General features: G+C 38.2%; 1 protein-coding gene across 4 annotated transcripts; it reads right to left on the reverse strand.

The window, feature by feature from the left end:
* Positions 1–23736: 23736 nt before the first annotated feature.
* On the reverse strand, positions 23737–93270 carry Rasef (RAS and EF-hand domain containing). 4 transcript variants are annotated; one of them, XM_047525475.1, is made up of 17 exons: positions 92620–93262; positions 68610–68756; positions 62823–62913; positions 59687–59782; positions 56749–56826; positions 54130–54245; positions 52100–52168; positions 50462–50546; positions 49385–49473; positions 45905–46139; positions 45487–45624; positions 45223–45370; positions 43790–43871; positions 42607–42721; positions 38133–38252; positions 35652–35728; positions 23737–26823 (listed from the first exon to the last, which is right to left on the reverse strand). In XM_047525475.1, the coding sequence occupies exons 1-17, from the start codon at positions 93048–93050 to the stop codon at positions 26718–26720; spliced, it is 2223 nt and encodes a 740-aa protein (XP_047381431.1). In that variant the 5' UTR covers positions 93051–93262; the 3' UTR covers positions 23737–26717. The 4 variants fall into 4 exon arrangements, 3 of the variants coding, with proteins under 3 accessions (XP_047381431.1, XP_047381433.1, XP_047381432.1); XM_047525477.1 differs by lacking the exon at positions 35652–35728 and having other exon boundaries at positions 92620–93269; XM_047525476.1 differs by lacking the exon at positions 52100–52168 and having other exon boundaries at positions 92620–93266.
* Between the last annotated feature and the right edge of the window lie 50909 nt (positions 93271–144179).

Consider the following 144179-nt stretch of genomic DNA (forward strand, 5'->3'; position numbering starts at 1 on the left):
CTCATCCTCCTTCTATGTCCTCCTGGTGTGGTCCACCTCATGATTGCTTCCTTACCCCCTGCAGAAGCCAGAGTTGCCTCAGAGAGACCTCGAGAGGACTCCAGAAGTTCATAGATTTTTTGCAGGCTTTATTCTCATTCCTCAAACCTCACGCTATGCTCTTAAGTCTCTACTGTGGTCTAGTGGCTTCCCTTCGATTTCCCACCTCTTACTACATTCATGCCTCTGCCGTGTTTTCTGCTTGCCTTATAGTGATGGCCCCAGTCTTTTACTGGCAAGTTATCCCCCAGGCCAGTTCTCCAATGCTGAACCCAGATCCCAGGGCCCAAGACCCTTATCTGGGAGGAGATTGAACCTATAAAGTTGGCAAGTATTCAGTTGGTTAGTCACACGTAGGAAGTGTGCATAAATTCACACACGAGTTAGTAAATGTGTGTAACCATGTGTGCTTGAGTTCGTCTAGCTACTTTTGCATGTAAAGCTCTAAAGATTTGCCCAGGAATTGCCTTCTCTCCCACACATCTTAGATGTGTTCTCCTGATATGGGTATCTCATTATCGTCGCAGTCTTAAGGTAAGATGGCTGTGTAGCAATAGTCCTTTCTAGTTCAAGTCTCCAGGAAAAAGTCTGTCTCTGTCTCTGAATTTCCAGGAGACACATTTGAATGTATTGCACTGACTTTAAATCTTTCTTGTGATACTCCCTGAACCAATTTTTGTGGTCAGAAATTTTTAAATAGTGATGCCTCCCAAATTCACCTGGATTAAGGGTTGAAGAGAATTTTCCAGGAAACTAGATTCATTGCTGAAAGAAGGAAAATTAAAACAGGCATGGGTGATCAAGTACCTGTATATTCAGATAATCAGATCAATTGCTTTACATTTTTTGTGTCAATTATTTAAAAGTAAGAAGCAGTTCAATTAGAGAATTTATAATACAATATCAGATAGTAGGAAACCTTAGCAACCCCATAGCTCCTGACTATTCAAAATGTGCTTCATAGACCAGCAACCACAGGAAGCTTCTTAGAATTGCAGTATCTCAGGTCCTCTGGACCTATCGATTCAGCATTTTCCTTTTAACAATATGTAAAGGTGAAAATTAATGATCCAGGTTTAGCTTTCAATTTATAGATCTGGAAACTGGATAAGGCAAATGATGAGTCTTCCCCCAAATCATAAATTTGCATTGGAATATACTCCAAGTCTCTTGTCATTCAGAGGAGGATTCACTCCAAGATGACACTACTTTGCATGATAAACTTTTTTTTTAACCACACTGCTGTTTTAAATTTTGTTTCTCTTCTCAAAATGTGCAAATTAGGATCTAAGGCATAATGTTTCAGATGTATGACTCTGTATTCAAAAAGGTCCAGATTCAAATCTAAGCTCCAGTATTTTCCATCTCATGAATTTTGAAAAGTTATTTGACCTCTGTAAAATGCAGTCTCCATATCTACCTACCTCATGGAATGATTTCAGAATTTAAGAGACAAAGCATCTTTGTATATTAAATATATCAAAAACTTAATTAGCAAATTGGAAAATATCATGCTAAGTGAGATAAGCCAATCTCAAAAAAACAAAGGACGAATGATATCGCTAATAAGTTGATGATGACACATAATGGAGGGTGGGAGGGGTTAGTGTTAGGGTTAGAGTTAGGGTTAGGGAGGGGGGCAAGAATGGAGGAAGGAAGGACTGTATAGAGGGAAAAGAGGGGTGGGAAGGGTGGGGGGAAGAGAAAAAATAACTAAATGAATCAAACAGCATTACTCTATGTAAATTTATGATTACACAAATGGTATGCCTTTATGCCATGTACAAACAGAGAAACAACATGTATCCCATTTGTTTACAATAAAATAAAAAAAAAACTTAATTAGCATTTTTAGCACATCCAGCTCAAAATATTACTTCTATCATTATAAAAACCATAGAATAATATTTCCATCCAATCCCATCCAATTTTTCCCTCTATCTCTTTTTAGACATCAATGGTAAATATAAAGATGGATAAAAAATAAGTCTACCATCAAAGACATTTGACTCTGTCAGAGGTGATAGAGGAGTAACATTTTGGACTGTGACAAATACAAAACCATCGGCATGAACAAAATGCCTGTTAGTCAGTTTTCTGTCACTGTGACCAAAATACCCAACAAAAACAATTTAGAGGAGGAGAAGTTTATTTTTGGCTCACAGTTTCAGAAGTTCAGCCCGTGGTTGGCTAACTCCATTGCTCTGAGCCCAAAGAGAGACAGAACATCATAATGGAAGTGAAGGGACAATGGGTTAAAAAGGCTGCAGTCATTTCTCCCCTGCTTTTTTGCTGTCGCCATTATTCTGCCTCCCCCACACCATTTTACAACCTAGATTAGTAGCCTGCAAACTTCCTAGTCAGTCATTGGTCCAGTGTGTTAGTAGCCCTTGAAATTCCACTTAAGAATAGCTCCCTTGCCTTTCTCTCTCTCTCTCTCTCTCTCTCTCTCTCTCTCTCTCTCTCTCTCTCTCTCTCACCTTGCAGGCAGACACTCTGCCTGTCTACTTAATAAAATCTCTTGCATGAGTTCCTATGTCGGGAGTGATTTTCTGGGTGCTCCATACATGGCAGCCAGGAAGAAGAGAAGAAATGGAAGGGGCTGTACAGCAGAGAATGGACCCTTCCAGGGCACACACCTAGGGATCCGCCCCTTCCTGCCTGTATGGGAATATTTCTGCAACAACACAAGAGCTTTAGGGGGGATACCTCCTATCCAAACCATAACAGTGCCTTCAAAGTACACAGAAGCAGCAATTAATTTCACTTAAAAAAAAAAGAGAAGAGGGCTTCACAGAAAATATCACACAAGCCTGCACTTTGATGGGAACCTGGGAATTCATCAAGGTATTCCATTAAATTTTGCTTTTGCAGAATGCATTTGGTATTAACAGTTGATGGCATTAAAAAATAATTAAGTTTGAGCCTCCAAAAGAATCATAGAATCATAATGCAGAGCTGAAAGTGACTTAAGTTGGGGCCTGTAATGTTTTCCCAGTATTTCTCTACTTCCTTGCAGAGAAGTGGGGTCTTATAATTAGCTGTGAGCTGTGAATTGGGCACAGAAGTGGTTAAGTACGAGCTCCAGAACAGAGCATGGTGAAGACAGTCAAGGATGCGCGTTCCAGGTAGTGCAGTTACAGAATGGTACTACTTCAGAGATTGTGTGTCCTGTCTTCAGTATACATTTTGGTGATGTTAAATCACTGAGATTTTTAAGTCTTGTTATCACAGCATAACCCGGACTATCCTAGCTTAACATACTAATGTTAATAATCATGGAAAACGACTCCCCATTGCTTCATGGGGGAAATTTAACCCCAGAAGGAGAGGTAGGGGAAGGGATTGACCTCTGATAAAGTAGAGGTGGGGGTTGTTGCTAAACCCATCTAAATTCTTACTAAGCATTCACTCCTAGTCCTATTTTTCCTGCTTACACAGCAGTATTTTTCAGAATTTAATTTTGCAGTCCTAATAAGGACATCCTGTCTGATGTGGCCACTGAAAAGGCAATATGTCATTGGGTCACAGTGCATTGCAGTATGACCAAAACAGTTATGAATTGCCTTAAGCAAAACAAATCCATCTGTGTGTCTTTGCCTGCTACTTCAAAGCCACCCAATCATCTAAAATCAAACTTCTTAGGAATAAATAGGCTACAAGGTTGAGTCCCAGAGAGAGTCACTTTTAACCTCTAGCAAATTTTCACAGTTGAGCGGAAAACTCCGCCCAAACAACATTTCTAATGGGAGGCTGACAGACTTCTAACTAAAGCAGTTCCAATGTGCCACTATAATAACCTACTTCTTTTGATTGCATTTATTTTTAATGATTATTTTCCCCGCATGCCAATCCAACCTGTGCTGCCAACCCAGAAGGAGGGGGAAGGGAGGAAGCCGAGAATTGACAATGTTGTCCTGGGCTACACTGCCACCTAGTGTCAAATATGAAGAACTTACCTAATGCTATCAGAGTACTTCAGTAGTTCAGTTAAATTGAATTAAAACAGGACCACTGCATGGGAGAGGGTAAAAGAACTGAACTAATTACCTCAGGTTCACTTAAATAAAATATATGCTGCAAAAACAAAAGCATGTGCATTGAAGCGTTTAATCAAAATTACTGTTGGTCTTAAATGAGAGGTCTTTCAAGAAATGGTTCCCAGGGGCAATAAGATAATAGTTTTTTCTCTGTTGTTCTATTCTTTACAAAGGTTAGGTTTGAACTGAAGCTTGAAATGAATTGACAAAAATGGAAATTGAATGTTACAAAAATCCGAATAAGTCTGCACAGTGGGAGTTATAATTCAAATGCAAAAATAAAATATATTCCCAAGTTATTTGGGATCAGCTCAGAAGTACTGTGGAGACAGAAAAAAGGACAAGGCCCTTGAAAACTTGTTGTGTATTTATGATAGATTTGACTATATTTCTGATAACTATCACTATTTTTAAGTCAAACTCAGAATTCTATTTTATTATTGTTGTTGACCAGGTCTTTGATACAAGCAGTGTCTACTTGTACACTAAAGTCGCAACCATTTTAAATAAACATGAGGAATCTGTATTTCATGAAAAAGTTATTTCGAAACTGTTAATACAATGAATATACAAGTTCAGAGCAAAGGTAATTTAGACAAGCTTTGGGAAAGATAATGATTTTGTCAATGTTGCTAATAATACTTGCAATAAGAGTTGGGCAATTCTGATAAAAATTGTTCAGGAGCTCAGAGATTTGCAGCTGCAATCTCTTGTGACGTGTTAAGCCAATAATGATGGGCTCCTTTTAGAATTTAAGAAGCACACATACACTCAGTAACACATCTCAGGTGACACAAACCATGTGGCTCCCTTTGATTGTCTCAATTCTATGAGATCAAAACATGATGTGGAACAGAATGAACAACAGAGCAAAGCCATAAAATTGGGGGTGGGGGAGGAGTGTTTTATAGCACAAAAATACAAATTCAAAACAGGCAACTTAACCCTGCTATTGGAAAATGCGATCTTTTTTGGAAAGACAAAACTGGCCACTGTTAAGATAACTTGACATTTTTGAGTGCTTACTGTGTTACCAGTTCCACTTTGGTTCTTTACTCAGGTAAAACCAAAGAACCACATGTGGTAGTTACTATCACAACCCCATTTTACACAGAAGGACTGAGAAGCTCAGAGAGGTCAAGCAAATTCAGAAATAAAGCCTGGATCCAAAAGCCAGTAGTTTGTCTCCAGAATCTCTTCTCTTACATACCAAGTTTAATAGAGTCTCATACTTTCATAGAAAGAATACTGTCTAAGGGACAACTTAAGAAACTAAGGCTTTTTGCCTGTGTGGTGTTCAGGAGGGTTTCTCTACTGCCACTGCATAGACTTTATTTCTTTATTTCTTTATTTCTGTTCAGGTCAGATCACATAGTTGATAACAGGGGCCGTAAACCCTTATCAGTGTTCTAGCACCTGGTGGCTTCTGCTCCTGGATCCTTCTGTGGCTGGAGCTGAGCCTGGGAATTCATGAGTACCACTATGAGGAACGTCCTTTTCCCACCCAGTGTTCATATGCTCTACCCCCCTCCCAGGCTTTAGTCAAACGGGACTTTTCTGAGGTTAATTAGTATCCAACATCTGAAGTAGGTGTTCAATAAATATTTGAATAGGATCAATGGAGGCATTTGCGAGGCTTAATCAAGCCAGAGGCATTTTCGATATTGATGGGGTTCCTGGCAGCACTTCTAACCTCACCCAAGATCCCTGGTGGTTGAAGATAGAAAGGGGTCGATGTCCTGGAGGCATTCATTGTCTCTCCAAAATTGCCTCTGAGAGAATTAAAACCCTGAAAAACCTCTATAATAAGAATTTTACTCATCTAAAAAAAAAGTTAAGCCAAGGGAAATAAGTCTCATCTGCAAAGGTCATTAAACTAAATGTTTCTCTGTTGTACCTTGTAGAACCTTCCGGTAGTTGAAGGTGACCAGGAGGTCAGTGTAACTCCCAGAAACTGCCACTGTTCATGCAATGTATTCAATTGGCAGAAAGTTTAATTATTAAATCTCAGGCTATTAGAATGTAAAAAGCTCTGAATTATCCATGGGGTAAGGGAAAAAAACAGAATAAAGGGACATGAAATTTCACCATCCATTCCTAATACTGAACCCAGTGGACTATAGTTTCCATTTCTCTTGTTCAAAAGTATTAAGTGAATGAATGACCAAAGAACCAATAAACAAACCAACAAAGAAACCAGTAAATGAAGAAACCAAGATCTCTTGGGCCAATGACAAAAGATTACCATCAACACCCTCAGTAGGATCTGTGCAGTGGACAACCATATACACCATTTTCTCTTGGTACCTAGGCAATGTCTGGAGCCCCAACATGCCTGCTTCTGGTGCCCCGGCTTGCCTGACCAAGAGTTGCAACACTTCAACAAAGAGCTCGTTTATAGTATCGTATCCAGAAAAGGAAGCCAGAGGAGTGTATCTGAGATGGTTGTCAGAACAAAGGGGGCTGGTTGTCGGCCCAGGGAATGAAGAGAGAGAGTACGCACACCAAGGTGAGGAGCCCAGCAAATTAGAGCAGATGGGCAGGGGCAAAGTCTGTGACAGTTCTAGTAACCACAAGTATTTGACTTGACTGAGTTTTCTTTGGTCTTTGTGTTTAGTTTTAAATTAAGTAATTCATGTACCTGGAGCAAGTCTCTAAGAGTTCCAAATGATATCCTGAGTGCTAAGCTCATTATCACTCTTACATCCCAGTTCTCAAGTTCCTCTGCCTTGATTTTCTTCTTTAACCTTCCACAGGTCACCTATGCATTCATAAGCATACATGTGTCTACATCTTTTAGATCCCAAACCATGCCATAGTATACATATCACTCTTTACCTTTCTTTTTCACTTAACGACGCATCTCTAGAACTAGTTGTAGAGCAATGTATGTACACCTGACCCATTCCTGGTAACTGCATAATTTTACATTGCTGTAATTATAAGGCATTTTGGATGTATGAGAACATATCTGTAAATGTGAAAAAAAAGGGGGAATTTCATGAAAATAAGAAGGAAACCAATAGAGTAGAAGTAGGAGACCAAAAGGGAGGGAGAGGGAGGAAAGGAGAAGCATTGGGAAACAGAGTTGACCAAATTATTCTATGTGCACATATGAACATATCACAATTCATTTCCATTTTGTAACTGTAATACACCAATTTTTAGAAAGAAAAATAAATAAGTAAAAGGAAAACTATAGTGTAGACAAAGGAGATCAGGGGAAGAGAGGAGGGGAGGGAAAGAGGAAGTACTGTGGATTCAAATAAAGAAAACTATGTCATATACATTAAAATGTCAAAGGGAACCCCACTAATATCTATAATGCACTAATAAAAAATGAAACTGCTGGGTCATAAAGTATATACACTTTAAATGATGACAGATACTTCCACCTTTCAACAGGACATACCCGTAATACTTAAAAACTATGGATGTATCTGTTTAGCCAAACACTTTCCAATGCAATTTATGAAACTCTTTGAAGTTGCCAAGCTAATTAGTAGAAAAAGTGATATATCATTGTGATTTTAATATGCATTTTTCTTATAATGAATAAAGTTGAACAAACTTTATAAGATAAAAATTGACTGGGATAACAATTAATTACTATTTCTTAGCATCATGTGTATTCAATAGGTTAGACCCATTTCATAAGCATGCAATCAAAGGGACTGATATTCTGGAAGTGAAGAGATCTGGATTTGGAGTTTGAGAAAGTATCCTATTGATGAAGGACCTATTTACTATCTGCAGACATTGACTTCTCAAATCAAGGAGAATTTTGTTCTTCCATAATGTTATCATCTGAATACACCTGATTAAATAACTTTTCAATAACATACCTGATAAGGAAGAACTGGGACTTGAGTCCTGTCAACTCTACATTCTATGCATGTTTCTGAGTCCTGGCTTTGCTAACTGCTGACTTGGAATGAGAAGACCAGTAGATTTGAGATTTTTAAAATTCCCTAGTTATGTCTAGCATTGTGCTATTCATAAGAAAATGATTTAACTTCTTTAGGGTCTTAGTTTTCTTAACGAATAGTTTAAAAAGCTGAAGTTGTGTAGTCCTTTGAGGTCTCAGACTTTAGTACTTCGTAATATGCCAAAAATTCAGATGCCTCTTAGGTAAAAGAAAAGCAAGAGTCCTCAGCTGTAGAGATGCCTCATCGTCATCTCCTAAAACTTGAAACTATATTCAGTCATGTCATTTGGAAAATAACCACTCTCAACTCCTTCCTAATCAACACCAGCACTGGAAGAAACTTTCTTCCTTTTTCATTCATTTCCTTAGAAGAGTTTCTCTATCACTTTTTTCCTTTGTGTTTTTGTTTCTATCACTACACAGGTCCAGAATCATCTTATGCCAGAGAAGCAACTAAATAGAAGCTAACTTTCATCTGTGCATTTCCCTGCTGACTTAAAACATTTTGAAATCTTATGCTTTTCCTTTCTTTTGGAAAAATATTTTTTCCCTTTTGGTGTGGTGGTGCATACCTATAATCCCAGTGGCCCGGGAGGATTGCAAGTCAAAGCCAGCCTCAGCAGCAGAGAGGTGCTAAGCAACTCAATGAGACTCTTGTCTCTAAATAAAATGTAAAATAGGGTTGGAGATGTGGCTCAGTGGTTAAGTGCCCCTGAGTTCAATTCCTGGTACGTGCCCCCCAAAAAATGAAAATATGTTTTTCCCATTTGTGTTTTTGAATTCCCTGGAAAGGGCTTTACATTCTGACTCTACTTGTCTGGACAGCCTGCAACCCTTCTTCTCCTTGGTAAGAACAGGATGGCAAGGGGAAACAAAGGCAGGGCCTCCCAATTATTAGCCCAGGCTCCAGGGACACAAGGTTGCCATGTACTTTATAAAAAAGATGCTGTAAAGAAGAAAAAAAAAACACTAGTTGTTCATGTTTGTCTCACCTTTAATTGTGACACACCCCATTTCATTTGACGTTCTATGAAGAGTCAGGGGACATAGCCTGGCAAAGAGTTAGACAGAATATCCACTCTAGTCACAGACTAGGTGTCAAGCAACGTGCATAGTATTTTTCTTTACCTTTTTATCTATGTAATCCTTAATATAGAGAAGATAACTGAGGAAACTAAGAGTCGAGGTAAGTTACAGAAGTTGCCCAAAGTGGCAGAAATAGAAAGTGACAGAAATGAAATTTAAGGCCAAGTCTGCCAGATTTATAGGTCCAAGCTCTATGCAATGCTGGGCACAATGTCCTCTATCCCAACTTGAGAATTCCTATGATACCAGGACAGTTTTCATCTAAACTATGAATTCTCAATAGAGGGGATATTGCCCCCAGCTAGGAGTAGTTGCTTCTTAAGGTGAAGGGGAACAGGAGATCTTACTTTTTAAATATATAAATGTGTACAGTACACAAAAAGATATGGAATGTATCTGTGACATTAAAATTCTGTAGATGGAAGGCTATTAGGAAAGCAGGTATTAAAGCATTCCTTACTGGGATGATGGGGACAACATCAAGAGACACTGATACACTGTTCTGATGGAGGCCTTCACACCTTCTGCTATATTGTGTTACCTACTATTCTCCCTACTTGTCTCTTTTCATTAGCCATATAAACTTCTTCAAAATTAAGAGCTGCTAAATTTTAAATTATCAATCTTTGGGCAGATTTTTAAAAATTGAACTAGCTCTGGTCCAATTTATGAAATTTAGATCGGAAAGATTTAGATTGGAAAGCACTCAGGTCAGGCTTTATCAAGATGCAGCATAACTCCAAGTATTCACTGGGCTGAACCAGGCTGACTCTCACTGTTTGGGTACAGTTTTCTTACCCTGGGGGGCTGGGGAGATAGCTCAGTCGGTAGAGTGTTTGCCTTGCAAGCACAAGGCCCTGGGTTCAATCCCCAGCACCACAAAAAAAAAAAAAAAAATGCTTTCTTACCCTATTCTTTCTGCTGCTAACTATTCCACCCTATTCCATTTTCCATATTTTATTCTCCATCTTCCTTTGAGTCTCATATTATCAAAAAGTCTATAAAGGAAATGGACACATTTCCCACTAGGTGTATGTTCATATATAATTTTCTTCTTCTACTTGTTTTCTTCAGATCTCTTCATTCTGGCAAAAGACCCCAATATAAGTCAAAAAAGAACCCTAAATATTATTGTCCTTTTAATAACTTAAAATTTTGGCCTTCGATTGTCTGAGGTCAAACTCAATTACTACCTGACTCTAAAGATCATTAACATTTTCTTTCCTCACAGTTTTTGCCGAGATTAATTCCTGCTTTGAAAGTGTAGCACACAGATGTCATCACGGATGCCACCCATCCTTGATTACTATTCTGAAAGTTACAGTATCTGTGGCTGTAGGGAACATTCCTCAAGCTTATTTGACAGCAGCTGCTGATACAATGGTTTAAATAAATCCAACATTCTGGATGGGGAAACTGAGGAAATGGTAAAGACTTGCCATGGACTGCAGGCCTTTGCAGTTACTGAGGCTGAGTTATGAGCTGAGGGAAGGCCTCGCTCAACAGGCATCACGGCAAGCTGTGATGAGTTCACCCATACCGTTGGCCTCCTACTGTCTGCTGGAGCCTTGCTCTTCCCCCAGTCCTTTGTCTCAGACTTCTTGCTGGACAAGACCACCTAGGGATACTTGGTTTGTTTTTATTAGTAGGACATATAGCTCACTGATAGGTTGATTCTACATGCTTTAACAAGTGTCTTAACCTGATTGGATAATGTGCCTATATATGTCTTGTATAAATGAAAGTAAAATCAGATCTGTGCCTTCCGAGCCTGGTCTCCAATGTCTGCATTCTTTGGGTGACACTGTTGTCCTCACTCTCAGTGCAACCCCCATTTGATAAAACAACATGTGGCTATGTGGGGGTATCACCAAACGCCTAAGTTGCTAGACCATGAGACATTATTTTATAGTTTGAATGTGAGGTGTCCACCAAAACCTGCTGTGTTAAAGCAGGAACATGCAGAGGTGAAATGATTGAATCGTGGGGGTTATGACATAATCCGTCCAACCTAGTTTGACTGGACTGAGTAGTAACTGTTGGCAGGAGGAGCATGACGAGAAAATGTATGTTACTGGGACAAGCCCTGGGAAGGTTCATCTTCCCTGCAGTCCTTTCCCCTCTCTCTGTTTCCTGGTCACCATGAGTGGAGCAGCACTTCTCCCCCACCATCATGTTCTGCCTCATCTTGGACCAAGAGCAATGGAGATGAAAAAGGAAAATTCCTTTGAGAAGACACCATGGAGGAACCCTGCTTGCACAGGAGGCCTATGGTCCCAGGAGACCTGACTACTTTGCAAACTGGTGGTAAACCATGGTGTCATACACATGATACTGGTTCTGTAGGAATGCAGAATGCAGGACTTAACAGGGTAATGAAGGTATTCACCAATATTTCAAAGGAAGACCTGGGAGACCAGGCAAAGTGTAGTAGTGTTGAAATCCCTCTGGGCTGCCCCTGAGAAAGCAATGCATGAAACTGTGAAGAGAAAGCCAAATGGAATGGAGAACCAAAGAATTAAGAAGATGCCAGTAACACAAACTGCTGAGAAAAACTGCTGGTTATGGACAGAGCCAGGCTAAAAGAGGTGAGGTATGCTACAACTGCCAAAGTCCAAAAGGCAGTACTGCTCAAGCCCTCTGAAGAGCAGATCTCTAAGCCATATCTCCTAGATGCTGTATGCAGAGTTATAGGACCCATTTTCCCAGCTAGGTTTTGGTCTTGTTTTGATCCCATCCCTTCTTTCTATGTACCTGTTCCTCCCTTTTGTAAAGGAAATATTTATTCTATGCCACTATATATTTAATATATGTAACTTGATTTTGATTTTTAGAGGAACTTTCAGCCAAGAGTTTGCCTTGAGACTCAGATGAGCCTTTGGACTTGGACTTTTGGGAAATACTGGAATTTTTAAGACTACAGAAACTCTTGGAAATGAACTAAATGCCTTTTGCATTGTGAAATGGATATAGTTTTGGGGGACTTGGAGTGGAATGTGATTTGGATGTGAGGTGTCCCCCAAAAGTTCCTGTGTTAATGCAGAATTATTCCAAGGTGCAACAGCAATTAGATTATGAAATAATCCACCCTAGTTTAGATAGACTGAGTGATAACTATAGGCAGGTAGGGCATGTCATGCAAAAGGTTTATCTTTATTGTAGCTCCTTTCCCTCTCTCTGCTTCCCAACTATCCCGAGCAGAACAACATTGTAAAATGCTAACTGTGGCCAGATTTATGAAATACTTGATGACTTTAATAGTTTCCCTAGGGAAATACAAATTATCATAAACTGGGAAGCTTGAAAACACCAGAGATTTATTCTTTCACAATTCTAGAAGCCAAAAGTCCAAACTCTAAGTGTTGGCCATGCTACCCAGAGTGCTCTAGAGGACAACTTGTCCCTTTTTCTTAGCTTCTGGTATTACTGGCAATCCTTGGCATTCCTTGATACATTACTCCAATCTCTGCTTCCATCATCACATATACAACTGACCCACATGAAGTCATTTTCCTTTAAGACCAGTGGTTAATTTTCTATCTTTATGAATATTAACTTGCTTATTTTAAAAATGACTTAATGGACAGTGATTTGCATTAAATACCCCCAGAAGCTTAGGTTAGGAGTTTATTTGTCTATGAGTGAAAGAATTTTACTTCTAAGCTTAACAAGGGAATCATTAGTAATTGGTCCACCTGCTTCCAGTTGTCCTTCTTCCCTTCTCAGATTTGAAGCAGAGCCTCCATGCCCCTCATGTCCTGTATCTAACAGAAAGAAAAAAGAAAAGGAAGGAGGAAGGAAGGGTAGGAAAAAAGAAAAAGAGAAAGAAAACAAGGCTGTGTCAGTTTCCAGTCCGTATAGCAGAAACAAGTGTGATGTTCTCAATTGTTGACCTGAAGAAAGGAGAATGGGACTCTGGGTAGAGCTCAGAAACCATAGAAATAACTCCAGGCTATTCCTGAAGAGCAATTACCCCACCAATTAACAAAGTGCTTGGACAATCTCTAAAATCCCTCTTAGCACCTGCATGTGATGACTCTAACCTGGGTGTCTGGTCACTAGACTAGGTCTGTGAAGAGAAGACTCTTTATCATGCCCACCATCCACTTGGGAAATCAAAAAACAGTTCTCAGGTGAACTTGAGTGCACCAGATACCCAAGGCTGATGAAGGAAAACAACTTAGAGAAACCATAGTCATTCTAAAACAAGAAGTGCTTGTGTTCTGGTCCATCGCAAAGAATCGCCACCTTAGAATGGCAGCCACCCCTTCCAGGCACTCCAGCTCAATGAGTTAACACAACAGAAAGGATGTGTCCTGTGATTTTTTTTTAAATAAACATAATAATCATTAAGTCAGGTGTTTTAGTCAGCCTTTTCACTGCTGTGACTTAAAAGACCTGACCAGCACAATTATAGAGAAGGAAAAGGTTATTTGGGGGCTTATGGTTTCAGAGGTCTCAATCGCAAGTGTCTGGCTCCATTCCTCGGGACAGGAGGTGGGAGGGAGAACATCATGGCAGAAGAGTGTGGCAGAGGTAAACAGCTCATGTGATGATCAGAAAGCAAAGAGGGCAAATATACCTCAATATACCTCAAAGCATTGCCCCCAATGCCCCACCTCCTCCAGCCACACCCACCCGCCTTCAGTTATCTCTCAATTCCATTAGGTGATTAGTTCACTGATTGGATTAAAGCTCTCAGAACCCAATCATTTCTTCTCTAAACCTTCTTGCATTGTCTCACATGAGTTTTGGGGGACACCTCACATACAAACCATAACATCAAAAGATATTTTCTTCCCCAATAGCATTAAGGATTTAAAATGTGGGTAATCTATAAGATACATCTTGACTGAGGCAGAGCAGATGTATCTTTGAATCTGAGTTTTGCCACTTAGGCCTTGAATTAATTTAATTAAGCCACTTGAATTTGCTAAGCCTGTTTCTTCACCCATTTAAACAGGTACTGTTGCAAGGATAACATGAGAAAACATGTAAAAGCTTGTAAGGCACATGGAACATTGAAGAAACAGAATTTACCTGTTGACAGTAAGAAATGTATATCCTATCTGTTGCTTAACAGAAAGGAGCTAACTAAAGGTCTCATTTAAGTTCTGAGGGGACTCTATCATCCTTCATGACAGACCATCTTTCCCATGGTCATTTATTTGTATGTGCTTCATAATTATAGTAATTCATCTGTGCACTTAGTGCTCCCAGTAAAGTTTTGTTGAGTCAAAAATCTCAGTAGTTAGAAACTCCGCAAAGGGATATATGTGTTTACAGCCATTTGAACAACTTCTAAATCAATAAAAGGCTAAGTACATATTAGCCCAGTGCCTGGTGAAGATCTTTGAAAAACTCACATTCTTCATTTTACACAGTTGGGATGTATCCAGGGTTCCATTTTCTTCAGTTGAAGAGAAGATGAATTCCTTTGGGATCTTGTTAACTTAATGATATGTCCTTCAAGAACAGGGAGCAAACCTTGTTGTTGTTGTTGTTGTTTTATTTTCTGTACATTCTTTCAAAGAGTTTTTCTCCATAATCATCACTATGTAAATATTTAGTTGACCAACTCCATGTCAAATTGTGGTCATTTAGACAAACAATAAGTTGCTCATTTCCTGTTCTCAAAGGGGACTTAGGAATTTTTAAAAACCAACACTTCATATGTTTGGGCTGTGTGATTATTGACAATGAGAAGATTAAAAAGAGAACTACTAAAAAGTAATATTTGCTTTACCAAAATTTCAATCACCTAATGAATTGAGGAAAAATGGCAATGACATAAAATTATTGTGGCTGTTGCAAAGAACAGATCATAGATTCCCAAGTACTAATCCACTGAAACTGAACATGTCACATGACTGACCAAAGGACTTTGCACATGTGATCAAGTTAAGAATCTTGAGATGGAGAGATTATCTTGGGTTGTTGAGGTGATACCCATGTAGTGACAAGTGATATCATAAGGGAAAGCAAGAAGCAGGAGAGTGAGGGTCAGAGGAGTATGTGATGGGCTGACAGAACTGGCTCCATGAGACTGTTATAGACCAGACTCTAAGGGAAATGACTAAACAGACTCCATTTTGCTCTGAGATTCCATGTTATGTAGGAAATAAGTTTCTCCCATGGGAACACCCTGCCTCTGTGCCCATCATCAGTTACTTAGTGTGACATGTTTAACAATACAGAATGATAATTCCTATGTAAAGAAACATTGCTCTCTTTTGATTCCTATTGCTCCTAAACAATGTACCATGTGAACAGTGATTGTGTGGATGTTAGTAACCATTCTTCAGTTTGTACCTAGGTAAGGGTCATTTTGACCCACTTCCCTCTCTGTCGATGATCTCATGATGTTAATGTGTGATTTTGAATCACAGCAACAGACACTTATGATTGATGTGATTTTTGGTATAAGAACACCTACAACCCTGTGGTTGGGGCTGTTCTCCCAATAACCATTTATTGAGGCATTGTGTGAGACAGCCGGCCGGCTTAATAAAGACTCTCAAATTTGGACTTCTCAGTGGTGATCGGCCTGTTCTTAAGTTGCGCCCCATAACAGAGGAGACATGAAGACACAAGCTGGAATGATGCCATTGTTGGAAGGGGCAGTGAACCAACGTGTACAGACAACCTGTGGAGGCTGGAAAAGACAAGGAATGGATTGTCCCATGGAATCTCTAGAATGAATGCTTGATTTTAGCCTTGAGAGACCTGTTCTTGTACTTCCAGACTTGAAAACTGTAAGATAATAAAGTTGTGTTGCAACATTCATAGTAATTTCTTAGTGATAGAAAAATAATATAGATCAAGTAGAAAAACAAGATGTAGTATATAGAAAACATGGTTTTGTTGGCCTTTTGATATCAAAATTAAGAGATGCCATATGTAAACAAACTAGGGAAATTAATAGATCAATTATATTTCACATTATTTGTCTTCTTTTTTTAACTTTAGAAGAAAGTGATCTTATCTGGTCACTCACAGAATCAATGGGAGGGCTCAAGAAATTTTCTGCAGATTATGGGTAATAAGCAGAATCCAGGTGAAACTAGGCCCTGGGGAAGAGAGCTCACACCAGGCCCCAGAGATACTGCAGCTAAGCACCTGTTTCCCACTGCAGGACCCCTGCTACACCCCTGTCCTGGGACTTGTGCAATCACTGTCCTCCATGGTGGCACCTCCCCTTTAGTGCCACAGGCTGGGGGGATGCCAGAATGAGCTAAGTCAGGGTGACACACTTACAACCTAGGTTTTAGGGGAAAGGAGAGGCAAGAAGCGTTCCTTTGGTTTCTCCAATGGTATCTGGAGTTTTGCTTACCACAAATGTCCGTATGATATCAGTCCTCCCTAAAGAAAAAGAGTTTTCAGATGCTGGTAGAGAAAAGACAACTGTCTATGACAGGGTTCAATAATCTGATTTTTCTGATTTCTAGATTATTAACCAAGAAATGCAAATAGTGCTGTGCAGACCCATTTGTCTATAATTATTCAAAATGTAGGCAAGTAACTTAAAAGTTTTTGAATGAAATTCAAATATCTAATTCAGAGAATGTTTCCAAGTTGTGTTTCATAAAACACTAACATTCCTCTCCCCGCCACACCCCTCCTCTCTCTTCCTTCTTTCCTCACTTTCTTTCCTGAGAAAAAGATTGATTTTTTTGTTGGGGGCTGTGCCATGTGCGCTGTGCCAGGATGGCATCTGGTGGCCAGCCAGAAGTTGTTTTGATCACATTGGCGGTCCGCGTGCACAGGTGTTCCCAAGTGCTCCTGCTTGTGCCTGCTCGTGATTGGGCAGCTGGCTCCTCACCTGATCTCAACTGGTGTGGCCCTGCCCTCTGCCTCCTGGAGGGAATATAAGCGGGTAGTAGGTAGAAGGATAAAAGCAGCAGCTAGCAGAAAGAAGCAGAGAGAAGCCATTAGCAGAAAGGAAGAAGAAGAAGAAGAAGCTAGCAGAGAGAAGCAGCGGGCAGCGGCGGAAGGCAGATCACAGAGCGGAGAATTGAGAACACACCTCTAGATCACAGATAGGCAGATCGCAGTATGGGGGATGCATCACTAAGAAGCGCCTCAGAAAGACGCACCCTTAGTTCACAGGATGCAGGACGCACCTTTAAGAAGCAGCAGAACTAAGAAGATATAGATCTCTGAAAGTGTAATCTCTCTCTCTTAAGCAAAGTCTTTTCTCTTATGCAAAACCTCTCTCTCTCTCTCTCCTCTCAAAGCAAGTAAGCCTCATTTCCTCTATCCTCTATAAACAAGCAAGCAAGGAAGGAAGCAGCTCAGAAATAGAAGTAGCTCAGTTTTCAGTCCACCCTTGATAAATACCTGCTCAATTGTTGCTGTGGGCGGTAAAAAATATCTGCAGGCGGTGACAATTTTTAGTTCCCTAAGAATTTTTGAGAGAACCTTTGGGTATATCAGTGGAAAATATGATGGGTTCATATTCAGAAATAGGGCTCCCCAGGGATGGGCCACGTGGGGAACCCCCTTGTGAGCTGAGCATTGGACGTTAGCACCAACACAGGCAGGGGAGAACCCCTTGGGCCACTGCCTGTGTTCTCTCCTTCCCTTCTCCTCTCCTCTCCTCCCCTCCCCTCCTCTCTCCTTTTCTCTCTTCTCCTCTTTTCTCTTTTATTTCCTCTCTTTCTTTTCTGTGTCCTTATCTCCCAGGAGACATAAATGGAAAAGCAGGAACTGTGTCAGTAGGTGGCAAGCTCAAGAGAAGTGCACATAAGAATCTGGGTCAGGCCGACCAGGGCATTCTGACCCCAGATGAAAGAGGACATCAGCACTGTGAGGATGGTTCTTGAGCTCCAAGATGAACCAGTAACCCTGCACAACTGGTGGAATCTTTCCTGCTGGGCTCTCCTTTCATTATCTCCCTGGGACTGGACTTCCTATCATTCCTGTGTTGCATCTCTTATTTCCTGTATTCGAAGTCATTTATTTTCTCCTCTACTGGAGCATGTCTTCCAGTAACTTCTTTTAAAAGGGCATACAGTGTATGAGAGACAAGTTTCTTTAAATATATCTTGAATATCTTCAAAATGTCATTATTATTCACATTTCATTCATTTTTTGGCTCAATTTAGAATTATAGGTTGGAAATAATTCCAGGCATTGATTCACTGTCTTCCTGATCCCAGTGTTTCTGCTGGGATATGTGCAACCATTCTAAGATCTTCTTTCTAATTTCTTCCCTTTTCAAAGACATTTGGAGACTATTTTTCTCTAGGTTACGGATTTAATGATGATAAATTTCCATCTATTCCCAGGGTTCTAGGTAGGTTCTTTCAATCTAGAAACTAACAGTCTATGGTTCTGGAAATTTTGTCTTGAATTGTTTGGTTATATCACCATGTCTTTTGTGATACATCCTTCTGGAACAGCTCTTTTTGGTTGTTGGACTTCCTCTCCGATTTTCTCTGTGTTCACCTTTCTACAAGACTGCTCAAATCTATCTTCTGGTTTACATCATTGTTTTAACTTCTGCTGTAAAGTTTTTAATTTCCCAAAGGTCACTTTTGCTCCATGAATACTATAAATTGATATACCCTCCTCTTGTTTCATGGCTGCAGTAGTGTTTTCTATTTCTCTGAATACATTAATGATAACTGCTTTTTCTCTGCATAGATTCTATTTCCCTATGTTGATATTTTTCCTCTATTATGTGGTCTGCATTTTCCATATTAAAGAATTTCCATGATTAAACAGTGATCCTTGGATTGCTCAGTCTAAGGTAGCTAAAATCCTGATTGAAGATTCTGAATGTGGACAGGAATTTGCCAACTTAGAACTTCGCTGTAGGGTGATCAAGGCAGTCATTTATCAGTTACCTAATATCAGTATCTTTGGGTCTTTCCTCTTGGCTAGTCAGTACCTCAGAGAAAAGTTTTTGGAAGATAGAGGTATCAGCGTTCTGAAATCTGGGTTGGAAATCTGAGCATTAGCATCGAGTACACAGAATATCTGTTTCCACATTAACCCCCCTGCTTTTTGAATAGTAACAACACACTTAGCTATGCCTGGCATCCACCCCTCAACCTTGAAGTCCTGTTTTACTCCTGCAGAAAACAAATCTCCAGACATTGGTCAGGAAAATGGTGACACAGGATGGGACATTACTTAAGGATGGAACTGTTCTTCAAATTGCTCTTGCTCCATGTCCCCCTGCCCTACCATCCCCCAAGGTGCCAACATTTGCCTGTTCCTGAACCTTTTGTGAAATCCATGATGTAAACCTAGATTGTTCTCAGCTTTCCCCCAGTACTGGCTTGGCAGTCAGCTTCCTTAGGTCTGTAAATTCCGTTCCCAACATCTATCTGCTTTCCAGCTTCACTGTTTGGTTGCTATTTTCTTCTGTCCTTGTAAGTTGATATCTTTAGGAGAAAAAAATTCATTTGACTCTAGTTTTAATGAGGTTTCTGAGTATTAAAAAAAGATAGGTTATCTCACCCTAGAAAACATTTAATATTTCCGATACTTAACCAGATTATCATCAATCCTCGGTACAGTGTGCCTAGACATTTTGCTGCTAGATTTATTTTAATTTTGCTTTCATATGTTTTATATTTTGAAAGCTTTATATTTTTTCTTGCTTCTGCAGCCAGCACCATGGCAATAAGAAGGGTAGGTGAGGGGCTGGGGATATAGCTCAGTTGGTAGAGTGCTTGCCTTGTAAGCACAAGGCCCTAGGTTCGATCCCCAGCACCCCAAAAAAAAAAAAAAAAAAGAAGGGTAGGTGAGTTAGGCTGGTTTCAGAGTCAAACAGCACATTCCTGCAAGGGGAACATCTGACTTACCTTTAATACATTTGATAGTCAAGAACTGCTGGCCAGAGATTGGGGTTGTAGCTCAGTGGTAGAGCACTTGCCTTACATGTGTGAGGCACTGGGTTGGATCCTCAGCACCAGACAAAAATAAATAAGTAAACAAAATAAAGATATTATGTCCATCTACAACTAAAAAAAAGAAAAAAAGAAAGAACTGCTGGCCATGTGCATCTTTTTTTGACATTTACCTTGCTAACATATAAAACAACATTTGTGGTTGTTATGCACTGTGCTTCTCTTGCTTGGAACCTCAAAAGGAGTGGACCAGGAACTAGAGGTCAGTGGTGGGGTTAAGCAGGACAGAGCACAAGGAACCACCTTGACTTGCCAGTGAGCTTCCAGGTGGGAGTAGGTCCACACTGGGGGATGGAGAAGACAATACCACCAATGCAAGCTTATGATTTCTACATGGGAATTCTCAGCTGGGTATGCTCTGCAGCTTAAGCAGAGTATGTTTCTCACTCAGGGTAGGACTTCTTAATTTGGGCCCCTGGGCCCACTAGATCTATGACTAGAAATCTATATTTTTATCTTGGGAAAAAAATTCATGCTTATTTTCACTAAATTCTATTTGAAATGTAGCATTCGATTTAATAAGAGTGATGGCAACAAAATTGAGTATGTCACCAACAGAAATCACAGATATTTACTATGCACATTAAAATGCTGCAGATGTCTCAAAATACCATGTACATTCACTGTGTCAAAAGTATGGTGGCTATGAGACCTGGCACCAGATCTTGTCATTTAATGTGCTAATAAAGCAGCACAAACACAACTACTTTCACAAAAATTTTAAGTAAAGTTGGACACAGTGGTGCATGCCTGTAATCCCAGGTACTCAGGAGGCCAAAAAAGGAGGATCATGAATTTGAGGTAAGCCTAGGCAATTGAGTAAGACCCTGTCCCAAATATAAAAAATTAAAGATTCTGCAGATATAACTCAGAGGTAGAACACCCTGAGTTCAATTCCCAGTCTGAAAAAAATACATATATGTATACATATGTACATGTATATGTGGCTATATGACATTGTATATATTTTACATATATGTTTTTAATATATATATTTATATATAATGTGTATATATATTTCATATGTATATATAATACTAGGGCAATTGTCTTTTGGTATCGTTTTCCTTTTTAATCCTAAGAATTTTATTTTGTTCACTTAAAAACATGATTCTGAGGGGTTTCTGGGCTTTCAAGAGGTCTGTGGCAGAGAAAACCTAAGACCTTGATCTAGAGAAATTGGAAGAGTCATGAGTCTACTGAAATATGCACGCAGGAGAAAGTTTACCCCACTCGCTAAAACTTAAAGGGAGAGAAGTCATTCAACACACCAGGTACTCAAGTGAACTGATCATTACAAGTCAGTCAGATGAAGTGCTGTGATGGACACAGTGGGCAGATCTGCAGATTTGCATGGAGAAGCGGATCTAGCTCAGAGGTAGGGTTGAACGCTGCTGCCAGAGGAAGTGGTCTCTGAACTGAGATTTGCAGAAGCTGGGTGGACAGACGAGAGGACAGTGGTGTTTCTTCTAGGCAGGAAGCACAGCTTCTGTAAAGGGCAAGAGGTAAGTCAGTATGGTGTGTCTGCAGAAGTTTCCTCTACTTGAATGTGCACTTAGGTGGAGAAAGGCCAGAAAAAACAGAATGTGAATCTTCTTTATGAGTTCACAATTTCTTGTTGATCTCCCACCAGAATGTTATCTGTCTTATCCACCGTGGATCTCACTGTCTGGAATACTACTCAGGAAATAGATGAAATCAATAAATAATCAGGTTCAGTGAATGTTAACTGAATAAGTGAGCCTTAGACATCATGTTAAGAAGCTTGGGGGTATTATCTAAATGGTAAAATGTCTGTTTCTGGAACAACTGCATAAAATTTGTGACAGATTAAAAAAAATTATTTTACTCCTAAAAAATCACACTGGAAATACTTAAAAGACTCCCCGAAAGGATCTTTATCCTGCTCTTGAGATCTACTCTGCTGCAGACTGGGAAGATACACAGAAAAACTTGAACTGAAAGACATTCAGAAAGCCAGAACCCTAAGACAACAAAGAATTTCATGAAAGCTTAAGTCAAATGCTGTACAATGTGGCTCATGAACTGCCAGAGAGGCCACAAGTTGAAAGGCTTTACAACTAAATTTCCATGCTACAGAAAATTAGTAAGTATAAATTCACAAGTAGGGCTGGGGAGATAGCTCAGCTGGTAGAGTGCTTGCCTCACAAGCACAAGGCCCTGAGTTCAATCCCCAGTACCGCAAAAAAAAAAAAAAAAAAAAAAAAAAAAAAAATTCACAAGTAAACCTGACACACAGATATAAAAAAAAAAAAAAAAAAAAATCAAAGTGCAGAAAAACAAAGAAAAATGGGTATTCCTAGAATAGGAATACCCCAATTTTGTGTCCTTTGAAACACTAAGATTGTATGTGGGAGGTAGTCAATTAACTAGGGTGACAAAGAATCCTCTGCAATGCTCTGTTCCCCTGTTAACTGGAAAATCTCTACAGTTCTATTACTTGTTAATGGTAATAACTAGGGTCCTGAACATGCTAATACAATCAATGGTGCTTCAAAAAATATTTTTAATTTAATTGAAGATAATCAAAGTGATAAAAGATGATAAAGGCCTTTATAGATATTAAAATCATTTAGTCCTCATAAGAATGCCACAAGAAAAGTATTGCTATCATGCTTATTTACAAAAAGTTAAGTCCCGGATTATAGTTATCCTACTAGTAGGTATGAGTCCAACCAGGCTGGCTGTAATGCTCATACCTGTGGCCATTAAATGTGTACTGTCCATGATTATCATGTATGTGTGTCATGTGTTTGCAATTCTGCAGAAACACCATTCAAAGATTGCCTTAATTACCCTGTCCATTCTTTGATCATCAGTTATGGTTTGGACCATAAATATCCCTCAAAGGTCAATGTGTTAGTTCCCAGTTTCTGTTGCGCTTGGGAGATGGTAGGAATTTTAAGAGATGGGGCTAGTTGTAAGTCTTCTGGTGACATGGGGGAATGCCCTTGAAAGGGACATTGGGACTCTGGCCGAGTCATGAGGTAATTTTCTTGCTCTACAGTGCTTCCTGCCATGACATTCACCATAATGTTATGCTTCATCACAGGACCTACCAACCATGAACTGAAGTCTCTGAAACCATGAATCGAAATAAACTTTTCCTTTTTTAAGCTATCTCAAGTATTTTATTACAGTAATGGAAAGCTGATTAACACATAATCTATTCAATAATTGGTACTACTTAAAGTTCTAAGCACTGTGCCCACAGAATAATGTTAACAGCAAAATGGATAAGAACAGGAAGCATAAGTCTACTTAAATAAGTGTAAGGGCAGTAAGGACATTAAGAAGTGAGAACAGCCAGCCTCATTTTAGTTTGGAAATTCAGAAAAAACTTCCTGGAGGATTTTGCTAGGCAAGGGGAGAGAGCGAATATCAGACAAAGGGACCGAGCCCTCACAGGATGAGGATGCTAGAGCACATTCAAAATGCTTCTCCAAAGCCTCACTACTCCTAGCTGCCTTGCCCCACACTTACCTGCTGCCCTGTTGGTCAAGATGTCAGGGCTATGTCACAGAACCAAGTACTACTGGGCATTCATTCTTTTCTCCCACCAGTCAGCTTGGCATAGCCAGAACAGACAAGGGTTGTACAGGTACCAGTTCATGAAGACACATCCTACAATGAAAAACTTCTTCAGGAGTATCTGCAGTAAAGCTAAAGGAAGCAGCCAATAGGTCAAAAAGAAGTACACTTTATTGAATTTACAAAGCACAAAATATTTGTAGTTCCTTAGACATTTGCATTGCTATAAAATTACACTTTATGGTATAATTATTAATGGTTTGAAGAGAAATAAACAGTATAAACGAAATATGGCCCAAACCATGAAAATGTAAACCTTATAAATCAAAATCATAAAACAATTATTCAATTCTCAGAGGCCTACTTAATATATACATATGAAATTTCTTACATACACATACAATAAAAGCCTACAAAACCATCACTCTGAAGCCAATCACTGTATAAATATGAAAATAAATCTTTATCTTTAACCTCAATTTTATCTTCAGCAGGAGGTTATGTGGCCTGGATTTATGCAAATCACATCTAGTATTAAATAATCAAATGTCACATACATCATATAAAGCAGCAAGTGGAAAAAATAAATTATGGAAATGCATGGGGCTTAAAGTTAGCAGTGAAAAATGCCTCCTTATCCAACATTATTTTCCATAATGAAATTAAAATATTATTCAATGTGTCAGGGTACATAAAAAGGAGTGTAGTATGACTGTGATTTTAAAATCTCTCAAAGGAAAAACAGAGACAAGATAAGTTACATCCATAGGAATAATCAAACATATCCAATTAAGTCTAAGTTAAAAGCATTAAATATTCTTATCCTCACAGAAAATACATCTTAAATCAGAGAACACCTTCACAAAACAAAATGTGGGTAAACAATCATGATCCCCCAGCAAGGAATCTTTTTAAAGTAGCTTTCTTTAAACAACTTTGCTAACCAGAGATAAAAATCTCTTATTTAGATTAAACTGCCAAAATATTTATAAGTGCTCTGATAGCTGAAGATGAATGGTTTGCCCATCAAAGGCTCCTAAGCAGTCTCCGAATCAATATGGGTATGCTGGCAGCATGATCCAGAGGCAAAGATCAAGATAAGACTTCTAAGCTAAAGGTACATTCTTATTTACAGATTGTAAGACAAATAAAAAGAGACATTTTGAAGGAAATAAATACATGTAATACAGTAACACGTATACTAAACAGTATTGAATAACAAAACCCAAATGAGTGTCCTATTTGTCAGCACACCTCCAACCAACCTCACTGAACTCCAGACCCACCACTGTGGCACAGTACAGTAAAACTTTGTTTCACCATACCACATGAAACAAAAATAACCACTCATCCCACCTCCATTTATTTTGACAATTTGTTTTACAATGTCCCACAAGCAAGGCACTATCATCAGAACTGGAATCCTTCTCTGGGACCAAAAACCATAAAACATTAAACATGAATTCATGACAGAATTACTGAGGATCCAACTTCCTAGCAAAAATAATAAGTCTTAAAATGTCTTGGCAAGTTTTTAAAAGCCAAAAAAAAAAAAAAACCTTGAGGAGTTTGACCATAAAAATCATAAATAGGAAAATGACTGCTACATAGAATTATTTTAATTTAACAAAAAGAAATGTTTTTAACATACAACAAATGACAGCTCTTATTTAGGTTTTTCAGCAGGATACTTGGAGTCTGGACCTGGAGGAGCCAAGATAAGTTCAAATCTCTTGCTGGAAGCAACTTAATTGGTTCACATCATTGAAAGCCAGGCTCACCCTTGGGCCTGATATTGCCTCCATGGCTCTTAGAGAAGTTCCAATGGGGAAGTCTGGGGGACCCTGTAGGTTCTAGAAGGAGAGCAAGACTGAACACTTCATTGGTGATGAAGAGTCAGAAGTTATGTTAAACAAAGGACCCTAGCTCACCATTCTCAATGGCAATTCCTCTTTTACAATTCCCTTCCCTCCAAAAACCATGGATACTGCTTCTTTTATTCTTCATTATTTAAGAAAGTTACTGTCTGAAACTAGGGAGTTAGGGGATTTGTATTATATTGCAGATTATATCTTAAACCATGGGAAGGTCTGAAACCAGCATGAATATTTTCATTTGGTAAAACATTAAACTGTCCTAAGTGCTAATACATTTTAATGAGTTAAAATTCACATGCCACAAAATCAGTTCTTTACAGTATAACATTTAGTGGTTTTAGTATATTCATTAAGTTATGCAATAATTACTACAATTTTAATTCTATTTCACTCTCAAAAGAAACTGCATACCCAGTTTCCCTTTCCTCAGTCTCTGGTAACCACTGGTCAGTGTACATTTTAAATAAAGAGGAACAACTTTTCAGGGCTTGGTAATTTCAGTAGTATGTGGTTTTACATGTTTTCATTAGAATTTTTCATACTGAATTTAAACTATCTGTAACTATTTCGAGATTATAAAGTACAGTTCTTTCTATATACAAATTTTTTGCAAACATGTTTTCTTTATATATAAAAATAGATATCTCCAGTTCCACTGAAGCCTAAAATACAACCATTTTTTCTCAATTAAATTCTGTTCTCACATCAGAAGTACAAAAATCAATATTCCAGTATTTAAAAAGTAGAAACAATCACAGCCCTTAATAACTGCAGGTCATCATGTTTTCCTTCCTTGTGCTTAAAGTGCTACAGCATCTGAGAGGTACCAAGGACTACAAGGTTTTTGAAGCCAGCTGCTGCTTTGACAGAGAGGACATAGATCTAAGGTGCTATAATAGTGTTCTAGTATCAAATATTTTAAGTAAACATTGTCATAGGTTAACTACAGAGTCCACTACCTCATCAATATAGTAATGTGAGTTTCTTCTGGAGCTTGAATTTAAGCATGTGATCCTTTTTTTCATCACATTAAAAACATTTACATGATATCTTTTAAGACTCTATGAGGATCAGAAGGCACAAATTGTTCTTCTGGATATAGCAAAGAAGAGCTGAGGTCCCAGAGGGACCTGAGAGTACAGTTCAGATCTCTCATGCTCTAACTCTCCATAGGACAGTGTCAATAGGATGAACCACTTTACTAGAAACCAAACCAGTCACAAAATTCAGTATTCTGGAAATGAAGTATAGATCAGTTGAGGATGTTTGGGATTTAACCATTGCAGCAGTTCTTCATCTGTGTTGACTTTTTGGAATTGGTCCCAGCCAGATTGGTGATGGATTTGCTGTCGTCGTTGTCAGTTCTTTTTTTCACCTCCCTAGGTGTGGGCAAGGGGGAGAGGGTTACTGAGGTACAAAACTTAGCCACGTAAATGGCTTTGTAGGAAAAAAAAAAAACGCAATTCTGAATGTTTGCATGAACCATCTAGACACTTCTAAATTCTTCTTCTTCAAAAGAAACCTATGAATTTATTGTACCCCATTTTACATATGAAGAAATGAAGGTAAAAAGAGGTTAAGAAATTTATCTGAGGATTGATCAAATTATGTTATGTGCATGTACAAACGTGTCATAATTATAATATTTAATTATAATATTATTTAATTATAATACACCAATTTTTTAAAAAAAGAATATTCTCTTGAGAAGTGGGACTCAAAGCAGGCAGGCTCTAGTGCCTCAGTATTCTGAGCACCAGGCTGCACATGGACACACCCTGCCTCTCCTCTTTCCTGAGATTTCAGGACGCTGTATCATCTGCCACATGCAGTTCACTCCTTAATACTCTGGACTCTGGTTTCCATCTACAAGTAATGATCACTGCCCAAAACAAAGCAAGGTAGTTTTATGAACATTATTTAATGATATATAATAATGGAGATAACAATGGAGAGTTAAAATACAGGAAAACATATCTTCCTTTTGTTTCTTCCTAATTTTCTAAATAGAAACAACACTGATAAAATATGTACTACTTTCCAGTTTCTTCTGAAAGCTCCCTAGGGAAGTGCCCTTCCTTCTGAGAAATCCCACGAAATATGAAGACCCTGCATCCCACCACAGATGAGATAAAAAACAATTTCTCTGAGTGTGACAGCTTATCTTCAGGATGGCATCAGATAATTCTGCCTCTTTGTCAATGCCTGGTGCTCCCCATGGAGAGCTGGAGCTGTGCCTATCCCCACCCCCCTGTCAGGGCTGACTCTTGGTGACTCTAATCAATAGGATATGAAGGAAATGTGCTTTGGACTTCCAAACCCAGGTGTTAGTAATGCTCAGTCACTTTAGCACTTCCCCCTTGGAGCTGTGGGCTACCAATTAAAAAGTACAAGGTTCCTCAATAGAGAGAGGCTACCAGAGTGTCATGAGGAATGAGATGCTACATGGAGAGAAGCTACAAGGAGGAATCCCCTGGTAGCAGATATCTAGCCAAAGCTACAGCCCAAGAGCATCTCTCTGCCAATACATAAGACACCCAAGAACAAAAGTAGGAGAACCTTCCAGCCAAGATCAGCAATCCTTGGTAATTATGAGAAATAAAACATAGATTTTGCTTAGGGTGACTAAGTTTTTACTATGGAGTCCTTAACAGAAACTACTAGGAATCTTTTCAATAAAGTAAAGGTTTGTTCAATAGAAATATGTGGTTCACATGTCATTTCAAATTTTTTAGTAGTTACATTAAAAATGTAAAAAACAGGTGAAACTGCTTTCATTAATAGATTACTAACAATTTTATTTAACACTATAAAATATTATTTTAGCATGAAATAAATAATATTTCTGCATATTTTATATTTTTCATACTTTCTTCAAATTCAGTACATATGTAATAAATACAGGAAATCTTAATTTGAATTATCTACACTTCAGGCAACTAGTAGCTACCAAATTGGCCAATGCAGCTGCAGAAGGTTCTTAACATTCTGTTAGGGTTTGAATATGGGCATCCCCACAAAACTCCTGTGTTTGTGCAAGAATATTTGGCAGTGAAATGATTGGACTGTAAGAGCTGGAACTTAATCAGTCCATCCGAGTTTGAATGACTGAGTAGAAACTATAGGTGGGGTGTGCTGGAGGATGTGGGTCCTTGGAGGCATGCCCTATAGGGGTTTATCTTTCCTATGGCCCCTTCCCCTTTCTCTCTCTCTTTCCTGGAATAGAGCAGGCTTCCTCTACCACTGCCCCTACCACATGATGTTCTGCCTAATCTGGAGAAAAGGAGTTGGTTCACTATGAACTAAACATTTCTCTGAAACCATGAGCCAAAATAAACTTTTCCTCCTCTAAATTGCTATTGTCAGGTATTCTGGTCACAGCAACAAGTTGACTAATGCAAGAAATTGATACCAAGAGTGGGATCATTGGTGTGACCAGCCTGTCCGTGTGATTCAGAAGCCTTTTGAAATGGTTTGCAAGAGAGGAGTTTGGCCAAGTTTGGAAATGAGGACTGGAGAGGCGTTAAAATGTTGAAAGCAGAGTGTAATAGGCAATTCTACTGTGAGCCCAGAAAAACCTTAACGTCAATACAAATGGAGACAGTAAAGATTGTGCTCATCAAGTTAAAGAGGGGAAGGGGGACTCTATTGGAAACTGAACTAGAAGCCATTCATGTTACATTCCGGAGAAAAACTTGTCTACATTTTGTCTGTGTCCTGAGATTTTGTGTAAGGCTGAATTTAAAAGTGGTGGACCAATTAATCTGGTAGAATAAATTTCAAGGCAGCACAGGATTTAAACAGTGACATGGGTTTTACTTCTTGCAGCTTTTAGCAAGGTTTGCTGTGAGAATCAGGAGCAGAAAGCAGAGCGGAAGAATTTTTCAAACTTGCAATTTGGTCAGAAAAGTGCATATAACACTAGAACTAAGGAGTTTATAGAGGTTATAGTTCCTGAAGAGATGCTAAGTACTTTGCACAGGAGACAATAGAAAGATGGCTTGAGGGCATCTCAGGAATTGATAAGACCACACTCACTGCAGGTTCAAAAATGAAGACGGAAAAATTCTTCTGCGAAAAGACCATGGGGGAACACTACTTGCACAGAGGGTTCCAGAAAGGTTTTTTACTGTGCTCGGTACCCCTAGGCACTTAGGTCACTGCAGTCATGATCCCAGGGAGCCCAAGTATTGTGCAAGTTCATGGTAGGCCTTGGCATCATCCACATGGTGCTGGTTCTCTAGGAATGCAGATGCTAGACTTACTGGGTCATGGAGGTTTCCATCAAAAATTCAAAGGAAGGCCTAGGGGACCAAGCAAAGTATGGCAGGGTCAAAAATCTCTGTGGGTTGCCCCTGTGAGAGCAATGCCAGAAGCTGTGAAGGTGAAGCAAAAGCTGGACTGGAGGCACTAGGAAGTAAGATATGTCAGTAACATGAACTGTTGGCCCCAACAAAAGCTGGTTGTGGAGACAGTCAGGTTAAGAAAGAAAAAAATGTGCACTTCAACTAGCAAGATTAATGTGTGGGGCTGCCCTAGTCCTTTGAAAAGCATATCTCACTACCACATGTCCTACATGCTGTTTGTGGAGTTATGGGGCCTGTCTGCCAGACTGGGTATCAGTCTTGTTTTGGCACCATCCCTTCATTCTATGTCCCCATTCCTCTCTTTTGGAATGAGAATGTTTACTCTTTGCCACTGTATATTGAATATAGGCATCTTGCTTCTGATTTTTACAGGGGCTGACAGTCAAGTTTGCCCTGAGTCTCAAATGAGACTTTGTACTTGGAATTTTGGTCAACGCTAGAACTATTATGACTATGGGACTATGGGACATAGAGATGGACCAAGTACACTTTGCACTGTAAGGTGGACATGAGGTTTTGGGGCCTAGGGATGGAATGTTATAGTTATATATGAGGTGTCTCCCAAAAGCTTCTATGTCAATGCAGGAATGTTCAAATATGAAATGATTGGATTGTGAGAGATGTCATATAATGAGTTCATCCTAGTTTGAAAGAACTCACTAGGTGGTAATTGTAGGCAGGTGGGGTATGGCTAGAAGAGGTGGGGCACTGGGGACATGCCCTAGAAGTGTTAATCTTTCCTGAAGCCCCTTTCCCTTTCTCTCTCTGCTTCCTGGCCACCACAAGGTGTACAGTGCTTCTCTTCCATGCCCTTCCACAATGAAATTCTGCTTCCCCTTGAGCCCAGAACAATGGAATCAGTCTACCATGGACTAAATCTCTAAGGCCATGAAATAAAATAAAATTTTTCCACCTTTAAGTTGTTCTTGTTGGTTATTTTAGTCACAATGACAAAAAGATGACTAACACACTAACCTTTGAAAGTCACTGACTTATGAGTCAAAAACTACATATCTCAGCAGAAAAAATAAACAAATGAAAAAAAAATGGAAACTACTTCTTGCTGTAGAACAGTTAAAAAGTGCTAAGACACCATGCAGACATACCCACACCCACATACACCCTGACAGGTGACAGGTGAGTATTACTATCCTCGCTTCACAGATGAGGAAACAAAGTCTCAGAAAAAGAAACTGAAAGCAAAAATCCACTGCCAATGCCCCCAAAGATAGTCCAGACTTCTGTCCTCTAGAACTGTCAGATGAATATGTATTGTTTATGTCATTACATTTGTGGAAATATAGTAGAGGCAACAGAAATTAATGCAACTTCCAAATGCAAACTCTTAGTCCCATGTATAAAGGTTGAGGTATTAAAAAAAAAACAAAACTTGGCCACAACTGGACACAAAGTTTGCTGTGTCTACAAACAGTACTATTCACTTTGGGAAAAGGATATTCAACTAGAAAGGCAGGTAAGATCAGATCATGAAGGCCTATCAGTCACAAGCTGAGGAGCTCACTTATCTTGTAAGTAGGATACCAATGTGGGATTATAAACTACAGAGTAAATATTAATTGGATTATTATTTAGACAGAATACACTAATTACCAAGTAGAATGAACTCATATTGGAGAAAATCTGAGGCTGACACTCCTGGACTAACCAAGGTAAAAAAGTGCAGAGAGAAAGAGAGAGAGAGAGAGAGAGATACATGAATTCAAAAGAAATACAACAGTGTTGTTTATCCACAGGGCTCAGAACCTACTGTGGGTAGGTAGTGAAGCAAGAGAAGAAGGGAAAAGAATCAAGGTTGAGCCTGGGTGACTAGGCTTTAATTATAACATTGGTAGACTCCTCAGAAAGAGAACCCAGGATAAGGAACAAGTTTAAAGGAATATTAGTACACTGTGATTGCTAGACCTGGAGTCACTGTGTCTATGGAACTTTCAGCTGAGGGTTCAGAACATGCTTATGGCACTTTTAAAAGAAATGGGTTAAAAAAACAGAAACTGAAGTCACCAGCTTGAAACCGTTTTAGAAGCCACGGAGCTGAAAGACATCAGTCAGAGAGAGAGGAGGAGAGAAAGAAAGAGAGAAGGGAAGTAGTGAGTGCAGAATAAATCCTGAGGTGATCAACATTTAAGTGGCAAGCAGTGATTCAGGGTATTAGTGAAGAGTCCTAACTCTACAGCTTCCCAGCTGTGTTACTTTGATCAAGCTGATTAAATGTTCTAACTCCCACATTTCCTCATCTGTAAAATGGGCATGATAAGCATAGTATCCTCCTGGGACAACTTGCTTATCTCCCTCTGGGACACCCAATGGGCTCTTATCAGCTACAAACCATATGGCTGCCTTGCCTGCCTTTATATATATTTATATATATATATATATATATATTATATCTTATTTACATTTTTCCCTCTAATGTCAAACTACAAGGCTTGCCTTTTATTCCACTGATACCTTATTGAATCTAGCACATGCTAAATTTTCATAATAATGCTGACATTAATAAACCTGAAAGCAAATATTAAGGAAGGAAAATATACACCCACATCTTTCACCTGGACTTTTTTTTTTTTTTTAATCCATCAAAACTGCAGGCATGCCAACTTTAAGGAAATCAGAAAGACATGATCTAAAACAGGTTTATGCCTGGGAAAATTAAGTGATCCCACCAAAAGCTGCCACATGCTTAACAACTGCATTTTAAAATATATGTAATTAATTATTATGTGTCAATAAGATAAATTTAAAAATTGCCTTTTAAATGACTCAATTTTATAGTCAGGTATACAGCCAAAGGGTTCAGTTCTTGAGTTGACCTGTATATTAGCCTCAGCTTTTTGTATTTTTCTCCAATTTTAGGCTGTTGATCAATTAAATGCCTATTCAACTTGACTCTACTGCAAAATGTTTAAAGCCTGTTTTCTATTGTTGGCAAATTTAATTCTAATAGGACATGGTTGTGAAAGATGACCTAGCAGCACTGTAAGAATATTATATTGCTAGGAGAAACTTTTCCTGGGATTCAGAGGTTTTCCAAGAATAAGCAGGTAGAGTTCAGGCCATTAACCACATACATATGGCCTCTCTTCAAAAGCAAATTATGTTTCAGACAATGCAAACACATACCAAATAGGATACTATTTCACATTTTATGATATTACATGGTAAGGAAGAGACCGTGCTAGGATCACCCCATAAGCTCTAAATCAAGAACTTATGTGTTCTGCATAACATGCAATTTTCTAAAGATTGAAAACTTTTAAAAATGATAACACTACCTGTGGAGACTATAACATGTCTACTTTAGACTTGAGTACTCTGACAAGTAACTCTGAGAACGGCATAAATCAATTAAAGTTTTCACGTACTTTATTTATAATTTTTATATTTAATACATCACTAATATAACTAGAGGCCCAAACCAGGTCATAATGCAATAACCTCCACCATAAGTGACTCACAGCTTGTTTGATTTCGTTAATTGTCTAAAGATTAAAAAATAACTACAACCTTACATTACACAGCTAAAATGACTTTGTTATCAAAATGCCTTTGTACAGCAATTGTTTTAAGTAAATAAACACAAACTGGTGTCTAAGTTACACAACGAATAGGGGCAATGCCTGACTAACCTAACAGGCCACATATGAGCAGATGGGGAGGAAGCAGGTAGTTTACAGCCTCTCCCACTTTATGATACAATAAAGAGAATCAACTCCACACTTTGGGTGTGACCAGGGCACTTTGCATGCATTTAACTTTAATATGGCCCCATAAGACAATTGAGCACTAAATACTGATTATTTTATTCAGTAGAGTGTAGGCTACTGTATACAGAATCACGGTCTGTTAGTATTGGAAAGGATCTTGAGGTCATTTTATTCAACCCCCTTCCTCATTTTGCAGATTCCATATGCCTAAAATAAGGCCAGGACTTGCTGAAGATTCGATAGCTATGTAGGGGTAGATTTAAGAATGGAATTTGAGTCTTTTCCTTCCACATTCCTCCAATATGCTAGGCATCAGCCAGTAACCATGGACAGCTTGAGTATCTCTTATTCAAAATGCATGGGTTTAGAGTGTTTCAGATTTTAATTATGTGGATTTTAGAATATATGCATAGACTTTCCAGTTGAGTAACCTAAACAGCCAAAATCTGAAGTGCTCCAGAATTCAAAATGTTTTGACTATTAATGTCTGTGTCCAAAGTTTCAGCTGTTAGAGTACTTAGGATTTCAGATTTTCAGATTAGGGATGCTCAACTTGTGTAAGGATTGACCTGTAGCATCATTTCCTGTAGCACCTTTGGGCCCTGCTCCACCCACATCTGTCCCAGCAGCTATATTAATCACCTCCATCCAGGAATCCTTGGGTACATATTCATGAAACACCAAAACAAGCATTTGAAAAAGTGAAAATACTAATTCAGCAATTACTCTGTCTTAAAGGCAAACACTGTATTTCATTGAATTCTCCCCCCCTGAACTAAAAATAGCTTGCTTGGTCAAAACAGCTGGTATTCCCTATGTACCCAGAGGAATATGGAATTCATTATTTGAGCTGCTCAAGGATATAATATAATGAATGGGTTTTTTCCTGAAAAATGTGATATCAGTCCAGGATTCTCCTACTAAACAGACCCAACAAACCCCACAAAACTATGTCCTTCGACTGAATCTATACATGTTAGATATTTGTCTTTTTTTCTACCTGTTTTAGTTTACATACAAAGTTAACACTGTTTGCGTTTTAAATAAAGTTAATTTCTAGTGATATGGGGGGTGGTGGCCATTTCTCCTGGACTGATGTCAGACAGAAAGACCCTGAGTGCGAGTTCAGGGCATCTGCCAAGCCTTGCCACAAACTAATGCTTTACAGGCTGCCCAAGGTCCTAGACCTGCTTCCTCATTCTCTCAGGTGAGGGCAGCCACTTAGCTCAAGGTCCTAGCTCAAGTACTCTACTAGTAGAACGCTGGTCAATTAGACACTCTGAATATCAAGTCATGAATTGAAAAGTAGCATAGAAAATAATGCAAAGTATTTTAACTGTCAATATTTACTAGCAGAAGAGGTCAATTATCACAAAAATCTCACAAATCATCAGAAAAAGAATAATATGCCTAAAATTTTATTTTTGCTTTGTCTACAATTAGAGATCATTGTCCTGCATTTCTTTTATGGTATCTTCATTCTCTTCCCTTTCAGGTGGGGGAGGGGGGGTATAAAATCCCTTTAGGTTAGTAAAGAATCATCTTTCCTTTTGTGGCAGAAAAATTAAGTAGAAGAAATAAATGTAGCCAAAAATGTTCTTTCCTCAGAATACTTCAAGAATTAAAGCAGGCACATTTATATACATCCTTAATGATGTAATTTTCATTCTAATAGACATCTGAAAATATCCATTATCAACACCACTGCCTTAATTGAGTAATTACCTGGGTAATAATTTTGGCAAAGTGACTCTAACTGGCATGATATACAATTTGCTCTGTTGGTTGTTTTCCTCCCTTTTACTCAGTAAAATGCCACAATACATAGTTATATTGGTAATAGTCTCTTGTATTTAAGATTTGGTTTCTGGAGATGATTCACACAAGTCCACTCTTAGCAGTGAGGATATTTTGCCAATGTTTCACAGTGAACCAGCAGCATTACCAGTTCTTGTAATATCAGTGTGTATTTGTTTCTCCTATCATGTCTGAAAAACAGGACAGTTTTTTTGCAAAGGATACTCTGTGTGTTATGGTCAAGAAATCTGACATCACATTAACTAAGTGAAAATTCAATCCTACTTCCAGTTTTCCAAGCATAAGGTGAAACTTTACCGAGCAAGATGGAGAACAGCTTCTACTATATTGGAACCATCTTTGGCACTTGTTTCACAAAATAACGCCCCATAGGTCTGTAGAAAAGAAGATTACACAATTAAGTCAAGCCTTTAATTGGGTTTCCTGATATTTTAGTTATTAAAATTGATAAAATATATTTTCTATCAAGCATGCAGACTAATAGCTAAGAAATTGAATTCAGAGTTTCAGTAATTAAAACAAAGAACAAGTCTGAGCAGTTATTCCAGGAACAGTTCACTATTCAGAGGAATTTTATTGTGCATTGAAAAATACTAAGCCTTATGTTTTAAAAAGATTTTTCACTTTCAACTCTTATTATACACTTGCTACCAAACGTTCTCTATCAAATCATTTGAGAGAAATAAAAATGATAGCTTAAGGTAGTCACTCAAGAATTACGTGTTCATCAAAAGCATGTTTGCTTTTGGCCAGTAGGTAAGGCATGTCCACCTTCACAGTATCACTGTTTCCTCTCAGGACCCTGCAGTCTCCTTGTTGCTAAAACCAGTGGACGTTTTCTAGTCCTCTGTTAATTAACCTTCCAGCATTAGGTATATGATCACTGATCATATCATTCTTCTGCTTGAACTTTGCAGTGCCTCCTATTCTTCTTCAGGCACTGTTCGATTGCTTTCTCGTGACTAACAAGCCCTCCCAATCTCCCAGCTTTACTTTCTGCCCTATCCCCATACTCACAAAGTTCCAGTTACCCTGGCCTTCCCTCAATAGCTCCAGTGCCCCAAATTTGCACTAGCCCCAGAATCTTTGCACTTAAGCTACCTCTCCCTTCACTACCCCTTCACCAGGGTCCTACCTATTTTTGGATTTTTAGGTAACCCTCCCTTATTAAAGTTAAGATTAAGCTATTTCTAACCCTGAAAAGTCTATGCCAGGTCTTCCTATCATAAAACCTCACAATGCTCAATATTTTTTTCTGCATAGCATTCGCCACCAAATAACAGTTAGAATTATTTCCGTGTCTTTTTCTAATAAGCTTAGAGATATTTTTCCTTTAATAAAGGAGAACTGGATGTGCTGTAGGTCTGGGTGTGGCTTAAATATTCCTGTGTAGGCTGAGGGGAGGATCTGATGGTTGCTCTGGGGAAGGAAGAGAGAGAGAAGAGACTGAGAAAGGGGAAACATTCCACAATGGGACTTTCCTTAGAAGCCCCCAAGTCCATAAAAAAATCTACACATGTCACAAAGTGAATGCCTGTCTGCTAGAAACAGTACTGCTGCTGACTTCAACACCCAAGATGTTATAGGATGAAACAGAGACTGTCTTTGAGAATACAGGAGAGTGAAAGGCAGGAGATGTTTAAGAAAGAAAACTTTAGAAATCCAGAGGAGAATAAAATGACCAGGCAGACAAGAATTACTAGATCTCAAAGGGGTCGTGTAGAAGAGCATATGGTCCGTGGACTACGTAGGTTCAATGTCTTCCTTCGCCAGACAGTAACACCCAAGATAAGCATGTTGCTCTGTCCTCTGCTCTCTGCTCTGATTTTTGTTTCACAGTGGATACAATTAAGCATGTGCCTTAACTAATTGCTTCTGCATTTCATTATCTACTTCTGATGTTCATTAGAATTGGTTTTCAATTCTAAGGTCTAAAACAAGATTTTCCAACCTAAACTAGAAAAATAAAACTTCTTTTCACAGCTCATGTTCATAGGCTACCAAGTAGTCTTTTCCTGGTTTTGAGAACAGACAGCAATACCAACATCAAACCAGACGGTCACAGTGTGAATTAGTTGACTCCAGGTGCAGCTGATTCCTTGCATGGGTAAGACAAGTGGTGAGGAGGCCATGCAGCATTCCGACACAGTCACAGTAATGGGGGGAGAATTTGCCCATAGTAGTACTCAGCAGTGGAATGAACTTACAGGAGTAAGTTTAAATGCACAGCCAAAAATAAATGTGACTGTTCCAACTAAGCACAAATCGTAAGGAAAAAAATAATTTTAAAAAAAGGAGCCCCCCAATTCTCTTCCCCCTAGGTTAAACACTGCAGTGTCAAACACCACTCTGTCCTCTGCTGCTTGGCATTGTCACCCTCTGGAACCAAACCCATCATTTCAAAATAGAACACTCATTCTTTCTCCTTTACCTGGATTCCAAGACTAGAGGAGGATTCCAAGAACTGGGGGGAGAGGGCAAAGGAAGATGGCAAGATTATTTTGGCCCTTCTTTGTCAATGACACTCAATGGGGAACAAGAATGTTCTGAATGTTCTGCTTCCACCAGGGATTTGCTCCTTGCCATCATTACTTATATTCATGCAAGTAGGGTGGGGTGCTGGGAGTTCTACTGCGTAAAGACAGTCACCCCAACAAACAAGGTGGAGGTTTGCCAAAGAACCTCGTAAGCATAGGTAGACAAAAGTGAAACACCATTGACTCCAACATTACTGAACCCCTAGATTCCCTTCCAATTCAGACCCAACCTCACTCTTACCATGGCAAGTTTTTCTCCAAAATATCCAGGCACACATTTTTGACCCTCTGAAGCAGCAGAATCACGAAGATCAGCTTTGTTTCCTACCAACATGATAGGAACAGCCTCGTGGGTTGCATCCTACCATGAAGAAAAGAAAAAAAAAATGGGCACGCATCAGACGACAATATGATGACAACAGTAATGATGGTAACAGCGGCAGCAGCTGCCACTGTCCAGTTGTGTGTCAAATGATATTTTCCGAATTTCTTCAGAAAAAATGTTACATAAAGGTGAGCATGCTTTCGATGCATTCATAGTCATGTTAAGTCACATTTCAGTAGAATAAAGAGCATGCTTATTATCATTGTACAACTCTTAGATTGTTGATACGATAATTATTTGTATTATTTGAAATAGTATCTTTATACCTCAAAATATCAAAACCTCAACATAAGCTCATCTAGCCTTCCCGCCCCCCCCCCATTTCCCAATAAGAAAAGTGAAATTCAGGGAGGCGAAATAAGAACACCTAAGGATCTAGGTTCAAAGTGACCTCATAACTCCCTATTATACAAAGTTCCACCCTTAGGTTAATGAAAAGGGTAAAAGGCACCAGGATTAATCAGCTTTACAGCAAAGCAAACGTGCATCCGCTAATTTCTAATTTCTAGCAGAGAGAACACGACAAACCAATATAAACTTAAGAGGCATGACCACAGAATTATTTTTGTCTGGAGGTGTCCACATAATTTTCTACAGCTTTCACTTCAAACAATGATGAGTCCTAGTCAACTTCATTATCACAGGTGCAAAACACAAGTAATTCTTCAGCTGTCATGGGACAAATGGGGTTCAAAAGTTCACCACTCACTGCTCCCCGGTTTCCAACCAAAGCAATTAAAGTCCTAACGGTCAACAGTTTTCTTATAAAAAAACTGACTGCTGGTCAAAGTAATAGATTCTAAGGCTAGAGCTTCCAAATTAGCATATGCAAATTGCCACACTTTCCCAGCATTCACAGCAACACTAACCCTAAGGTATGAGTGCAGAGCTAACTCTAAGGCCCTGTTCCTCCCACCAGCTGGCCACTCACTGGTCATGTAAGAACAGTCAAGTAGCCACAGGTTTCTGCCTCAATTTCCTTATCTATAAGTTGAAATGGATAATGAGAACATAGTCTATCTCAGCAGGTGATGATGGCAATAAAAGATAGTAACCCGACTAGCCAAGAAAAAGTGGATTCTGGCTCCTAAACAAAAGAAGTGGTAGCCCTCACACAAATATGTGGAAATTACTCTTTGCCTAAAGCTATCCAGAGACTCGTTTAGTTTGGTGCTATACCTGATACAGGATTAAGACAAGAGCCTTAAAATGAAATCATATTTGACTTCCTTTCTCTTTAAATAAATTTTCTCTGATTGAAGGTATCAGAAAACAGTGAAAGCAAAAGAGAGAAGGAAGAGAAATGACCTTCCAAAAACTAGCTGCCCCACCCATTCATGTGCTCATGAATCATATTCTTTAGTGATCTCAGGATTCAACAGGAAGTATTAATCAATATTCACTTAAGTTAGCCATGAAGCTGAGCATCTAAACGACTCCCCAGAGTCACGCAGGTGAAAAGTGGCACCTCCTTCAGGTCTTGACTCAAACATCACCTACTCAGTGAAGCTGTCCTGACCACACAATGGAAACCGCAGCCCAATTCTCCTTTTGTTTCTATAACATTTATCACTTACTATCATACTATTTCCTTTTATTTCCTTGTTGCTTGTTATCTGACTCCCCCACTGAAATACAAGCTTCATAATGACAAGCCTCTTTGTTTTATTAACAGATTTATCCCTAAAGCAGAGCACATATGCAAAGAGGAGGAAGGAACTAAAACAAAAAAGTTCTTTTTTCTGGTGATCTCTTCAGGAGGAGATCTCACATCTCAAGTATCTATCTCATTTCAGTTTTGACCTAAACATTCAATCAGTAAATTATTCAAAACAGGTAAATAAAAGGCTATAATTTCATTTTATCCATACTTCTATTAATAAGATTTTTAACCCACTAGCTTTCAATCAAAGTATAACAACTATCAAATCAGAGGGTTCGTTCACACTGTGAACTGTCTACTACTTCTCAGTCCTCTGGCCTGCTTCAATAATGGCACCATGCATTTCCACCCATGTTACCGTGGTCACATAAATGGCCCACAGAATTGCCTCAAATTAGATAAAGCCATGGAGAAGCTTCATTGTGCCCATTCTTTTTCTAAGGCAGAATTCAAATTCCATATGGTATATATTTTTCACTCCTATAACAAATTTAAGAATTCATCTCGCATGAAGTTTTGTTCCTTTTGAGACCCTATGTAAAGGTGATACTGATGGCTGAAAGGGTACTTAGACCATATGCAGGTGCTAAGCAAGAAACGGTTGTGCCAGTTTATGTAATGGCTTTTTCACTGAGACCAAACTTGCCTTTTGTGCCCCCTTTTCTTACGCATAATGCAAAGATTTAAAATGATGCCTAAACCCCAAATTGCAACAATAAAAAGTTTTCCTCAGGTCTTACTGCTCTAGCCCAGGGAACTCTATTTGTTCTCCTTGAGCAGATGCCTCTCCTGTATTTACTAAGAGTACTTTTGAATTCCTTTGTACTCACTAAAGACTTCTAATCATCTGCTGCTCACTCTGTGTTCTGCAATGGTTGAATCCCTAAGTCCAATCTGAGCTCCCATTCTACCTCTAACTGCTAAAGAAATGTAAGCAAGGTCCATATACTTTCTGTGCCTCAGGTCCCTCATTATAAGAGAGAATAGTATGTTTCTAACTTCCTTTCTCAGTTTTTAGAGAGGTTAGCATAACCTAAGGAAATTCTTATGAAATCAAAATATCACATAAATGTGAATACATTTTCATTGCATTCATAATGATATTAGGTCATGAAATTTTGGCAGAACAAAGTGCATATTTATTCATCATTGTTGAAATCTTGTTGCCAACCACAGTCAGTCATTTCCCTTATTAGTTCTCTAGTTAGAGATTTTAACTCCAGAGGCTAACTTGAGACCAGACAGCAATCAGTCCTGCTTATCCACTAATGTTAAGGTCTGTTTAAAATTAAAGATAATATACTTACTTGAAAAGTTGCATTAACTACTGGTTTAATTTTCAAGAGAGTGTGCTGAACCACAGCTTGAAATATACTTTTGTTGATTAATAACTGTTAATTGCACATTAAATGTGTCAAAATAATTTCCTACCTTTAAAAGTTATTTGCCATGAAACTAAATGATAGGAAAGCTCCTCAAGTGAAAGACTTACAAACTTACTTTACTGCAGAGAGCCCTAGGATGGCAGCTGGTGTTGGGCCAAGAGGTGGTACATAATTAGTGTTAACACGGCGTGATCTACTTTTGCCTGATTAGTTAATGTCTCCTCTGCGCTAGTGGTCAACAGATATTCCTCATTCATTCTTAATTGGTCCCTTGGCGCATGCTCCAACCGTGCTACTTAATCCTAAGCTGATTGGCTGCCTTAGTGTATATAAGACATTCTTTTCATCTGGGAGGAGATCGCAGAATGAAGGACGCAGTATGCGGGATGCAGGACGCAGGCCCCACGCCCCACGCCGCACCCCGCACCTCCAAGAAGTGACCCACCTTCAAGATGCAGCAGACCTCTAAGAAATAGCTCCTCTAAAACTTCCTCTAAAATTAAGCAAAGTCTCTTTTCCTCTAAGCAAAGTCTCTCTTCCTCTAAGCAAAGCCTTTCTTCCTCTCAAAGCCTCTCTTCCTCTAAAACTAAAAGTAAGCAAAGCCTCTCTTCCTCTATAAACTAGCAAACAAGCAAATAAGCAAGGAAGCAGCCCAGATAAAGATAATAGAAGTAGTTCAGTTCCAGTCCACCTCCGATAAATTACCGCGAGATTGTTGCTGCGGGCGGCAACACTTTACCACAGATATTATCCCACAAGTTAAGATACCAACCGGTATGTCAGAGGTATCTGTGATGTCTAAAGACCCCATCACACCCACAGTAAGGTTGAGAACATAGTTCCTGCAGACTTCAGACCTCAGCACATGCTCACATCCAGGTGGTGTCTCCCCTGTGTTTTAACCCACTGGAAGCTCCTACACACGTTTAACCACAGGACACACCCGACCACGCCCCCAACTTGTTTGGAAAGCTGCTTCTCTTCAGGTGACTCGAACTTTCACTTAGTTACATGGGGTTCCAATATTATCTATAAGAGAACCCGGAAGTTTTATTCCCAGAAGTTACCTTCAGTAGTGTCCTCGGCCTTGGGGGACCTTGTGCAATTCCTGAGGAAGAGTGCCAAGTGCCACTGGAAACTCTGCCTCCAGCACACCATTCTTCCTGACAGCTTGGATCACAGGCTTGTAGTCAAGTTCACCCCAACAGAAAGCAATAGCATTTTCCAAGATGATCTATAACTCCCCCATGTAATTTTCTGTTTCTTCCTTTTGATTTCTTACCTCAATCATGTCTACCCATTCTCGAACATTAAGAAAGCTTTTCTCACAAGTGACGTCATACAGCAGCAAAACGCCGTCTGCTTTCCTGAAGTAAGACTTGGCGATGCTTCTGAACCTGGGAAACAGAAAAGCCCCGTGATTCCATCAGCTGGGTGCTGCTTCATTCTTTAGTTCCCTTATGCTCATTTTTGTTTGCTCATCTTCTAAAATTAGCCCCATTTGAGAACACTCTAACAGCAATGTGTTGCTGTGAAGTAGACATCTCTACAGCCTCCAATGAACCATTGAAAGGTACCAGCATGCACATATGGGTGGGTGACTGATTTAGAAAAGCCAATTATTTTCTCCACCAAACAATCCCAAGAATATCTAACCCCAAAGCAGAACACAACAATGGAGAAAGTACGATTTTTAAAAATTTCAACTTCAGCCACAAGCTACCAGAACTCTCAGGTAAGACAGAAGAGGTTGGACAGAGAAGTATTTTATGTAGGGCCATATCAACCACAGACATCTTTAAAATGTTAAAAGTCCATTCTGTTAGAGATTCTGAGTTACATGAGGGCCTGTATTTGTGTCTGCCCGCTCACTGAATCTCAGCATGCTGAATCAAGTGCCTGGAACAGAAGCAGGCACTCCATTCTTATTTGTTATATAATTATCTGTCTCTAAAGAGTTAGATAAGATTAAAACCTATGCTTTATACTTTTTTTGGTCATTGGCAATGAACACAAGATAAAGTATCATCACCACATGCAAGTCTGTAATTTAGTCTGTGTCTCTACCCCTCAGTGGGAGGGTAGGCAGACAGGTTCTCTTCTCCACCATTTATTTTTGCACAGTTAATTAGCTCCTCACACTGATACTGCATTCAGGATTGGTGCCTCACCTAGATTCTCCTGTTAGGAAAGTGCACTCTTCTTGTTCCACATGAACATCAGTTCAAAAGAAGCTTAAAGGCCCTCTTCTCATACAACTGATACTCACATCAAGGAGGAGACATGGAAGAAGATGAGCATTAAAGAGATTATAATATAACTTATAATTAATACTAATGTAACTTAACTATAATTATAAGCCCTATTAAAATTGTATAATTATGAGTATAAAAAACATCAAGCATCCTACAAGGCTTGTCTTTGCAAAACTAAGTGGAGTCTGAAGCGTTATGAAAAGCACTTGCCTCTCCTGCCCAGCTGTATCCCAGAGCTGCAGAACTGTTTGCTCTCCATCTACAATGAGAGTTTTCATTTGGAAATCAACTCCTGAAAAGAAATAGAAGAGAGTAAATCGTTCTATTAGCTTGCTACTTTCGAGCCCTCTTTTAAGATGAGAGAAGAGCCAATAAGCCAAAGCTCAGTGAGGTAGAAAGGAATGAACGTGGCCTCCAAGAGAGTGAACTTCAAATACTAATTATAAGTCAGATCACACATGTGCACACAGATACCCCGTCTGCAGACTGGCTGATGTGAGGAAGGCCTTATGCTACAGAAAAGGGAAAATCTATGTTCTGTTTTTACAGGTGATTAGATGAACTATCATATTTGAGTGTGTATGTGCATGTGAGTGTACATGTAACCATATTGTATATGTATACATATATCTACATGTGTGGGCCTATGCATGTACACATGTACATTATATATATGTATATCATATAAATATGGGCATACATATTATTGTGTATTTCCATATAGGTATAAGTGTATATGTTTGCATGTATACATATATGCATGCACACATATGTGTACAATGTATGTACACATATATACATGTGTATACACATGTGTGTGTTTATATAAAAATGTCATGGTTCTTAGCAACCAATCAAATACTGTAGTCTCTTTATGAATTAAATTGAAGTGAACTTTCAGGTTTGTTATCTCGAAGGGTGTATCAGAGAACTATGAATTTACAAAGTCACCCATTGTGAAAATGGCAATCAATATGTTCTAACACATCTGATTATCAAAGAACTCTTTAGATGATAATTTGCATATTCTCAACTTCTTTTACTGATTATTATGTAAATTTGGGAAATCTAGATAAAACTTTTTGTTGCTAAGGTGGAGAAGGAAGCAAACATCTGGCTATGATTTCAACTGAAATGACAAACTGGTCACCAATATTGTCACTTCATCAATATCATTGGCATCTTATCAGAAAGACTTTCCCTGGTCACCTTGTATAATCCTGCACTTCTTTCCAAATCTCTTGATTTTAAGTTTGTTTTTTGTCCATTCCTTTCCACTGGGGTGTAAATTCTCTACAGGCTGGAATTAAGTCAGTAGGATTTAGGATATGTACCCTAAATAAATGAATCCAGTGTCTCCAGCTCTAAACTTGGTTTGTTTGATCTGACAGGCTAAATAGGCACTGCTATCTTTTGTCAGTTTTCCTCAATAATGTCAGGTTTTACCAAAAACAGAAGAACCATTCTGTAGACAAGGATACACACACACACACACACACACACACACACACACACACCTATATACTTGAATGTACATAGGGAGCAAGTGATATGACTGTGTATCTGTGTATATAATCCCTCAAAAAAAGAAAACCAAGCTAAGGAGGTCATTTTCCCATTACCAAATGAAACAGGAGCCATACCCAATGTGGCACTTGTATTTCCTCGAAATTCATTCTTGCAAAGTCTCATGAGGAAACTGGACTTCCCCACTGCAGCGTCCCCAGCAAGCACAATCTTGTAAGCTTTCTGTGAACCACCAGACTTGGAGTTATCACCCGCCACATCTGTCTAGGGGAAAGAAGCCACAGTGGGTGATAAAGGTAGTGCCAGTTTTCTTCCTAATAAGTACCATGGCACAGGAAATTATCAGTATTCATGAAGGAAGTGTCTTAGAAGCTACCTACCTGGGGTGAAAGAGCTGAGATGGGCTTTCTTGAGGAACCAACTGTGCTGCTTCCACTAACAGATCCTTGGGGCTTCCAGTCTAAAACAGAAGCCACACCTTCTGAACCATATGTTTCTTCATCCCTTATATCAGGAACCTAGTTTTTAAAAGGCAGTTAAAAACAAAGTCTCTCATTACACCCATATATCATGAATCAAAGAGAAGAAAACTACATAACTCAATCTACAGTCAATGCTGTTACAGAATAGAGAAGCCCTGAATGGCAAATCTGTAAGAATATCTTCCTAATTTGATGGAAAAAACAAAACACTACTGACTAAGCTTCATGTTTATGACATTTACAACAGATTCTCCCGACAGTTACAAGTCAAAGATGGTGGAACATGGCCTCAAAGAGCAATAGTATCTTGGCTTACATCCATGTCTGAAGCGTCACCCGCACAGCTCTCCTGCACCCTCTGTGAATTCTGAAATCCCCTCTGGTTCTTGTATTCCACTTCAGAATCGTACTCGTTGGAATCTCTCAGGGTAGACAAGCCGCTGTCAAAGCAGCTCTCAGGCAGGCTGTCGACTTCATAATTCATCCTCTGCATAGGATCACAGAGGGCCAACGAGTCACAGTCCTCATCCACGTAGGAAGAGCGGGATGACCTGGTAATGCAAGAGACTGTTTTACCTGGGGGCTTGCAACCCTCAAGAATGCACAGGTGACAGACTGACAGGGATGGGGGTCAAGAATACCAGCATCCTCAACTGCCAAGACCCACGATGAAGCATCAGGGGAAATGAAATGTTCAAAGCAACATCAGTATATTCTATGCAGCAGTCACGTAAGATAAATACCCTCAAATAAAACATTTAAAATCACCATCTTTGTTTGCTGATATAAAAGAGATGCACATGCAATCTCAAGCCACGTTAATAAAAATGGACATAGAACATGTGAGCCTTTTCGTTTCAAAGTCATCAGACCATATTCTGAATAGTGTTTCTATTTCTGGACAGCATCTCTACTTAAAAGGGACGCTAAGAACCAGGCTGGGAACATTGACCTTGGATTCATGGAACAGTTCACTGTACTCAAGACTTGACAGGTTTTCACTTCAAATACTTCAAGAGCAGACAAATGAAGAAGCAGTCTTCTTAGTATTCTGAAGTTGCACAGGACAAAGTAAGGATCAACAGATAAACTTTTCTGAGAGTCAGATTTCTGATCAACATGGTGAAAAGGACAGGCAATGTGTGCTACCAGAATGGTCTGACATGAAAGGAGTTCTCTGCCACTCCATGTGGACACATTTGCTGGGAATGCCCTTTTCGAAGATGCTTCAGCAGACAAAGCCTAGAATTCCTTACTTCAATGGATTCTTTTGGTTGTGAAATCCTAATATTTGATGAGTGAGGGAAAAATTAACATCGAACAAGAGAACTCAAAGAAATTGCACACTTCCCTAGTTCTCTTTTCCTTTTTCCTAAGAATCAAAGCTTATATTGAAATAAAAGCAAGGGCTGTGATTTATTTAACATTCCCACTACATACCCAGGCACTACTCTAGACTGCCTACATGATTCATTGCAAAGGAGAGGGGTAGGGTTGATGGGTCTTCAAATGGGAGAAATAAGAAGAGACAGAGATACTTAGAAGAAAAAGGGTGATCTTAAAGTAAATAAGCAGAAGCCATGTAAATACAAGGAGACAAAAGCATTTTTGTACCATTAGCAAATTTTTTAAATTAACTAAAACAGCGATTTAGCTACCATTCTCTCTCAATGCTTGTGCAAGTATAACACCTTCATCCTAATGCAGGAATTTTATATCAGATGTTAATTTATGTAGTTAGGCAGGTGTGTGTATGTGTATACACACTTTTGCTCTGTTTTATAATTTATAAAATTTTCCCGAATCTTCATTTAGGTCCATCTGTGAGGCATATAAATTTTTTTTTCATTATAATATAGTATTAACTACTTCAGTTGCATGTCTTCACTAATATTCTTTTTTTTCCCCCTAACATATTTGTATTTTTGATGATGGGCAAAAGAAAAAAAAAAGGAAACAAAAATCCTGAATTGAGAGATTATCTCATGAATATCAAGTCGCAAAATTAAAAATAAAGATGCCAACCAGACTTTCTCAAACTCAAATACATATCCCTTTTAAAGTAAACCACCCTTACCTGCCCTGAGATTTTCATTACAATCAACTAAGTAAAATTATAAAATGAGTTAGATTTTTGTTTATAGTTCTTACAAAAAAATACAAGGCCAAATCAAATTTGCAATTTAAAATTAAATAAAGCTACAGAAACAATAAAATGTGATGTATAATATGCTTTTATTAAGTTTTTTATATTAGCATCAGAAAGAAAATACAATGTCAGTAACTCCACATATCCAGGAAGGAACAGCAGCGCAGGCCCCCGTGGCCTCCAGTTCTGTGTGGACATGAGCAGCACAAGGGAGCTACACTGCTGCCTGGTCTGGAAGGGTGCGCCTTCCCCACGGCCTCTTCCCCTTCCTCTCTCTGCTTCCTGTCTTCCAAGAAGAAAGCAGCCCTCCTCTGCCACACCCTTCAGCTAGGATGGTCTGCCTCAACTTGGGCCCAGAGCAGTGGACTCAGCTGACCGTGGACTAAATCTCTGAACACATGAGCCAAAATAAACATTTCCTCCTCTAAGTTGTTCCTGTCAGGTATTTTGGTCACAGCAATGAAAGTCTAACACACTGTCACTCCCAGGCCCTGGTGACACTGTCTCTCAGAACACACTGTGGAGCAGCTCTCAGTTCAGTACTTGTGAATCTTATTCAAGGTATCTACTCTTTCAAAAATAAATCACGGTGAAATTTCTGAGATGAAGTTTTCATTATGTACCTTTTCCTACTACTTGCTTAGAACTGATCTGAAATATTAGTTCAAAAAAATGCATCACGAATATATATTTTCAAAAATCTGTATTTCTCAGTGACAGAGTGGTCAGCAGTTTATAAATCAATATACATTAAAAGTATTATTTTAAGAAATCAGTGAACAATGGAAAGATCTTATACCAAGATCTTTAGATAGTATCTTCTTGGGAGTGATCATCAATAAAGCTTTGGTAACACACCTCCCTGAAGGGCAACTTGACCATCTGTTATCACCAGAATATTAAGTACATTATTCTCTACACCCAAAGTACCCAAATGAAAGGGGATGTATGTCAGTCAGAAAGTTGCAAAGACAGGATGAGCTGGAAACCTCTAGTTCATGTCTTCACCTCCACTTCCATAAAATTGACTTCTTAATGAACATCACTGGATATATGGCTACACATACCATATGCAATGTTTGTTATTACTAAGTCCCAAGAAATAAGAGGTCCAATATTTCACTTTATTTGGTTAAAATAAAGAGCTAAATTCTAACTTTTGGAATGTCTCTGTGATTCCTTTAATACAGTAGTAGCTCATAAACCTGTTCTGGCCAGGTTTCTATTTGTTTTGAAAGTTTCCTCTTCTGCAAAATAACTCGCATGTTACACTGACCGATTAAACATTGACAAAGCATGACAATAGTCTCAACATCATACACCACATATACCACAACATCAGTAACTCCAAAACAACTCTCATGGACTCCACTTCTAAGAAACAAGACATGATTGCAAATGAGGTAATGGTAGGTACGGATGAAAACAAATCGCAGCATCTTAAGGAAGTAATTTTTCACTCTCTGAAACATTTTTACTTAAAGTTTTTATATGGTTCACATTTTAGAACCTTTAAAGTAACATCATAGAAAATATAAACTAGTACTCCAAATATGTTCCATTATTTTAATTCACCACAAGGATATTTATCCTCCTTTTAACTTTGATCTAGAAAGCAAACAAAACAATAAACAGATGTCAACATACCTGTCATATCCCAGAGGTTGAGGAGAATGACCATTAAATTTGGGACTGCTTCTAGATATCGTGTTCCCTGGTGATATATTATTTATGCGCTGCAACACATAAGTATTTAATATTCATGTAAACATGTTATACACACACATACAATTTAACTTCTGATGTAACTAAAAGTTTGTATCCTCCATGAGCAGATGTGAGCATAAAAATCAACTGAAATACTGCAGCAAGGACAAATGACCACAGTCTTCTCTCTTTGTCATCAGATCTTAAGTCCACACTCTACTACAAATTCCATAGTAGAATACCCAGGTTTCCCAGATTTTCCAGGACACTGTAACATCAACTTCCTTGGACTTATCTCTTCTGGAACCATAATTTGGCTTAGTGACTGACTCTTTCATATCCAAACACGGCACTGTAATCTTATGCTTAAGCTGACACTCAAAAGTGGGGTAAGAGGCTTCGAGACAAATGGAATCTTGGAAAGGTCCTCAAAATTCCAAATGGGTTTTAGAGCTTTCTGTGAAGGGGAATTTGAAATCATATTCCCTAGTGATATGTTATTTATGCCCTTATGATACATACATTTTAATATTCCATGCAAATATTTTATACACACACCCAAATAACTGTCATTCTGATGATCTCCCTATCATAAAGAATAGTCAACGTGTCTAAACTCACCCCCTAGCATACCTGATCCTCTTCACTGGCAAAACAATATGTTTAACATCATGGCATTTCCCATTTTTTCTTATATTATCACTATCCATCTATATACATCTTAACTATCTGTTACATTATAAACTCTTTGGGGGAAAAGACCATATATTTCTTTCTCTAGTTTCCTAGAAACATAAGAATTGGTTAACATCAAGGCATTTATTTCTGTAGATGGGTAGCATATTTTTAATTTGGAAAACTGTTGTCTCTTTTGATTTTTTGAAAAGAACTTGTGGAGAGATTCTCTTTATAAGATCCACATGAAATTCTCCTCCAAGATATTGCATGACTTTCATCACCTCCAAATCATTCAACCACTAGGAAGAGCAAAATGAATTATGAAATGATATGGCATACCAAGCATCTGTTGAATTTGCTGTAGCTGTTTTCAAGGGCACTCCTAAGGCCATCGTTACTGTCATGCAGCTTCCGGTTAGCTGTTCTACACAGCAAAGAAATGGACAAAGTATTAGTGGAAATTAGTGTTACTACTTTCCTTTCAGACAGTGATGTTCAGAATGTAGAGCTACTTGCCACCCTTTGCAGCTTTCTGCCACTCACCTTCAAAAACCTCAGACTCTGAGATCACAATTCATTATCTAAAGTACAACAACTGATTAGTATCTTTGTTAAATATCTCAATGTATTTTAGGAATGAATTAGCTAAGCTGTGGAATCCATTCTTCCCTCAGGTACCTTTCCTATTTAAATAGGTTTCATGCAGGACTCTGATTCCCCAAATGCCTGAACCCAAGACAGCCAGGTCATACAACCCAGTGGCCAGACATGGCCATTATCCTCCTGGCTACTCCTGCAACCTACCCATGGAGTGGTGGGACTTGAATACCAAGTAAACACTTGGATACTGATCTCAGACAGATCTGGATTCAAATCCCAACTGGAGTACTTCCATATGACCTGATCAAAGGCACTTCACATCAGAGCCCTCCCTAGCTACAAAATGAGAAACAGAACCATTGCCTCACAGAGTGGCTGATTTTCCCTGCTTATAGCCACTTCCTTCTTCAGCTCAGCTCAATTATTACTTGCTCCAAGAACATATTTTTGAGCTTCTTGGGCAGGTCAAAGCTTTCTTGGGGAATAAGCACCTTTCCTTTACTGTAGTTCTCTCATCTGGCATTTTGTATTTATTTGTATCAATTAGTTTCCATATTTCTTCTCTGGACTAGTCCTCCGAGGAGAGAGTTCTTTTCCTCCTACTTGCTACCCTATCCTCAACTCCTGGCTCACCTGACTCATAAAAAGCACTGACTGAAAAATCGACTAAATGAATGAATGGACGGTGGACAAATTCATAGAACTATTGTAGTAAAAGAATTCCACAGCTGTCACAGGTTGAGACTTAATAAACATTCAAAAACGGTGAAGAAAACACCTTGTCAATCCTGACGTTCCTTCATTTGGTAAACTGAAAATAGAATACCGTGGAGGTGGAAAAGGAAGAAAGGGAAAGAGAAAGTCACTGTTTTGTGGGGTTGACCTCAGGAGATGGAATTACTGCAGCCTAGTTATGAAGTTAAGCATTTCTTAGGAAGAGGAATAAAAAAAAAAAACAACTAAAGAAAAATATACCTCTGAATGAGCAAAATAAATCGAGAAAGAACCATGGTATAGGCTTGGTTTTGTGTCACTCACCAAGGTGAGAGGCTGACAAGCTCTGTGTGCAGAGCTGCAGGGAAAGCTGAGGTCAGGGTCTTTAGAGAGGCATAATAAAGATATGCCAATCATACCACCTAACTTGCAAGGACTGTTACTAACTCTGCTGTTCCCTGCATTTGAATAATTTATTTAGGATTAAATGCATCAGAAGTTGAGTGGACATGATGAATGCACCACAGTGAGAAGAAACATACACTGACCTTCAAACCCATTTGGACTTCAGAATACAGCAACCCATACACTACGTGGCACATGTGTTACTAACAAAAACTAAGTAAAATGTCAGTGCAATGAGCGTTTTATATGAAAACTTACTGGAGTATTTCAATTTGCCTCTCAAGACTATTTCGATCTTCTGTGTATTCTCGGATTATTTCCAGATCCCTGTAAAATTATATTTTGTGTTGAAATCAGAATTAGGGTCAAGTCCTGCCTTATCTATACCTCACTTCCCACATCCTTTTGCACCTTTCAAAAGTCATGTGTCCGTGACCACTGTCTTCTCTCTCCCAGTCCTCCTGCTCTGTGCCCTGTGGCATCAGCAGCCTCTTCTACTTTCCACACTCTAAGGGTTTACCCATAACCTGCGCTTCCTTGTGCAAAGCTCTGCCCCACATCCGACATAATAAATGTGGAGCTTCCCTTCCTCATCCACTGCTCAGCACCCACCAGCTCTTTCTGCTCCACACCCCTCTGGCCTGCCTCTGTTCCTCACTGGGACCGAACCCTGACTGCCCCAAAGTCCCCTCTTCTGGTCAGTCATGGTAAAAAGTTCCCTTTCTGAAAAGTAATGGTACTTTAATCTTCGATCCTTCTCAGAACCTTCTCCTCCCCCTCCAAGCCTTATCTAGCCCCAGTTCCCCTTATTTCCTCCTTTCCCACCTCACCCTGAGTACCTGCTCTGATCTCCACTCACCCTAAGTCACAGGGGAATCTGGGGAACCCAGCTTTCTAGGCTCAGGAGAAGCACAGGCTGCAATCCCTGTGCTTTAATTACAGAAGCCCTGACTTCCTCTTCAAACCACACTCAGAGCTGTGTCATTCTCCTCTGGCCCTGCCCGTCTCTACCCCATTGCTTAGCAGAAAAACCCATCAGTAGCTTCCCAAACCTCTTAGGTCATCAAGCTTGATGCACAATAAGGAATCCAGTCGCTCCCTGGGTGATAAAGCTAAAAATTTCCCTGTTGTCTATAAGAATTTAAGTCCCTTAGACAAAAATTCTGGGTCCTTATGCTACAGCCTTTCATGTTTTGTTTTTAAACTTTTGTTTTTCCATCCAATGTATCCCTTTTTGTCTGACTGCCTTTCCCCCAACCAGTCTTATCTCTCCCTTATGTTCTGGTTTGGTCAATGCCTCACCTGGGACAAGACTCTCTTTTCACATCTGTAAAATGGAGATAATGAAGGTCGCTAGTGGACGGAGTGGTACTACAATTACCAAATGGTAGAGGGCACTGCTACCAGCGTTAGTTGCTATCACTGCTACCTCTTTGCCCTTGATGACATAAACCTGCTCCTCCACCTGAACTTGCCTTCTGTTTCCTCTTTAATGAAGACTAAGTAAAAAGAAAATTTCTTCTGTGATGAATCTCAAACATGGCATTGCAGGTAGTACTGTTTCTAACACTATTTAGCTCTTACATTGTTTAACTCTGTAAACTTTTCTGTTTTTGTTTTGTTTTCCCAACTAAATTTGAAGTTCATGGAAAGCACAGACCTTATCTTTTTCTTTTATTTTATATATTTCAAACTCATAACTCCTCTACACCTAAGGATCTATATATAGCATACTTAGCAAATGCTTCACTGTCTTCTATTACAAGAACTTAATTCTAATTAAAGTTTGCAAACAAAAAATGTTTTCTCCGAGTGTTTATATCTCTGATGTATAAACATGTCTCTATTGTGTATTAGGTTTTATGTTATTAATATTGACCTGCAAAACAAAAGCATAAAAAACAAAAATGTAGAGAACTACTCTTCTTGTTCTTACGTTGTAGGCCAGAATTCTTATTGGGAAAGCATTTCAATATGCATTTACCCTTGATACTTTAGGTATTCTTGTAGCTCCTGGTTGATACAAACATTTATTAAGCCGTGCACTGTCATAAGCAGCCAATAATTCAACCAATTAATGCGTGTTTTTTAATTAAATATACCAACACAAAAAACTTAGGAAATCCGTCAGTTAAGGTACAATCTTTAGATAGTACAGAACATATCAGCAAAGTTAATGAAAAACCCTTTATTATTGCATAGATTACATAGCCAAGCTTCAATCTCCTTGATGACCACCTAAATAAATATTCCATCCAAACTGAAAAATAACATGCAAAGTTTCATACCTTTCATTATTTAGACTCTGGTCAGCATAATCACTTTTCAAAGCATCTAGTTCACTCTGAAGAAAGGCTATGTTTGTCTGAGCTTCTAAAAGTTCTTTCTTAACTTTCTGATTTTCCTAGACAAAGGAATGGGGTGAGGCATTAGATTCAGAGTTTCTTGCTCCTAGGAGAAATGAAGCAAAGTACAATATAATCTTCACACATCACTCTTATCCTTTCCCAGTTCTTCAAATCTTACTCTTCAAAGAACTAATTATGTATTCAAGGTAATTTGACATTATTACAAATTTTTAAAGTGTCAAAGATCTTTTTTTTTTAATATTTGACACTTGTTAGAAAACTACAATAGTCAAGAGTTTATCATGATGTACGTTAACATGCTATTGGCAAATTAACTGAGACCAAACATTTGAACACCTGCTTTACTTAGTAAGAGCTATAAAAGTGATAAACATTTTGTGAAACTTATTATACCTATTACCAGGCATACTAGCTATTTTTTATAATAAATCTTATCACCTAACATTTTTAAATTGCTAACTCTAACAAGTGTGGTTAGGAAATTTCTATACTTTTCACTTAAAAAAAATCGTTGGAGGTTTCTAGTTCAAGATGGGGGACTGAGTACCTAAGCTTATCTTTTTCCCCTTCTGAAACCCCAATAACACGGAATACCAAAGGAAATGAACAAGTGACACCAAAGGGAATGGAAGAGAGGCCATCAGCAGTCAAATGACTTAAACACACTTATAGAAAAAGCAATTGGATGAAAATGTGCCGTGAAAGGAAGAGAGTAAGGGAAAAGGAGCTTGGTAAGGCCTAGATATAATTTAAGTGTGTACCCCAAGGGTGTATATGGAAGCTTTGTCCCCAGTTTGGTGGTGTAGAAGGGTAAGGAACCTTTAAGAGGTAGAGCCTAGTGGGAGGCCCTTAGGTCAACTGGGGGTGCCACCCTCAGAAGGGATTCTTGGACCCAGCTGCTGCTCTCCAGCTTCCTGTTTGGTGATATGATCTCTCCCTGTCACACATGCTCCTGCCATCTGCCATGAGATCCTCACCAGAGTAGAGGGGATGCAGGTGCAATGACCTCGGATCTCCTGAACTGTGAGCAAAATAAATTTATTTATATAGTTATCCTGCCTTTGGTATTTTGTTATAGTAACCAAAAATGGACTAACACAGCAATATAAAAGAAACATGTTGAAGGTTCTTCTGTAAAACACAAAGGGAGGCAAATGAGTAGGTCAAACCCTCGAAAATGGAAATGAGAAGGGGGGCTGAAAATAGAGATTAAAATTCTATTTTAAGGCAACACACCCAAGTCTTCTCCCTCCTTTACCACAGTAAAGAAGAGCAACAGACAGATTCCCAGGGCAACAAGACAGATGATTTATTTAAAATTTAGGAATGCTAAAGATGCTCTCTAAATATCCCTACCCTACTTATTCTGGGAACTGGGGTCTCACATTCTGATAGCCAGCTTCACACACTGAGCTCCTAGGTAACACCATCTTAGAGGAGAGACCTTGAAGTTAATAGATCAGTTTACCTAGCTGCACAGGATTCCCATACCACCTGCCTAAAATGATCAAGTTAATCCTTCACTTCAAAATGTGAATTGAGACTAAGGATTCCCAGATTTTGGAAGACAAACAACTAGAAAGACCGAAATAAATAAATCCCAGAGAAGTCCCAGAAAATCCTATTTATCTAGACAAAATCTCAAGAAATGGTGAGGGGAAATTATACAAAATCGAATATTCCAAAACCAAAAAAATAAATCTCTCACAAATCCTTTCTGGAGAAATTTCTCTTGAGAATGTACTATAACAAAATGAGAATGACAACCCACAAGGAAGAAATCTGTAATATGGAAAATACTGCAATTCAAGGAAGAACCCAATGAAAATAAAATAAATTCTAGGATGGCACTTGGCTAGGTAGCAAGTTCAAAAAACAATCAGTTCAATAAAAGACAAAATTTCATGGACTCCAAAATTAATATTATTAAGGGGAAAATAAAACAAATTCTATACACTGAGAAAGTAAATAAGAAGCCTTAAGGTATCAGCAATATTGTGAAATGGTAGGATTTCTTTTTACAACAAGAAACCAAGAACTGATCAGAAAAATCCAAGATTTTTTTTGCTTACCAAAAAAACCAAGATTAGTAATAGCACAACTTGTGTAAATGTTATCAATGTCTGTAAAAAATTTTTAAAAATTTAAAAAAATAAATTAAAAAAAAATTAAGTAAACATCTGGTAGTGAAAAGACTCAGAAAAAAGCTGGAGGAAGTTCAGGGCACCTTATCATACAACCAGGGATATGAAGTAGAGTTGGTGTCAAAAGAATGGGTTACTACACTGGGTAAAGTTCAACCTCCATGTCTTTATTACTTTAAATAAAATTACATAAAACCATTCATAATAGATAGCATATTGCTAAAGAGAAAAGCCTGCATATATAACACCTTTGCCCAAAGGTATTTTAAAGACTTTCTCCATCATATCAATTTCTCTTTAGGCTCCCACTCTTGGAGCACTGAAATAATCACATGATTATATGTATGTTGTCTAGCAGGAAATGTATTTCTGAAAGGGAAAAGGTGATTCTTACCATTGATAAGTCATAAATTTGTTTTTTTAATGCTGCCACATCTTCTTTTTGACTTATGTGTTTTGATTGTTCTTCAAGCTGAAAGGACAAATTAATAGTTGTTACTTCACAAATTTACTGTCAACTGAATTAAGTTTAGGAATATCCCTGAATAGAGATGTGGGATTTCTGGAATTCTTCAATATTCAACATTATATATGACTTTATAAATCATTCAAGGTCATAGAATCCATCCAGAGTTGAAAGTCTTAATTTAAACACCTGAAAAAGAGGTTTTATTGTTAAATTAATTTTCTTAGAAATAGTGAAAAAGGCTTATTTTGGAAACCACTGAACAATAAAGCAATCCAGTCCTTGCTTTGTTTAATTATGCTGCATCTGAGTCTGGACACTCCTGTTCTCTGCAAGTAACACTTCCTGTACTATATTATAATTGTTTACAAATGTCTTACCTTCCCTACTAAAGTCTAAGATTTTTTAGAGCAGAGTTAGTGTCACATTCACCTATGTTTTCATCATGGTGAATGCAAGAAATATTTATTAAATAACTGAAATCAACATGTAAGCAAGTTATGAAGTTAGACACACACACACACACACAATTGTATAAATGCATACATAAGCTCTGCTTGCTGCTTTTACCTGACTAAATTGGTTCAGGAACATCTACAACCTGGGAACAAAAATGTTCTCTCTACAAAGAGTTTCCATCCCCTGAAATGGAGGGTATTTGAGGGTGTCCATTTCTGGAATGTTTACACATTGATCAAAATGTATGGGCTGGAGATATAGCTCAGTTGGTAGAGTGCTTGCCTTGCAAGCACAAGGCCCTGGGTTCAATCCCCAGCACCACGAAAAAAAAAAAAAAGGATCTCACATTTCATCAAGTGTAAGCACTTCAATTCCAGAATATTTTCTTCATCTTGCCAAGATGATATCAATGGAACGTTTTTACACAACTACATCATGACTGCCACACAGCTGCCTGTGACTAAGAAGAACCACTGAGTTTTACATGCATTTACAGGACTTTGCAGAAGAAAAATCATGGGGCAAAATGAGTTGCTCAGAATCAACGACATAAGTAAATGACAATAATAAATTTGTAAACTTTCTATGATTTTATAATAGCCTCTCACATAAATCACCTTGTTTTTTCATACAGTAACCATTCCAGGTAGGGAGAAAGTCTAGTATATGTGAGAAGGCACAAACTACAGTAAGATGACTCCATCAGTCATTAGCCGTGAAATTCTGAACAAGTAATTTGCCCTCTCTGGAACTCATTTGTAAAAATAGGATATTTACAGCTTCATCACAGAAAAAGTTATAATAAGATTTCTTAATAAAGAAAGAGCTTAATAAATAAAGTTTAATAAAGAGCTTAATAAACCATAAAGTCAATAAAATGACAGCTAGGGTAATTAGGCAGAAGAGTGCATTATCAATCCCATTTACAGATGAGAAATGGAGGATCAGAAAGATGAAGCAAATTGTTCTCATGTTAAGAGAGAAGTGGTACAGTCTCACCACACCTGACTTAAGGCCTCTCATTGTTCAGGTCTTCATGATAAACTGTGTAAGGGCAGGGCATATGTTCCTGCATATATTCTCTCACTCTAAAGACCTGGGAAGTCACAGAATAAGGGAAGACTGTGACTAGAGGACACTAAGGTTCTGGCATAAACCACAGAATGGTCCATTCAATTTGGTGACACAAGCACAGTATGATGGTCTAATGACTTTTGATAATTAGGTATAAGGTAGATGTGGATGATAATTTTCCATGAAGACTATGAAGGAGAATTCTTTATCATCCTAGAGGTTTAAATTATTGTAGTACACAAAACACAGTTAACCGCCACAGAGTCTCATTGCCACTTTCAAAGGTGATTACTTTTTAGTTGTCTGCTTTATTTCAACTATTTTCATTAGTTATGGAAATGACTGCATGCAAGAAGTGATTCTTGCCAGAAGGTGAGAGTCAGCTTGAAGCATTAGTTCCCAACACATTTAGTCCCCATACCCATTAGTTCTCATACCCATTAAGTGGTATCATCTTGGTAGCCTGAGACCAGTCGTGGTGTATTTATACTACGGAAATCAGCAAATAAGACAAATCCCTCCCTTCTCCTTCTGCCCACTTCCAGAGCCAACTGTTGACATCTGCCAGCAGATCCCCAAGGGAAACTTATCCTGCTCTTTGGAATCAAGAGGAGAAGCCAGGTACAGAGGCACATACCTATAATCCCAGCAGCTCAGGAGGCTGAGGCAGGAGGATCACGAGTTCAAAACCAGCCTCAGCAACTCAAGGCCCTAAGTAACTCAGTGAGACTCTATCTCTAAATAATGGGGATATGGCTCAGTGGCTGAGCACCCCTGGGTTCAATCCTCAGTACAAAAAAAGAAAAAAAGGAATCAATAAGAGAAAAAGACCAAAATCCAATCATACCTTTGTTCACATTTCAACAAGTTTTTCTCAGCCCTTGCTGATCAGGGGCCCACTAGACCTGGAACTTTCTACTTATAGGAAAGCAATGTTCATTTCATTCAATAAATGTTTGCTGAATACCTACCATGCTCCTTGCAGTAAGCTAGGGACAGCAAGAAAGACAATGCCTGCATTATCATGGAGTAGGCAGTCCTCTGGACACTGGGAACTTGAGGGAACTTGGTCAGTGAAGACTAAGAAAAGCAACGTGGGGCTTAGCAGACAAGGGATCAGAAATACTTATTATATCTATGCAAAAGACAGGTAGTCCTCAAAACGGAAAAGGAACTCAGGGGCCCTTGAAAAATGTCTGTCCAAGGAATTGAAGACTCTGAAATCTGATTCTGTCTACTTCCTCAAAATGATTCCAATGTTTTCAGTTATTAATGGCTTAGACACACAGAGATACTGAGACTCATCCTAGAAGTCTAATTACCATATGCTTACCTTCTTCAGTTTTTTTATGGTAACCTGCAGGTCTCCTACTTCCGTTTCATATTGACGTCTGAGGTCACTGAGGGCTTCCTCCGCTTTGCGTTTCTCCTAAAAGGAAAAAAGAATTTGTTTATTTAAGTAGGTTTAGCCTTATACAATTAACAGCCTTCAAAAGCCCACAAGTGAGAAGCACTCTGTGTCAAACTAAGCTGAATTCATTGTCCCACACAGGGAGGGTGAGAAGGATGGCAGGAGGAAACCAGATGGCTTGAGATGTGCAACAGATCTGGAATTAAAACCTACGGATATGGAAGAATCTCAAGATCCATATATACACGTCACTTTGGAGTGATACCTTTAAGACCATTAACACTGTGACACAGGGCCATAGAAGTGACAAGAAGCCAGTTTGATGGGGATGTAGTCAGGACTCTCTGCAGAGATGCATGCTGCCATATGTTCCTGCCAGAGTGCAAGGATCTTACTGCTCACTTATTGGTAGACAAGGTTGGACAGACTGCTTACCTTGTGCCTCCGTTTTCTTATTGCATGATTGTGAGAATTAAGTAATTCAAATAAACTGAATAATCCATATAAATTATATAACCCCCATAAATTAAATAATCTACATAAATACTCCAGCGAAAATTAAATGATCTGCATAAATTGAATAGTCCATGCAAATTAAATAATCTATGTGAAAGACTGAGCTGAAGAACATTTTCCCTAAGGGTAACTTATTTTTTAAGGAGTTCTCTTAACTTTATCCACCTGTACGTGTGAGGCAATAAGTACTTCCCATGTCATAGGTGGAGCAAGACACTAAGGCTTCAAAATGAGGTGTTAATTCAGGCAGCATCTCTGACATCGAAACCAATGTAGATGCAAATCTCTTAACTGGATCCATGGCTACAAACCCCAATCCACAGCCTGTATGGCTTAAAGACACTTTACTCAGAGTTCAATAAAGAAAATCATTTCTACCTGCTCTATTTCATTCCCCATCTGCAACAGGCAGATGCTGGGAGGCCAGATGGAAGTTATTGCATAATATAGGTAAGAAATGGTGGTGGTTCTGATCAGCTCATCACAAACTGACATGGGAAGAAGACTCATTCTGTGAGACTGACATCAGCCTGATACCCAAATTGAACAAACACTAGAAGAAAACCACAAAGTGATGTCACCTATAAGTACAGATGCAGATATGATAAATACAATTTAGCAAACTGAATTCAACAATATATTAGAAAGATAATACATCATAACCAACCAGGGTTTATTTTGGGGTACAAGTTTGCTTAATATTCTAAATTGATCAGTGTCATTCGCTCCATTAATATTTTTAAAAAGAAAGAATATTCATACCCTGAACCATGTACAGAATTGATCCTAAGTATAAAACCAAAAACAATAAAATTTATCAAAGAAAGCATAAGGGAAAACCTTTGCAACCTTGGGCTAATCAAAGATTTTAAAAAAATAATAAAACACCAAAAGCATGACTGATGAAAGAAACATTTTATAATTGGACTTCATCAATATTAAAAATATTTATTCTACAAAAGGCACTGTTAGAAGACTGAAAAGCAGAACACTAACTGGGTGAAAACATTTCTAGGTCAGGTGTCTGATGAGGGATTATATTCATAATATATAAAGAACTCTCAACACTCAGAAACAAGAAAATATATTTTAAAACCAGCAAAAGATTTTAACAGAAAGTTCACCAAAGAAGACACACATGGCAAATATGCACATGAAAAGATCCTCAACACCAGTAGTCATTAGAGAAATGGGAACAAAACTGTAACAAAATTCCTCTACACACTCATTACAATGCTAAAGGACACAGTTCTCATACACTGCTGTACAACCTCTATGGGAATCAGTTCGTCACTGTCTTACAAAAATAAGCATACACATACACAGATGATCAAACTATTCCGCTCTAGGACCTTAAGCAAGAGAAATCAAAGCATAAGCTTACATAAGTTCTTGTATATGAATATCCAGAGCACCTTAATTTGCAATAGCCAAAACCTGGAAATAAATATCTTTCAGTAGATGAGTGGATAGAGAAACTGGATACTACCACAAAATGGAATACCAACCAGATATAAAATGGAACACCACCCAGATATAAATAAAAAGAATATAAATACATGGCTATAAAATGTAATATCTCAGGATTATAAAATAATTACCCTGAGCAGAAGTCAGACAAGAAAGAGTACATACTGCAAGATTCCATTTATATACAATTCTTAAAACTTCAAACTAATCTATGGTGACAGAAAATAGAAGGGTAGTTTCCTGGCAAGAAGGGACAAAGGAGGGGAAGGAAGGTTTTAAGTACGGAGCATGAAAGAGAACATCACAGATGTTTCATGTGAAGATGGCTTCATGTCCAAACTTTACATATTCTACACTTTACATATTCTATGCAATTTATTGCATGCCAATTAAACCTCAATGAAGCTGTTATAATATTTTTTAAAAACCTGAAACAATGCAACAGACCCTCTACATACAATAGTTATTATCAAGGTCAGGAAAAGATGAATGTGGTCGAGAACTAGGGCAGGGCATCAAGAAGGTGAGACTTTATCTGAGCTTTGCATTTTGGGAAAGTGGGAAGGAATGAGGCAACAATGGCCAAAGCTAAGAAAACAGCTGGAGTAAAAGCAGAGCTCTAAGCAGCAATGCCACTGGACCAAGACCCTGGGCAGCTGCAGGGAGCCATGGTGACTGGAAAAGTTAGGGGAAATCTTCAGTGAGCTGGGACATGACATTCCAGAGGGACCGTGACTAGAATGGTGTGAAGTGGCTGCTGGGACAGGCTGACCGGTAGGTTTCTTCCCAGTGCCAAAGCTGCTCAGCTCACAATAAGGTACTGAACTGGTGTACTGAGGCTTCAAAGACCACATGCCTGTAGCAACTTGCTGGCCACATGCGCTGTCACTGCAGGATAGAGAAACGATGCTGTGCGTACCACCACCAGTAAAAATCCCCTTGCTGGGAGCCTCCCTGGGAACCTGGACCTTCTGTGCCCACACCCTGACACTGAGAGGAGTGTCCCAAGGCACCACCCACAAAAGTGCTCCATAAAGATCTGCTGATTAAATGTCCCATCTCAGAAACTCACATCTTTCCGGGTCTTATGCTCTGCAGCCTGAATTCTCTGGTCCATTTCCTCTTCCAATTCACTCAACTGCATGGCTGCCTTGTCCTGGGCTCTGAAATTCAAACGAAGGCACAATGTTTCATTGTACACTTGGGTTAGACAATGAAGAGAACCTCCGAGAGCTCATCCATTCCGAGCACTGTTATTTTACAGAGGAAGAGAAACACCCCATTCTAAATTATATTCCCTATTCATTCCATGTAATAAAATAAGATTGGCAATGTGACCATTCAGGTAAAAAATGACTAGATATTAAATAAATGAGATCTATTTGATTACATGATAGTAAGTTAGACTGTGGAAAAAACACCAAACTACCAAGAGAGTCTCAATAAATTCTTAAAGTTCTTTCTTTTCCTATGACTGAGTTATAACCTGAACCAAAAAAAAAAAAAAAAAAACTGTATGGTAAAAAAATGGTTATAATTTTCAATTTTTATTATATGAAACATAAGGTTACCATCCATGTAGAAAATTTTTGTTTCTCTTACTAATGCAATTAATAAATCATATCTCCATGGAGAAAGAAGATACTGATTTGCCAAAGTTATAAATGGGAAAAAGTTCAGTGAGAGGCATTCCAGGATTATTTTATTTACTAGAAATTGTCCAGTATAGAGATGCCTGTCACTTTAAGATGGTTGAGATTTCAGATTTAAAAAAACTTACATTTTCTTCTGTTCTCTCTGAACTACATATCCAACTATCTACTTTTCACACGCATGGGTACCTTCCATACCCAACTAGATTACCAGTGACTGGAAAGTAGCCATCATGAGGTTTAAAGAGTCGATTCCCTTGGACCAACGGTATATTACTAATAATGGATAGAGGACAGGACTTACATGAGATCTCCCATCTTTGAGTTTAATGAGCTTTTGCCATACCATCCTGTTTATTGATTTATTTTTTCTCTCACAGCACAATTTGTCTATTAGTTTAACTTCTACAGAAAACGACAAACCAGTGGGGAGGGGATCCAAAGTAAAATTCTCAGTAACATTATCATTTTCTGCTCCTGTTTACTTCCTCAGTTTGCCCAGGGTTGTGTTAACCAACTTTGGGAAGCTAACTAGTTCTATTTATAAATACCTGCTACTTGAAGTCTAGAACTAAGGCATCTCCATCACTCCTTTTTTTTTTTTTAATTTCCCAGAGCTGTTGTATTAGTCTGTTTTCTGTTAACATAATGAAATACCCAGGACTGGATAATTTATAAAGAAAATAGACTTATTTAGTTCACACTTTGAGGGGCTAAAAGTCCAAATAGTTCAATGTTTGCTCTGCAGAGGGTGCCCCTGGCTTCTCCATCTCATGGCAGATGGCAACAACCCAGGTTGGAGGGGTAGATCATGTGGTCACACAGGAGAACAGCAAAGGGAAGGGTCAAGTTTTCTTTTTTTTTTTTTTTTTTTTTTTTTGGTTTTGATGTACAGTTCTTTAATAAATAGTGATATTTAGCATCTTTCATGTGCACCTTAGTCATTTGTATGCAATGTTTGTAGGAATTGCATTCAAGTCCTTTGCCCATTTTTTTTAATTGTAAACAAATGGGATACATGTTGTTTCTCTGTTTGTACATGGAGTAAAGGCATACCATTTGTGTAATCAAAAATTTACATAGGGTAATGTTGTTTGATTCATTCTGTTATTTTTTCCCTTCCCCCTACCCCTCCCACCCCTCTTTTCCCTCTATACAGTCCTTCCTTCCTCCATTCTTGCCCCCCTCCCACTCCCCATTATGTGTCATCATCCGCTTATCAGCGAGATCATTCGTCCTTTGGGTTTTTGAGATTGGCTTATCTCACTTAGCATGATATTCTCCAATTTCATCCATTTGCCTGCAAATGCCATAATTTTATCATTCTTTATGGCTGAGTAATATTCCATGGTATATATATACCAGAGTTTCTTTATCCATTCATCAATTGAAGGGCATCTAGGTTGGTTCCACAATCTGGCTATTGTGAATTGAGCAGCTATGAACATTGATGTGGCTGTATCTCTGTAGTATGCTGATTTGAAGTCCTTTGGGTATAGGCCGAGGAGTGGGGTAGCTGGGTCAAATGGTGGTTCCATTCCAAGCTTTCTGAGGAATCTCCATACTGCTTTCCAGAGTGGCTGCATTAATTTGCAACCCCACCAGCAACGTATGAGTGTACCATTTTCCCCACATCCTCTCCAACAACTATTGTTGCTTGTGTTCTTGATAATCACCATTCTAATTGGGGTGAGATGGAATCTTAGGGTGGTTTTGATTTGCATTTCTCTTATTACTAGAGATGCTGAACATTTTTTCATATATCTGTTGATTGCTTGTAGATCTTCTCCTGTGAAGTGTCTGTTCATTTCTTTAGCCCATTTGTTGATTGGATTATTTTCATTCTTGGTGTAGAGTTTTTTGAGTTCTTTATAGATTCTGGAGATGAGTGCTCTATCTGAAGTATGATTGGCAAAGATTTTCTCCCACTCTGTAGGCTCTCTCTTCACATTGCTGATAGTTTCCTTTGCTGAGAGAAAGCTTTTTAGTTTGAATCTATCCCAGTTGTTGATTCTTGCTTTTATTTCTTGTGCTATGGGAGTCCTGTTAAGGAAGTCTGATCCTAAGCCAACAAGTTGAAGATTTGGAACTACTTTTTCTTCTATAAGATGCAGGGTCTCTGGTCTGATTCCGAGGTCCTTGATCCATTTTGAGTTGAGTTTTGTGTAGGGTGAGAGATAGGGGTTTAATTTCTTTCTATTCCATATGGTTTTCCAGTTTTCCCAGCACCATTTGTTGAAGAGGCTATCTTTTCTCCATTGCATATTTTTGGAACCTTTGTCTAGTATGAGAAAATTGTATTTATTTGGGTTTGTGTCCATGTCCTCTATTCTGTACCATTGATCTACCTGTCTATTTTGGTACCAATACCATGCCGTTTTTGTTACTATTGCTTTGTAGTAGAGTTGAAGATCTGGTATTCCAATACCCCCTGCTTCGCTCTTGCTACTGAAGATTGCTTTAGCTATTCTAGGTTTTTTATTCTTCCAGATGAATTTCATAATTGCTTGCTCTATTTCTGCAAGGTACATCACTGGGATTTTAATTGGAATTGCACTGAATCTGTATAGCACTTTAGGTAGTATGGCCATTTTGACAATATTAATTCTGCCTATCCAAGAACATGGGAGATCTTTCCATATTCTAAGGTTTTCTTTAATTTATTTCTTTAGTGTTCTATAGTTCTCATTGTAGAGGTCTTTCACCTCTTTTGTGAGATTGATTCCCAAGTATTTTACTTTTTTCAAGGCTATTGTGAATAGGGTAGTTTTCCTAACTTCTCTTTCTGAAGATTCATCACTTATGTATAAAAATGCATTGGGCTTATGAGCATTGATCTTGTAACCTGCTACTTTACTGAATTCACTTATGAGTTCTAAAAGTTTTCTGGTGGAATTTCCGGGTTCCTCTAAATATATAATCATGTCATCAGTGAACAGGGATAGTTTGAGTTCTTCTTTTCCTATTCATATCCTTTTGATTTCTTTGGTTTGTCTAATTGTTCTGGCTAGAGTTTCAAGGACAATGTTGAATAGAAGCGGTGAAAGAGGGCATCCCTGCCTTGTTCCAGTTTTTAGGGAGAATGCTTTCAGTTTTTCACCATTTAGAATGATATTAGCCACGGGCTTAGCGTAGATGGCCTTTACAATGTTAAGGAATGTTCCCACTATCCCTATTTTTTCTAGTGTTTTGAGCATGAAGGGATGCTGTATTTTATCGAATGCTATTTCTGCATCTATCGAAATAATCATGTCCATCACTACTTTTTAAAAACCAAATCTGGATTGTAAACAGCAAGGTCACATGCCTTTTCTCCCTTTGCTATGATCATTTTTTTCCAACTGTTCTTTCTAGATATCAAATTCCAAACAGCTGGAACTGCTTGGGAGTGTTTTCTCTGTCTTTCTCCCTTCTGGGAATAGTGTGTGTGTGTGTGTGTGTGTGTGTGTGTGTGCGTGTGTGCATGCATATGTGGTGTACAAATCAGGGTAGTACAAGATGGCATTGTTTGCCTAGCAATTTCTAATTTCTAGTAAAATGTCTATGTGCTAGGGCTGTCTACTGTCACCTGGTCTGGGGTTCCTACCAGGACACTGGGAGCCCATGATTCAGGTGCAAGTGCAAAGTGAAAAGACTACGATCCTACTTCACCTAAAAGCAGAGGAGAGAGTGGATGGTTCTTGCAAAGGATGGTTCACAAGCCCACTCAAGCACATCAGTGAGGTCTCCCATAGTGAAAGAGGGGCCTTTAGGGGACCACAGGCTCAGGAAAGAGCCTAGCTCCAGACATCCCCCCAATAAGAGAGCACAGACGTGGGGTGGAGAGAAATACCAACAGAGATAGCTCAGCATAACATGATGGACTCATTCCACCATGACAGAGCAGCCGGGCTGGCAGTGAGAACACCAAGCCACTCTTTTTCTCTTCTCTTTTCAGTTGACATGGTACATCTTTAGAGAGTGCATGGATGCATGTGTGTGACACACATCTTTGTGTGGGCCTGTAATGCACACCTATGCACATGACTGTGAGTGTTTAACAGACAGTGGACACTCCCAAGAATCAATGTATCTGCCTGTCATGCCTCAAAGGAGGCAAACTCGGGCTCTGGTTCAAACTCTGGGATGCACTACAGAATTTGGAGTTTTGAGGATCACCTTCTTGGAAGCGCCCTAGAATTCAAACCTGAGGGCAAAGATCAGCACCAGGGAGATTGTGAAAACGTTCCTAAGAAACCCCCTGTGAAGAGTTCAACTTTTGCTTGACTCTAGGACTATACAAACAGTTCTATTTAGCATCATAATTTTAAAACAATTTCTCTCCTATCTTGTAATTCCCTCCAGTTACTCCAAAGGCTCAACCAGATAGTTTCAGCATTACGCTGAGGGCCTGTAGCTTCACCTGCCCCAGTGTAGGCAGGGCAGCATGCCATCAAAGGGGTTGTGCTTACAAGTTCTAGGCAGAGGGGAGCAGGGTGCTGTGGGACAGGACACCCGGGAACTGTGACAAAGAAGATGCTCTCTCCTTTCTGGGGAGCAAAGCGACTGATGTTTGGATTGCCACGTAAGTTCTCCTTTTGCACTGAATTGCTACTAAAATTAAGAAGATATCCTATGTAAGAAAGACATGGCTTACAACAACTCTGTATGAGTTCAAACACTGCTTCAGCTTTCAGTTCAGGAAGTGAGCTAAGTGAGGAGGGCTAGAGAGAGGAAAACCAACATTGCTGAGCATCCACATGTGGTAGGCCCACTGTGAGGGGCTCCGATCATGACATCGCCTACTGAGTTTCAACAACCTAAGGCTGTGAATATTTTTCATCCTCATTTTTCAAATGCAGGAACTGAGACTTGGGCAGATTAGGTAACTTTCCCATGAGGTCTTACATCTGTAATAAGGTCAGGCTTCAAATGGAGTCTGGCCTACCTATTAGGATGAAATTTTCTATATGCTTCAAGGGGTTGGATAAGATAAGATAAATCTCCAAATTGCTCCATATGGAACCATTGGTCCAGAACAGTTGATATAATAGGATCACAATGACCTTCTGATAGATTTGATGGTTGACCCAATAAATTACTGCCTGACTCAACTTGCCCTGTGTGGGCTTAGTTTATGAACTATGTCAGTTCAGTTCACTTGCTACCCAGCCCAGAGAGCAAGTTAGAGGACCCTTAGCACCACTTAGAAAGAACGGACTTCATACCTCTTCACAGCAACAGCCAGGTTTTCCATTTCTGTGCTTTGAAGTTTGATCTCGCGAATGAAGTTCTTGATCACGTGTTCATAAGGCTGAATTAGTCTTGGCTCCACAAGGTTGATGTTTTGATACAGGGTGCTAACTTGCTCTTTTCTGTCAAAACAATTAAAATGAACCAATTAAAAGGTCAAGAGGCAAATCTGCAGAATACTTTTAGGAAAGAAAAATATAACTAAAGAAACAAGGAAAGAAAAAGCAGCAATAGGATTAAAGGAAGACAGCAGTGAGATGTCCTGTGTTTTTCTCCATATTAGAAGATGGAGGGATGGGAGGACATTAGAAATGCAGAGGAGAGAAATTCTGAAGAAGGGTATTTGTTTACTGTCACCGCTGAGTTTTTGGTTTTGTTTTTAAATAAAAAGGTAAATGAATTTACAGAAAAGTCGGATAACATCAAACCAATTACCTAATTCCATATTTCATTAATCCCTAATAAGACATGTTTTAATTTTTGCAGTCACAAGAGTGAATATATCTATTATTTTATGGTCAGTAAAATATTACTTCATGAATAATCTTATTTGCATGTTTACTTGCACTATTTTTACTCACAATGCTTTGGACAGCAAATGTATAGGTTTTTCCCTCACACCAATCAATTCTCTAATTTTGCAGTTGCTCACTGGGTGTCAGACAATACCATTCAATTCTAACACAACCTGGAGTTGGCACAATCTCACAGTTAAGGGTCAGACCCACAAGACTGCCCACATCGGATGCCATTCTCGAGCCCCAGGTGGCCACCTGTACTTCTAACAAGTCAGTTCCCATGACCTCTTAGTTGTATTCAAGAATTTGCTAAAAACGCTCCCAGAACTCAAGAAAACTCTTCACTTACATTTACTGGTTTATTATAAAGTACACAATCAGAAAGAGAAGGGATGTAGAGGGAAGGAACCGGGGGAAGGTGCGGAGCTTCCATGCCCTCTCAGTCAGCACCTCCATGTGTTCAGCAGCCCAGAAGCTTTAACTATCTTCTGGTTAGGGCTTCTAATGGAGGCTGCTCTGCATAAGCACAACAGGTTGTCACTGGCCACCTGGTGATTAACTCAATCTTCAGCCCCTTTCTCCTTGCTCATCAGTGATGGAGCCAAAACTTCCAACACTCTGATCATGCCTGGTATCTTCTGAGTAACCAGCTCCTTCCTGAAGCTATATAGGGGCCTGGAGTCAGCAGTCATCTCATTACAGGACAAAGATACTCATCACTATAGATACCCAAGGGTTTTTAGAACTGTGCGCCAGGAACCTGAGACAAAAACCAAGTACCTATCTCCTATTGTATCACAGTCTTTATATGTGACAATGCTCCTATGTTGAGGGCCATCTTGGACAAGATGGCGCCTGGCAGTGAGCCAAAGGGCACTGGCTACCAAAATAAGGAAGTACCCAAAAAGGTTGCTTGCTTACTAGTTCCTTGGAGACTTATGACGTGTTAACGCCAGGCTCTAGGATTGACATCTAATATCTTGCCACACGTGGATAGCTCGTGACTCATATAGTGCTATGCTGACATTCCTCTACATGCTCTCCTGCGTGAGAGAAAGCTTTGCTATAATTGGCTGATAAGCTAGGAGCCTGGGGGAGGAGAGAGGGAGAGGGTAGGAGAAGGGAGATAGTGGCAGAACAAAGGAGGCAGGAAAACAGGGAGGACGCAATAAATCTCATCAACTAAAGATTGGTGGTGTCTCCTTTCTCCGCGCCGGTTCCGCTGGATGGAACACTCATATGTCTCATAAAATACCTTTTTATTACAAGAAAAAATTTCAGTGGTATTTCAAAAGAAAAACTGACAAGATTCAGTAGCTGACCTCAAAGAAGATAAAGGAACCAGTTGGTGAAACCAGTGGTTCTCTTGCCTCAGCTTAGGAGCCAATGCCCTAAATGGAACTGAGCATGATCTATGATGCATGTGCCCATATTCCTAGTTAATAAAGCCTGCATAATCAGCTACTATCAGCGGACATTATGGTTTAATAATCACACTAGACCTCCAAAAGTTCCCATGTTAATGCATGACAGCTACAATCTTATCAGTGAATTAATCCATTTGATCAATAATTTGAATATATTATTTGAGTTAATATTTGAATATATAATACTTTGAACTACTAGGTGATAATTGTAGGCAGGTGGGGACTCTCTCCCTTTCTCACCTTCCTGGCTACCATGAGGTAAGTACCTTTCCTCCACCATGCTTTTCCATCCTGATGTTCTGACTTACCTGCGGCCCAGAGCAATAGACTCAGCCAACCTTGGACTGAACCTCTAAAATCATGAGCTCAGAATAAAATTTCCCTCCTCTAAGTTGTTCTGGTCAGGTATTTTGGCCACAGCAACAAAAGTATAACCAACACACCACAACAGCCAAAGCTTTTCTCAATTGATGGGTTGCATATTTACCTTCTTGGTCAACTTAGGTCAGAGGACATGCAATCTGACTTCCTTCTTCCAACACTAATGGAAGCTCTGCTAGTTGCAATCATGACATGACAGTAGCACCACTTTTTTTCTTTTTTAATAGCAAAGAATATTTACACCAGTTGAAAGAAGAAATGCCAGGGATTTAAGATATAGGCAATTCCTTGAGCCTGAAATAACTGACTTATAATATTACTATGAAAGAACTCTATAAATTTTTATCAAGACTAGAAAAGTTAGGGATAGTGAATAATCACAGGAAAGCTAAATGCTTTCCCATATTGTATTACTTAAAAATCACCTCCAGTGCTTGGGTAATTCTTATGCTTTGTAATCTACCACTTTTATGTTACCCCCCTGACGATGCAAAAAGTTTTCTGTTCCCTGCTCCTGACATGGAGAAATTGCTTCTCTTGATCTGGTAGAGCCATGAAATAGGCCACTACAGGAACCAGGATGCCTGAGAACTTTCCACAGCCCAATGACACCAAAGTGACATCCATAGAAGACCATTCAGAAATTTGGAACACAAATTCATACCTATACACTCAATCCATGTTCCCTGGACATTTGCCCTGTTTCTCTGTTGAAAGTAGTCTGTTCAGATTCTATGGGGGCACAAGAAAGACAATGATAATCTCAGGCTTCTGCAATTAAAAAGATATGCACAGAGCCATCTCCCCAATGGAAGAGATGACAGTTATATAAAATAAAATTTATGATTACAGTACTATTTAGCAAGTGCTTACCATACTTCAGGTGTTGTACTAAGTAACTTGTATGCACACAACCCTGTGAAGAACTTTTATTAACCCATTTTAACACTCAGGCAGGCAAGAGGCCATCTATGATCTGAGGTGAGTCCCCTACCCCCAAAATTCATATGTTGAAGTCCTAACCCTCAATACCTCAGAATGCAATTGTATTTGGAGACAGGGTCTTTAAAGAAGTAAGTAAATTAAAATGAGGTAATTTAGGTGTGTTCTGATCTATTCTCATTAGTGACCTTATAAAAAGAGGAGTTTTGGACACAGACATACACAAGAAGAAAACCATGTGAAGATACAGAGGAAGGTAACACCTATAAGCCAAGGAAAGAGGCCATAAAGGTAACCTATCCTGTTGACACCTTGATTTCAGACTTCCAATATCCAGAATCATGAGAAAATACATTTCTGTTGTTTAATCCCCCCAGTCTAATGGTGTTTGCTACCACTGTGCCTAGGTAGCCCACAGTGTCCAAGGTCATACAGTGATAAGAAGCAGAGGTGGGATTCAAACTCAGTCTCATGCCAGAGACCACACAATCAACTCTGACCTATTGTTTCCTAAATGTGTTAAACATCTCAACTTTGGCAGAAGAAAAATGGAATTCAAAATTAATCCAAAGAACTATGAAACACAAGGTACATATTAACTCTGAACCTCAAGCATGGCCCCAAGTACCCATGTGACTATAAAGTCGCAGGGTCTACCAACTTTGTGCAGAGGCTAATTATGATTCAAAAGAACTGCTCAAGTTAAATAGTATTAATAAACTTGGAGGAGTAAGTCAGTTCATTTAGGGATTTAAAACAGAAAGCTACCATTTCCTCTCCCATCAGAGCTAAGGACAAATACTGGTTCTAAGAGTGACCCATATGTATTAGAGAACAGGTAAAAAAATATCTCAACTTCTGAGACAGATTGTCCCATGTAATCTCAAGGAACAAGAGGATCACTGACTTCTTTGTCTTTGTCATTTATTGAAGAAGGGCAGGTAAAAATCCTAAAAACTTTCTCTATAATAGGAAGTCAACTGCCAGGGATGGCCACTAAGAAACTGTTCCCTGGAGTTTTTGTTTTCTGGCTAACTGAACAACAATGAAATGTTCAGAAGCAGGTGTCTCAGTAGATTCCCTTATTTTATGAAAATTTCTAAAATTAAAATGGAACATAATGACATAAATTCTCTTGGGTCATCTGCTGGTCCTAGCATTACAGATTTTCAAGAACAGTTCACAATGAAGTATATAAATACATTAATAATGTATTTATTTAGAGAAAATGTCTTTCAGTAGTTGAAGATATGTTATATGGCTAAATGTTGGTGCCAGAACTGCTTGATCCTCATCTATTCTGCTTCTTGTTGCACAGAATTCAGGGAAACTGGATTTCTCAAAACCCCTGGGGTAGGTTGCAGTCATGTTGGACCATTTTTAGGGAACAGGCAGCAGAAGAAGTACAGTGTCCGTCTCTTTCTCTCTCTTCTCTCTTGTCTTCTCTTTCTCTCTCTCTCTCTCTCTCTCTCTCTCTCTCTACCTCTCTCTCTTTCTCTCTCTTCTCTCTCATTCTACTCCTCCTTCCTCCTACCCTCTTTCTTCCTCATCCTTATCCTCACATAGGAACTGAGGAACTCCAATATGGGAAGGTCACACAATGTACCATGCTTCGATCCCTGAGTCACCATGTGGAAAGAAACCATACAGTCCTGCCTAACCACATTAATCTGTTCTACACATAAGAGAGAAAGAAGTTTTTACTATATGAACTCACTAAGACTTGGAGGTCCTTTGTTCTAGTCAGCTTAGCTTACAGTTGGCTTGATGGTTTCCTTTTTGAGTATTTTATCATCCTCTTCCAAATGAATATACTTCCTGATCTGCTTACTTGATAGCTTCATATTAACCAAGTAATAAAACTTTTATGATCAAGGTAAATCTTTACCACCACCATCCACTCTCTATTTAAGAGGGCACAAGAGTAGTCTGAAGCATTTATATTCTGAAGCAGACATTTACTGAGCACCTTATATATACAGTGTAAGCACTGATTTAAACATTCACATGTATCATTCACTTATGTCTCAGAGTAACCCCATGAAGTTTTCACCAGTGTCTAACTGAGGCAGAGAGAGCAGAGCTAGGATTCCAACTCAGTCCATCTGGCTTCAGAGTTTGGCTAAGGATGAAGTAGCTCCTCATGCCCAAAGCAAGAGATAAATTGGTTTTCTAGAGTCCCAAGTACATACTGCCATTTAATAAAATGTCATATATCAAGTTCTTTAAAAATACTTTGAAGGAGGACCTACGTTATTGCTTAAAGGCCTATGCACATTACAAATGAACACCTTGAAATAATGAAAGCATAACTGAGATGAAGATGAGATATAATTTGGAGTGCTTCAAGCTATTTGGGGAAAACACTGTGTGTGGTACTTTAATGCTGTGCCCTGCACAGGCCACTAAACACCTATGGATTCTTTGACACAACAGTCTTGGTAGCACTGCTTGGTGTCAAGATCATCTTTCGCTGGAGAATGTAGTAGTGACTGGCCTCTCATGGCATCTTTGCTCCTGAGGTCAAAGGTTAAATAAGCAGAAGCCACACAATGGCTGTACACACAACTCTGTTTCCTTCTGGATCTGACCCAGTTTGGTGCATGTGAGTCCCGAGAAGGATGCCAGGTAGTGACAAGGCTTGAACACACTTTCCATTCATGAACATTCAGCCTCATCTAAGGCAATTACACTTGGACTCACAGACACCATGGAGACCTGTTGTAGGTGGGCTTGACAAACACTAGGTAAGGATTAAAGGTCAAGTTAAATGCATCAAGACAGATTCTACTTCTGAGCTAAGGAGCCTCTAACACCAAAAAAACCCTAAATTATTCCTGAAGATATTAAATGAAATCTAGAAAAAAAAATCCACCCTGAATTACCTGTCAGTTTTAGATGCTTAAAATCTGAACCTGTTACTCTTCTCGTTCGATAAATTACAAGATGATTTATAAAAAATACAGCAGTAAGGGCTAAAGACTAATGAAAAATACACAACTTAAAAATTTTTAAAACAATCCTTGAGAAATAAGCATTTGTAAACATTATCACTGAGGCTGAAAGGGAAATCAGATGCACTTAAAGGAAAAAAAGTAAACTTAAGATATGTAAAAATCTTCACACATTTTTTATAAGATTAAAATTTCACTTAGAGTTCATATATATTTATGTTTATGTATCTACAATGCAATGGGGCTAGTATTTAGAATGCCTAGACATTTCTGGTCTCAGGACATTTCTGAGAAACAGTCAAAGGTAGACAATACCACTCCACACTAAGGAACACAATGACCCAAAAGAGTTGCTAGGAAAAAACTGGCCCTCAGATGCTAAGTCTTGCTGCTTAAGCATTAAAATAGAGAGCTAAACTATTTAGTCAAGCTACCTGTCATACAGAACCAAAGCAGATTTTATGAGCGAAAGTGAACAGTATTAAATGCCAATGCCTTCATCATTCTAAACTAAGGAATGGCACAAGAGAATTAATGCTTTTTGATTCTAACATCTGAGCACCGGAATGAGAATATTCATGCCATTCAAGGGGCATCATATGAAGTCCTAGAAATAAAATGCTATAATCAGCCTGAGTTCCTTCCAACATAAAGCTCATACATGATGGAAAAGTTCTGTGAAGATTATGATGCTTTGATAGCACAGAATAGATGACCAAGGGACTGGGGATGACCTGGAGCATGTGTAGAAACCAGCCAAGGTAGAAAGCAGGAAAAGAGTGGGATGGGTGTGGCCTAGTCTAGGCATTGACAACCACAGGCAGCTGTAACCTCAGGCAAAGTGAGCTCTACATCAGATGGGGTTGCAGACTTTAGCCTGAATCAGAGGAGTATACAGGGGCTGTAAGCACTAGTGAAATAAACCAATTCCAAAAAACCAAAGGCCAAATGTTCTCTCTGACATGTGGATGCTAACACACAATAAGGGGGATGGGGAATAGAAGTTCATGGATTAAACAAAGGGAAATTAAGGGAAGGGAGGGGTCATGGGAATAGGAAAGACAGCAGAATGAATCAGACACAACTTTCTTATGTTCATATATGAATACACAACCAGTGAAACTCCACATCGTGTACAACCTCAAGAATGGGATCCTAATTAGAATAAGTCATACTCTAGGCATGTATAATATGTCAAAATGCACTCTATTATCATGTATATCTAAAAAGAATAAATTTTAAAAAACAGAGGGAATAGGGTTATTCCCATCCCAGAAGTTGGGAAACAATGAAAAACTTGAGAAATGACATGATCGAGTTTGCACCTTAACTACTTCATCTTCACACAGCTTTGGCTGATGCAGAGAATTAAGGAAAGGATTCTGAAACAAATCTGTAGAGATAGAGATAAATCTAAAGCCATTATTACTTAATCCAGAGATGTGGGAATTCAGGAGTTTTCGCCAGCTTCTACTGTACTACAAAATAGGTAAAATTACAGACAATTAAAATCTGATAGTATAATTACTTCTTGCTTTGAGGTTAAGAATAATGACTCCTAGATTCCCTGAATAAATCACACTGTCAGTCAGTAAGTGCAAAGATTTATCCTTTTCCCTCCATACAAATTACTCATTTAAAATGTGCTTTTATTATATAGTACACTTACTACTGGAATAAACTCCAATTGGCCAGAAAAATAAGTTTCCAGCCAGTTGCTAGAGCAGGATAACATTAACTCTCTTTCTGCAGATTCAATCTTGCTTTCTATACAGAAATGTGCCTCTGTCCACTCATACACCAAACCCAGACCCCTATGCCAAGAAAGGGTTCCCATCTGTCTTCTTGCAATAGCTCTTTTCCTTTAATAATTCAGTTGTAGAATGATTATCTGGTTCTTCATTCTACAGAAAACACATAATGGTCTCCTCCACTTGGTCTACTCACTCAGCAGTTCTGGAAGGACGAGTTGCTACAATGGCCTAGACTTTCCTGGCTTCTGTTCTACTGTTGCTTGATCAGAGGAGAATCTAGTCCAAGTGATAAACCACCAAGGCTTCATCCAGGACCCCCTGCCCAAATATATCTCCTGCAGGTGAAACTCTTTCCACATTTGTGTCACCCTCAAAAATGTATTACTTGGTATTTTATCTGAGCAACAATTCCCAAAAAGTTTTAAAATGAAAAGTTTCTGGAAGATGAGTTAACTAGATTCACTCGAAGGCTAGGAGAAATTCAGATTGCAAATTGCTTTCTATTTAAAATCACAGGCATTTAGTTATGAGGAGTTTGCCAATGGAGGCAGGAAAAGAGAAATAGCAAGAGACTCTGTGCTGCAGGTTTAGAGAAGACACAGCTTCAAAAGATCTGAAGGCTTCTGAAGTTATGAATAAATGGTACAGCATGAGCACAATGGCCTAGTCAGATTCAAATGCTTCCTCCACCAAATCCTAGTTTCATGACCCAGGACAAAACTCTTAACCTCTTTGTGCTTCAGTGTCCTCAACCTTACAATAGGTCTAAGAACAGAACCCTACCTCTTAGGGTTGTTTTGAGAACAGACCCCTCCTAAAGTACACTGGGTACAGCACCTGCTATGCTGTAGGTAATCAAAAGGTGTTAGTCACTGCTATGATCTGTTATTACTCCTGATTCCACCCAGCTGAGTTGGAGAGAACAGGAAAATTAAGGAAATCAGAATATCTCCATAGATATGGTTAATAGTACCATATTAATATCACTTCATTAATTGTAACAAATCCACTGCACCAAAGCAAGATGCAAATAATAAGGGAAGGTAGGTACAAGTTATATGGGAACTTTGTACTATCTTTCCAATTTTTCTTTAAATCCAAAACCATTCTAAAACATTCAATTTTATTCAAAAAAAATTTCTGGTCAATATTTATCTTCCATGATGCTGTACCACAGTGATAGACATTAACCACAGGAAAACCAGAGGAAACAACAGCAACTAAGTCTTCCAGAAAACTGTTTAAAAGTCTGCAGTTTGACTTATGCTACTACAAAAAGTTCATTTACACACCACCCCTGAAGCATGCCTTGTCCCTAGGGAAAGGGACTGTTATTCTAAATTAATTCTGTGCCTTTTTTATTCCAATTTTTTGCACAAATGCAAAGAGTAAGGTGATAGTTATTTATGTTGTTTCCATTAACAGACAAAACTTCCCAGAAGTAAATAAGCTTAGTTTTACATCAGTGGAACGAGATGCTTCAAAAAGAATCAGCTGGGTTAATTATAATACTAATTGGTTTTTCCCATCCACTACATAGAATCAAAGTAAAGCATTCACAGGTTCATTCTGTCAAAGGTATAACATTCAACCTTATTCTAAATGTTATTATAAATTCAAAGAAAAATAAAATAATAAAGCATTATGGCTCATATTACATTTTTATTGAATTGAGAAATCTGTGAGAAGACATGCAATATTTGTCTTTCTGTATCTGACTTAGTTCACTTAACATAATATCCTCCAGTTCTATCCATTTTTCAAATGTCAGGATTTGGTTCTTTTTATAGATGAATAATATTATTCTACTATATATGTACACCACATTTTCTTTATCCAGTCAGCCACTTACAGGCATCTAGGATTCCCTGCTACTGTGAATAATATAGCATCACACATAGGTTGGAAAAGGTGTAAAGGAGGGAGGGTTGGGGGAGGCTGGATAACAGGAACCCTAACACAACTAGATCTAAGTAACAAGTTCCAATGTTCTACAGCAAATAGGGTGATTAGAGCTCACAAAATCCTACATGTATTTTATGCATAGCTAGAAGAGAGGAATTTGAAGACTCCAATCACAAAGTAGGAGATGTTAGTTATCCTGACTTATCAATGCATATTATAAACATGTATTGAAACATCATACTCTATCCCATAAATATGTACAATTATTATGTGTTAAATTTTTTTTAAAAAGTTTAATGTTGAAAGAGATGGAAAGTATCTATATACTGAATTATCACACTATGCCCCTATGTATGTATAATTAACATAAGAATTAATTTTTTAAAAAGTCTGTGAAGAACAGTGATACATACAACTACATTCAAACAAATTTCTGCCAAATGAAATTAAAGCTCTGTCAAATTTTTAAATATCTTTGTACACACAGTAACAGTATCTAAACTATGTTAGTCAGTTTTTCATCACTGTGAGCAAAACACCTGAAAAGAACAACTTTGAGCAGGAAAAGTTTATTTGGGGCTCATGGTTTCAGAGGAATAGTCCATGGTCAGTGGGCTCCATTGCTAGGGCACAAGATGAGGCAGAATATCATGGTGGAAGGACATGACAGGGGAAAGCTGCTCAGTTCGTGGAAGCCAAGAAACAGAAAGTGAAGAGCCAGTGACAAAATAAAATCCCCAAGGGCACATACCCATGACTTACTTGCTCCAGTCACACCCCACCTGCCTGTCGTTACCATCCAGTAGTCCATTCAAATTATTAATCCATGAATTGAAATAATCCACTGATAAGCTTACGGCTCTCAGAATCTAATCATTTCAATTCTGAACATTCCTGCATTGCCTGACTCATGTGCTTTTATGGGGACATCTCAATATTCAAACCATAACAAAAACTAAACGTTTTATAAGAGTCATTTTCTTCCATCTTTGTGGTCTATCATCATTTGGGTTTTGGAAATGTTTACACCTTAAAGAACTACTCAGCTAGTCATCCTACAGGTCCTGTGTTTTTCATAAACCAGTTCTCTAGGCTTTCATTACATTTTGCTCAAAAATCAGTTGAAAAACTAATCAAATCACTCAATAACCAGAGTTATAAAAACTACCTTCATCTTTTGAAGCTCTTAGCAGATTAGAATTAATTGAAAACTATGCCTGAAACCAGAAAGACACTGAGGAACTAAAGAGATTAAATGATGAGCACAAATGTATAAATTTACTTGTGAAACTCAATAATTATGATTTGGAACTCTCCTCTTGAAAGAAAAATCTATTGATAGGCCTCCCATCTTAGTTGATTAAATTTATAGCCTATAACTATTTGTATACATGATACTGTTAAATTAGTTACTATCTGGAAAGATGTCAAAAAATTTATCACCTGCTTTTCTCTTTAAGAACACTGATTTCTATCTACCTACATCACTACAAACAAAAAGATAAATCAGTAACAGTTATTCAGTCTGTTTTATAAAAAGATGCAAAAGTAGGCCCAAAACATGGAATCCAAAGCAAATTTAGTTGTAGAGATGTTCTTAAAATTTTTTTGAACACATTTGCTCTTTGAAATAAAATGCTGTTGACATCTCTAATTTGACATTTCAACAGTTGGGACCTTTAGAGGGGCCCCTGGAATCACTCAATGATGGCTGAGTTATATCTTCCGCAAGAGAGACACTTTGAGACGCCCCCAGTTTCCATCACCTGTCTACTCCATTGCTTTCCCTGCATCATGCTAAAAAGTTTAACTGCTTTTGCATTGGATTTTCTGCAGAAGGGTGATGTTCAAAATCTTATTTTTACTGACTTTTTTACATTATATGAGAATCAGTTGTTCTGAAAACAGATCCACTTTGAAGTTCCCTGAACCACAGCTCACTAAAAGGGCAAACAAACCTTTCAATTTGCAAACATTATCTGCTGAAGGAATCTGACCTTCAACCTTCCAGAAGTGTAGAGAAAAGAATCAACACCAGTTTTCCCTTAATTAAGCCATCATCTAAGCTCACAGGTTCATCAGATAAGGAAAAAACTATTCCACTGAGCTTTGTATTTACATTTATCTCACTTTATATTTTTCATTCCAAACCTTTACATTCTTTTGGTTTCCAGTTCCCTTTCCTGTGGTCAGAGCTGTATTTCTCCCTCACCTGCTCAGATATTATACCCTCTGGGTAGTAAAATTGGCACAAATGCTACTAAATGAAATGGAAATAATGCTTAATGGCTGCTTTAAATCAAAGTACTAAGGAGAGAGCTGTAAAAAAGTTACTACAGTAATTTGCCTGAGTGAACAAGGTGAATCCCACAAAGCAGTAGTATTTGTCTACTTCCATATATAGTTTTTTAAGCAATTCCCAAAATTACAAAAAAAAGATTAAAATAATTCCACGACCATTAGGACGATGGTCTGAGATACAGGTGACAGACGCCCATGAATTCATCTCAGCCTAAGCCATGCCCTCACGTGGTTAGACACCTCCTGTTATCTGCATTTATTTAAAAAAAAAAAAAAAAAAAAACTATGCTTTGTGTTTATCTTTCCAAAAGGCATAATTTTAACAAGGGCAATTTGGAAATACAGTGTCTACTTGGGGGAATTTTTCAATATAAACAAAATTGAAAAGGGGGATTAAATATAAATAAAAATGTAAAAGAAATTAAAACACAAACACTAATCATTTCAAAATAATGGCAGCTCTCCAGCTATCTGAAATTCAGGAGTCTCGTACCATAAGGAATTCAAAAGAAGGTTGAAAGGGGAAAAAAAAGCAATCTCTAATGCATCTATGCTTGGTAAAGGAATAACCTGCATTCAAACAGGGGTTTTAAAACAATTCTGAAGTCTTTGATAAATGCTTTCGAAATCTTTGACAGATAAAGATACCTCGAAAGGAAGGACATACCAATAATTGTAAAACATCAGCTGGCAGTCAGACAGAAAGAACAGAAAACATACACAGGAACTCAAAAGGCCAAGTTGAATCACTATGTCCACAAATCCCAGGGACATCCCCATACCATAGCCCTGGGTAAAAACAGACTTCATAATGATCACCCTGAGTTAGCAAAGAAAGCTTAAGTGATTTTGCAAATAATTATTTTTGAGCAATTCATTCATTGTACACAACCACATACTTACAAAAGAGATGTGTCAGATAGCTAATTGCTACACTGCATATAATAGCCACAAAGTGGAGATTACCCAATAGCTATTAATAAGTCAAGTGGAAAAATAAATTGTGATATCTCCACACAGAACACTCTATTGCAGTGCAAATAGAAGAGTTACAAGTTCACAAACATAACACTTAGTGAAATATGCCAAATATTCTGTATGAACCTATGTATGTGCAATAAAATGTAGGCAAAAGATAATGACTGCCCTGGAGGGAAGGGGCTAAGGTGACTGAGAGGGGACTCTAGGGGACCTCTGCAGTGTGGTGAAACATCCTGGTTCTTTCTTAGTCTGGATGCTGACATGTGTAAGCATCTGGCCTGTGAAAACTTTAATTGCTGGAAAAGAACATTATAATTTCAAAAGTCATTCAACAGAGTATGTGACTTTCTAAGGCCCCACATCTCAGCTATACCATGTTTTAATTCTAGTTGGGGATCCTTAGGTCATTAGGTCTGTAACAGTCTGTCTAACAGGTCTGTGAACTTTTGTGAACTGCAGAATCTTATTAACCCAAAACAGCTATCACTATACTTTCTTAGGGGAGAAGATGCACTGTTCTTTTAGACCAATATGAAGTCTCAAATCTGTATACAGTCAGACTCTCTGTCTTTGTGCCTTGCTGTAGACTCCCATGAATTTGAACCCAAGATTAGGACCACTCTGCCATAACGCAGCCTCCTTTAGCATCAGTTAGCTGATTTCCCGGGTCAACAGGTGAATGGTACTAAAGTAGAAATGGTTTTCCCAGAATTTTAATGCTTTTTCCCCCCAAGTCACAGCCACAGAAAGCAAGACCATAAACATGACTGAATGCAGGGGCTGCAGAGGAAGGTAGATTGGACACAACACCCACTCACAGGCAGTTTCCTCTTGGCACAGACAGACCTTTTGCTTTCCATGGTTTCCCTCAGGTCTTTGTGCACTTGTTCTTGTCACTATAACCAAGCAGCCATGACCCATATATGCTTTATCCAGCTATCTTCACCTTTTTTTTTTTTCCCTAACATCTACAGGTATTCTGAACTCTTGTAGTTCTACTCTGTTAAGAATCTAACATGACTTTTTTATTGTGCTAGAATTTCATTAGGATTATTCATTTTTATTTGAGTACTCTGGTTACAGAATTGTACAGATATTGAGTGGTTTGCACCTTCCCTACTCCTTTTTTTTCCCTATACCCTGAGTATGTTTTCAAAACATCAAATATCATTCCATAGAGTAGGTGATTTTCAGGGTAGGTGAACCTGGTACATTAGAGCAGAAATGTGGGCACTGCCACTCATTAGCTTCTCTAAGTTACCCCTAGCTGCCACTCTGAAGTACAGGCTGAGGTGGAATAGAAAAGGTACTTTGCACCACAGACATTGAAGCATATTTACAGCATGTTTGTCAGCAAACATGAGATAGCAATGTCCTACAACATGGATCTCCTAAACAAACGTATTTACAGCCTGTCATGTCAGGAAGCATGAGCTAGCAATGTCCTAAACAATATGGACATCCTAAACATGGTGCTTTAGGAATTTTTCCACCTCAGTCCAGATCAGACTGTAACTCTGTTCTTTTGAAGCAAGAATTACAAGATGACTATGACATGTCAGAGGATAAAATGGTGTAGTCTGCCATGCCTAAGCAGATGGGCAACAAATCTGCATTGCTGCTCCCAACCTCCCAGGACCACTTCTAACCTGGGCCAAGGTAGCTACAGGCAGCCAACGATACACCTGTATTTTCACCACTGCATTCAGATTGCAGCATGGACGACTCCTTTTGTACTTCTTTTCTTTCTACCCGGATATTTCAAAACCATTCTTGGTCAAAGACTGTGCTATAATAAAGTGGCCACTTGAGCATGCGACATTGGTTTGTAGTTCTAAATGATCACAAAGGAGTATCAAAGTCAAACATTCTCATAAAATACCCCAAACCTAAATTTAAATAATTAAAATCCAATGTTTCTTCTGCTTGGTTATTGGTATGGTTTGGATCTGGAAATGTCCCCTGAAAAGTTCATGTTTTGAAAGCATGATCCCCAATGCAGCAAGGTTCAGAGGTAGGGATTTGTACACAGTGCTTAGGGCTATAACTCATTGATGGATTAATTCACTTGTTGGATTAATAATTTGAATAAGCTAGTGGGTGATAACCATAGGCAGACGGGGAAAGACTGGAGAAGGTAAGTCACTGGGGGCATGATCTTGGGGACTACATCTTGTCCCTGGTGTGTATGCATGTATGTCTCTCTCTCTCTCTCTTTCTCTCTCTACTTCCCAGCTGCCATGAGGTGAGACACTTTCCTCCACCACACCCCTCCACTATGAAATTTTGCTTCACTTCCATCCCAAAGCAATGGAGTCAGCTGACCAAGGACTGAAACCATGAGCTCAAAATAAATTTTTCCTCCTCTAAGTTGTTCTCAGGTATTTTGATTACTGCAATGAAAAGCTGACTAACATGGTCACATAAAATTGGAAGACAAGGCCAGACATATGGGGATATATTTAACATGCTCCAGGGTGGGGTGATGAGAAGCAAGACACACAGTTTTTGTAGCTATCAAAATTCCTATAAAAATTTTTTTGCATGAAAGATAAGATATTCTAACAACAAAAGAAAATATCACTGCAATACCAGAAAATATAACCACATATAACTAAAATTTCCTTAATTTTAATCATAAATCATTCTATTTCAATTGACTTCATACATGTCTTAAAATGTGATAGCCAAGTATTTCAGACTCAAAGAAAAAAAAGTGAAAATATCAGGGTAAAAGGAATCCTGTACATCCTATTGAGAACTCAACCTCTGAGCCCAAAAGACAGACATATTAGGGCAAAATGTTACTCAGCAATTTTTGATAAAGCTTGAACAGGGTAACTCTGCAAAGTACAATAATAATCAAGAGCAAAAAAGGAAAATAAAGAGAGACCGTCTTTGATTAAAATACTATCCCACAAATTTACAAAGGAAAAGAAGTAACACCATTTGATTTTAAGTCGGGATGCAATAGAACCAGAAGCTCAGATTAACAGAGGTCATCAAAACAAAATCAGACCTGACACCTGAATTCATAGGGCATGGACTCAGAGGCTGCAAAGTACAAATGATGTTTTTCCTATCTACATCTTTTGACCTTCATAGATTATGCAAAACTGAAAATGTCCACTTGAAATCCAGCATTCTTAGCAACAGTGAGCAGACATCCCACATGGCAGTTATCTACAGCTGAGAAGAGACAGAGCTGAAGTGTGGCTAATCCCTAGCAGATAAAGCAGAGGCCCTTACTGGCCACAGACACCTGGTTTGTGACTCTGCTCCATTTCATCAGTTGCACCTTATGGGTGGTAAGGGTCGAAGGGAACTTGGGACTCATTTGACAGGGGCTCAGAGTCTCTTTGGATGGAACTGTTGTGCCACCATGAAAAAGGATGGGTTTTCGCCTACTTTAGAAGACATCAATGTAGACATCTGTCTCCATTCTATGAATGGGGCTTATCTGCCTGATTACTGACCACCATTGAGAGCTGGGCTCAGGCCATACACCCCTGTGATTCTTCTCTCCTGTGATCCTCACTGCTGTTATCACCTTCTAGACAGAGAGAAAGTGCCAATGAAACTTTCTGATCTTGGGCAGGAAATATGGATGTAAAGCACTGTTTGCTTAATGAAGAAATGAATGGATGAATGAAAAATTATACGAGAAAGGTAAAAAGAGTTTCTTCTGTGTGAAAAGAATATAATAAGAACAAAAATAGTCCTTGTTCAAAACTGAGTAATTTAAGATGAACTTCTTCCACAGTATTATATCCTCAATTTAATTGCAGGAAATTAATATGTAAAAAAAAAAAAAATAGACCAATGTTGTGAAACCTATATTGTTCTTGAGGATTTCAAGTCCCTCTAAAATAATATCTATCATACTTGATTATCATGCAGACCTCATTAAAGGAAAAATCTCCTGTACATACCTAGAAATGACTTAAAATATTTTTAATATCACTTTTCTTAACTATGAGCAGACATGAAAATCAAATATAATTCCTGATATTAACAGCTCCAATATATTTGTAAAACTAACATACATTTACAAAAATCAGTAAAATTAAACTTAGCAATGCTTAACCAATCTGACAGAGAATGCAGTTTCACTTAAACTAAATCAGGTGCTGGCATTTTGCACATAGATTTCTTGAGTGCAGTTCCATGAACAAAACCCCATTCTTTCCACCATTTTATTTATTTATTTTTTCATTCTACTGTTTTTCCATCCCCATCCCCTCCCACCCCTTTTTCCTCTACACCATCCAAAGTTCCTTCATTCTTCTCTCCCTGCCCACCCTCATTATATATTGTCATGCACCTATCAGAGAAAACGTTTGGCCTTTGGTTTTGGGGGCTTGGCCTATTTCACTTAGCATGATATTTTCCAGCTTCATCCATTTACCATCAAATGCCATAATTTTATTCTTCCTTATGGCTGAGTAGTACTTCATTGTGTATATAAACTACAGTTTCTTTATCCATTTGTCAATTAAAGGGCATCTAGGTTGGTTCCACAATCTGGCTATTGTGAATTGAGCTGCTATGAACATTGATATGCTATGAACATTGTAGTATGCTGATTTTAAGTCCTTTGGGTATAAACCCAGGAGTGGGATAGCTGGGTCAAATGGTGGGTCCATTCCAAGTTTTCTGAGGAATCTCCATACTGTTTCCCAGAGTGGCTGCACTCCACCAGCAATGTACAAATGTGCCTTTTTCCCCATATCCATGCCAACGCTTATTATTGCTTGTGTTCTTGATAACAGTCATTCTAATTGGAGTTAGATGAAATCTTAGGGTGGTTTTAATTTGCATTTCTCTAATTACTAGGGATGATGAGCACTTTTTCATATATTTGTTGATCACCTGTATATCTTCTGTGAAGTGTCTGCCCATTTCCTTAGCCCATTTATTGATTGGGTTCCTTGTATTTTGGGTGTAAAGTTTTTTAAGTTCTTTATAAACTTTGGAGATGAGTGCTCTATCTGAAGAGTGTGTGGAAAAGATTTTCTCCCACTCTGTAGGCTCTCTTTTCACATTCTTAATTGTTTCCTGTGCTGAGAAAAAACTTTTTAGTTTGAATCTATCCCATTTATTGATTCTTGCTTTTATTTCTTGCACTATGGGGGTCTTGTTAAGGAAGTCTGGTCCTAAGCCAACATGATGGAGATTCAGGCCTACTTTTTCTTCTATTTGGTGAAGGGTCTCAGGTCTAATTCCTGGATCCTTGATCCATTTCTAGTTGAGTTTTATACTCAACTCGAAAAATGTCACATCATTTTTCTATTGAAACAGTAGAAAATCCACCACCCTGTGTTTTCGGTTACCTTCAGTTTATTGAACACACCAGTCAGATGCTCAGGCCATATTTCTTCTTTCATCGTCAGCCCAGGGTACTATACCTATGCCACACAAACACAGAGGCAGGTTTTGAAACAGTATAGCCAATCTGCAATGCAGGAGTCATCCATGTAATGTGCTCACATTAATTTGTCTGTTAACAAGTCCAAAAAGAAAACAAGAAGGCTGTCTTCTAAAACTTCTGAACATATGTGTAAATACCTGAAAGGGTCTATGGCACCTGTTTTGAGAAACACTGACATGAAGCATCCATAGTCCAGAGAGAACAGTGTTCTGGTAAACCAGGAAGAACTTTTCCACTCATTGCTCTGCATCTGATACCATGAAGTCTCAAAAATTCCTAGGTATTTAAGAAGGTGAGACAAGGAGCTCCCTAAAGATCAGAATCTGGTCTATGTACTCTCACCAGTGCCCAGTGAGATGTTAAGGACAATGCCAACAGTGAATTAGAGAAAGAATGAGAGAAACATATTTGTGCTACTGTATCAGTATATCTTGATTTTACAGGACACAGACTAAGGCTTTCAGGGATAAAATTCACTGTTCTAAATTTCACTTTTATAATTACTCTGACAAAAGCAATTATAACTTGGAAGGTCCTAGATGTTTGTGAGTTGAAACAATGAACTTGTATGTTTGAGGAAATAATTCCAAGGATATCACACGTCAGAGATAAATTCCACCATTATAACTTTCCTCCGGGAAAAGTGTTTACTTTCCATTTTATAACCTGATACAAGCCTAGTAACATCAAATGAAGCAGTTTGCACACACAGAATACATAATATCTTCCCAGTTCTTCCTTCCAACTACATACCACAGTCAAGTGCTACCTAAATTGCAATGGGTTATGCATGAAGCAAGAACACACATTGAATATACCCTCTTAGGAGAGAAAAAGTAAGTACATTTTGAATTATCACTGCATGGTGACATTTCCCAGCTTCTTAAAGGCTGTCCTTTCAGCTATTGGCTTCCAAACTTCCATTGAAGGCATATCAGTATGATGCAACTACTTCCATGTTACAAATGAAAAAAGACTAGGTAATCCAGGCAGAAATGAAGAAATAGAGAAAGATTTAAATGCTCAGTGATAGGATCAATACAAACCATGAACTTGAACAAAAATTGGGGAGAAGAATAACTCAAAAGTTCAACTTCAGAGAAAAGCTAGAGAACAGTCTTTAGTTCTTGAAGTCTGGCTTTCCCAAGTACACTCAGTTTTAAGTATTTTTTATTTGTCCAAATCAAAAGGACAGAATAAGTCATCTCTTCAAATTCTGAGAGCCAATCTCTGAGCAGTGAGATCTGAGAGTCAGAAAACCACTGTCCATAAGGCCAAAACTGAGTCCTCCAAGGACGAAGGCTGAAAAGAAATTACTATCTAAGATTAAATTCAAATATCAGAATGAGAGTGACCACCAACAGCAAGTAGAGCCCATGAGACCTAAGCCATGCACAGATTCATACAAGGCTCAGAAGCAAGGCTCCAAGGTTAAAAGAACATTTGTGGTTTTAAAAGACAGATTGCTCCCACTCATCAGGATAATAATACATATAAGTATGACAGAAGACATTAAAGAGAGAAAAGCAATAGAACAGCAACAATTAAGACAATAAAGAGATGGAGATAAAGATATATAGATACAGACACAGATATTAGGAGCCTGGTTCAGAATCCAGAAAAGGCAGAGAGATCTCCAGAAAGCCTGTAGCTAGTACACTAATAGATCTCAAAGACAGTGCCAAAGGTAAACATCACACAATCCAAAACACCCTTGAACCTCTTTCAGCACTGGGGTAAAATCCATCACTATGTTGAAAGACTGGAAGAAATCTCATCTCCTTGGATGACAACCACATATTACCAGTCATATGCATGAAAATATACATTTATCTTTAAACACTATACACACACACCAGAGTACCAACATGCTCACATGTCAAAGACAGTTAAGAGCTGAGATCAAAGATAGAAGAGCTGAATTTCCTCTCCCATTTCTAGGTGGATCAGTGCCAAAAGCTTAGTGGATGAAAGGAGGAGGAAAATGAGGTATGATGGACTCAAACAGCCCTTCTCCCCTTCTGCTCCCTTATTGGCTGATCTCTATCTTGTTCCCTCACACAGTGTCCTCTTCCTCCCCCATCTTGTGCTGATCTATCTTTGCCTCCATTTCTCTCCTCTCTTTCCTACCTTGCCAAGGTCATGTATATGAAGGACACTAATGAAGCAACTATAGCATTACAAAAGAAAACAATCACACTGGAAAGGGCTGAAGTGGAACCCAAGGAGGAGAAATACAAAAGAACCCTGATTAGTAAAGAAACTTTGCCTCTGCTACTGGTTCTTAAAATTTTCACAGCTTCTGGGGCTGGTGGAGCACACCTGTAATCCCAGCAGCTCAGGAGACTGAGGCAGGAGGATTGAGAGTTCAAAGCCAGTCTCAGCAACAGCGAGTCGCCAAGCAACTCAGTGAGTCCCTGCTGTCTCTAAACTAAATACAAAAAAGAGCTGGGGATGTGGTTTGGTGATGGAGTGCCCCTTAGTTCAATCCCCACCCCGTGCCCCCACCCCAAAAAAAAGTAGAGGAATCTACAAAAGAAATGGAGAAAACACAGTATAAACTAACTACACCCTCTTTAAATACTTAAATGTGAACTAAGGAATTGAAGAGTACAAATTTACTTGATTCATCCAGTAAACATTTATTTGAAGACATGTACACCTGTTGGGCTCAGGTTACCAGGTCACACATTCCGTGGGACTCTCCCCTCCCAAGACTTTAAGGGAAGTGTCCCCTGGATTTTCTAAGAGAAAACAATTTTGGCACACATCTCAAAGGCTGTTCTAATATCATTTCACAATGCAATATTATTTTCTCTCTAATCTCACAATTATCAGGGACTGGGCAGTTTAAAGTCAAAATCACTTAATATTTTGCTTGAATGATCTTTGAAATGGAAATCCTGTTAACACTATTATTTTGCCTCTACAGGAATAAAACATTATTATATCGAATACCCACACTTCTCAAACTAGATATGAATACCTCCCCTCCCCCCAGGTTAAGGGCAGGACACCACCAGATAAGATAGAGTTCCAGGTATGAAACAAAGCCACAGATGGAATGGCACACCTAAAGAGATAAATAATTCTCCCCTCAGAAGCAAGTCTAATATTTTATATTAAAAGAAGCTCCAACATATCATGTAGTAAAATTAACAACTAGTTGATGTCTTTTAAAGAAAATTCCTACTTATAGCAGTCTGTTGGGTTATATCCACAGTATATGGCATTTCCTACAAATGACCCTCTTGCCTTTTAATGGTTTTTGCTTTTTTGAGGGAGGGGCAGGAAGGTGGGGGTTATGATAGGGATCAAAACTAGGGACTCATACATGCTAGGCAAGTGCTCTATCCACTGAGCTACACCACCAGCCCTTAAATGTTCTTTGATGAAACTTTTAGGAAATGTTTCATCCACACTGTGAACTCCTTGAGAGTGTGAATTACATCTAATTCACACATTACATCTAATGGCAACAGCATTATCAATAATAAAAAAAAAACTGTTACTGCATTTGGATGGAAGGAAGAAAAGATGAACAGTTGTATGAGGAAGTAGAGTAGAAGCAATACAATTTACCAAAATAGCTAACGGTTGCCATAGTTACAATCAGATGAAGCAACTCAATTTAGTTCTTTTCCACTAACAAGTACTGGAAGGCAAATATTATACTTATTAATCTCAGATAGGAAAGAGGTGGCACTTAGGACACAAGTCAACCAGGTGACACTGGTGCCCAAGTAAATTTGATAGCCTCCGGAGAGTTTGGAAAGGCATGATAATAGCAATTCTACCAAGGATCTTATTCCTGGATCTACTCCGATCCTAAAAAAGGTCACTAATTATTAAAAGGCCAAGTGTCAAACATCTCCTGCAGACTCGACGCCTGTGAAAAAGATTTCTCTCTCTCTCTCTCTCTCTCTCTCTCTCTCTCTCTCTCACACATACACACACACACACACACACATGCTCGTGAGCACACATACACATCAAATATGAAGTGGACTCACCCTGCTTCATTCCTTAGATTGTTAATTTAAAAAATTAACTGCACCCAAAATAAGTTACAGATGAAAGATGACTCAAATACAGTTTATAACAATTTAAAAAATTTTCTACTTCCCTGGTGGAGGTACTGCATTTTTACTTCACTTGTGAAGAGTAGAAAGGATCAGTATCACACCCACTTTCTCCACACAATCCCTCTTACACCTGAGTGAGTCACTCCCCATGCCCAGTATTCCCCTTACTTTCTAGACTGGGAGGGGGAGGAAGCAAGGACTCCCAGCCCTGCAAGTGTGAGCCCTGAACCAATGAACATGCACATTGACAATTCCCAAGGCTATTTCCTTTTCTGAGTTTTAAGTCTCAGATATGCAAACTGATGGTTAAAATTGAGCCTTTCATATATTAGTAAGGACATCTAGAGCTCAACATATTGTCAGCTAATGTCCAAACAGGAAGTAGGAAAACGTTCAGCACTTACAGGTCTGAATTGCCTGAAAAGCAGCTGAAGACCTACTATGACACCAAGACATGGACAGATGCAAATTAAGCTGAAAGAAACTCTGAGCTTCTCTCCATCTGTGCCCTGAAATCCCACTTGCAGCCATTACCTCACCCTTGGGAATTAAGTTGGTAACTTAGTAATACTTATTTATCTCAGAATTATAGGGGTGATGAACATACAGTATAATTTTGTTATTTTATTCTACTGTATAAAAAGCGAGAGTCGACTCCTTGGTCTTTAACCAACCAAGTACCTGAATTTCTGGGTTAGTTTCTTCTTCAGTCAGAGGTAAGTCTACTTCCCATGGATTATGAAAATTAAAGAAGTGAACTCTGTACAATGCCTAGCACACGGTAGGTATCAGTGAATATTTGTATCCAGTAATATAAATGCCTAACCAAGTTTTCTTTTCTATCTAGTCTCGCGAAAACAACAAATCCAAAAGCTACTATAGAGGATGCCAAATTGGCAAACTGCCCAGGCGTTAGCCTCCGGGGTGCAACCAGTAGGCCATCAGTAGAGGATGACGTAATAGGGCCGCGAAGAGACTAGAAGCGCGCTCAAACCCGTGCTGCAGGCCGGAGGCTGCGGATTTCACGGTGGCTCCTGTAATCAACAAGGTGCCATTTGCAGGGCTCAGAATTCAGCAAGCGAAACTTTCTCCCTAAAGTCTGATTATGTAAATGCATTCCCTTTCCTTAACTCTAGAGGATCTCCTTTTGGCAAAGTTTAAAGTAAGTGGCTGAAGGGAGAAAAGCAACTTTTAATGGAGCCGGATCCATTGGGTCTGCATGCCCTGAAAAGTTCAGGATAGAAGGCAGTGCACCAGAGAAGGCAGGAAATACCATCGTCACCTCCCGCCCCCGAAGCACACACACCTGGGGATGAACTTGGCTTCCTCCCCCAGTCTCTCCTGGAAATCCTGCCAAGCCCGGCCCAGGTTCGTCGGGCCCCAAGGGGCGGACAGATCCGAGGCGGCGTCCAGATTGCCCATGTTTTCGCCGCAGTCCGCTGGTTCGGGTCCCGGCTCCGCTGCATCAGGCGAGGGCTCTAAGGGTCCCCAGACCCGGCGCCGTCCTCCGCGCCGGGCCCCACGGAAGCCGCGCGCGAACTCCTGGAAGGTGATGACGCCGTCGCTATCGGCGTCCAGCCGCTGGAAGACGGCCTCGGCGTCCGCAGGCAGCACTCGCAGCTCAGCGCACAGAGCGCGGAACTCCTCACGCTCCAGGCGCCCGGAGCGGTTCGCGTCGCAGGCGGCGAAGAGGGAGCGCAGCCGGGCTAGCTCCTCCGGGTCCCCGTCCACCTCCATCCCGCCGGCGAGCGCTGCCGAGAGGGCTCCGGAGCGCCACGGGGCAGCGCGACTGTGGGGAGTCGGGGCCACCTGCTGCTGCCGGGAGCCGCGAGTTGGGCTCGTCAGGCCGGTTCGGCTACTTGCGGGAATATCCGGGCGGGGCGAGGCGTCTGGGCGGGTCGAGGGTGGCCTAGCGGGCGGCGCGCTTCCACGCTGGTGACCGCCGGTCCACTGCAGATCCCGACAGAGGTCGGTGTTCCCTGGGCTCCCCGCACCGAGCAGCAGCACCTGCGGGCTGCTGATCGCCGGCGCGGCGGCACTGTCCACTCTCCCGCCGGCCTGGCTCCGCCCAACCCAAGAGGAGGGCAGCCGGCACTGCTTCCCACGCCTCGGGGAGCCGACCTGAGCCCACCCTGTAGAAGTTGGGGAACCCAACCCAGCAGGAACGAAGGGTGCTTGGGCATAAACACTGATGGATCTAGTAAAGCGCATCGCTCAGCTCGAAGCAGATGCTGTGCTGGCATGAGCGTTGGAGGTTTAAAGGACAGAAAGGGGAAAGGAAGGGAGGGGTAAGATTCCGGCTAGTTATGTTCATTGTTTTCTCTTCTAATTCCAGAAACTTGGTAGACCTTTATGTTCAAGTTTTCTGACAAACCAAAGTACAAGATTTAAAAGAAGACCCCCTTGTTTCATTTTATAAGCTTTCGTTAAACTATATTCATCTAACACAAGGGTCCCTCCACACGTAGGTTTTTCATAGCCCCCAAATCCTAACACTTTTTCTTAGTCCATGACACCTCAGCCTGACAGAGAATTAATAACCAAAATTGCTTGACAGTATTTTTTGAAAAAGTGAAAAAGACTAGTTTTGGTTTGGTTTGGGACTGATTTTTTTCTTTTCTTTAACAAACTTGATGGAAATAATATACTCAAAGATTTTAAACACATTTCGAAAATACTACTGTTTTCTTTTTTTACTCTGACTTCTTTATGCATATAAGATCTTTAAAATCCATCCGTTTAGATCCTTTAAAATAAATTCTGCCCTTCCATTTTTTAGGAGACCCTCAGACTGTCTTAGTTTGACTGTGTCTAAGTGATTTTCCTGACCTATGAAAATACATTAGGTTGTTTTTACTTTAGTCACATTAACCAATTTTCTATACCTTTTAGATTTTATTTACTCCTGTTTCTTTTAGTTATGACTGTATTTCCCTTTTGTCTCATTCTGGATTACCTTTATTGCATATTACTTGGATTTTTAAAATATGATAAGAAGTAGGGGATTTGACTGACATGTTCCTTCTAGGCTAAGGTTCTTAAACATAAAGCTCAGTGCTAAACATCTGAGGAACTGTTTCTTCTTGAATTGTACACTACCTCAGGTCCACATTCACAGCCTCTATCATGCTTTAAGTACTACTGATAACCTCCATCTGCAAATTTAACTGTTAATTATGAGACTCATTCCATTAGAAGTCCTAGTTTAGCAACCTAATGGCTAAATGAATGTAGTGCTATATAGTTGGACAACTAACACATTGAAATGAATTCTTTTCATTAGTGCAATATAGTTAACTGATTTTGAGTCTATTCGCTTTTCTGTTTATTCTAAAGATTGATTTTTCCATTCAAAGTAAAAAGTCACTAGCTTGGTAATGCTTTAAAACTTTACAGTTACACTTATTAAACTGAATCTTTGAAGTATTATCATACTGTTTAGACATTAACGACTGTTCTTTCAAAACAGAGGAGTTAATATTTTTTAACTGCTTAGGTGATTTCTTAATGACTGCTCACACAACTTCATTCCTGAATTTTTACTGAACTTTGTGCCTATTATTTCTGAATTCTTCTGTTCTTTAACCCACTTTGCCCTTTCCTTGAGACCCTTCATCACAAAATCATCAAGAAACACATATTATTCCAAATATCATATGCATACATTTTCTTTCCACTGATATTAATATGCCTCAGACCAACTACATCAATTATTTATCACTGCATAACAACACAACCAACACATGGTGATTTAAAACAGCACCCCTTTTATTTGTTCATTATTTCTTTGTCATCCCTTTGGCTGGCTTACCTGGGATCACTCAAGTGGTAGCAGTTCCTATGAGCCAATGAGGGCTATTGGTCTTCGAGGGCCTTGCTCACATGTCCAGAAGATGATGCTGGCTATTGGCTGGGTCACATTTCTTTAGGAAGAGAGCATGGGTTTTGTCATGTGGTGACAGTGTTTCAAAAGGGTAAGGCCCTATGAACAAGTACTTTTGTGTTATATTTTTAATATTTCATTGACCAGTACAAGTCATGTGGCCAAGCCCTAAGTCAGTGTGGCAAGTAACTACACAAAGCCTTGGATCCAGAGTGATACCCTTACTATAACAATAGACTACACCGAGGGTAGTCTTCGACAACCCCTATTCTCCCAGGATCTGTCCTGCTGTCCTCCTGTTGACTCTGTAACGCCATGACTGGGCAGTCCTTAGGAACCAATTATTCTGTCTTTCACAGCCCAGTGGTTCCCTATCAGGTGGCAGTTTTATTCCCCAGTGTACACTTGGAAATGTCTGGAGACATTTTTGATTGAGAAGAAAGGCATATTATTGGCATCCAGTAGGCAGATGCTAGGGATGCTGCTTAATACTCCATGATGCACAGGCCAGCTCCTTCACTCTCTGTTATGGTCTGGATGTGATGTGTCCCCCAAATGCTCATGTATGAGATGATGCAAGATTTGGAGGAGAATGATTGGATCATAGCCTTAACCCTAATCAGTGAATTAATCCCTGATTAATTCAGTGTGGGAGTATGGCTATGGGGCATATATTTGTATCTGGCAAGTGAAGACCTCTCTCTCTCTGCTGTCTGATCATCATATGAGCTGCTTCCTTCCACCACACTCTTCTGCCATGATGTCCTCCCTCGACTTGAGTCCTGAGGAATGGAGCTAGCCACTTACGGACTGAGGCCTCTGAAATCATGAGCCCTTAAATAACCTTTTCCTCCTCTACAGTTGTTCTGGTGGGGTCCTTTAGTCACAGCAGCATAAAAAAAAAAAAAAAAAAAAAAAAAAAAAAAAAAAAAAACTGACTAAAACACTCTCCTTCACTCCATTTCAACAAATTATCTGGTCAAAACTGTTGGTAGTGTTGAGCTTGAGAAGGACAGCACCCTAGCTCATAAACCTCAAATGGTGCCCCCAATAAAAAGAACCGAGGGTAAATTCTTCATATTCAAAGCCCTCTGCAATCTAGTCCCTCTGTAGAGATCTACATTTCTGAATTCTCCTGTTCTTTAACCCACTTTAACCACATTTACTTGATTACTTTAATAGCTCCTTATTATCAGAGCAAAATGTAAATATTGAGCAAATTCTTCAGTTTTTCCCTCTTCTGCCTAACCAAGTCATTTCCCAGCTTCAGTAGAATTGGATCCTGCTTTTCCTACCAGGGTTTCTTCCATTTTATTGTGATGTTTTAGGCTTCAGGAATGCTTTTTAATATTCTCAGCAATAATCTCAGGGGAAAGTCAAGGTCGTATAATCAGTCTCTAATTTTTTTCAAGAGGCATAGGAAAGAGAGAAATTGGATCCCCTTCTTTTCTATTTTAGTACCCAGAAATAGCTAGCCAGGAACAGAGGAGCCTTTGAGAGTCAATGAATTGGTAGGAAAGGAGAGCTTGCCCGTGGTTATCATCATGACTTTTAGAGAGATCAGCTTGCTCTCTTGCTGTCCAAGGATCTTAAAAATCAGAGATAATCTTGTGTTAGAGCATGTTTCTTAAAGTAGTGAAAAGATATCCTTGGAAAGAGAGTTTCACAATCAAATACATTCATAAAACACAAATTTGGAAAAGAATCCTTCCCAAATTCCTTTTTGGATGAGATAAAGAAAACTACTTAATCTAATATTTCCTAATTGTTTTTAAATATGGGAATGTTTAGTGTTTGGTTTGGTTTCAATTTCTACAAACTTTCCACTAAGTGCTCTTGAGACTGTATTTTAGGAAACTTTGTGTTAGACAATGACAAGGGTGGTGAATCATAAGAAATGATCCCTGGATACTACTTTATAAATTGGCCTAACTTCCCATAATGATAATAAGCACCAACCCCCTTAACCTGCAGTAGCAAAAGCAGATAACCTTGCTTTTTCCCTCATCTCAGGAGGAAGTCATTCAATCTTTCAACATTAATCATGATGTTAACTAGAGGGTTTTATTGTAGATGCCCTTTATTTTGTTCATGAAGTTCTCCTGTATTCCTACGTTGCTGAGAATATCTATCATGAATGAATTTTGCATTTTGTTAGATGATTCCAGCATCTACTTAGATGATCAAGTTGCTTTTGCACTTTTGATCAGTTAATGTGGTGAATGATATTAATGGATTTTCACATTTTAATCCAATTCTTTTTCTCCATGTGATCTCAGAGCTTCTTTATTAGTCTGTCCAACAATTAGCTGGAGTTCTTCAGTGGTGGCTATAGGCTCTAAAAGTGAGTTTTCAGAGTCTGGGCCCAAAGATGCAAGACTTTTCTTATGACCTAGCCTTCTGAGTTCTGGAATCTTAGATCAGTCTAGAAGATCACTGAGGCCAACCCAGATTCAAGAGAAAGGAAATTAATCTCCCTCTAGTGGGAGAAGTAGAAAAGAACTTGAAGTCATCTTAAATACATCTCATCTTCCTTTCTTTGAATTTGGCTTCATATTGCCAATAAACATTTGGTGTTTTTTTTTTCTGCATGTCTATATGTTTGAATAGAGTAAAGTATTTCCTATGTCAGCTCAGTCCACTATATTGATCAGTATCTTTTTTTTCCCTCTTCTAATCGTCAATTTGGTATCAATTTAGACCTTCCAGGGAACAGGTTAGGCTGCCTTCCTAAGTGTTCCCACAGGACCCCATTTCCACACCCATACCTCCTGCACGTGTGCGCTGCCCTCCAGGCATTCTGTTTCACAAATATTAAGCACTCTTTTTAAGACTTAATGCTTCATGCATGTTGTTTCCTCTGCCCAGGTTCCTTTCCCTACTTTTCTGCCATGTTTTTTTTTTTTTCATCCTTTAAGCATCCTTCACAAGGTAGGTTTCCCAATTTTGTAACAAGAAAATCGTGCCTCAGATTGAACAAGATGACTAAAATCACACAACTAGTAGAACTAGAATTCAAACCTGATTCAAATTTGCTGCATGTTTCCCTCCATTGTGAATGTCCCCAGATGCTGTCTTGCTCTACCCCACCTCCTCAGGTCCTGTGTGCACTGTGAGCCAATAACCAGCCTCTTCATCACTTGTTGGAAGACCACCCTCAGGCTGCTACAGTTTGCCTTCCCTCTGTGTCCAGAGAGCCATAGGTGCCTAGCAATTTGCATCTCCTCTAAAGTAGGCCTTGAACAAATAAATAGCCCAGTTCCCTTGCCCTCTACATAGAACAACTCTGAGGTTGCCCTACATAATCTTCAGCAATGGAACTGAGACCAAAATCATCCCCCAGAATGACAGTGCTTGTTGTCAATGTTGTGCTGTGGCTTATCTCCCATTCCTCCCCAGTTTTACCTTCCCCTAACCTTTTGTATTCTTATCACTCCTTATCTCAGTGTCTGCATGGCTTAGCTAGGGCATGCTAAAGCAGTGCACAACTTCTTTAGCATGAAGAGCCTCTAAAGAGATTCAAGTCTAAGGATGTGGTATTGTCCGAAGTTTGAGAAAGAACCCTATAGGATACATAGAATATCTGGAAGGCACTGCACTGCCCTGGCACAAGTCCTGCAGAAGTCAACAGTGCATTTGACATTGCTACAACACATATAAAGTCTCTGGGAATGTAACTAAATATTTATGGGGTATAAACCAATAAATATTCCTCCTAGAGTTATCTGACTCACTCTTCTGTCCTAATTTGCTGAGTGACTAAAGAACAGTAGATGGCAACATACTAATTAGTAATCTTAGGTAAGAGTTTAAATGCATTATAAACAAATAATGCAAACAAACAATAAAATATTTATATTTAAAATGTTGTACTTTTTTACTTTATCATTATCTGGAGGAGGGGAAGAGTGTTTGGCATTCAAAAATATATTAATTGTTTGCCAGGTACAGTGTCACATGCCTATAATCCCAGTGGCTTGGTAGGCTGAGGCAGGAGGATAGAGAGTTCAAAGCCAGGGCTGGGGAGATAGCTCAGTTGGTAGAGTACTTGCCTCACAAGCACAAGGCCCTGGGTTCAAATCCCCAGCACCTTAAAAAAAAAAAAAAAAAAGAGAGTTCAAAGTCAGTCTCAGCAATTTAGCAAGGCCTAAGCAACTTAGCAACACCCTATCTCTAAATAAAATATATATTAAAAAAGGAATGGGGAAATGACTCAGTAAACACTCCTGAGTTCAATCTCTAGTACAAAAAAAAAAGTACTACTTTTATATAATGCTAAATTTTCATTTGTAATTATTTCTTGATTATCGATTTCCATCTAAACTGAAAAATAAGTTATATTTCAATTTAATTGGGAAAAATTCTGGACATATTTAACTAAGTATGTTTTCAAGGTCTTTGTTGATAGAAATTCTATTTTCTGAGACTGTGGTCAACATAGAATTCTAGCAATTATTAAATTTCAACCAGAGAGTAGCTTCTGGTAACTTAATTTAATGATAAAACAGACTTTCATGACCTTTTCAATAGCAGAAAATACATTAGTTTCTCTGTACTTTGGAATTTATAAAAAAAATTCAGAAAATATGTTGATAAAATGAAAATAACCATGAGAACTTTTGAAGGAACACAAACAAGCACAGCTAATGTCAAACCTCCTCCTCACTTTACGATGGCATTAAAGACTGAAAGAGACACAAGTAGGATAATCCATATTCCCTTACTGTCTACAATTTTTGCAAAGTCTTTTAACCATATCCAAGGTGACATTCTTGCAGAAGTTCAGTTTCAAACATTCCAAATTGAATGACAATAATTAGCAACTGAACCTTTAGACAGGAGAAAGAAGACAAAAAGGTTATGAGAATAGGCTGTTAAACATACATTTTGCAAATAATTTTCAAGATTTCAACCCTCAAATTCAGCTTGACCTTGGTAAATCCACTAGTCCCACCCCTCCTCACCTACTACCTCTACTCAGCCAAACTGAGAATCCAAAGGAACAGGCAAAAGCACCAGCATCATCTCTGAGATTATTAGAAATTTTGACTTTACCCTTGACCCACCAAATCCAGAACTCTGGGGGTCTTCCTATTGATTCTGACATAGGTAAAATTTGATAATCCCTGACCTCCATATAATGGATTGCAGTTGTTAAAGTAAATTTAAGAGGAGACAAGGCAAAAGAGTTTCTGAGCAAAGCTAGTTAAGCCTCATAAGTGACCTTAACTTTTCTTAATTGCTATATAAGCAAAACTTAGCTTGAGTTATTTCTTTGTAAATGCCCATATTAAAGAAAAATGAAACTTAAGGATAATCATCTGAAGCCACCAACTATCTGATAGATGTACAAGCAGAACAGACCAAATAAGGTGCTATGATCTGGATCTAGAATGTCTCCCAAAGTCTTGTGTGTTCAATGATGGGACTTTGAGAAGTGAGTGGATCGTGAGGACTGACCTCCTCAGTGGATTGATCTGTTGAAGGCTAAGTGAACTACTGAGGCATAAACTAGTGGAGGAAATAGCTCATTGGGCTTGTGCCTGGGGAAGGTTTATCTTCTCTCCGGTCCCTTTCTCTCTCTTTCACAGTTGCCATGAGTTGAGCAATTTTCCTCTGCTGTGCTTTTCTGCTATGATGTTCCCCTCATCTCAGTTCCAAAGCAATGAATCCAGCCAACTAGGGACTGAGACCTCTGAAACCATGAGCCAAAATAAACCTTTCTTCCTCCAAGTTGTTTCTGTCACATATTTGTTTGGTCACAGTGACGAAAATCAGAAAATTAACTAACACACAAATCAACTATATAACTGTAACCAAATATTTACTTCAATTTTACCCTATAAAAGCCTTCCCCTTGCAGTCCGTCCATAGAACCTTTGGACTGCATCTGGTTTGAAGCTGCCTAATTCATGAATTGTTATTTGTTTAAAAAAAAAAAAAAAAAACTTTAAAATTTTATTGTGCTTCAGTTTTCATTTTTTTTTTTGTTTGTTTGTTTGTTTGTTTCCTCCAGGGATTGAACCCAGGGGCGCGCTTAGCCACTGAGTCACATCCTCAACCCTTTTTGTGTTTTATTTTGAGACAGTGTCTCACTAAGTTGCTTAGGGCCTTGCTGATTTGCTGAGGTCAGCTTTGAACTTTTGGTCCTCCTACTTCAGCCTCCCAAGTTGCTAGGATTACGGGTGTGTGCCACCGTGCCTGGCTTCAGTTTACCTTTTAACACAGTCTACTTGCATATTAAATTCACCTGTGATGTGATGGTTAAAAATATATTGATACCAGAGAATCATCCTCAAAGATTCCACCAACCTAAAAAAATTATACTTCTAAGAAACAACTTGTTAAGCATTAATCTGTAGGCAGAAAGGTTAAAAATCTCTGTTAAGTAACATTTTTAATTGACCTCTATTAGAATCTCCTAAAATAATTTAATAAATCTGACAACAAAATTCATTTTCAAAATCATATTTATCCTCTTCAAAAATGTTAGTTTTTCTGTGCATTTAAGACTCTTCTGTTAGGCTGGTTACCAGGTTTCAATTTTAAAAATTATGGGACTGTAGGAAGACTGGTAAGAATGGAAAATAGCAAAAAAGTGATAGAAATTAGGGCAACTGGGTTTGTAACACCCATATTTCCATTTCTTCAGACCTGTTACAGAAGGGGAATAGTCATCCCTCTCAGAATAGCATAAATATAAATATAAATATAAAAATCCCAAGCAGATATGCTATGCTCACATTAAAGGTGAAAGAACTTTCAAGTTTAAACACTAGCCATTGTGATCTTTGCTTTCCAGATAACAGAACCAGATGATGTGTGTGGCCTACACACACCATCAAAGATCACCTGGGTTAGAGATTTTGAACGTTTCATATAACACACCATGGAGGGTGCTTCTTCATACTAACAAGGGCATGGGAAACTTCCACTGCACTTTCCCTAAAGGATTCTCCAGGTTTCTGTAGTGTGGAAGCACGTATACCTAGTCAGAAGCCTATGCCTTTCAATGTTAAGAAACATTCTACATATAAAAATTTATTTCTGTCACCATCCCTAATATGGACTTTTTGTCTAATTTGATGTTAACAATGCAGATTTTACAAAAATGCTATAAATTTCATCTAGCATTCCATAAATACTAAATTTTGGTATTTTGCTGGGGTACAGTAATTAAACTGGTACCATGTCTTCCCTATAATGTCTTCCCTATAATAATTATGAAAATTAAAATGTCTTTGCTATAATAATTAGGAAAATTAAAAAGTCTTTATAATGGTCTTACCCAAATTCAGCAATGTAGATGTTCAGAGACAGGTTTGCTAAGGGTGAGGATGAACAATGCCTACCCTACCTAGCCTTACCCAGTGCGCTTACTCAGGCATCGGAGATCAAGCTCTGAAGGCACGGATCTAATTTTATTTAGGGTTGCACAGGACATATATAGGTACATTATCCAATCAGGTTAACACGCTTATTAAAGCACAAGAGAGTCAGCCTATAGGTGGACTATAGTGTAAACAAACCAAGCATGCCTAAGTATTTCTGCCCAGCAACAGGTCTGAGACAAAGGACTGGGGGGATGGCAAACTCCAGCACACAGCATGAAGCAAGGCAGCAAGGGGAGAGCTCACATCACAGCTTTCTGTGATGCACGACAGAATGAGGCGTTCCCTCAGTTCAAACAACCTCAACAGCTGCAAAGACCTTCATTCCTTGGCGAGTCTTTACCATTACCTCAGTTTCTCTATTCAGACTGTTTGACTTGCTTAGACCATGGTGTCAGTGACTGCTGTCAGATAAGCTTAAGGAATGTTCCCTACACAGCAACACTCAGTATTTTTTTGCTCTCTCTTTTGTTTTTAAAAATACGTTGTTAAGAGCAGAGATAGTCACCTTAAGTTAGCAACATAAGTTGATTTACAATGAGTGATACATATTCTTAGGGATAAAAAATAATCAATAGAATTATGAACAAACAACATGTTTAACACTGAGTGTTTTCTGTGTGCCAGGTTCCTACATTTTTTCCTGTATTAGCCCTCTCAATCCATTCAGTGATCATGAGTTAGGTGTCACTAGCAACATTCTCATGTGACTGATGAGGAAACTGAGTCACAAAGAGCTTAAATTGACTTACCTAATGCCACACAGCTAATAAAAGAACCAGTGTTTGGACTACAGACTAAGGTTCTAAAATCTAGACCCCAGATCAAGGGTTCAGACTATTGAGCCTTTTACTGGACATTTTAGTTAGTACTCCATTGCTTCACACAGAAAAAGTTACCTGCATATCATTGTTCATAGTGTGTTAGTTGGTTTCTTGTTGCTGTGACAAAAATATTGGACGAGAGTAACTCGAATAAAATTTTTATTTTGGCTCATGGTTTCAGAGGACTGGTCCATGGTCAGCTGACTCCATTGCTCTGGGCCTCAGGTAAAGCAGAATACCATGTTCCGCATAGAAGGGTGTGATAAGGAAACAACTGCTCAGCTCCTGGTGGTCAGGAATGAAAGAGAGGGAGAGAGAAGCCAGAGAAAGACACAGTCCCCAGGTCACACCCTCAGTGACCCACTTCTTCCAGCCATGCCCCATCTTCCCACAGTTACCCCCCAGTAGTCCATTAAAATTATTGATCCATCAAATTGATAGATCCGATCATTGCCTAAAAAGCCACACCTTGCTGCATTGGGGATCATGTCTTCAACACATGAATTCTGGGGGACATTTCACATCCAAATCATAACAGTTAGTAAGTGAGCAGACATGACTGATTTTGTTCCCGTTCATCTCTGGTCCAAACCTGAACAATAACAAAAATGCTGTGAGGGATCCAGACACAAGTGTCTATGTTTCCGTGGGCACAAAAGATGATGCTTCACATTTTCTTCTAAGAAAATAAATTCACTCGCCTGAGGAAAATCACATAAAGACAGGTTTTATATTTCTATCCTATGTTTCTCTTAAATTATTTAACCGCCCCTGGAAGTTCCCATTGTTTTAGAATAAAACACTCCTTTCTCTCATAGAGTAGATCCTGCTAAAATAGGCCAGTTCTGCTCAGGAGGCACCCTGTCTTCAAGAGTTGTAGTTAAACAATGAGACAAAGGAGTCTCCAGAGCCTGTCATGCATTTACCTACTTGATCACCCCTCTATAAATTGAAGTATAGAAGTAGTGGCTTGGGGGCAATAATCAGGACAATGTAACTAGTTTTGAATTCACATTTGAGTCAACTCAATGTTTTATTTAAGACCTGGATGTAAAATATAAATGGAGGACACTGAGGAAGCATGAAATAGATAATCCTATAAGAGAGAGTACAAGGAGAGCCAACAAAAATGGGATGTTGCCATAGTTACCAGGAAACAGCCTGGGCTTTCAAAATCAGGAAGATGGTGAAAATGTGGCAAAATAAACTCTTAAGACTTGAGTCATTCTCTCTCTGTATTCTTTAATTACTGTGATCTTGGCCTTTGGAATCAAACCAGAATAGGAAAAAAGACCTTTATTCTGCCTATTGGCAATGTTCTATCCTTAGGAAGTTTCCTCTCTGGAGCCTCTATTGTGTATCAGAGTAATTAGAGACACAGCTACCTTATAAAATGATCGTAATTTCCTAATTAGAAAATGGATCTGACCTACCTATCATTCATGGAAGCTTACCACCATGTGGATCACAGAGAAAATGTGGTGCCAGTTGAATAACATTATTTTCATTAATTCTATACCACCCAAGGGAACTACTTTGGTCTCAGTTGACAAAATCTATAGTGCAAAACTAATGGACTTATCAATTGCCCCAGTACACTCCATATTCTCACTTTTCTTTATTATAGTTCAGTCAGATTTAGAAGCAAGATTCAAATACATATAGCAAGCTGATCAAAGCTTCTTACAATCTTTGTACAGATATTCACAGATGAAAAACAAAAATAATCAAATTTAGAAAGAAACAAAAACAGAAAGGCAACTTCCATCTATAAATGAGTTTAGACATGAATAACAACGTAGGCCTAAATGAAACCAGGCTTCAAGGCGAATTTATTGTGTCTCCCTTTTTATTTGTTTGAACTGCTTTTCTCATATAAAAGTTTATTGGACTCTGACAAGTTTATTCTCTCTACCAGTGGCTGCATATCTGAAAAGGATAGGAGAATAATTAGAAAAGAGAATGAGATTGGTAAAGTAGCAAGTGGAAGTGGAAGCACACCAATCTGTCAATCTAACAGAAGATACTGGGCCCAGTGACCTCTAAGTATGGAGGAATGCATCATCTGTGGTGAACGAGTGAGAAATACAAAGGTCATTTTCAATACGACCCTACTTTTTCCATTCAGATCTATTTCTAGATCCTGTATCTAATATAGATGCAGTTCCACAGGAAGAAACAGGGCACAATTGCTACACTTCTTCTAGAATATCAGTGGGTCGCACCCTAAAATTCTAATTTAGAGTAAGCAGGTGAGTTCCATAAATGGCTTCCTGTATGACTCTACAAAATTGCTAAGTGAGTGTCTCATATATTACCTTTAATGAGACAATCTTAGGCTCAAGAATTTTGAGTTTAAAACATTTTAAAGCACACATATTTTGTATTTATTCAACTCCCTTATAATGTTACTCAATATATCAAAAAAGAAGAGAATTAACTGAAAAACTATTCATAAAATGATACATTTGGATAAACATCTACAAAATAGTTCAGAGACCAAACATCAATGCCATAATGTAAAGAATTTATAAATTTATATATCTATGAAATAAGATGTGCATTTCAATAACAAATGGGGCAGAAAATCACATACACAGATAAAATGCAAAAGAAATTCAAAAATTCAAAATGTCATTAGCAATATAAAAATGTAAAGAAACATTAATAATAATCCCCCCGTTAAAATTTAGCTGTGTATTTAAAAGATCCCAGGAGTTTCCAGTACTGTGACAAGATTAGTACTTTTATACACTAATGTTGGAAGAATAAACAGGTATAATTTTTTTTGAAAGGCATTTAGCAACATTCATTATAATCTTTAAAAATGTTTATTTCATAATTTTTAAACTGGTAATTTCTTTTTCCAGGGCTTTATATTAGTAAAATAATAAAAGGTACAAATATTTGTGTAACATGATATTTATTTTCATGTTATTTCTTATAACTAAATATAAAGGCAATCTATATATTCAATAATAAGAGAAAATATAAATGTTATTTCATATTTATATAATAGCATGGTATGCACTCACAAAAGTATTTTTTAAATGAGGACAAGAATATGGTATAAGTTTAGGTGGAAAAGAAATCAATACAAAATTACATTAGGTAGAGGGGAGTGAAGGGAGGAGAAGGTATATGAAGGAAGGAATGAGAGTAGACTGAAACAGACATTATTACCTTATGTAAGTGTATGACTGCATGACATATGTGTTCCTGCAATGTGTATAATCAGAAGAATGGGAGATTACCCTCTATTTATGTATGATCTATCAAAATGTATAAACGCATACAACTATCAGGTACAACTAATTAGAACAAATAAAATTTTAAATTTTCTTTAAAAAATTACATTTATATGATGGTCCATATTTAAGTATATTGTAATAGTATCATATCTTAATTTCATTGCAATTAATTTAAAATGTTTTATTTGACATATTATGAAGATCATAAATCAGTGATTGGTACACTGTTTTCTTTCTAAATGTTTGGCCAGGTAGTAAATATTTTAGGCTTTGCAGGATTTAATTGGTATTTAATCATAACACCAAGTGATAAAACTAAAGATATTGTAGTGCCTTGTATATGACCATTTAAAATGTAATCATTTAAAGCTATTTTAAAAAACAGGCAGCTGCCTGCAGTTTGTCAACTCTTGTCTTGCATTAGCTATCTTGAAAAGTTCTCAAGTAGATTTAGAACTTACAATGTCTTGTTTGGTAGGTGCCAATAATCATACTTAGTCCATGCACCTCAAAGGACTGTAGTGAGCACCCAATGGACAGAGAAACTGCCAGCACATAAAATATGACAGAATGGTCCCACATCCTGTTATATTTTTAAATATAAGCTGTTGAAAGATATAACAGGATGTGGGACCATTTGCTCTCAAACTGGAGTTCCTTTTCCTTTCTTCGACCATTTAAATCCCCCAATCCTTCAAGGACTATCTGGAGTTAGTCTTCTAAAAAGCCATCCCCACTCTTGAAGCTACATCAATCTCACCTTTTGTGCATGCCATTTAGGTTCTGCATGTATATGTGATATTTTTTCTGTGTTAGAAGATAAACCTCTTGAGGGAAGTCCAAAGAATTCAGTTCTTTACCAGTCTGAGTGTTTTCATGATATGACAGTTGGCTTCCTTTCAAAGCAGTGATGTGGAGATGGAGAGAGATCAAGAGATAGTGAGAAACAACTGCCCAAGATGTAAGCCACAATCTTTTACCACCTCAGCTCAGAAGTGAGATACTATCACATATACCATATTCTGTCAGTCTCACAGACCAATGCTAATACAGTGTTGGAAGATACTATCACATATACCATATTCTGTCAGTCTCACAGACCAATGCTAATACAGTGTTGGTACATACAGTTGGGGAATCTTTGGGAGCCACCTTGGAAATTGGCTGATGTAAAGGGTAACTATTACATTCAGAGCCGCTTAAATCAAGTATTTTGTCACATCCCCTGATTTCTTTGGGACCCAGGAACACAGAAAGAATAATTCCATATCTGACCATCTAAGGGTGAGGATTTCAATAGAAGTCAGAGTATAGGAAATAACAGTAGGGACATCGACAACAAAAATGAAAGTTACCCTGCTATGGACTAAATTGCAGGCGGCGGCGCGCACACACAGAAACACACACACACACACACACACACACACACACAGAAAAAAAATCCATATTTTGAAGCTCCTACCCCCAATGTGATGGTATTTGCAGATGGACACTTCAGGAGGTATTTAGATTTAGATGAAGTCATGAGGGTGAGAGCCCTCCTGATGACTTAGTGTCCCTCTAAGAGACTTAGATTGCTCATTTGTGTTCTCTCTCTCCTTTCTCTTCCTCTGACTCTCTCTCTCTCTCTCTCATCCTCCCTTTATCCCCTGCTTTCATGTGAGGATCCCAAGATGGCATCTGCAAGCCAGGAGGAGAGTCCTCACCATAACCCAACCATGCTGGTACCCTGATCCTGAACTTTTAGCATCCAAAACTGAGAAACTATTTTCAGTTTCATAAGCCTCTCCATCTACAGTGTTTTATTGTGAGCTGTCAGGAACCCTACCCCATGGAGCACAAGTTCCAATAAGCCTTATTCAGATGATATTGCTTGTCTCTTCATGATTTCTATCTCCAGTTGAACAAAATAACCACATGCTGATTGGTAATACAATCAGAAGTGAGATGAACACATCATTGGATTTTCTTTGAGAGATACAATATATGGAAAAGTGTGAATTCAATTCAACCCTTTGGCAGGTAAAAGTTCCAGATTTAGCAGATTTGGGAGCAAATAGTTTAAGGAAACATCCCTAGAAAACAGAGCTAGAAGAATGTTTGAGCTGGAAGAATACTTGTTCTGGTACTGAGTTATCTGATTACCCCACCAACAGTCAAATAAAAGTATCAAGTTTGCGGGGAAGCAAACTTGTGATGAGAGTGACAACTGACAGTAAGAGAACACACACACACACACACACACACACACACACACACACACACTCCTTTAAAAAGCAAGTCTAGTGATACTAAATGTACAGTTGATAGGTCCTTTCATTGAGGGGCAAAGAGCCCTATGCACCTCAATAACCCTGAAAGACCTCATCTATTACATTGGCATTGTAATAATAACCCTGTGAAATAAATACCTTCCAGAGTTAAAATATATTGCTTATTCATTGTCTATAAATATGCAGCTTGTATAAAATGGTTATAGAAAGATTTATGGATTTTTAAATACTACTTAAACTTAGATAAAATTCACATAACATAAAATTCACCACTTAAAAGTACACAAGAAAGTAATTTTTAGTATAGCCACAGAATTGTGCAACCATCACCACTCACTCCAGAACATTTTTATTACCAGCCCCAAAAACACTATACCCATTGATCATCCCCATTCCATTTGTACTTCTTTGAGATAGCATGTTGAAAGTATATTCTACAGAATGATAACTTGAGGAATGTCAAGTGATGCTTTACCAAAGAAGTTTCGTAATCAAAAGTTATATAACATTGGATTGAATAGCATTTAACATTTGTTGCAAGACCTCTCAGTGATTTTGATACATAGGTCATCTGTCCTACATCTCTGTGCAGAAGATAATGGGCAACATTTCTCATATTTACTTAACCATGCCACTATTTTTTTATTAAAATATTTTTTACTTTTACAGACACATTTTGATTCATTGTACACAAATGGGATACAACTTTTCATTTCTATGGTTGTACACAATGTATAATCATGCCATCCATGTAATCATACATATATATAGGGTAATACTGTTTCACTCTACTGTTTTTCCATTCCCACCCCCTCCCACCCCTTTTTTCTCTACACCATCCAAAGTTCCTTCATCAATGTTCATAGCAGCTCAATTCACAATAGCCAGATTGTGGAACCAACCAAGATGCCCTTCAATTGACAAATGGATAAAGAAACTGTGGGATATATACACAATGGAATATTACTCAGTCATAAAGAAGAATAAAATTATGGCATTTGCTGGTAAATGGGTGAAGTTGGAAAATATCATGCTAAGTGGAATAGGACAAGCCCAAAAAACCAAAGGCCAAATGTTTTCTCTGATAAGACCGTGACACAATTAATGTGGGTTAGTGTTCCAAAAACAAATTGAAACACTGTGATGAGATGTTATTCCTGTCTTCCAATATTCTACTATCTAGACTAACACCATTTAATACAACAACCATTAGCCAGATGTGGATACCAATCATTTGAAGCGTGGCTAGGCTGCTCAAGGTGTGCTATAAGTATAAAATGCACATTGAATGTGGAAGATTTAATACAAAAAACAAACCCAGAATGTAAAAGATACCATTAATATTTTTGTATTGATTACATGTCAAAATGCTATTTCAAATATATTGGGCTCAAACAAAATACATTATTAAAATTAGTTTCACCCGTTTCTTTTTAATTTTTTAATGTGCGTACTAGAAAAAAATTTAAATTATACATGTGGATTGATTTATATTTCTACATATATAGACCCTTCCTAGAAATATCATCATCTGATCTAAACTCTGTATCTCACTTATCAATTCTGGAAGGTTATAAAGTTGTTTCTTTAGCTTATGAAAGTCAGGTGCATACAGTATAAAAAAGAAAATTCATTATATTTGTTTAATAATAAGCTTTCCCTTAAAAATCCTGATAATCAATAAGTATGACCAAAATACAAAGAGGTTACTACAGAGAGAGAGAGAACCCTGTCTAATGTATAGCTCTTGCTCTGGAGTTGCCACTTATGAATATTAAATGGAGAAATTATACCTAATTATACATTACTATTTTAACAAAAGATCTGGGTAATTAACTTTCCTTACAGCAATAACATGTACCCTGGTAGCGATGCTTGCAATTATTGTATCTTACATTGTAGTTTTTACTTTATTCAACAATAGGTTAAAGTAGTTTCGTGTCCAAGCATAACTGGAAATCTTCAGACTGGTGAACGTAGAGCTCATTCAAGTGACTGCCGCAGATGGCATCAGAAGAGTGGCCTATCGGGTTCCAACATTCTGGGAAGGGTAGTTAGACAGACTCCTGATGATTTGAGAATTTAAAGGAAAAGGCTAACTGAGGTGGAAAGAGAGATGGCAGCTCTGGTACCCCAGGTGGACAGGCATCAGAACCCACTGTCATCGGCCAAGTAATATCCTAGGAGGTAGCTGTGTAAGGGAACTGGAGGAACTAAACACTAGTAAGTTGACAATCCCAAGACCTCAGTCTTGGGGTGCATGCTTAGAATTGAGTTGAGGGAGCGTCATTTTCCCTCACTGGACCCCGTGGTCTGGAGTAGAGATCTGAAGCCACAAGCATCACTACATCTGGGGAACCTGAGCTTGCTGAGTCATGAGTCCTCAGCATCACCCCTGCAGCAGCAGGAAGCAACCGCAGGAGTGCATTTGAGATTTCCACCTTTTCGCTTGAATGATAACTGGTGTTTGGATGTGAGGCGTGCCCTCCTAAGCTACTGCGTTAACGCAGAAAGTTTCCAAGGTAAAACGATTAGATTATGGGAGCTGTAACTTAATCAGTGGATCATAGTTTGAATGGACTGTGTGGTAGGCTGGGGGCGGGGGACCGGAGAAGTGGGTCACTGGGGGTGTGCCCTGAAAGGGCGAATCCTCCCTGTACCGCCCCCCACCACCACTGTCTATGCTTCCTGCCATGAGCCCAGTAGCTTTCCTCTGCTGGGCCCTTTGCCCATGATGTTCTGCTTTGCCTTGGGCCCAGAGTAATGGAGTCAGCCATCTGTGGACTGAGACCTCTGAAACCACAGCCCCCAAATAAACTTTTTCTCTCCTAGGTTATTCTTGTCAGGTATTTTGGTCATAGTGACAAAAATAGTTTACTAAAACGAATGGGTAGACCTGACCCATTCTTTAGATGGTGCAAACTCCTAGTGTTCCAGGACAATTTAGTGAGAAGACAGGCCAGGAGGAAGAAAATGGGTTTCCTACAAACAAGGCAGGAATTGCTTAAACAAGAAATTATAGTCATGTGCTGCATGGTGATGTTTGGGTCAATAGTGGACAGCACATTGATGGTTCATAAGATTATATAGCCTAGTGACATCAGAGCTATCTTAGTTTGTGTAAGTCCACTTGGTGATGTTTGTACAATGCAATCACCTAATGACACATTTCTCCTTGTCCTTAAGTGATGCATCACGGTGGTTATACATGTAAAGAAATAGGACTATATTTTAATTTCAAGTTTGTAAAACTGTTCTACCAAAAATATATAGTTTGCACATATGCCTCATGCCAAAAATCCCCTCCTCAGTTGATTGAATAAATCTCCTCCATCCTAAGCTCATTCATCATTCATTTTCTATTTTGAAGAATCTACAGATTTTTTCTTTTGCCTCATCTTATCATAGTCTACATTACCATCTCACAAAGTGCCCATAAAATGATAAATTGAAATGGAGAGTTAACTCATGATTTATTTTCTTAAAGCAATTAGATAAAAAGGATAATCTGCGAATTTCTTACCCTCTGTTGTTTATATCTGTAGAGTTCAGATCCAAACACTTGAGCAGATGGCTCCATGCCAATGCTAGGATTTCCATATTGGTGACCTGTTGGCAACCACTCACATTGAAGTATTTGTGGAGTTTAAATAAAAAGAATCTACTAAAGGCTTTCCAACATTTAGCACACTCACCTTCCCCTCTGTAGCTAGCAGAAAATGGTTAGAGATTTTAGATGGAGAAGTGTTTGTTCCATATTTAAATAGTCCAGAGGACACTTCCAAGGGGTTTTTGTTATAAAGAAGCAGCCTCGCAACATAATTCCAATCACTGTGCATTGCCTCAAGTCTCCCTTTCCTATGTAGAGAAGGGCTGTTTCCTTCCCTCTCCATACCTGTTTGGTTAAGCACCATGAACTTTGTATATCCAAACAAGTTCAGCCTTCCCTAGACTTTCATACAGTTTTCTGATCATAAAAGAGTTACGAAAAGAGGCATTAAAGATAATATAAACACGATTTCCACAGAGTTCATACAAAGCTGAAATGCTTTTGCTTTTGCTGCTCCCATTTAAATATATTTTTAAAATTATTCTCTAAATGAAAGCATTCATTTAGCATTTACTAAATGAAGCATTCTCTAAATGAAAAACGGTTTGAAAAATCATTGTTGAATTTTAACAAGACAAAATAACTTTGGCTTTAATAATAGACAAGAGCTTAGATAGAGAATCTATGCAGATACTATAGAAATAACAGTATTCTCACCTTTTATTGTTTATTCTGCTTGACTGAGAGGAATCGAGGGTAGAATCCTGAAGCGACGTTGCTTGCCTTTTACCTTATTTTGGGGGAAATAAGTTTACCAGATGGGTTCAAAAGTGCTAGTGTTTTTTTCTTTGTTCCACAATGAACTCCCTCCTTGAATATTAGAATGCAAATTTCTCTAGCACCTTCATATTGTTGCATATTGAAGACTAGAACACAGTTTTCCCTTTTAGGAATGTGCAGGATGGGCTGAGAGAAGATATGAATTGAGGCTAATACTGTCTTTTACTAATTAGGAAAATTGGGGAAACTTAATTCCTTTGAAACCTCAGTTTCCTCTGGAAAAAAATGGGAATAGGAGCTTAACATTAGAAGTTATTGATGATTAAACATAAGTGCATCTGTGAAGGTGCTGATCAAACAGAAGGCAACATGGTGTGTGGATGGGCTCTCTCAGTTTTCACTCCTCCCATGCTTTCTGTAGTGGTGGCAGTCTCTGCTTTGTGTAGTTTTTGATGCTACTGTTGGGGTAACTTCCTAAGCCAGAGGTTGATTCCACAAGCTAGTGTTATTTGTAATGAATGTTGCCCCATTGGCAATATTCATTCAGTGTGGTAGAGAACATGTTTATTAGTCTGAATGACCTGGGATCTAATCACAATCTAACTGTGTGATCTTAGGCAAGTTACAGCATCTCTCTGGAGCTTGATAGCATCATTATTTAAACAAGTGTTTTGATAAGGGAACCCTGAAGGTCACACATTTATTTTAGTGCCAGAATCTATAGAACCCCCATTTGAATATATGAATATATAAATCAGAGTCATGGAAATGCTTATCCCATGTTGTGCTCAGATTAACTAAGGACACTCAAATATTATAGCAACATGACATTCATTAAACTCAATTCAAAAAAGTTAAGTAATAGATAATTGCGGCAATTGTATACCATCCAGCATCTTATTTAAAATATCAAATAATCCAGTGTGCTATCCATAATGCTAACTTAAGAGCTCTTCCTCGATTAAAAGTGAATGTCTAGAAATTGAATAAGATTAAACTACTGTCACTATGTGAATTTACTGTTTTGAGTAAACAGAGACTATGAATGAAAGGTTATTTCTTCCCCCAAGTTTGTGAAAGACTTGCTCAAACATATCTATATACATCATTAAATAAGATGAGAGCAGACTGTCAGCTTTTAATGGAGAATCCCTTTCAAGAACATGACACTTTTATTAAAAAGAAAAAGAAATGTAGTGTTGTTCTTTCATGCCTTCATTCCAAACAGTGTTCAAAGCAAGAACACTTTGGAGCCTAAAATGAAGCTTATGGTCATAAAACTTTTCACTCAGGATGTTTAAGTCAGACCATACTTTTTTGCTGGCTTCCAACCAACCAGCATCACAAATCTTACAAACACCATGTGATGATAATCCACTCTCAGATCAAACTACTCTCTTCTCCAAATTCATAGAATGTTCTGTGAATGAATATTCAGTTTGCAAACCAGCCTGCTTCATTGTCATGGCATATCACCTTTTGGTTAGTCATATTTAGGAGAAGAACTAGACTCCCTTCTCCTTCCACATACAAGGAAGTATATAGGATATAGTGGTGAAAAATTGTCAGAAATGGATGGGTACATGCTTACTGGCTTTGTGACCTGTACCAGACCTCTTTTGACTCCTGAAACCTCAATTACCCTACATGTAAATGGAGGATAATGCCACTTTTAACACAGAGAAGATGGAAAGTCAATGAAATCATGTGTATAACAAGTACCTTGTACAGTTCCTGGAAAATGGAGGAGCCCCTAAATGAAAGCTATTATCATTATCATTCTCTCTTAATATTTTAGTTATTACTATAAATATTCATTCCATTGCAAAAGTGGCAAAAGATCCAATTAATGAGTCAACTCTCAGATGTATTACCTATTCCACAGCTAAATAGCAATGTTCCCTTAGTGAATCATAATTTGCTCTTCCAGCTTCAAATATTTCTTCTGTAGGATAATCATAATGTGTAAACCCATTCTCTCACACAGGTATGATGTAAGATGTGGGATTCTTCCATCTTGTAAGTAAGTATCACTTCATGACCAGGTGGGAAAGTCTGGGAAACATCGTTAGTTTTATGTACTAGAAAGATAGGAATGGGAAAACCAAAAGAAGTTAGTTTGTGTCCAGGAAGTCTCTCATATTAAGGCCAGCAACATTAAGTGCAGGTACTGCTTGTAAATTTTCCAGGCTTCTGACCAGGCAGGTCTCAGAAACCCTGGGGACTCTTCCAATGTTCAGGCTCCACAAGTACAAACATTGCAGACCTGTGGAGTGTATACTCCTGGTGATAAGAACAAGGCAGTCAAATACTTCTATTTTGTAGAGACTGATGAAGAAAAAAAAAAAAAAACATGTAAAATCATGCCATGCTTCCTGACCCACTAACTAACACATGAGCAGATCACTGATGGTGACATTTTTACTTTTTCTTATATAGTATTGATAACTTGAAATGAGTCAATAAATTAATCAAAGAGATGAGTAAAATTCACTAAATATGATATTCCCAGCAAATATAAGCCATGTTGATTCTTATTATTCATGGTAGTTATGTTCTATAAAGTTCTCACAGAATTGAGAGTTCTCACTGAATTAGCAAATAGTGGATCATAGTCCCCAGAGGAAATGCTGAGTTAAGTTCTTGTGGCCTCTGTTCACAACATCTTCATCAAGCAATTAATACACAAGCTTGTTGTATGTGTGTTTATCTTTAACAAAACCTGATTTAATATGTATTTTGGATTCATTGGCATTTAATGGTGGCTTATGGGAAGAAAAATTAGGGAGGCATCAACATTAGGATGTGAGGAACTGCTGTCTTTTCATAGTCCAAGGAGAATGCAGATACTGAAGGTGATATTCATATAGAAGAAAAAACATCATTTTCCCTGGAACTGAGTCCACCTCAGGAAGCCAGCAAGATGACAGAGGATCATTCACTTGGTAGTTCTCCCCACTGCCATTCACTTATGATATCTTCTGTATGTTGATAAGCCATTATCTGTCCCCTATTGCAGTTTTTTTATAGCATTTGATCTCCAACCCAATTACCTAACCCTCAACCCTTACCTACTTTCAGCTAAATTTGTGAGATCCTCTAATAGCAAGCCTTCAATATTCAGTCCCAAAGGTTATACTCAAATTCTTGCATCCAGTTTTAGAATGTAAGTTTTAATATTACCTAAGTACAACAAGGCCAACCGGTCAGGAGACTTTGAGAAGGCAGTCTCTTATTCTCAGGGTTCCCAAGAAAAGAGAGCATGCTATACCACACTGACTCACACAAGAAGCACAGGGCTGGTTGGAAAGCAGAGGGAGCAAAGGAAAATCATGGGCAAGAGTCATTGTGGTTTCCATGGGAAGGAGCAATTGAGGCAGAGAAGGCAGATTTGGAATTGGCAACTTTGACTGATTTTGGCAGGCTCAGCATAGGGCTCTCCCTGATTTGGAGAAGTGTGAGGCACAGGTAAAGGAAGCATTTGGTGGGTGTGGGCAGTGTGGACTTTGGATTGCTTGGTTTGGCTTATGAAAAACACATTTGCAAGTGACTCCATCATTATCTGTAGAAATTGGCTAGCCCAGGGAGGGCAGTTTCTCCAGAATCAACGTGGCCCCAGAAACAAAGGCAAAATTTTTAAAAATTAAAATTCTTAATATACACCTCCAGTGGTCACTTCCCTCTGGCCACATTCAACCCCTAGGTATTATGAAATAAAAACATAAGAGTGCCTGTGCTCAATGTAGTTGAAGTTGAGTCCCCAAGTTGAATATCTTTTCCTTGATATGATCATATACATAGAATAATGTAAAACTGAGGTAAGTTTATTTGTAGGAGACCTAGGTTTGGAATCAGTATTCCTATTTAATAGTCCTGGGATATGTCATTTAGTCACATGAAAGTTCTTTTAAAAAAAATCTGTTCAATATTCATAAATATTAACCAAATTTTTGTGATACCCTCATAAGACAGGCACTTACCATAAAAGAATATAATGGGTTAGTGCTTTCAGTTATTTTATTCAGCATTAAATTGACAGAGGTGAACACTGTAGTGTTTGTGGGTAAAATAATATATCTGAGATTTGCTATATTATCCCAGTAAACAAAAAAATTGAAGGGGGTTGATGACATGAAATTTCAAAAAAATATTGGTAATAGTTGAAACTGGGTTATGAGAACACAGAACTCATTATTCAATTCTCCTTTTATGTATCGTTGAGTATTTTCATAATAAAATGTTTTAAATGCAGGTTGAGGAACAGAAAAAAGAAGTTACATCAGCAATCATTGAAGGACTGTTATGTAGAAACTGAATCTCTACTGTACAGTATTTATTTTTACTATCATGGGTCAAAAGCTTGCCCTCTTTCCATCAACTTCTGGATTGCTGAGGTAACTTGATCTTTTCATCAGTCCCAAGTATCTCCAGGCTAATATTGACTTAGGTTAATCAAATTCTTGCCGTAAGACATTTGTGTTAAGCAAAGTAATCCCTAATGGTGAAACATGTTATGACTGCTTCATGTTGAGTGGTCCTGTCAATTAGGGAGTTTCCCTAATCAAAAGCCCTTCACTCTCAAGAGAGCTTCACTGAATAGTATTAAAGGCTGCTTAATTAGTGAGGTTAAAACAGCCTTCAGAAACAAGGTCAAAATGACATTTCTATCTGTGCCATGCTGACAGAATCTTCCAAACACAGCACTTAGAAATCTTGGTGTGAAAATTCCTGTCAGACTGAGAAGGAAAGGAAAAGAAAAGATGAGAAAAGAAAGGAAAATATATTGACTTTAATAACAGTTAATTTAGACATGTACTAGCTATTGGCTTTACGCAATATTTCCTCAAACTTTCCATAAAACAACCAAATTTTTGCTTGAGAAAACTACCCAAATTCGTTATTCTTGTTTGAAAAAATAAGAATCCTTAAAAAAGAAGTCAATGAACTATAACTATAAGCCAATCAATAGAGGAAATTTTAAAAAGAAGCAATTCTCTGAGGGTCATCTTCTCGTGGTCTCTGTAAAACCAATGAAGAGATTGCAAATAGCATTGAGTCACTCTGAGTGATAAAAAGAGAACTGTGTAGGACACCTTTAATCAAAATGATTTATGCATCTACAAACACTTGATAATCAATGTGTCTGCTATAGAAAGGGAGCAGGGATAAATCTACACAAATATATTTAGTGGTATCTGTCCATTCAAACAACAAAGAATTGCTTCTTTTTCCCTTCTATAAAATGAAAATTCAGTGGCAAATCCTGAAAAAGAATCTTTACTTCATATGCCAAACAATTCTGCATTTTCCAACTGATTAAATTATTAATAGACCACATCAACTTTTAGATACTTTGATTAACTTTGTGTACTTTCATCTACCATGATAATTAAAATGTTGGCAATTCTCTAAAAATCACTTAACTGCTCAAATTAATAACACAGTCTTCTGAGAAAATAAAATAGGTCATATTATTTAATACTTGCCCATGACCAAGACCAGTTTGCTTTGGGTAAAAGACCTCTTTACACCTTCCTATATTTTGAAACTTGACTTTGATGCAAGTATAAACAAATAATTTAGCTAAGAGGAAGAAAGTAAATTCCTACACTTACCGAAGGTCTGTACTGTTTCAGGTAAATAAGTATCCATAACTTTGATTGTTAACAAGGATGAATATGAGATTTAGGCATTGATATGTAAGTTACTCAAGCTGAGTCATCTGTAAGAGACTAAATTTCAACATCTCACACACTTTTCACTTCCTTTTGTTGTTTCCGAATCTTATAATAACAGTCAAGTATTTGGAATATCTACTACCTCCCCTCAGCAGGAGAAGAGTCACACAAAGTCAAAAGAGATAATAGAGGATCCTATTCTATCCTCTCCTATTTTAACATAGGATCACTGTATTTAAAGAAGAATGGAGGGAAACCATCATGGAGTCTACAGAACAGCATGACCACCCACCTATTAGTGAAACTGCTAGTTCAACCTCACGCATTCAGGGTCACTGCAGATTGAAATGGTATACCTTGCCTCTCAGTTACCAAGTTTATTTTTCAAATTTAAATTCTTCTCCATATGCTTTTCTGTTTCTACTTGACAGAAATAATTAACTCAAGCCTTAGTATAACCAGAATTGCAAATAAACTGTAAGTGAAAAATCTTTGTATTTATAAAAGAAAATGTATGGTGTAATATGTGATTGTGTGCTTGAAAGTACTTTGTAAACCATTCTAAAGCCTGTAAACACTATGAATCTGTGTGATCTTATTATTATAGACCCCAGTCAACTTGTGACTACTGAGTATGATGCTGACATACAGAAACTGAAAATAATCCTAGCCAAGAAATTTGTTATAAATTTCAATAACAATAAGGGCTTTATACACTATTCCATACTTTGGCTGCTAGATTATAGACTGGAAGAAAATCACCAAAGACCAATTGGTTGCAAAATTACAGCTTCTAGGACTGACATCATCTAAGCCTAGAGAGTTTGATTGATACGAGGCCCAGGGTCTACTTTCCTCAAAGAGATTAACTGCAAACATGCATTTAACATAAATGCATAAATGAACATGCATTTCATAAGGAACACCCAAAGTATAAGTCTCTGGTCATTCATCCTCTCCTCCACCCTCAAACTTTCAGTCCTATGCTTGGTACTTCTGGGCCCTGGGTCCAGCCCTCCTCTCACCCACCCACCCTAACAATTGAAAGGAGCTCTCTGGAAATAATGCTTCATTCACTAAATATTCTATGAGTTGATCTGTATCTTCAATCCCTCCTCCTTGTTTAAAGAGACTCTAAATGTGCATAGTTTCCTACGTCCCTCCCAAGTGGAGACTTCTTATCATACTGTCAAGTAGCCCAGAAGCAGGACATGGAGTTTTTTCTTCTGTCCTCCTCACCACCATTGTCAACAAAGCCTCCCCTGCCCCAGCTGCCATTTACCTAAATCACAGAAAGTAGTTAATAAACTGGAAGAAAAAGTTGTTGGATCTACCAAAGATTGCCCTAGTTAGTAATTTCAAGGTATGACAGAGTCCCAAGCCATCTTAACAAAATTATTTATTTATACTTGGCACCAAACTCAAGTTTGAAAATATAGGAAGAGTGTAAAGAAGTCTTTTATCCAAAGCAAACTGGTCTTGGTAATGGGAAGTGTTAAATGTGACCTTTTTGTTTTATCTCAGTACCTTGTTATTAGTTTGAGCAGTGAAATGATTTTTAGAGAACTACTAGTTTGTCATAAACTTGTTACCCTCCAGTCACCACCACTCATGGAAGACTTGGACAGGTGATCACAGTCTTCCTCTCCACTGCAAGTTCTGCCAATCTCCTAGGTGATTTCAATAGTCACGTGGAGGGCTTCCAGCACCTTGACTTTGGGTTCTTGACCTCCTCATCACATAGGACCCTCTCCTTTGCACCTCAGCACCTACTCATTCTACTAGGATGGCTTTGGACTTCGTCATACCTTGAAATTACTAATGAGGGCATTTCTTGGTTAGATCCCAACTACTTTTTCTTTCAGCTTATTAACTAATTTAGTATCTACTCCTACTGTGACCATTCTTCTGCCTCATAATGGCCTCCAAAAATGTCTACTTTACTGTCCCTCCTATTATCAGCCTCTAATTTCTTCATTTTCATTCTCCTTTTGATTAAATTCTACAATCCATCATTTCACTAATAATATGGCCAGTACTCCAAGGTCCTGTCTTACTTGTCTGGCCTAATATTCCACATAGTTGGTGTCTATGTTCTCTGGCTTTCACTGGAGCCAGTCACTCAATCTACCTACATTTTAAACAGAAGATCAAAAACCTGTTAAATTTGTCTGGTCAACATACTTCACTCTTTTCAGTGGCTATTCTCAATGTATGTTGCTCTTCTCTGGACATGTTCTTACAGCCCCAGCTTCTCCTTTTCTTACAGCTAATGTTCTCTACCTCCCAATTCACAGAAAATGTCAAAGCTCTCAATACTCCACACATTTTTTTTTCATCTTTCTCAACTCTTTTTACATTGATTTGCTATTTCTCTTCCTTTAAAAAGTCGATTCCTAAGAGTTGAATTTCATCAACTCCAGTCTTCCTTTGAACTATACACTACTGTTTTTTCTCCATCTTATACATTTAATTGCTCCATCTCAAATCAATTCTTCTCAATGGAATTTGAACATGTTCAAGTCTAATTAGTTATAAACCAAAGTGCTCTTTTAACTTCACATTCATATCCAGTCATCACTTTATCTTTCTTTCCCACCCTTTTGGGAATGGAAAAAACTTCTGTTTTCTTATATCGCATTTATTCATCAATTGGTACTAATCTCGTTTTTTACTATGTCACTCCATCAGAAGAACTCTCAAAAAGGTCCCTAATAATTGATAACAGGTAAATTCTATGGACATATTTAAATCCTTATTTTAAATATTTTAAGCAGTGTTGGGCACTGTTAACCATTTTTTTTTATTTCTTACATTCTCTTCTTTTTTTTCAAACATAAATATGTGCACACATTCAAGCACACACCCTCTGGCTTTCCTTCTTTCTCTTTGGCTACTTCTCAGTCCTTTTCATAAAGTCAGCTTTTTCTATCTGACCATTGACTACTGACCAAGGCCAAGGGCAAGATCCTCTTCCTCACTCATGCTACCTTTTCTTTCTTGATGTCAACTGTAGCCATGACTTCTCAGATTTACCTCTGCAGGCAGATACTGCTCTGAGCCCCAGGACCCTATATCCTAATACCTAACTCAACATTCTATTTGTGTACACTAAAACACTTCAAACTCAGTATAGCTAAAAATCTTGACTCTTCAATAGCATTAACTTATAAATTTGTACGCTACTGAAATTAATCTAGTTGCATAAAGTAGATGTCTCCCAAGGATTCATCCTTGGTGTCTTCTGTTTCTCATTTATTGTTCTGGTTTCTCAGAATTTCTACACATTTTAATTAATACTACCTTACTTCTGTGTATTCAAAGTTCCTGCCCTTAGACGTTATCATCTCTGGTATAAACACAACGCAGCGGTTACTAGACAAAAGCACTAACTACTCAAAGCATGTTCTGCATGAGGGGAGCCTCAGCATTTTGCAGGAACTTGCTAGATGTGCACATTCTCAGGCTACCCCCAGGCCAACTGAATCATAATCTGCCTTTTAACAAAGGCTCTGAGAGATTCATATGCATATAGAGGTCAGGAAAACAATGAACTAAAGAATATTAAAACTTTCTCACAATTCTGTGGGCCAAAAGCAAGCAAGTTTGTTTCTACCACCTGAAGATTAAGAGAAACAAGAGCCCTCATTCATTAGCAGTATGTTTAAAAGCTCAAGTTCTCCAAGGAAAAAGGAAACGTGTTAATACTTTATTTTGTTGTTATTTGTAATGAAGGGTACTTGAATTGCAATGTGACTGTGACTTAACTCCAAGGAGAGGAGGGCTGGAGATAGGAATTCTCAAGCACTTCTTGCAGCACCTAGTCTAGCACTACTAACACCAAATGAACCAACAACTTCCTGTTTTTAAGCAAGTAGGGAAATCTGTATTAAAAATCTGAGTCTGTTCAAAACCCCAGATAAATCTCAAAAACATGTTGAATGAAAGAAGTCAGACACAAGGAAATACATAGTGCCCTCTCATTCCATCCAAACGAAGTCTAAGAAATGGCAAAACTTCTATCAGCACAGAAGAGTGTTTACTTTCAGAAAACAGAGGAAGATTATGACTAGAGAGGAACACATGGGAACTTTCTGGGGTGATGGGAATGTTCCATGGATGTGGGTTTATGGCATAAGTAAAAATTGATCAAATTGTATAATTAAGATGTGTTCATTTTATCACATGTAAACTATACTTCAATAAGAAAAAATAAAAAGTAATATTAAGTAAATTTGTGTGAAATATAATTTTTATAAGAGGGGAAAACGGTTGAGCTAGGCATGGTGGCACATGCCTATAATCCCAGTGACTCAGGAGGCTGAGGCATAAGGATCTAAAGTGAAGGGTTATGGAAAATAAAATTCCTACAAGACAGCCCCAAGGGAAAAAGCAAACTTTCATCCCTTTCTAACCACAGTGGGCCCTGAATGCTGGGCTCTGGACTTTGAGTTTCCCCCATTGCAAATTAATCCTAAACAGAGGCACTACAAATAGTGAAGCTCTAGGTAACAATGGATCCCAGAGGAAGGAGAAAAACAATGGGCAGGATTTAAGTATTCATCCCTCAGAATCTGAGCTCCTATCTCTCCAGGTAACAATGAGTTTCAAACTTTTTACAACTACCTTCCTGAGTTAAAATTTTAACCTGTACAACTAGGTCCCTGACTGTCCAAATGGCACACCTGCAGTCTCCGATGATTAACTCACCCTCATTGTAAACTATAAAACTCAGACTCCTTCTGGAACCCTCTGACCTTGTCCATACCCAGAAAATGAGCCCTCCCATGCCTGACTGATTGACTTGGCAGCAGAATAAAGTAATTTGCTGATGAATTTGAGGACTGCTTCCATCCCAGTTACTCGTATTTTCATTATGATGCCGAAAACTTGTTGGTTATTTTTGTTTACAGCAAGGTCAAGGTTAGCTTCAGCAACTTAACAAGACCCTGTCTCCAGATGAAAAATAAAAATGACTGAAGATGTACCTCAGTGTTAGAGCACCCCTGGGGTCAAACCCCAAAGCCATAGGGGTGAAAAAACTTGACTGTACTTACTTCAGCACAGTATTTGGAAGTTTGGTGTTACCAAATCATAATCTAAACCCAGATCTCAGAGAACTAGGATTCCCAGGACTACTCTACTTTGGGACACTATTCCAATAAAGTTCATTGGAAAAATAAAATTCTACTCTATCCCAATAAAGTGTTATTGGAACACAGTCATATACATTGGTTTGTAGAGACAATGTCCTGTCAAAGCCTGTAATAGTAGCTGATCCTTTTCAGAAAAAGTTCACTGACCTTGACCTAAGTCAATGGTCATAACTTTTGAGGGCAGTTCATGAACCTTTTGGAGAACCCAGGGAAGGCTACAGATTATCTTCTCAGGAAAGCACATAGCTTTTTAAATATAATGTATTATTTGCAATTTTAGAAAATTAAGATTTATGTACTCTCTGAAGCACAGTCATCAAACTTCAACTTAAGACCTCTGTCCAAGATTTTCATCACAGATTACTAAACTGCTCTTCTGAGAACAATCCACAGGTTGGCTTTTTTTTAACCAGATCCGATTGAACTTCTTTTTGCATCCTTATTTGTACCATGGAACTATTCCTGGTTATAGCTAATAACAAAATAACCCAGATCACAATATCTGAATATCTAGTCCTATATCAAACACTTCATGTTCACTGTTTCTCTCAAGAGAACAGTCTGCATACCACCTAACCTTGAAAAGCCTTTCTGAAAATGTATGCGCTTTGGTACCAACATAGACCAAGAACATCAGAAGCGATGAACTAGCAGTCCCCACCTTCAGAACTAGAAAGAACACAAGGCAATAGTTTACAGAAGAGTAGGCATTGTCCAGGTATAGAAAATATTGGCACTTCTATTCAGTTCCATAGCGACCAAGAATAGAGAGGAGGTGAAAATGCGTGAACCAGACAATGGAGTCTGTGAGGATACTGTGAATTCTTTTTCAGCAGGGTCATGTCTGTGCATCTACTTGGGTCCTGTGGTGCAATGCACATTATAGGGCACTAAGACGGAATAAGGAAATGAATAAATTAAACCAATTTATGAAAACGAAAGTCATTATTTTACAAATGGTTTAAGTTTCCTGGGAGCAATGTGGTAGCTTGACTTATGTTCTTTACATAGAAAGACAATTATGAGTAACAAACACTCCCTGTGTTTCTGTAATTCTGATATCATCTTAATATGCTCACACAATATATCAAAAGTCTGCTTAGTAGGAGGCCTACCAGGTTATGAGTACTATTTATTGTGCAGAAAGAAAGCACTTACAGAAGTCATTAGATGAGGACCTGGCAAGTTTTGAGCAATTCCTGAATTTAAAAAAAAAAATCATAAAATAAAGATACTCCAGAGAGCATGGTCTCTGATCTAATACTGACTCTCAATTCTTCATTACTGCTTTCCTTGTTGCTATCTGAACAGTGGGTGACCTTCTACAAAAGCTAATTAATACTGGGATTTTAAATTGCTTGAAAATCAAAGGAATGTGCCTCATGCAGACAACTAGTTAATCAAAAAATAGTCATTTGTCTCACCATGCAAGCTTCAGCTTTTTATGAAATCCATTGGCATTTCTTTCCAGAGGCAATGTTATAAATTCTCTTCTCAGTGATATTCAGTGTTGTTTCCCCTAATGGTAGAAAGGTTTCATGGGTCAATCAAGAGGCTCAATCTCTAATTCCAGTGAAGTTGTTTCAAAGTGAATGGAAAATATTTGTGTACATATTTGCTGCTTATGATATCAGTTTGATAAGAATCCACACATCTATACTGACATTGAATTCTTATAAACTTAACAACAAGCATTTAATTACCCAGATAATTACATTTTTAAAGAGAACTGAGTGACTCAAACTCTTGTTGGTATTCATTTGTAGTAGTTAGCATTATCAAAGACCCAGAGTAATTAGCATGCAACAACCTATGCAAAAGGGACAGACATCAAATGTGGAAAGATCATGATTGTCAGAGCAATCACATTTCATAGCCAGAACGAACTCAAAAGAATACAGGGCTGATATTAGTCCCTTCAGTTTCCAAACCACAAGGAACATATTATGTTGAGAACTCTCTACTAATATAATGAGAACTCTCTTAGCAGTTGTTTTAGTCAGTTTTTTGCTGATGTGGCCAAAAGACCTGACAAGAATAATTTTAGAAGAGGAAAAAAGTTTATTTGGGGTTGACAGTTTCAGAGGTCTCAGTTCATAGAGGGCCAGCTCCATTGCCCTGTGCCAGAGGTTAGACAGAACATCATGGTGGAAAGATGTGGAGGAGGAAAGCACCTCAAGTCATAGAACCTGAAAGCAGGTATCCCAAAGCTACACTCACAAGCTTTCTCAAGTCACACCCTACCTACCTATAGTTATCACCAAGTTAATTTCTGAGGATTAATGCATTAATTAGGTTAAAGCTCTCATAACCCTCTGAATTTTCTTACATTATCTCACACATGAGCTTTTGGAGGACATCTGATATGTAAACAGTAATAATTGTTCTCATCACTCCTTCTGCATTAGTCAGTTTTTTGTCACTGTGACCAAAATACCTGACAAGAACAACTTAGAGGAAGAAGTTTTATTTTGGCTCATGGTTCCAAAGGTTCAATCCATGGAATGGCCAACTCCATTGACTTGGCCCAAGGTGAGGCAGAACAACATGGTGGAAGGACATGGCAGAGGAAAGGTATTCAACTCAAGGCAGCCAGGAAACAGAAAGGGAGAGAGTGCAAGGAGCAAGGAACAAAATATATAATTCCCAATGCACATCCCCAGTGACCTACTTCCTCCAGTTCTACCCCATCTGCCTAATAGTCCATTTAAAGTATTAATTCATTGTGTGGACTAATCCATTGTTTAGATTACAGCTCCCATACTCTAATCATTTCACCTGTGAACATTCTTGTGATGACACAGGAGTTTTGGGAGACAACTCAAATCCAAACCATAACACCTTCCCATTGGTTTGAAGGCAAGCAGGCACTTTCCTCCCCATCAAAGTCTACCAATAGCATTCCAATGGAATTCCTTCTCTCAACTCTTCAACCTTCACCATCTCATGCAGGTTGAGAACAGATGTTTGTCAATGCTGGCAAAATTAATATTATAATCCCATTGGCATATACTATCTGGGTGGTCTAGCACCTTGATTTAGAATGAAAATGAGGACACATGTGTTGAACTTTATATTTTAAGGCCATCACAGAAGATAAGCTAAAAAACCTAGAGTGTGTACAAAAAGGAGAATCAGGAGTGTGCACATAGAGCTAGTCTTCAGTGGTTCCATCTTTAGCAACAGAGTAAACTGTACTCAACTTCTAAAAGGAAGACATCACAGAAATTTCCTGTCTTTCTCTACCTCATTATTCATGATCATAGGCCAGTTCTCATACTGCTTTTTGGCTTAATTTTATACCACCTGTTTGGTTAGAAAAATCATAAGTCAGTAATTTCTTCCAAAGTAATTCTGGATTGGGAGTGTTCCAGGAACCAGGAAAATGAAGCAAATCCTTACCAGAGAAATGCATGTTCACCCAGTCTTCCAGGTGGCCCCAAAAGAATATCAGACATGAGTTGACATTAAAAAAAATTAAAAAAATTACAAACCACATGAAAAAATAAGGTACCATGAGAAAGAACTGGCAGAAAAAAGGACAATCAGATGTGCAGTCTGCCAATAGTGGAATTTCTACATGTAGAGTATAAGAAAGCATGTCACTAAAGAAATAATGGATACTATTGAAGTAGGAAGATGAAACAAGAAACTACCAAACTTGATTAAGCAGATTTCAGAAAAAAAGAAAACATCTAAGAATACAAATGTAATAATTAACATTTATACCTCAATTGATGGATTGAATAGCAAATTACACAAAGAATTAATGAACCAGAAAAATCTGAGGACAGCATACAGAATTCAAATGCTAACAAGATATCAGTTCTTCTGAAGACAGCTTAAAGTTAAAAAAAACAGATCAATAAGAAATATCTTGAAAAGAATTTTTGAAGAAAACTAAGATAATGATCCTAATATTGTCCAGAAAATTAAGCAGAGAAGAATGGGGAATAAAATGCTTAAAATCAAATGAGGAGCTTCCCTTTCCATATACCAAAATATTTAATAAAAATATAACAGAAAAATGCAATACTAACATAAGAATTGACAGACAAATCAATGTATTAGAATATATAGCTATAAAATATATTCCGATGAGGAGGAAAACTTACTAAAGAAAGCATTCCAAACCAATGGAATACTATTTAGACACATTTCTAATATTCTCTAGCAAGCAGTATTAGAAAATTGGTCCTGCTCACAGAAGTTATGACAAGTCCTCTCCTTATGCTAGTGACTTAAATAGGAATAAAAAAAGATTTTTCAGTTGTAACTATAACACAGAAACTCCCCATCCGCAAATAGCTAATGAAATGAAAAATATGACAAATGTTTAAATCATCTAAAACCTTTCAGTAGCAACCATGGGAAAAAAAAAGACAAGAGGTCTCACTGCTCACTGAACACAGTAAACTCCAAAAACTTTTAAAGGAATGAAACAGAAGATCTTGGCCTGGGAAGAAGTGCTAGTGTAACTTGGTTCCTTACCCCAACTCACCAGTATCTCCGGAATTGGTACTGTCGAAAGTGTTCTAAGGCCAGGCATCCCAGTGAATCAGGAGGCTAGAGCAGGAGGACCTCAAGTTTTGTGCTGGCCTCAGCAACTTAGTGAAATCCTATCTGGAAAAAAAAAGTGCCTGTGAATTCAATGTCCAAAATATATTAATTAATTTGAAAAATGCTGAGCATTTTCAGCAATTCCTCTAAGAAGAAAACAAAAATGAATTAAGTATAGTATGCTTATAAGTCATAGCAGTTGACTTTTTCCTTGAAAAGACAAAGATTTTAAAATTATTTGACTATAAATAATAGTAATTTGGAGCAAATAGTAATTTGAGAAAAAACTTTTAAAGATGGAAAGATGAGTGACTATTTAGTTAATGTCAGGGTATTCAAAGCCTTTTGGGATTAAAAACAATGGGAGAAAGCATAAAGGAGATTAATATATAACCAAGAAACTTTTATAATTTTGTTGATAAAACTTTAAAAATGTAAATGACCAAATCAAAAAATTACTTGCAATAACCCTAATGGCTTTTATTTTGTGAGATCTTAAATAAAACTCCTGGAATATTTGTGTGAGAAGAATATGAACATATATTCCACAGAGGAGTAGAGGAAAATAATCGATAAACTTATGATAAAGAAATGCCCTAATTGGTATTCAAATTTATCATTAAAAAGAGCAGCAAAGAAATACAACATATAATCAAATCTATCAAAGAAGCAAAAATTTTTATTTAAAACTGTCATAATACTCAAATTACATTTGCTGCTGGAATACTTATCATTACCACTTCTCAGAAGACTATTTTGAAATATTAATGTTCATGTTCATTAATCCAGTAATTATACCTCTAAGACTCTATCAAGATTCTTTATCATATTACATATAATAGCAGATATTAAAAAATCATACAAGTGGGATATCCAAGATGGTGAAACAAAGGGAGGCTGCATTCCTTGCCCTTTCATGACTTGTGATTCAAGAGAGGAAATACAGTTTCTCTGCAAGACAGCCCTAGCTGCCCACCCGTCCCCTGCTCTTTGCCTGACATTTGTGCCCCACAATCACCAGCTCTTTGCCAGTATATTGCCCACCTTTTGAGTGATCACTCTCAGATTACTGCTGACAGCCACTGGTTGCCCATTTGCCTGTCTTTTGCCTGTGCATTGCCCACCTATAGCCTGCCCACTGACCGCCCTCTTCATCTACCCACCTACTGCCCACTGTTTGCCTGCAGACCGTCCACAGACTGCACAAGGACCACCCACTGCCCCTTGCTGCCTGGAATTCCATTGTCAGGGTACCCACGGGTTTGGTTAATTGTGGCCACCACCATCTTGGGACACCAGCCAGGATCTGGGAGTCCAAGGCTAAGGGGCCTGCAGGTATGCTGCTACCACCCCAGCTGCCATTTTGGGGCACAGCTGCCTTAGTCTGGGGACACAGGACAGGGCCTGAAGATATAAAGTGGGGGTACCTGAAGGTCTGGTTGCACCTGAGGTCTTCCTGCTGGATGTACTAGTGGCTGCCATCTGGCTGCCTCTTTGCAGGGTTGCTCCTTTGGGTGAGTGCATCCCTGGTGGTCTATTTGCCAGTTGGAATGACATTGTTTTAGTCAGTTTTTTTTTGCTGCTGTTACTAAAAGGATCTGACCAGAATAACAGTAAAGGAGTAAAGGTTTATTTGAGGGCTCACGGTTTCAGAGGTCTTAGTCCATAGAAGGTCAGCTCCATTCCTCAGGTCTTCAGGTGAGGCGGAACATCATGGCAGGAGAGGGTGGCAGAGGGAAGCAGCTCACATTGCAATGATCAGAAAGCAGAGAGACTTCACTCTCCAGATACATAGTATATAACCCATAGTCACACCCCACCTGCCTCCAGTCACCACTCGGTCCCATCAGGGATTAATTTGCTGATTAGGTTAAGACTCCCACAACCCAATTATTTCTCCTTTAAACCTTCTTGTATTGTCTCACGTGTGAGCTTTTCAGGGACATCTCACATCCAAACTGTAACAGGCATTGAGGTCTTGGGACCACAGCAAGGCAGAGCCTGGGGAAACTGAAGCCCAGGTTCATCAGGTCCATCAGATTGCAACTGGGTGTGCAATCTGATCTGGGCCTCAACAAGCCTGTGGAAAACCGAAGACTGAGGTCAGATCCCCAGCAAGGAGCACAGATTGGAGAAACTGAAGAAAACCGGGCTCTCTCCAGCTCAGTGAGTCCTGAAGTGCATGGGGATGGAAAGAACCAGCTACAATGAATGGGAAGACTGGAAAAAGGTGTCAGGGCATCTTGCCGTTGGCTCGCTCAGCCACCTGGTCCAGCGCCTACTGGACTGGAGCTACCATTAAACTTCAGACAACCACACCTATTGGCAGAAAAGGGAAGTTGGGAAAATATTTGAAAGACAATGGAAGCAATAGTTCAATTTTTCCATTGAGACTTTCCTTTCTTTTTTCTCTTTGTCTCATATCTCTACTATCTTTAAATCCAAATTTTTTTCATACATCAATTTATTAAGGAATAGGGTTTCTGAATAGTATATTTCAGTTTCATTGTGTATTCTTTTATTTTTACTATTTAAACAATCTGTATATATTTTTTCTCTCACTTATCTCTCTCCCTGGGTTCTCTTTCTCTCTTCTCTCATGGTAACAGTCAACCTCCATTAATTTCTCCTTCACTCCTACTATACATTTTTACTTCTACCTTCTCTCCTTCTCCCTTATAAAAATCACATCCTACACTAGTTCTATTCCCTCTTTGTCCATAATTTGAAACAGTAAAACCTTTGAACAAACTTACTGTTTATATTGGAGACCATAATTAAATACATTGTTTCTGTTTATTGTGACAAAACTGTAGATGCCTTAACAAGAGCTATTTGGCTTAAGGTTGTATATTGTTTTCATTTGGATGCTGTTAATATTGATCTGCCCCTTAAAGGTGAGGTACTGGAAATTTTCAGGGACACTATAAAACTACCAGGTAGAAACTGTACTACCTCAGATCCATACCACTAGATGGGAAGGCACACAAACAATAGGAAAAAACAAGGAAACAAAACACCTCCAATAAACAGATGTTCCAACAAGAGAATCCATAGATAACACAGTAGAAGAAATGTCAGAGAAAGAGTTTAGAAAGTACATAATTAGACTGATTTTCAAAATAAAGGATGGTATCAGAGAGAAAATATAGGAAGTGAAAGATCACTTCAATAAAGAGGCAGAGATTATAAAAGGAATCAGGCAGAAATCCTTGAAATGAAAGAAACATAAACCAAATTAAAAATTCAATGGAAAGTATAACCAACAGACTAGACCACTTGGAAGATAGTACCTCAGGAAATGAACACATAATAAATACTCTGGAGTATAAAGTTGACCACACAGAGAAGATGATAAGAAACCATGAACAGAACTTCCAAGAAATATGGGATAACATGAAATTTAAGATTTTCACATTTTCCCTTACTATTCAAAGAAGGCCTCTGAGAGAAGTGGGAATTTGGAAAAAAGAAAAAAAAAAAAAAAAAGAAAAGATGAGTGATATGCCCACGAGTAAAGGATAGGTATTCCACAAATAAAGCTCTTTGTCCTCATGACAAGTTGACCAATTACTTGAGTCCATTTAGTGAAATGTTTTTCTTCTTGTAAAATAAAAAGCCTAAGGCATGAAAATAACCACAGTCCAAAGCAAATATCTAGGGTCTCCCATAAAACTCTCTCTGGAAACACAATATAAACTGACTCCTATGCTTTCTGGCTTATAAAATTATAAGGAAAAGAGTTGATTAAATTTAGGATTTTAATTGATACTGAGAATAAATCAAACTCACAATTCACATTGAGGTCATCATTTGCCGTGTTTTTGGCATGCCACCATATGTAATGTGTTATTTAATTAGACTTTCCAGGCTGATGACCTTGGAAAACGTATTTTAAAACAAACAAAAACTTGAAGAGATAACAGCAGCCTTTCTCTCCAGGGAATCACTAAGATAAAAGTTCTGTTTGCTTATTTATGCATAGAACCTAGACTTCACAGTGAACAAAACCACTAGACATCATTTAGATCGCTCAAAAATCAAAAGCAGATTCATATTGGAGGAAGGAAAATCTGTCAACCTCAGTATCATTCCAGTTTCAGAAATATAGAGTAAGGCTACACTGCTTTGCATGAAGGGTCTTTTCTAGATGTTTCCTTTTTGGGAGCATTGGGGCATCAGCTGCTGTCCTGAGAGGCCAGACCATGTTCTCTAATGCTGCCTCATCTGAAGACTTCTAAAGCGCACCTTGAAGAGAAGTCACACTTAGTCCCTGTGGAATTCTGTAAGTCTGGGTGTCTTCCTGCCTTTGCAATCTGCTGTTGTTCATCCTACTACATACATACAATTCCTACCACAGAATGTGGGAGACTCCTGAAGACATAGTCATTAAATCTTTTCCTGATGCTGGAGTAAATGCATGGTATTAACTCTTTTGTCCCAAGATAGTGGAAATAAAATCATGATAGGAAAACCCTCTAGTTATCTGTCACTAGCTTTGCTCTCTTAACAAAAAAAAAAAAAAAAGTTTTAGAACAATAGGAAAGGGAAGAAATGTTTTTAAGATGCTTGTTTGGAGTTGTATTTTAAAATAAACAACACTACATTTGAGACTGGAAGGTCTGTAATTTTCTGTATGCCTATTAGCAGGTCACTTATGATCTCCAGAGACCTCAGTTTATCCAACTGACAAAGGTGTATAATGTCTACCTCAATGAGTTCTGGATGAAAATATCTAATAGTACAATACAAATATATAAGAATGTACTCCTGAAGCTGATAAGTGATGAACAAATGTAAGGATGATAAATTCAAGATTATCTGTTTCTATGCTTTTCAATTAAGGCTTTAATGGCTTTTTCTGTAATATGACATCATTAATGAAAGTTTGAAAAAAATTTATGTCAATACTATTTTTATATAAAAAGAAGAATCTCATACACTCAATTTTTAGGTTATTAGTTAGTGTTAATATGAGTTATTAGTTATTAATATTTAAAAAGAAATTATATTTTGGTAAACAATGCACTTTCATTTTGATTTATAGATAGACTTTGAAGGTGTCAATAAATCAGGCACAAATATATATTTTTATTTCTTCCATTGCTTTCTTGATATTTTGACTTTGTCTTTGTAGAACACATATTTTCATTTTAAAATGTTTTATCAAGGCTTTGCTTGAATACATATGGTCGTAAGGGATATGGAGTACTCCTGGATGTAGTCAGTCAAAATACAGTTTTCATCATTGCCACCATGTTATTTAGCCAAGAAGAGTTTCTACAGAGATAAATTAGAGAGAACACACAATGACATCATGATCATTATAGAAAATTACTGTGCTCACCACCAGGCCAAGCTTCAGCTAAAAATTGACAAAGGAATGAAACAAAATGAGTCTTAAAGCATTGATTTTAGACTTACCACCAAATATAATGTTATATAAAAGTCACAGTGGTTTTATAGGACACATTTCTTCCCACTGGATGCACGAAATCAGAAAAGAGGAAAGAACATACCTCTGACACAAAATTAAGTTATCGGCTATGTTCTTTGTGAAGAGAAGACTCAGTTTCAATAGGCTGAAACTTTACTAACCCTTGGAGTCAGTACTGTACAAAGTTCTTATTTTAAAACATCCTAGGAGGAATCTTTTCCCATTGAGAAGCATGATGAGGGGACTGTGGATAAAGTCTAACGTCATACAAATGGTTATCCTACCATATGTATGACTTGGAACAGAGGGAAAGACCTGAGATCATATCCTGGCCGGAAGAATTCCCTCTCCATCAGGCAGTTTTTGCAGTTGTGAGCAGCCCATGGAGGAGTCTGGCAGCTACAGCATTTTCCTTACACAGACAACTGGATGAAATTGCTGAAATATCTCATTGCAGATGTTTCCCAGTTTTCATCTACTACATACATGCAAACATCCTTGAAGACAGATTTCTGTTTTACTTTCACCATTTAGGAAGCTGATAAAAACACTGTTATCTTCAAAATGATATTAAATGCATTCCCCCAGGTGGTTCTTAGAAGCCCTGTGTCTGGAACATGTACTTGTAACACTTCGCAATGCATCTTATTTTGCTGCTTTGGTGGAAATGCCATACTGAGTCATGGCTTCTGCATTTGACATATATTGACATCTAAGACTCTATTAGCAAACCTGAAAGAAGGCTTTCCAACTGCTAGGGGAGTATCAACTTCATTGGAGCCAAGGGTTAGGTGGTCCAAGAGACTGATTGAAAACTAAAACTACTTTGACCACATCCTACTCTAGGGCCAAATAGATTAGAGAAGATTAATTGTGATGTCAACAGGACTGTTCAAAAATGTCTGCTTTTTCTATTTCTTTCCAGAAATGTCATAAAATTGCAATTCCCCATCCCATAGAGCTCATTGCTTTGTCTATGAAATATTGTTGCTTTCTGATCCAGTGCTAGCTTCACCACGTTTTATTTCCCTTCTTCCAAGACAGTGGTCAGTCATGGAATTTACCTCACCCTGGAATTTGCCAGCCATGAACCCTGGAGTGAGTATAGCCATCCTTTGGTATTTGTAAGGTCTTTGTTCCAGGACCTTTAAGGACTTCAAAGTCTGAGGATACTTTAGTCCTTTATATTAAATACCATAGAATTTTTATATAATCTACGTACATCTTCTTCCCACGTACATTAATGCATCTCTAGATTATTTCAAATACTTAACACAAGAAATATGAATGCTATCTAAATAGCTGTTGCATTGTATTGTTTAGGGAATAATAATCAGGAATAAAAGTTTAGTACAGATGCAGTTTTTAAAATATATTTTTAGTTTGTTGAATCCACAGATACCAAATCCATGAAGGGACATCAGCAAGAAATAAATCTTTGTTCTTTAAAGTCTCTAAGGTTTGAAGGTTGCCTGTTACAACATAATCTACTCATTTCTGACCGTTACAAGGAGTATGTCAATTTTGCATTGCTAGAGGAAATACTTCTGCTAGTAGAACTCTGAAGATAATTAGAACTATTCACAGAACTATTTAACAAGTTCCTTCAACTAAGATGACCCTTAAGCTGGAAAGGTCGATCGTTATCATTTTCTGGTGACATAGCACCAGTGAAGAAAACCTTGCCAGGATGATCTACTGCTTTAAAAATAAAGGAAGTGATACAGCTTTAATTCAGTGTAAGAACCTTTGATAAATCCAGAATGCCTTGGTGCATATCAATCATTATCTGATAAAAAGCCAGTAGAGTTCTGATTCCATTTATGCACTTTTACAAGTCAGGGCTCACTCAGCTCTCAGGTTGTAGTACTATCAGAACAAAAAGGTCACAGTCATTGGGAAGCTGAAGGCATTGCATTCAAAACCTGCCTTCCTATTAGATTTGCTTTGAAGCAGATTTAACTTTTTTGCTTTATGTGTTAATTATATAATGTAAAGGTATTTCAGTTTGTCAGTTGGTAAAATTTTTGCATAAAAACTATCAATGAGATAAATTATTCATAAAGATGAATTTATATTCTGATTTTTCTGAAGAAAATACATTTTAAGGAAATGCATTGATATATGTAAATACATGGTATCAACTGACATATATACCATAAGATATATGCATATTTTAACATATCGATAATTGTAAAAAGTTTTACATATATGTCTTTGTGGGTCTTCACTGGTAGAGAATCCATTGTTTTCATCTGTTGCTATACTGAACGTCTTAAGATCACTTCTCTAGAGCAGGGGTCAGTGAACTGTCCTGTTAGCCACAAATGGTCTGTCACCTGATTTTAAAAATAAAGATTTACTGTGACATATTTATCTTCTTTTATTTACATATCATTTATGACTACAAAAAGGCAGAGTTAAGTAGTTATACCCTATGACTCCTACAACCTAAAATGTTATCTGTCTGACTCTTCAAAGATAAATGCTTCAATCCCTGCTCTGGGTTATGTTCTATTTAGAAACCTGGTGCTACTAGTTGTGAACGGTGACTAACGGAACTGATTCTAGAAAAACCATGTTGTTAGAGCCACTGGCACATTTACAATATGGGCATTTCACTATAAATCAAGATCCTCTCTGTTTTCTTTCTACATAAAATAGATAGAAGGCAGAAGGCAACTGGACTCTGAAATTTCATTGTCCAGGTACTAGTGCCAGTTACTTAACCTCATTCAGCAAGAGGAGCAAAATGAGGAAAAGAACCAGGATGACTACTTTGTAGAGTTGTTCCAGGAATTAGGTAAAACACAATATTAATAGCTAAAATAACCATTTAATTATTAATAATTTATAATTATTTACTGATGAATAATTAAAATTAGGTAATAATCCAGACATAACACTTAGAACAGTGTCTTACACATAATGAGAACAAAAGTACTATTTTTAAAAAAATGCATTATCAATTAATTTGGGAAATGGCAAGGTAACTTTTGGTGAGGAACCTTGAAACTCCTTGTATAACAGCCACAATGCCCATATCTGTGGCCCCAGACCAGCTTATGTCCTGAAAAGGGCCCCGCATGGACCAGGACCTTATCTCCGGTGAGCCCAGGAACACTGCAGCTTGTCACATTCATCTCCTGGGTGATTAAAACCAAATGGGCATTCATCAGAAATGCTTCTGAATCCCTTCAGAACAGGGAGTGATCAAAAGGGGATTTAGTCTGTAAGATGATAGTGGTCCAGCCTAAAACCAGAGATCTCCATGGAAGCCAACAGCCAAGGCACAAGCTGCTCAGCCAGAGGAAGAGGAAGAAACTGACTGGGACAATTAAAACTGATGTATTTCTCTGCATTTCAGCCCCTCTTTCTTTAGCTTATTTACTAACTGCACCACACCTTCAGAGGGTATCAGATTCCATAAGGAGAGAGAAGTAACTCAAGAACCATTGTTGGATTATGGGAGTCTGTCCAAACAGCCAGTGATTATGTAGCCATTGAAAATCATGTTTATAAGGAACTTCTAATTAATTGAGAAAACACGTAAAAAAATGATATATAAAATGTTTTATGGTTTATATATTCTATAATCTCTAGTATGTCATTAAATGTTGTTTAAAAGTGGTCTTCAACAGCTGTCTATTGAATTTGTAGCATAAAAAATGTTATTTGCCAGCATGTAGAAAGACTTAGAACAGTAACTTCCTCCTGGGAAGAGGCATGAGGTAGCTTTCTGGTTCAGTGGTAATATTCCCTCTCTGGAGGGAGTGGGGAGACACTTGTCAAACATATCCACTGGTACATGTACAATATGTGCATTTCACTATAAATAAATTTTACCTCAAAGAAGGGAACTGTAATTATATGCATACAGAAGTACTTAGGGGTGAAGTATATATACCAGATATCTGTAACTCACTTTGAACTCAATTTTTTAAAAAAGATTCACTAATGGGTAAATTAAGGAATGTGGTAAACAGATATGTGATAAAGCAAATATAGTATGTCATTATAAAACCCAGATGTCAGTAATTGTGTTAACTACATAATTTTTAAACTTTTAACTATATTTGAAATATTTTAAGATAAAACAATGGGAAAAATCTAACAAAAGCCTAGGTATAATCTGGCCAGCATTCCATACCTGACCTTTACACCACAGCAGAGAGCAATTTAGAACCAATTTGGTGTTAGAATTTATAACTAACACCAAATACCAAATCACAGAGGTGGAAGATGCTGGTTTGCTCACCTTTGGTAAACCCAATTTGTGAAAATGGAGAATTTTGTGAGAGCTCTTTGGATGGAATTATTTCTTATCAAAAGTGTATTGATTTGTAGTGAGTAGCTAAAAAACAGTATCTGTTGGATAATTGACTCCATTTTTCAGAGCTAGATTGAATTCATTGAACCTAGGCAATTTGGGGCATCATCCTCCTCTGTAACAACAGTGGCCTTCCTAATACCACAGACCACACTTGTTTCTATTGTCCCCTTGCCTTTATATCAAGGAGTTATTTCCATCCAAAGTAAAAAAGAAGAGGATTCAATCCTTTCAGTCTAGAAGCTTAACACTGGAGACAGTAGCATTTTCTGTTATTGGAACTTGAATATTTTAAGAGGCTAAATTAAAATCGAATCACCGTGATCTAAAGGTAGGAAGGTCAAAATCACAGATGTCACTTGAGAACAACCTAGAATGGAGAAGGTGGGTATTGCAGGCAGAATCTGTGAATGGGATGTGAAGTTACTTTTCCTTTCCATATATTCTCTGAATGGAAAATACCAATCATACCTGGATTGCCCATCATGTCCAGCCTAACTTCTGGAATAACTGTTGCCATATTCATGAAAATTAGGAGAACCATTGTAGCCATTATCTATATTCCTACATTTTTCTGTGTTTTTATTCTCTTCCATGATTTTCTCACCATTCAGATCACTTTATGACAATATTTCACCTTAATATAAATACATTTTTTTTCTTCTACCAAAATTGAAAATATGCATTGAGTTATTTTTGTAGGTGATGATACAGGATGGTTTAAAACTAGCCCTTAATTCTGGATGAATGTAAGCCCATGTGTTTTGGGGTGAATGGAAGCCTATGTGTTTCCCTTCACTAAGGCCATATGATTACATGCAATTGTACAATAATTAGCAAGTAATGTGGCCCAAAACAGTCATATCTTTTAGTTTCTGTTGTATTTCTTTCTCCTCAAGCACTGTTATTTTACGATAAGAACTAATAATGCAAAGTTCCCTTAAGTGAGTCAAACTCCTTATAAAGGTCATGAAAATTGACATAACCTGGAACTTTTCTAAACAGAATGAAGCCAGTATCATTTGAACAAATGATTGGTTCCTAGACATCCACTGTTCCCTTTCTCAGAGAAAAGTCTAATCTACCTCAAAAGAAAATCAGACTGTGTTCCCAATGCTTTAAAGTGTTGGCTTGAAAAATGAAAACCCCCCACTGAGGCAGGCTGACACAAAAATAAGGGGATGATGCATTTACTTCCCAACACTGAAGGGACTGTCTCTTCAAGTCCTATGGGGCCATCGATTAATCTTTTAGTGCCACCACCACTACTCAGAGCAACTTCACTCAACTTACACATGACTCCTCTTTAGATATATGGCAGAGAGTTTCACAACATTGTATTTTTGTAAAGAGTAGTTTATATCAGCTGAGTGCGGTGGTGCAAGCCTGCAATCCCAGTAGCTTGGGAGGCTGAGATAGGAGGATCATAAGTTCAAAGCCAATCTCAGCAACTTAGTGAGGTCCTAAGCAACTCAGTGAGATTCTGTTTCTAAATAAAGCATTTAAATAAAGGGGGAGCAGGGTTGAAGATATGGCTCAGTGGTAAAAGTACCCCTGGGTTCAATCCCTGTTAACCAAAAAAAAAGAGTGGTTTATCTTGAAAAATATTAAAGAAACCTTGTATTTTTATTGATTGATTGATTTTTATTTTTATTTTTATTTTTTTTTTTGCTTGACACACATTAACAAACCTTTTTAAACATGTTTCCAGTCAAGGTCTGAAGGAAATTGGAATAACAATCAATCACCTACAGAACATTATCAAAACATATGACCCTCCTTAAATGGACAAAAAAATATATAGATATGTCAAATAAAAATTTTAGAGAACAAAAGGCCTCTAAAATAAAAGAGTTTAATGAGTGCTTACAAATGCTAGCCAAAGTAAAAGAGTGGTTCTAGGATAAATTCCCAAAGCCACCAACCAGTAGCATAGCTAGATGGCAGCTGGAAAAAAAAAAATCTGCCATATCTAAGAAGCCAGATTATTTTATAATGAAAATATGGAGAATGGAAAGCATAGATAGCTTACATTGAACCTAAGAGGGACAGGATACTGCAAGGCAGGCAAAATCTGGGGATAAGAGAGTAGCTGGAGGCTGAGGTTGTAGTTCAGTGGTAGAGCACTTGCCTTGAATGTGTGAGGCACTGGGTTGGATCCACAGCATCACATAAAAAATAAATTAATTAATTAATTAAATGAAGATATTGTGTCAGTGTACAACTAAAAATTTAAAAATAAGAGAATAGTCAGTAAGTAGAAGTACTCTGCTTCTTGGTTGGCTGGTTTTGTAAGAAGAAAGTGATGAACAATTTCATGGGTCAGAAAGTCAGAGGTCTTGTAAAACTAAAAAGAATAAAAAATAAAAATAAAAAAAGAAAATCAGGGTTCGACATACAAGAAAGGAAAGTGAGGCAGTCCTTCCACCCTTTTCTTGTTGGTTTAACCCAAAGCTATCACATCAGATAGATTCCTCTTAACTTTTCTTCTCCTCCATCCTGTGGTCTATAACTAAAGTTAGGTTATCTCAAAATTCTTCTTTTAGCAAGAAAAAAACAAATGTTTCAGAATTCTCTCTTTGCAAATGAAAAACATTGTTTCAAGATGTAGATCCTGTCTTATTAAAATTTACAACGTTTATTCCACTTAGCAATAATATCCTTTATTCTTGAGTAAAGTGGTTGGGGGGTGGTTATTATGGAAATATACTTTAAGAATTATTTAACAAGTCATAATGACTAAAGAGTAACAATTTCTCTGGGACAGGAAGAACAAAAATCATTTGAGGCTGGAAGAAGGAAAAGCAACCCTGCCATTAGTGAGACTGAGAAGACTGACATGTTTGAAGCAGCAGAGATATTAGCAAAGTAATGTCCTTCCAAGGCCATGCTGCAGCTGTAAATACCTCGAGGACACCCTCTTCCTGTGACTACAGCTTCTTACCATTGATGCTCCAGGCCTGCTTAGCTATTGCCATTTTACACTGAGGATTCATACCCAGGAATTAAATTGCCCATAGACCATTCAGCACCCATCCCTATCAAACCCTCACTCCTCCCAATTTTGCCACAGAAACAGCAAACAATCCATAATTAACCCTACTTCCTCAGACTACTTCACAAGGAACCCAAACCTTCCAATAAATTCTTTCTGCTTCCTGTTGAGCAGCATTCCCGAGTTCTGTGGAGCACCCTCCCTGAAATGTCAAGCCAATAAATCTAATTTCGTCAGACTACAGACTTGTTCCTGGTCCTCTCTGATTAGGATTCAACATCATGAACATAATGGCAAGAACTAGGTCTTTTTGTTTTAACCATGGTGAAAATATGCACATCATAGAATTTATCGTTTTAACCATTTTTAGTGAACAGTTCAGTGGCATTAAGGACAATAACATTATTGTACAACCATCACTAGCATCCATCTCCAGAAATTTTTATCATCCCAAGCTGAAACTGACAAATTGAATTGTCTCCCCTACCCACTTAAGGGACATTCTCCTGCTGAGAGAAGGAATCTTAAGAGGCTACGTCCATCCCCACTCCCTGACAGGCACCAAAGAAGCAGGAGATTCTTGATAATCGCCATTCTAATTGGGGTGAGATGAAATCTTAGGGTAGTTTTGATTTGCATTTCCCTTATTACTAGGGATGTTGAACATTTTTTCATATATCGGTTGATTACTTGTACATCTTCTTCTGTGAAGTGTCTGTTCATTTCCTTAGCCCATTTGTTGATTGGATTATTTGTATTGTTCGTGTAGAGTTTTTTGAGTTCTTTATAGATTCTGGAAATTAGCGCTCTATCTGAAGTACGGTTGGCAAAGATATTCTCCCACTCTGTAGGCTCTCTCTTCACATTTCTGATAGTTTCCTTTGCTGAGAGAAAGCTTTTTAGTTTGAATCTATCCCAGTTGTTGATTCTTGCTTTTATTTCTTGTGCTATGGGAGTCCTGTTAAGGAAGTCTGATCCTAAGCCAACAAGTTGAAGATTTGGACCTACTTTTTCTTCTATAACATGCAGGGTCTCTGGTCTGATTCCGAGGTCCTTGATCCATTTTGAGTTGAGTTTTGTGTAGGGTGAGAGATAGGGGTTTAATTTCATTCTATTCCATATGGTTTTCCAGTTTTCCCAGCACCATTTGTTGAAGAGGCTCTTTTCTCCATTGCATATTTTTGGAACCTTTGTCTAATATGAGAAAATTGTATTTATTTGGGTTTGTGTCCATGTCCTCTATTCTGTACCATTGATCTACCTGTCTATTTTGGTACCAATACCATGCCGTTTTTGTTACTATTGCTTTGTAGTAGAGTTGAAGATCTGGTATTGCAATACCCCCTGCTTCGCTCTTGCTACTGAGGATTGCTTTAGCTATTCTAGGTTTTTTATTCTTCCAGATGAATTTCATAATTGCTTGCTCTATTTCTGCAAGGTACATCACTGGGATTTTAATTGGAATTGCATTGAATCTGTATAGCACTTTAGGTAGTATAGCCATTTTGACAATATTAATTCTGCCTATCCAGGAACATGGGAGATCTTTCCATCTTCTAAGGTTTTCTTGAATTTCTTTCTTTAGTGTTCTGTAGTTCTCATTGTAGAGGTCTTTCACCTCTTTTGTGAGATTGATTCTCAAGTATTTTATTTTTTTCGATGCTATTGTGAATGGGGTAGTTTTCCTAATTTCTCTTTCTGAAGATTCATCACTTATGTATAAAAATGCATTGGATTTATGAGCATTGATCTTGTAACCTGCTACTTTACTGAATTCACTTATGAGTTCTAAAAGTTTTCTGGTGGAATTTCCGGGTTCCTCTAAATATATAATCATGTCATCAGCGAACAGGGATAGTTTGAGTTCTTCTTTTCCTATTCGTATCCCTTTAATTTCTTTGGTTTGTCTGATTGCTCTGGCTAGAGTCTCAAGGACGATGTTGAATAGAAGCGGTGAAAGAGGGCATCCCTGCCTTGTTCCAGTTTTTAGGGGGGACACTTTCAGTTTTTCACCATTTAGAATGATATTAGCCATGGGCTTAGCGTAGATTGCCTTTATAATGTTAAGGAATGTTCCCACTACCCCAATTTTTTCTAGTGTTTTGAGCATGAAGGGATGCTGTATTTTATCGAATGGTTTTTCTGCATCTATTGAAATAATCATGTGATTCTTAACTTTAAGTCTGTTGATATGGTGAATGACATTTATTGATTTCCGAATGTTGAACCAACCTTGCATCCCTGGGATAAAACCCACTTGATCGTGGTGCACTATCTTTTTAATATATATTTGTATGCGATTTGCTAAAATTTTGTTGAGAATTTTTGCGTCGATGTTCATTAAGGATATTGGTCTGAAATTTTCTTTCCTCGATGTGTCTCTGTCTGGTTTAGGTATCAGGGTGATATTGGCTTCATAGAACGAGTTTGGGAGGGTTCCCTCCTCTTCTATTTCATGGAATAGTTTGAGGAGTATTGGAATGAGCTCTTCTTTAAAGGTTTTGTAGAACTCGGCTGAGAACCCATCTGGTCCTGGACTTTTCCTTGTTGGTAGGCTTTTGATGACCTCTTCTATTTCATTGCTTGAAATTGGTTTACTTAAGTTGTGTATCAAGAATACAAGCAACAATAGGTGTTGGCGAGGATGTGGTGAAAAAGGTACACTCATACATTGCTGGTGGGGTTGCAAATTAGTGCAGCCACTCTGGAAAGCAGTGTGGAGATTCCTCAGAAAGCTTGGAATGGAAACACCATTTGA

Source organism: Sciurus carolinensis, chromosome 14 (genome assembly GCF_902686445.1).
Source record: "Sciurus carolinensis chromosome 14, mSciCar1.2, whole genome shotgun sequence".
Taxonomy (NCBI): Eukaryota; Metazoa; Chordata; class Mammalia; order Rodentia; family Sciuridae; genus Sciurus; species Sciurus carolinensis.

Coding starts and splice junctions, on each gene's coding strand:
- Rasef (XM_047525475.1), bottom strand. CDS start 93,050: ATGGAGGTGGACGGGGACCCGGAGGAGCTAGCCCGGCTGCGCTCCCTC. Junction 56,827..59,686: donor CCATAAAAAAACTGAAGAAG/GTAAGCATATGG, acceptor TTGTCCTTTCAG/CTTGAAGAACAATCAAAACA. Junction 35,729..38,132: donor TTGGAGAAAAACTTGCCATG/GTAAGAGTGAGG, acceptor TCTTTTCTACAG/ACCTATGGGGCGTTATTTTG.